This window comes from Caretta caretta, chromosome 13 (assembly GCF_965140235.1).
Source record: "Caretta caretta isolate rCarCar2 chromosome 13, rCarCar1.hap1, whole genome shotgun sequence".
Lineage (NCBI taxonomy): Eukaryota > Metazoa > Chordata > Testudines > Cheloniidae > Caretta > Caretta caretta.
In genome coordinates, this window is record NC_134218.1 from 14,351,378 (window position 1) to 14,486,187 (window position 134,810).

Genomic DNA, 134,810 nt, shown 5'->3' on the forward strand with positions numbered 1-134,810 from the left:
AACAGCCTTTGTAGTAATATACAGGGTGTCCCTTCCTCCCTCAAAATGTTTGTTTAGCATCTGTGTTGTAGGGCCTGGATCCAGCCACAAGTATGAGCAGAATCCACCAAGATTATATGTGTATACACACGGAGTGTAGGTGTCATAGGATTCTGTCCAAATAGCACTCTGTCCTGAGCTTGTGTGCCTGAGGCTCGGGGGAGAGAGTGGGAGGTATGCACACACAATCATTAACCTAGTTTGGGGTGAAATTTTCAAAAATGGAGAGTACCTTGCCTGAATGCATGTGTAAAGATTGTCTCTATTCATAGATGGGGAAACTGAGATGCTGAGTGTTGCCCAAGGTCTGGCAGAGTTGTGAAAAGAATCCAGGGTTCTTGACAGTCTCCCATTCCAATACCCTATTCACTAGATCTGAGGGCATGCCCACTGCCTGAGGGCATGTTGTGCATATTCTAGATCTAGGGGATATATCTGACTTTCCAAAGAAGTAGAGAGGGACCTGAGCTCCCAAATTCAGACACATATCAGGCGGTTTGAATTCTGAACCCCAAAAGTTCAGGGGTGTTCTGGATCAGTGGATTAAATACAGCCCATTATACAGATCAGGGGCAGCACTGAAATTCAAATCTGAATCTGAGTTCAGACACCAGCCTTCCCAAGTGTCAAGGTGTTCAAATCCAGAATTTTAGTTCAGGCCTGTCTCTACAACACTATTTTTGGTTCAGAAATTCTTACTAGGCCACCAGTGCACATAAGATTAATGATTCAGCACTGCCATCTACTGACTAGTTGCATGGTGACAATAATTCTGAACGCTCTCATAGTTCACACAAGGTATGACACACAACAATAATCTGCTTGCCAGAATCTCCTTTGCCTCCCCATCTCCCTTCTCTTGCAGTCATATTAAAGAAGAGCATTTCCATTAGGGGTGTTCAGTCCCCATTTTCACTTCTTAAGTGGTAAGGCTTAAAAGTCTTGTTTAACTGACTCATTTCTTTCAGGGTCTTATTCATTTGGAACTTACTTAAAATACTACAAAGGTGCAGCCTGGCAAGACCCAGATATAATTTTTGATTATAGGCCTTCCAAATAAAACCTGTAGAGTTAGCTAACCTTTGTCTACAGGCCCAACAATGGCTTTACTTCTTGAAAACTAATTTGTGTATTTTCACCATTTAATAACAAAAGTGCTCCTCAAATCTCTTTTTAAAATGCTGTTTATTATTTGTAATGAACTAGTACCTAACTAGACAGGACCCATTGTGCTATTCACTGTACAAACAGAACTAAAACACTGTCTTTGCTCCAAAGAGTTTACAATGTAAGTATAAAACAAAAGACAGGTGGATGTGACAGACAAGGGAGCACAAAGAAACAACGTGACCACAGACGTTCTGTCAATATAAAAAATGACACACCTAGGTGTGACAGGATACGTTAGTGTGGTTGGCAGAGAGAAAGATAACATTTGCATCGTTGCTGGCCCTAAATGGAGGCATTGCTAGTGTACAGAGTATTTAGTGAAATGGAGTTGGGTCCAGCTTAACTGAGCTACCTAATACCTTAATGAGGTAGGTGTTCCTGGGAGTTTGGTAGCTAATGTCTTCTTTTCTAGAAGCTAGAATCTTCCTAGCAGTAGAGAATGTATTTTGTCTTGCCTATTTGTTCAGGCAGTGGTTTTCAACCTTTTTTCATTTGTGGACCCCTAACATTTTTCGATGGAGGTGCAGACCCCTTTGGAAATCTTAGAAAGTCTGCAGACCACCCAGGAGTCTGTGGGTCACAGGTTGAAAACCACTGTGTTAGCGTAAACTTTGGGTGAAGTGATGGAAGCCCCATTACTGGGACATTTAAGTCTAGAATGGGTAAATCAGGTAGCATTACTACCAGAGGTCCCCATAGCAATGATGATCCACTGTGCTGGGTGCTGTAGACACACATGAAAAGAGGCATTTCCTGCCCCAAAGAGCTTATAACAGGACTCTGAGTGTATCAAACAATAGGAGGGAAGATGTGAATAGCGGTAATAAGATTAAACCACACCATGTTATAATACTTAGGTGTGATTCACTTCTCTACTGAGGTAGAGAAGTTAGATGGCATTTTCAAGGCCACACAGGAAGTCGGTGGCAGAGGTAGGCTAGAATTCAAACTCCTCATTTCCAACGTTGGTCCCAACCCAACACACATTTATGCATGGGAGTAGTCTCGTTGACTTCAATCGGAATACTCTCTAATGTTAAAACACAGGCATAAGTTTTGGACCTTTGGGGCCATTGTCCTCAGTTTTCCTCCAGACCATGCACCGAAATGTGTCTGGTATTTTAGAATGTCCATCACTAATCTTGTATTGAAGTTTGCTGGAGTACCACTATATCACTGAGGCCATCCCATAAACTAGGGGTAAAATCCTGGTTCCGTTGAAACCCTCGGATTTTACCCGAGCAGTGAATTTTTGGGGTGAGAAGTTTAATCTAATAATGGGGGTGCAAAATGTGCCTAATTACATTCAGAAAATGGTAACTGAGAAGACTTACCTTCCACTTAGCAAGTAGTTATAAAGATACAAAGAAACTTTTTTCCTTTTGAAAATGCTAGTAAACAGTATTATTATTTCTAAGCAGTTAAATCTTTGCCTATCCTCAATTTGCTGATACAAGCATTTAAGCTCAGATTGATATACATACTCATGAGTGGGTAAAGGGATGTGTTCTCCTAAGCATAAACTTGCTGATTCATTAGCTTTTTCTGAAATAAATGGTGTTTGCTGGCCCAGGTATTCAAGCCACTTCCTATTATTGAGAGTGTCTATTGCCAAGGAGCCTGGATTTGTGTGGATTGCATTACAAAATTTAAAACCCTGTTTCATGCTTGTAACCGTTAAGTGACTGTAATAATGCATCTCATTTTCAGCCCAATGCAGCCAATGTGTGTCTAGAAGGAAGCAGCTGTGACTATATTACAAAAGTATTTTGCTATAATTTGGGATCTGTCAGTGCTTCAGTTTCACCTAATTTAATTGCTGGGGTTTAAATTCACTCAGTACTAAAATATTTGGGGCCATCTACAGAACGCTCTCAATCCAAGCCATGATTGAGGTCAGCTGTATAATGTCCTTTTCTACCTCCAGGCTGTGTGTCTATAATGCACTCAGTTTGGGGGCATTCCTGAAGACAGAGTGCACCTAAGAAGGCTAATGTGAGCCCATAACTCCCATGTTCTCTGCTCTTTACCCAATCCACATTTGCTTCTATGTGCTATTCAAGGTGTTGATTACCAAGCTGGTTTGGGATCCAAGTTTCACTGACAGCACCTCTCCTTGGCTCTGGCTAAGCAGTCACAATCAGCTGGACTGCTTTTGCTGTATGTATCCAGAGTTGAACTCCTGGGGAAATATACAGCATTGGGATGCATGGGGCTGAGCTTCAGGGTCTGGGAGTTATACAGCAACAAGCAAAGCTCTGGGATAGGAGAGAATTTGCTCTTAAACTCTCAGTTAGATTTTTAAAGGTATTTAGCGTGCTTTTGAAAATCCCACTCGATGTTTATCTGCATCTTTAGGTGCCTACATAGCTTTAAAAATCTGGCCCTCATTTCCTCTGTAGTAGATAACAGTGCTCCTTTCTCCCACCTTTCTCTATTTATATTGTTCTTGGCAGTCAGTCTCTTACTGTATGCATGTACAGTGCCTTGCACAAGGGGGGGAGTACTGAACAATTTCTGAAGGTGCCACTGTCATACAAATGACTTTGTTGAAATGGGAAAACTCACTCTCCAGCATCCATGTCTTCAGTGGAGGGCGGTGTTGCAGGAGGCCCATGTTACAGTATGGGCAGCATGTTATTGGGGTAGATGGTGAGGGGAAAAAATGACTGGGGCCCAGATCCTCAAAGATAGTTTGGTGTTGCTCTGCTCAGTGTTGTCTGCCTCCTAGTGGAATCCTCAGCCCTAAGCTAGATCCCCAGGCTCCCCGTAGAGTGCATGGGGAAACTAGGTGCATAAGAAAGAGATCCTTAGATGGCAGCAACCTGAGTGGGAAACCACCTAAGCTAGCCAGGAGTGAAAAGCTGAGGAGAAGGGCTTAGGTGCCTAAGAAGCTGACTGACAGGCTAGATATAGGCACCCCCGTTTAACTGAGGCTCCTTTAGCTGCAGCTCCCCCCCGAAATAGTCACCTAAATCTAGGTTAGCTGTTCAGGTGCCCATTCCCGAAAGTATTGTGGCCATAGTGGCTCACACTAACCACCCGAATATGTGCCCTGTGGGTTGGGAGGGTTTGTACTTAGATGGCTACCTGAGCTGCCACCCATGTTGCCACGGCTACACTGCTACTTTGAGGGCGCGAGCTCAAGCAGACCTAGTGCATGTCTGTCTACCTGTGCTGGCAGGCACTGGCCTAGCTGCTACATATACATACCCTGTCTCCACGCTCAGTACTCTCTCACCCTTGCTATGTTTCTCTGTGCCCTGGGCTATCTTTTGTGCAGGTGCTGTGGCCTGCATCCAGCCCTCCCACAGTGGGGTCTGACAAGTATCCGGTAAACATGCCCACTGGATCACGCTCAGCTGGTAGGGGAGTTTTCCCCCATCTAGGTTGAGAATTTCACTAGAGAGCCTCCCACACTTTGGTGTGAGCTAGAGCTCTGAGTTGCTTGTTAGCTGAGGGAGGTGTCAAGGCTTAGGTGGCTGTGCACATACCTATAAGCAGAAATGTGGGCACTTAAGGGACTTGGGTGCCTATCAGGTTACATGGCACCTGAGTGCTAGTTCTGAAAATGTTAGTGGTGCCTAAATGGTGGACATAAGGGCCCAGAGAGACAGCTAGGCACCTAAATACCTTTGGAGATTTAGGCTTGAATCTCTGAGGCATATCACTAGCCCATGGGTGGGGCTTGATCAAAATTTCTCTTTACTTCAGCTCTGACTCATGGGTGTACCCAGTTGGTTTTGTGGGAGTGGACAGGTAGATTTGCTGTCTGTGGAGTCAATAAAGAAAAGGCTTTTCAGGTGAGAAGTTACCACCCTTAATGCTATCTATCCTGCTAGGAAATGTGATTGGAGGCTCTTCCTGGGCTAGTTTAGGTATAAGGATCCAGGATATAATAGTAGAGGGTGGTAGGTGGGCTCTAAGGAGCCTCTTGGGTTGTGAAGCTTTCTTACCTTCAGGGTTGCTGTTTCAACACAATCACCACAAGAAACAGGCCCAAGCATATGAAATCCAACAAGGTAATGCTGTTTCACTCAGGCTTCAATATCATACATGAAAAGATTCAGCTTCAAAGCACAACACTTGATTCATCACCTCAGTGCAAACAGTCATTTCACTGAATTTCATTTAAAAGCTAAATTTGTAGGCCAGGAGACTGTTTTTGTTTCTGCTAGTTTTGCGAAGTTTAGGTCACAAATGAAAATCAGCTTGGTAGCTTTTTTCATCTCTGCCCCTACTGGAAATTGGCTCACATTGCGAAATTACCAGTACACCATTTAGCACAGCTCTGCATACTTAGGGCACAGCAGAAATGCTGCACTGGTAGGTTAGAGCTAAACTGTAGGTGTCAGAGCTGTATGTGTGAAGTCTGTGGCAATACTGTCTCTACTGGCAGGTAGAGGTAACAGTAGCCAGTGCTATTACCTCAGAGCCTTAAATACTAAACTCATTCATAAAATGTATATTAAGAAGCAATTGTATCCCCTACAAAAATGACATTTATGTCAAATATTGGTGAATTTCTAGTGAGCTATAGCCATCAGGCATGCCCTTTTGCTCATTAATTGCAATATAATCTTGGATTAATGTGATGTGAGTATATTATGGTTCCTTTTTATGTCACTTTTGTACATTGGCATTTTTTTCCCCCTTTTAACTGATTTTTTTTAAATTAGAAAATGTCAGAGGGGGAAAAAGGCTAAATACAAATATATCTATGATGCATTTAAAACTGCAAAAGCATAGAGTAAGCCCAGTTAGCTCCATATATCCTGGATTTTATACAGTACTTGTGTCATGTCCCTTGAGATGTGAAAGCAACCATTTCTGGAATTGGGAAGACTTTAGCAGAAAACTTTCTCGTCCCAGCTGTAACTCCTCCCAACTCAGTATTTAGGATTATATCTAAATGTTGGGCCAAATTCTCAGCTGGAACAATTCCGCATAGTTCATTGACTTCAAAGGGGTGTAGAAATAGACAAAACAAAATCCTAACAATGGTAGCAAAATTACCTTTGTGCTTATAAAGCACTTTGTATCCATTAACTGAAAAAATATTCAAGTAATTAGTAATAAAGCTTTCATCTGGCCAGTGCACTACAGCTATCGTTGTCTTTTTTGAGTATACTGTCTTGTATTTTTCATTATCTTTAACTTACTACACCAATATTTGAAGGGAAAAATGGTTCCAGCAGCCTTGGCCTTCAGTGACTTAGTTCTCCACGCTAGTAGAAGAGAGACCCATACATTCAATAACTATAGTATCATTTGACTGTATTCGCTCACTCTGCAAAGTATTCTGTGATATTTTGTGCACACTGCTTTCCTGGAGATTTTCAAAGACTTTTGTAAGCATGAACCATTCATCACTAGATCTCTCAGAGGCAGGTAAGTATTATCCCTTTGTGTAATTTTACAGAAGGGGAAACAGATTAACTTGCTGAAAGCCATGCAAGGAGTTGGTAGAAAAGCCCAGGTTAGAAGTCAGGACCTTGATGCCGGTAGTCTTGTGGTGCCTGTATGCACAGAACTCTCTTAGGTGTGATGTGCTTGTAGGGAGAAGACGCAAGTTGAGGATTTGAGAAAGTAATGCTGCTCCAGTGACACCATACTCCTATATTCGTGTGCATCCCATACTGTACTTGCACACCCTAAACTTCACAGACCTGGTCTTTTCTCAGTGTTTCTTTAGCTTGCGTGCCTATGATCCATGCACAGCAACACAGTCATGATCTTTATAATTACCCTCTTGTTAATATTGCTGCTGAATTGCTCAGTAGGAACTATTTGCCAAAAAGCTAGTTTCTCAGCAAAGTGCAGATTGATATACTGCAGCCTAGACATGAGTAAGCCATTTTTTCGGAAATTGGGTCTTTCATGTGTCATTCTGAGGGGGATGGTGGAAGATATCAAAGAGAAGGCTGTAGTCATGAAGCTTCAAAAGCACTAACAGCTGGTGAAAATAATTATTTGGGCTTTGGAGAAGCTGTATTAATGAAGTGAAATATTTAACATAGTACTGTTATCATCAGTGCATATTTGGTGGGAACATAAAATGCTCATACAGGAGAATGATTGTGGTTACAAATGCCTGTTCCACCCACTAAGCAACTGTACATACAATAACTCCTTGTTTTGGTTCTGACACAGTAACCTTTCATCTGTTCAGGAAGCTCCCACATGAAGAAATAGCCGGTTTATATTTTGTAACGCTCTTTTAAAGACAGAAAAAACCTTTTTCTGCTGAAGAGGAAGAGGAAAACAACCTTTCCCACAAAATTTCCCATTTTACAGCATAGACTATGAATTATGATTGAAATTGTAACATCACACTCCAAACCATCTGTTAAAGAACATTAGCAAATGCTTTTTATTTTCAGCCATGTTTCAACTGAAATATCTAGGCCAAATTCTGCTCTTACCCAAAAGTAAACTTGAAAAGACTTCCTTGAGGTAAGTGAAGTTACTTAGATCAGTGACATCTAAACAGAGTGTGGCTCTCAGTTCCCACAGAGAAATAGTGGTGGTATGGCAATAATTACTGATGATTCAGCTTTCCTACAGCTTCCTGTGCTGAAGCAATTATTCTCTGTTTTTCATAGCCTCTTTAAATGGCAGTGTCTAAATAAAATACATCGTTAACAATTATGATGGTTTCAGAGTAGCAGCTGTGTTAGTCTGTATCCGCAAAAAGAAAAGGAGGACTTGTGGCACCTTAGAGACTAACCAGTTTATTTGAGCATAAGCTTTCGTGAGCTACAGCTCACTTCATCGGATGCATGCAGTGGAAAATACAGTGGGGAGATTGAGATACACAGAGAACATGAAACAATGGGTGTTACCATACACACTGTAACAACAGTGATCAGGTAATGTGAGCTATTACCAGCAGGAGAGCCGGGGAGGGGGCGGGGGGGGGAACCTTTTGTAGTGATAATCAAGGTGGGCCATTTCCAGCAGTTGACAAGAATGTGTGAGGAACGGTGGGGGGTGGGGATAAACATGGGGAAATAGTTTTACTTTGTTTCAGAGTAACAGCCATGTTAGTCTGTATTCGCAAAAAGAAAAGGAGTACTCATGGCACCTTAGAGACTAACCAATTTATTTGAGCATAAGCTTTTCATGAGCTTTTTGTGATGCATCCAATGAAGTGAGCTGTGGCTCACGAAAGCTTATGCTCAAATAAATTGGTTAGTCTCTAAGGTGCCACAACTTTTACTTTGTGTAATGACACATCCACTCCCAGTCTTTATTCAAGCCTAAGTTAATTGTATTCAGTTTGCAAATTAATTCCAATTCAGCAGTCTCGTTGGAGTCTGTTTTTGAAGTTTTTTTGTTGAAGAATTGCCACTTTTAGGTCTGTAATTGAGTGACCAAAGACAGTGAAGTGTTCTCTGACTGGTTTTTGAATGTTATAATTCTTGATGTCTGATTTGGGTCCATTTATTCTTTTACATAGAGACTGTCCAGTTTGGCCAATGTACATGGCAGAGGGGCATTGCTGGCACATGATGGCATATATCACATTGGTAGATGTGCAGATGAACAAGCCTCTATGATGGTGTCCCCTGAATAGATATGTGGACACAGTTGGCAACGGGCTTTGTTGCAAGAATAGTTTCCTGGGTTAGTGTTTTTGTTGTGTGGTGTGTGGTTGCTGGAGAGTATTTGCTTCAGGTTGGGGGGCTGTCTGTAAGCAAGGACTCCCAAGATCTGTGAGAGTGATGGGTCGTCCTTCAGGATAGGTTGTAGATCCTTGATGATGCGTTGGAGAGGTTTTAGTTGGGGGCTGAAGGTGATGGCTAGTGGCGTTCTGTTATTTTCTTTGTTGGGCCTGTCCTGTAGTTGGTGACTTCTGGGTACTCTTCTGGCTCTGTCATTCTGTTTCTTCACTTCAGCAGGTGGGTATTGTGTCTATTAAAAAAATCAACTGAAAGCTGAAATTCCTCCGGTTGTCACCAGGAATCACTAAGCATAAAAGCTATAGCAACTTTATCCATTGCATTTCATTTGGGTATCTAGAAAACTATCCCAGGGTGGGTTAAGTACTAAGTAAGGGACTTATGTTCAACTGACAAAATTGTCTGACCCTGGGAGTTCCCAGTCTCACTCTCCTAGAAACAATGTTACAGCTGGGAAAAAAGACAGGCCATTATTTTTTACAGTATAATTTGTAGGGCTTTATCAAGCCTAGATGTAAATGTTAGCAAGGATAGAGCCTTTGCCACCTTTATTGCAAGATCAGGCAACAGCCCTCAAGGTGAATGTGTTTTGTTTTTTTTCCTGATATTCAGTATAAAATTTCCTAGCTTTCTTAATCCTATGGGGCCAAATTCTAATGCCTTTAGTAGGGAAAAGTCTCACAGAGACATTCAAATACCTTGGTGTTAAATGTGATGTAGAAAGATTACATAGAAGTCAGTGGGGACGTTGTTGAGTGAGTTCCACTAGCTTTAGCCCATTATCACTAGTGACACCTCCTTATTCACCCTTTGCTTTCCTTTAGCCCTATACTCCTTTCAAATACTTGTAGATGGTGACACTGGAATTACCTAATATGTAACTAAAGCTGCTCAGGAATTTTTTGATTTTTTTTAATTGAAAGACCAAAACTTTTCTTGGGAATATATGTTTGAATAAACTTTCAGGGGGAAAGTTTCTCACGTCCAGGAGAGAATTCGTAGTCTAAGAGAGGTAGTCATGTTAGTCTGTATCAGCAAAAACAACGAGGAGTCCTTGTGGCACCTTGGAGACTAAGAAATTTATTCTAGGTCATTGTAGAACTGTATCATGTTTTGTTAGGGTATGTCTACACTATGGAATAAGGTCGAATTTATAGAAGTCAGTTTTTTAGAAATCGGTTTTATATATTCGAGTGTGTGTGTCCCCACAGAAAATGCTCTAAGTGCATTAAATGCATTAAGTCGGCGGAGTGCTTCCACAGTACCGAGGCTAGAGTCGACTTCCGGAGCGTTGCACTGTGGGTAGCTATCCCACAGTTCCCGCAGTCTCTGCTGCCCATTGGAATTCTGGGTTGAGATCCCAATGCCTGATGGGGCTAAAACATTGTCGCGGGTGGTTCTGGGTACATATCGTCAGGCCCCCCCTTCCCTCCCTCCCTCCGTGAAAGCAAGGGCAGACAATCGTTTTGTGCCTTTTTTCCTGAGTTACCTGTGCAGACGCCATACCATGGCAAGCATGGAGCCCGCTCAGGTAACCGTCACCGTATGTCTCCTGGGTTCTGGCAGACGCGGTACAGCATTGCTACACAGTAGCAGCAACCCATTGCCTTCTGGCAGCAGATGGTGCAATACGACTGGTAGCCATCCTCGTCGTGTCCGAGGTGCTCCTGGCCACGTCGGCTGGGAGCGCCTGGGCAGACATGGGTGCAGGGACTAAATTTGGAGTGACTTGACCAGGTCATTCTCTTTAGTCCTGCAGTCAGTCCTATTGAACCGTCTTATGGTGAGCAGGCAGGCGATACGGATTGCTAGCAGTCGTACTGTACCATCTTCTGCCAGGCAGGCAAGAGATGAGGATGGCTAGCAGTCGTACTGTACCATCTTCTGCCGAGCAGCCATGAGATGTGGATGGCATGCAGTCCTTCTGCACCGTCTGCTGCCAGCCAAAGATGTAAAAGATAGATGGAGTGGATCAAAACAAGAAATAGACCAGATTTGTTTTGTACTCATTTGCTTCCCCCCGTCCCCTGTCTAGGGGACTCATTCCTCTAGGTCACAATGCAGTCACTCACAGAGAAGGTGCAGCGAGGTAAATCTAGCCATGTATCAATCAGAAGCCAGGCTAACCTCCTTGTTCCAATAAGAACAATAACTTAGGTGCACCATTTCTTATTGGAACCCTCCGTGAAGTCCTGCCTGAAATACTCCTTGATGTACAGGCATCCCCTTTGTTGATTTTAGCTCCCTGAAGCCAACCCTGTAAGCCGTGTCCTCAGTCGCCCCTCCCTGCATCAGAGCAACGGCAAACAATCGTGCATCTGAGTTGAGAGTGCTGTCCAGAGCGGTCACAATGGAGCACTCTGGGATAGCTCCCGGAGGCCAATACCATTGAATTGTGTCCACAGTACTCCAAATTCGAGCCGGCAAGGCCGATTTAAGCGCTAATCCACTTGTCAGGGGTGGAGTAAGGAAATCGATTTTAAGAGCCCTTTAAGTCAAAATAAAGGGCTTCATCGTGTGGACGGGTGCAGGTTTACATTGATTTAATGCTGCTAAATTCTACCTAAAGTCCTAGTGTAGACCAGGGCTTAGTCTCTAAGGTGCCACAAGGACTCCTAGTTGTTTTAGTCTAAGAGAGTGACCCATCCCTAGAATAGGCAATAGCCCAGTGACTAGGACATTCAACTTAAACCTGGCTCTCCCACATCCGAGGTATGTGCTCTAATCACTGGATTAGAGAGACATTCTCTGTATAAATAATTCAATATTTATTAGTCCAGAGCGACTTGCTCCATATCCCTGTGGCTAGGGCACTGACTTGGGATGGGGATCCAGATTCAAGTTGAGTGCTCTAACCACAGGGCTGTTAATTATTCTGGGGTTGTCTCTTTCATATCTTCTTGTGGAAAAATTCCAAAGGGGTTTGGTTTCATTCCAATCGGAAAGAGAACAAATTTTGTAACCTCAACTTTTTGTGAAACAGAATTATTGTTTTCTTGCCACACTATTTGTTGTAACCATATCAGATTCATTCCAGTTAAGTTACTTTTGAGGAGTTCTGTGAATTTTAACTGGTTTTCTTGAGATGCACCTAAAGGTGTCAGAAATGCCTACAGATTACCCTATTCTGGCATCTTGGGTGATAATGCACTTGGACTCAGTGAACCTGGAATTTTTCATTGTGGAAATCCTTTTATTTGTAATGTCCATTAGTAATTGTGAATTAAACAAGCATCAGTAGGAGCTGACTCAGACTTCACAGCTGAACTTATGAGTCATGCCACAATAAACTTAAAGACCTATCAAGGGACCAATGAATGTTGATTCTTCTCTCACTTCATGGTCAGTGACTGCTTAGAAAAGATGGAAGGCTGTCGGCACCACAGGATCTTCTCCTTTGGAGTCTCTGTGCAGGTTGGAAAACAAAAGGGTTAACTCAATCTTAGCCCTACTGACAGAAGGGGAGGAGGTGAGACACTCATGACCCCAGCCTATCCCTCTGCCAATTGGATTGAAGGGGGAAGGACAATTTATAGCCTGTGTTGCACTTTGGTTGAAATAAGCAATTATTCAATAGATTAAATTGAATCACAGCTCCACCTTGTTTTTCTCCACCATTCTCCCCTGGATTCCTTACTTAGCTCCCTCTAGTGTTGATATGTATGTATTGTTACCTACTTTACTCCTGTTCCATTCAATCAGCTTTAAATATAATAGCCTGTTAACAATCCCGACCCCCATACCAAATCAATGGGCCAGCCCTGTTACAGGATCACAGATAATGCAGGGAACAAAATGGGTGCACAAATGGACTAACTTTTCAAACCTCTCTTCAGTTGTAAACATTTGATTTGTGCTGGCATAAATTTTGGACATGAATAAAAGAAAATGACTAGCTAGTTGATTAATGGTCCAGTGCCCCTGTATAATTTAACAGGAAGGTTTATGAAGCTGTCAGATGCACAAGTTTGAGCTGCTCTGGGAAGCACCTCCTAGACAAGATTTCAATAGTGACAGTCTCATTAAAAATTCCTGATAGAAAATGCAGTATTTTTGATTGCTGGGAGATAATTGAAGCCATTGTGCCACCAGGGCAGCATAGAGTTTCCTTTCCTTGAGGAGGAATTCTTTCTGGCACCCGACTCTCTCTCCCCCAGAACCTCTATTGAGCATAAATAACTGCATAATTAGGAGCATTCTGCAGGAACCACTATCAAAACCAGGATACTAGACTAGATGGGCCATTGGTCTGTACTGGATGTCAGCTCCTATCTCTTTCAGTCTATGAATATTTAGAATATCTTTGAATTGGATATAAAAGGGACAATAAAAGCGGTACTGAAATATTTCTCAGAAGCAGCTATGATCTGGCAGTGGGTAATTGTACATTAAGAGATGTCTGTGAAAAATAAAATCCTCTTAACAGAAATAAAACTAGGTTTTGCTCTCAGCTATGCCAGTGGGAATTCCACTAACTTCATTAAGGTTGCCTGGAATTTACAAGAAGTGAATCTGGGCCCTCACCAAGGCAGATTCATCCCTGGTGTAACTTCATTTACTTCAGTGTATATAGGACTATAACGGGTTATTTTTTGCTGTCACAAATACTTCTTACCAAATCAGGTAAGAGAAAATGAGTTATAAAGGGAGTGTGGGGCTTTGACTTCAGACATCTGTTGAGTCCCATGGGAGTTCAGGGCCCTCAGCACCTTGTAGGATCAGCCTGTTTGTGAACATGCTGGGAACTGAGAAAGATCCAAACTCCGTCTTTGACTTCCAAGGTAGGAGGAATTGGGATTGTTTGATAAGGGAAGCAGATTTAACCGCTGTCTCATGCCACTGATGTCTGCAGAGAAGCAGAATGCAAACAAGCATTTAGATTAAAATGTTAAATGAGTTCCACCCAGATCAAACCAAATCCAGTGACACAGTGAGGAAAAATGCCCGGGTAAGTAATGGTGAAAAGAAAATCCTTTGGTAAATAAAAGAAAGCAAACAGCCTATAGTGTAAATACCATGGGTTAGAGGCTGAATAGAAGAATGTCCTGCTCATTGACAGAGAGACAGGGACTGGTTTTGTTTCAGTGTTCTCTACATGATGATGCAGATGGCAGTCATCATTATGTTTTGGATAACGTATAGTGAATTCTGAAAACGACAGTGGTGTGGAAATCCAGGGTCCTTGCTCTGCTTCACCTCAGTGCTGACTCAGACAATCTATCAACTGAGACTTGCCTGAGTCAAAGTAGAGTAAGAAGTAGATTTAAAAACTAAGCAAATGATTACAAGGTCTGATCCTAGATTTGAAATCAGGGGATAAATGTTACTGCTGCCCAGAAATTTTCTGACAACGTTTTTCCATCACACTGCCAATTTGTCAAAAGCAAAATACTTTGTGGAAATGTCAGTTTTGATGTGTGTTTCTCCCCGTTTTAGAAAAAAAACATGAAGTGTTTTAATGTCAAAACATTCAGTTTCAACATTTTTGGAACAGAAGTGTTGTTTTTCATTTCAAAACAGCTTTTTCTTTAAAAATTTTATATTATAAAAATGATCCAAGTGGAGCAAGGCATTTTAATTTTATTGGAAGAAAATATTTGTTTTTTTTCCAGAATTGTTTTATGGGAAATTTCAAAATGTTTGTCTTCATTCTGTTTCAGAACAGGGAAAACAACTCCAACTTGTGGAATTTCCCACAGAATGGAAAATCCACTTCCTTCCCAACTTAATAAATGTTAAGTTATACCTAGTGGCTCTTTGATAACATAGGGCAAGTACAGAGAGCCATACACCACATGCTAAATGAAAATTTTCAATTGCTTCCTACTGGTTCAAGCTTCCCAACTAGGTTTCATAAGTAGCCAGGTTCCTGGGGCGAGTGGTCATCCCACAGTAACCAAAGAAGACCAAGTCAAGCAAACAGAGACTGCCAGGTTCTAATGGATGTAACTAGAATTTGGCAGTTGGTTTATATTGGAACTCTGTGTTCAATTTGCCATTCACTACTGCATAAGCAGTTTCCAAATTGCTGATCAGTGAAAACCTCACTTTTGACAGTTGGTTGTGGCCACTACAATCAAATTTTGCTCTCTGTGGGGTAAGCCCAGGATGTATGGTGTTACTTGGGCAAATAGCTTAATAGGTTATAAAAAGCTAATAATAATTGTTGTTGTTGTTTTAACAAAAACAGCACCTGAAGTGACATTAGCTGGGGTGACAATCTGCATGCTTCATGGTATGGGTTGATCAGGATGGTTTCCTATCCACACCCATAGATCTGGGCCAATGGTATATTAATTACACAGTTATGCAGGATTTTTACTTGTGTGGTTTTCTGGTGGATGAAGCCTCTGGCACTGAAACTCTTGGGGACAGGATACCATAGCAGTTAAACCAGGGGTCTCTTCCTGTTTCAAGAATAATAATAAAAGGGAAATGAGCAAGATGGGATGTGGAAAGAAATGGATGGAATGCATTAGCTTTCTAATTTAGCTGAGTTCTGAGATCAGGTATTGCACAGAAATGCAGGGCTAGAAGCAAGCCGATTAATAGAGTTGAACACTTGAAATTGATAGGTTATCTGTGCCACCCTGACAGGGCTGCAGAGGAAGTGTGCCACATGACACTCCAGTAATAACTTAAGATAATTTTCACATTGTATGTCACACCGCTACGGCTTGAAGAAGCATGTAAGTGAAGTGACATGGTCTAATACTCTGCGTATGGGGCCAAGAAATGGAAACTTCTGAGTCTTAATCCCAGCTCTGAAACTGTCTTGCTCTGTGTCCTTGTGTGAATCTTTTCACTCCTGGGTGTTCCATTTTCCCCATCTGTAAAACAGGAAATTCTTATTTTGTATTGTAGGAGCACCATAGAGCCCCTCAGTCATGCTTCCGTACCCCATTATGCTCAGCCCTGTGCAAACACAGAACAAAAAGACAGTCCCTGTCCCAAAGTCTATATGTGAAATAGTAATACCTATTAAGAGCATCATAAGGATTAAATAGTTAATATTTCACAATGCTCTAAATTGCTAAATATGATTGCACTTTCCAGAAGGAAATTTAAGATCCATCTCATCAACACTGAACAGAAAAGCAGGGAATAATTTTCACTTGGCGTATTTTGCCAATGTGAGGGAGAATTGTGCTTTTTTTAAACAGTGTTCAGCAAACAGTTGTTATTCCCAGGAGGAGAGAGAATTTATTGCTGCTTGGATAGCCCAGTGTAAGAACTCAGCAGGGGGGGAAATGAAGCAAATGGATGTAACTGAACAGGTTTGAGTGTCCCTAACATCCAGGAACAGAAAATAGTTTGACAGGGCTGGTGGAGTAGAGCACTCCACCCCTCTGTATATTTGCACCTAGTGTTAGTGAGCATTCTGATAGCAGATTATTAAAGGCACAACAAGCCACCGCTGGCAGCTGTTTGCTAAGGGACTGCAGCACTTCCACCTGAACAGCTCCAGGTTGTCTCAGTGGTCGTGGAACTCTTTGGCAAGAACCTGTACAAGGTAACTGACACTGTTATGATTTCTCCTGTATCTTGGGCTGTGCTGTTGTTTCCATTGCGTACCATTACTGCCCCACGATTCAACCTAGATCTATCTGTTCTCATGTTAACTTCTGCCAAGTATGCAGCTGCAAAGCTGTGTGTTGGTTTGTTTATTCTTCAGTGTGGCTGGTGCACGTTGTTTTTTGCTGTGCATCAGCATTTTCTACCTGATGCTTAGTGCAAAAAGACAGAAAGACAAAAAAGGAAACAGACGTTCCAAGAGAGATTCTTACCAAATTGCATAGGACTATTAAAGCTTTCTTGGGACTGGTTGAATTGTCATTTCCTGGTAAGATTTCCCATGAGACCCTGAGGTGTGACTATAAATGCCAGTCTTAGCTAGAAGAACAGGAGTACTTGTGGCACCTTAGAGACTAACAAATTTATTTGAGCATAAGATTTCGTGAGCTACAGCTCACTTCATCGGATGCATTCAGTGGGAAAAAAAAACATTAGCTAGTTTACCCTTCCCTTTTGATTAATGCATGTCTTGAAATCCACTCCTGTCTTGCAAAGATTGAATGTGAAACCATAAGGACTTTAATTTTGCACTTTCTGAATGGGTGGCCACAGCTTTGTTGCAGTTTGAATTGTTCTAGGGTGGTTCTTGTTTGCTCAGAGTGAGCAATTTCACTCCTCCCTTGTGTCCCTTCCGTGTAAGGTGTATAAACTCTCCTTCAAGAGTTCACGAGTCCTGTGTCCCCTTCCCTCTCAGCTTCAGAGCCCCAAACCCATCCCAGCTATCTTCTACAAAGGGTATCTGAGAGCTGGATGACTTCTATAAAGGTAGGAAGGGGATTTTCTGAAGGCCCTGCCCCTGCCCTATTTCTTCCTTGGTTGCATATGGCTCAGATCAAAAGTTTCTTTATTCAGCTGGATATTTATTTAGTGACAGGTCCTTGTACTCCTTTGTTCTGCATTTATTTTATTTTTCTCACTGCAGCAGCATACGAGCAGATTCAATATGATGTACTTATGGGTTTAGGATGCAGTCCTACTCCCCCTGAAATCAGTAGCAAAACTCGCTGTTCCTTAGGCACAGAACATAGTGAAAAAAGAGAACTAAGCCTGATTGATTGTAAAGGGATTTTAAGCAAAGCATATGGGCTGTGTCAGTGCTGAATTAACTGAATGCCTGACCTCCCTGTGTACTTTCCTGTATTACTGAATGTTATATGACACAGCTTGCTGTAATAATCTTAGATTGGTCAATAAATGGCATTTAAAGGGTCAGTTTCAGACTGGTTTCACCGGGCAAGAAATCACTTTTTATTTATTACTTTCTCAGTCTTTACTCTGTAAAACCAGGTATACACACAGCAGAACCAAACCTATAATTTTTGGATGGTGGGGGAAGGGGGGATGACATTCACCCTTACATAGAGAGCCAAAAAAGGACTGAATTTCTCCCTTGTGGAAAATGCTATGGTTCAAAAAAACCAACATATTTCTTTTGGGGTTTCTTTTCCCTATTCCCAGTAGAAGAGGTGAAAAACAGTTCATGAGTTGTGTCTGACTTAATAGCATGCTTTCCTTTTAAATCCAGTTAGACTACATTCCTATCCCCCAGGTTTGATTGATCCTCCTGCAAGGTTACAGTTGCAACTTGATATAAAAATCTGTATCCTCTTAAAAGAAACCTCCAGGCTGATGGCAAAATTACTTTTATACTCCATCCACACCATGGCAAGGACTTTATTCTCCAACTTAATTCCCACAATGGTGTGTGTCTCTACAAAAATATCAATACTCACCCCCACAGCAAGCTAGGTCTGGGAGAGATTTGCTAGCAAATCTCATGTGGAATCATACTTTGCCTACATGCCTGTATCTGAAAGGTGTGAGCTCTTTGAGGCATGGACCATTTTTTGTTCTGTATTTGTACAGCGCCTAGCACAGTGTGGTTCTGGTCCATGACTGGGGGGTTTAGGTGCTGCCACAGTAGAAATAACAAAGTGACACACCTGTAAAATGGGAAATCTGATTGAATACATGAGGAGAACCCAACGGGGAGCTCTGAGAGAAAAAGTGTCCATAGTTAGAGAACGGCTCTCAGATAGCGACTGACAAGATCAGATTCTGCTTAAAAGAGAACTTACAGATGATCATGGAATTTAAAGTACATCTAAGGGTTCAGGCATTCAGTTAATTCAGCACCAAAGCATAAATGGCCCACCTGTTGATCACTTTAGATAAGCTATTACCAGCAGGACAGTGGGGTGGGAGGAGGTATTGTTTCATATTCTCTGTGTGTATATAAAGTCTGCTGCAGTTTCCACGATATACATCTGATGAAGTGAGCTGTAGCTCACGAAAGCTCATGCTCAAATAAATTGGTTAGTCTCTAAGGTGCCACAAGTATTCCTTTTCACTCTGCTTAACGTCTCTGAATGGTACTGAGCACTTTCAGTTCACTTAAATAAATGTGAATTGCAGCTGCTCAGCACCTTTGAAAGTCATGCATTTAGATGTCCTTTTTATGTCAGTGTCTAAATGGATTGTGGAGCCTAACTTTAGGCAACCCAAATTCAAAAACGCTGGTCTAAGTAAGTTTGCTGGTGCTGAAAGGAGCTGGCATGACAGCCTTGGAGAGTAAAGTCCGGAGAACAAATATAGGAGAGAATGCAGCTGTGCACACATCCTCGATCCAGCAACCCATCCAATCACCACACTGCTGGCCTGGAGAAAGAGGGGGTTCCACCTTAATGTCTTTATATGGGATTGTACTGTGATTTTAGGTAATGTACTGCAAAGGCAGACTGGCCCAACTGCCTATTACATGGTGCTCAGCTGACAGGCTCAGCCTGTCAGACTAGAGGGAACTAGGAATTCATAATGCTCCTCATTGCCATTGTGAGGTTTTCCCTCATAGGCACATTTAAAGTAGTGTGTGCATTTTCATGCCTAACTTGTGCATTTACTGAAATTGCATGTGAAAATAACTGATTTGCATACACAAATGGTCGCTTGGACCTCTAACCAGCCAAGTTGGCAGGCAGTCACAGTTTGCACCAATTACTATTGCGCACATTATGCACTCACATTGTTAATGGAGCTGGGCTTCCGCTCTTTTGCCAACCAGCCTTAAAAATGAGAGGGTCTGCCTTAAACTGAGTTCTGCTTTCTGTCATCTGAGCTGGAATAGCCTACTGGGAAGATGTTATCCATTCTGACTAGATGTGTGCAAAAAGATCCTGCCGAACGAGCACTTTCCTTGGGAAATAACTTAGGAGAATAGAAATGGTCCCTAAATGGGGCCCTGATTCTAGTAGCCCTGCACTTGGAAAAATTCAGCTTTGATTTGAATTGCAGAGCTGACTTAACTATTTCAATAATAGACCTAACCAACCTCCTGCAGGCAACCTACTGTGCTAGGGAAATATTTGGATATTTGAAAAAATACAGCCGCTCTTTGTGAAACCTTGAGTTTTACAGCATGCATCTTGGGGCTGTAGCATCTTCTGCGGCCGGCAGCCTCGTTGTATCCTGCTGTTTGGCAATCTAGAGCAAAGTCAGTGGGCAGTATGTATGCTTGCACAGGCTTCGAAGCTGGAGAAGTAGGTTTGCTATGATGAGCAAAAGTCCCCAGCACAATGGGAGCTGCTGGATGATGAGTGCTTCTGAAAAAAAAAAAAAAAATCTTGGCCATTTAATTTAGGTGCCAAATAGGAGCTAAGCTTTCTTGAAAATCTGGCTCCAAATGCAGGTGCTGAAAATCTGTCATACCAATCTTTGCTACAGTGATATCTAAACATAATGGCAGGATTACAGGAGAGAGGCAACCACAAGTCTGTACCAGACTGTTGTGGCAAATGTAAGTGATGCTGGTTTAGCATAGTTATCTGCATATGTGTTGTGAATATAATCATTTCTACTGATGCTTAGCTTTGTCTAGAGGTGGCAGTGACCTTTCGCTTGAATATTGCTTTTTCTTGAATATCAGCAACATGTATGTTTTGTTGGGGTATTTTTAAAGCAATATTAGAGAATCAGAGTCATGACTTGACTCCAGGCCATGTCATTTTGTACCCAGATAGTAATTGCAAGAGACTTGATACTTATTTTTTCTCAGTAACCAAATTTCCACTTAGATTGTAGAGCAGCCATTGGTAATGCATAATAATGACCAATTGCTGTGACCTGAGATAAGTCTGAATGGATAATATCACAAACACTCACATGATGGAATTTTCTCTGGCTTTTTGTGAAATTTCAACATCATCCAAGCCAATGAAGTAATGAGTTAACCCCAGCCTTTTATCAAAAGCAGCTTTCAAATGAGCTTTTACCTCTTTTGGGTTTCCACGAGATAGGCAGCTCTGAGGATTTCTTGAATTTCAGTGTGAATGTTATTTTGATTGCCTGCTACTCTGTATGGTGCCTGTCACAACGGGGCCTCATTTTGGGCTTGCCCTGAGGCACTACAGTAATATACATGATTAATAACAATAGATGTTTTATTTCATCTGGAATTATATTTTTTTCAGTCACATTTATAAATTTAATTCTATGTAGGAATGTAAAGTTCTGAGCCCAGATTCTGATCTCAGTAATGTACCACTGAGATGCAATTGAAATCATTAGAGTTGTACTGATATCAAACTGCTGCAAGTGAGATTACAGTCAGACCCCAGACTCTTGTGAAAATAACCAGATACTGGGTTCTTTTTCTTTCAAACGCACGGATGTTACATCTAAGGCATACACGGGAAGTGAAACACATAGTTTGCAAGTATTGCTTACACTGTGTAAATTGTATAGTCTGCTTGTTGAGCAGGTAAGCCTGGTAACATTTTGCATGGAAAATAGAAGTAAATTCTTCAGATTCAACTAGACCCTGAATTTCCCCACTGAGATTAAGCAGTGGGATTTGAACCCTTTTTTTCCCTCTAGATAGCATGCTACTTTGTTGCTAGGCAACAGAACTACCCAACAAGGACAAGGGGCCATTATACATCCATGGGGAAATGTTGGCTGTTTTCCACAATAAGCCAAAAGTTCTGATGTATAGATGAAATATCATCTGAAAAGATAAACCTCTTGTAAAACTTCTCTGCAGTCTGAAGTCAGGGCTCCCTGCTACAATCTGTACTCACACAGGTACTCTTATTGAAGTCAATATATCAGCTGTGTTTATGTACTGAAATCAATGGGATTATTTCAATGTTCACTTCAGTCCAGTGTCAGGCCTTTAACAAATCACAGGGACCAAGGATGTGAGAGAGGCTCAGCCATAATCTCACCAAATTTGGGAGTTTGCATACAAAAGAAACCAGTTCTGAACTGTCCCTGGGGAAAAAACCCTACTTGATGAGGTTTAGCAAAACTACCCCTGGTTTAGGCCCCTCTAAGCAGAATTTAGGACCTAACTGTAATCAGTTATTTGAACCTCCAACCGTAGTGGCTTCAGCTACAGGGAGACCTTTTTCTGAACAAGTTTTGCAGAACCAAAGTCTGACCAATAAAGTTTAACAACCCCTGGATTTCCTCCTTCTTGAATATTTAATAATGGTCTAATTCAAATACCTAGAAAAAACTCTCCTTTGAGGTATATCTGTGCAACATGACTAGGGTCATGTGGGGGTAAGTGAGAGCTAAATTTGGTACTTCCTGCCTAACTAAAATAATAAACTGGATCCCACATTTTCAAAGAGGGAAACATGGAACTGCCTGGCCTGTTTGACAATTTGGGCCTAAGATAGCTTTGTTTATTTCTCTGCGGCACTCAGATACCATCATTTAATAGACCTAATGGGATGAAGTGGAATGAACTACTAAGTTGGCCAATGACTGTAGAACTGAACAGTCCCAAAATACTTGAGAATTTCCTGTTTTAAGGTCTGGTCCAGGCTCTTTTCTTTTTGTTTATTTAGCTTGAACAGCATATAGGCCCTGACCCCAAGCCCATGAAAGGCAATAGGAACCTGGGCTTTGTATTGGGCCCATTGTGCTAAGCAAGCTGCAGTTCCTTGCCATGAAGAGCTTACAGTCTAAAGACCTGGAGAGTTCAGATGATATAAGGCAGTCAAAGAGAGACCTTGCTGATTAACTCAAATATATTGCCTATGCCTAAACCAGTCACCTAAGGCCTGAACTAAAGCCCAGTGAAGTCATTGACTTCTATAGGTGTTGGATCAGGTCCTTAATGAATTAAACTTATTACCTAACTAAAATACCCCACCTGGACATGACCCCCACATTTGGAGCTGCAAGTGGGTCTACATTGCTTTTGTGCCAGGGGAATTATCTCCCTGACACCATCTGTGACCTTTATACCCTCTGTATGCCATTGGCAAGGCATGTGAGGCTGTCAGGGAGGAATGGGGGAATAACATCTCCTGTAGGATTTGCCATACTGCACACACCATTCCTCTGACAAGAGCCAGATTTTCAAAATGCCTAGATGCATGCTTTTTCCCCCTTTTAATTGCCCTGTGTGTGAAAGCTGTTGGGATAATTTCTCCCGACCCCTGCTTGTTTCAGTACGTGCGTGGTGTTTTTGCCTTTAGTCTTAATAGTGAGCAATTCCCTGCATGCCCTATGCCTTCTTTCCAGCTAGCAGACACAGGCTCTGTGCTCTTGTTTCACATATCTTAACAGTTCACAAAGTCTTAACAAACAATCCATGTTTCGGCTGCAACTAAACTTTGTGAAGAAGCCAGAAATGTTTGTGAATCTGCCCCTTTTTTGGTGAGCAGTTGTCAGTAAAGGAGACTGTATCCAAGTAATGAGGCCTGTAGCATCAAAGAGACAGTGATGTAATAAAGAAGCAACTTTCTGCAAAGCAGATGGGACTTTCCGGGAATTCTAAGGTGCCTGTGAAAACCTGTGGTCAGTTGCCTTCTCTTAATTTGATAGATTGCTTCATAGGCATGCATCAACTTTGTATCAATAAACTGTTTTTTTTTTCATAGCACAGCAAATATGGGAAATAATTTGACTGTTCAAGAAGAACCTGAAGACCAAGAAAATGTGTGCACAACAGAGAATTATCAGGTAACGGAGAAATATTCATTCTAATGTTCCTTGGCTACTGTTACATTAATAAGAATGGACAAGAATCTGGGTGCCTAACTCCCTTTTCTGCTTTTGAAAATCCCACCCTTATTGTATACAACCTTCCTATATTAAGGCCTGGATTCTGGATTCCCTATTCCCATGTGTATAGTGTGGGAGGAAAGGATGCATGGACACCATAATCTTGAGGTGCAATCTTGTCCTCATTGGTGTCAATGGGGAAACCCCTATTGACTTCACTAGGGCCAGAATTTCACTCCTGTCCCCTTTGATGGGATCAACAAAGCAATAAATTCCATTGATTTAGGTGCCTAAATGCCTTAATATCTGGGCCTCAGGGATGAAAACCCAGATTTCTAAAGATATTTAAGCATTGCTCCACTCAGTTTCTAAGGTTCTAAGTCAATTTGAAAATGGGACTTAAGCTTCGAAGTCACTTAAACACTTTAAAAATCTTTACCAGGTATCTTCTGCTACACTGGTGTGTGCAAATTCATGCAAATGTTTATTCTAAGGCATGCAGCTGAACGATATATTATTTGATGTTTCAGGTTGTGTCTGAACCACCAGCCAGTGCTAAAAATGGACCTGTCACAATTCAGGTTGTACAGACTGTTTCTTCTGTAAACGATAAAGGTATGTACTGGAAAGGGAAGACTGTCACATCCACTCTGCTTTTGCTAGCAGCTAGGAAGATACAAGGTTAAAGCTGAAGCAATAAGAAGCAATGTTTAGTGTCAGATGAAGAGATTAGCTCATGTGTCTGCTCAGACTTGTGAATAGGGGCTTGTGGTTTTCAAAGCTCAGGCCTTTCAAGAAGATAAGATACCAAACAGAGCAGCTAATACAAATACTCTCATTAAGCTGTTTAATCAGATTAGGTGTTTACTGCTGCAAATTGCACCTGAACTATAAAGAGTTATACTTTAGACTGAAAGTAGACTGAATATTTAGGACCGGATAAATCATTAGCCCAGGCTGGCAAAAAGGGGTTAAGTACAGGTGAAAACCTGGCACAGGGACGCTTTATGCCTCTCCCTGAGCCCAAGATGCGGGGGTGTTCTGGGGTGGACTGAGGATGGACTAAAAGAAAAGGAGGACTTGTGGCACCTTAGAGACTAACCAATTTATTTGAGCATAAGCTTTCGTGAGCTACAGCTCACTTCATCAGATGCATCCTGTGGAGCTCAAATAAATTGGTTAGTCTCTAAGGTGCCACAAGTACTCCTTTTCTTTTTGCGAATACAGACTAACACGGCTGCTACTCTGAAACCTGAGGATAGACTGGAGTTGTTGTAGGTGGGCCAAACAAGGAAGGGAATGATTTAAGGGTGGGAAGCAGTGTGGCTGGGACATCTTACTTCCCAAGTATTTTGTGCCCCTGCATAGCCCCAGAAGAGCCATTGCAGCAAGGGGCACAAGTGAGGGCAGCCCTGAAGGCTCCACCAACCCTTGCAAGTCCTGGAAGAGAGGTCCAAACTGCCTTTTCTCTGTCCCAGTGCTTGCACCCATGCCAGTGAAGGGCTGAATCCGCCTCTTAGAGATGCTCTGAGATTGTGGGTACATGGTGGGAAGGTGTGTCACCAAGTGGAACGGAGGAGAACGTATACCGTGTTGATGGGAGCAAAAGCTCCCTGCGAGCAACAGTCAGCAGCAGCACCAGTGATACCCAGTGTAGAGTTACCAAGTGATTTCATTGTGCTCTTGTGCCAAGTGGAGAATGCACTGGTCACTGACTTAGACACTGATCATTAGAAAGGGGAGGCAGGAGAATAGATGGTAGATAGTGTCGGGAGGTTTACTGTTCATTGCTGGAGTGTCTCCTAGGGACTCATCTGGGGACTAGCTCTCGACAAGTCTGATGCCCTCTCCTTCAGTTGCTTGCCATGTTGTGTCTCTCTCTCTCTCTCTCTCTTTCCAGACTAGATTGCTCCCACTTCATGGCTTGGCCCTCCTACCAGGTCACTACAGTTCTCCCCTTCCAAGGTCTCAATGTCCCACTGGACAACCGGCAGTCTTCTGCTCTACTGCCTAGTCCAGACCACTTCCCCAGTGGCTAATAGGGGAACTGGTCCTATTCTTTACTCCAGGTTCCAGCACAGTGACCCTATGTCTAGCAACCACAGTGTATGCAATCTCAAACCCTATTGCTCTTTCTCTGGGCTCCATCCTATCTTTCTTTAGCCCCTCACCCCAGGCTATTACTGGAGCTTTCTCTACTCCCTGTGGCTAGTCCACCCCCTATCAGGTTCTTGCTAGAGAGTCTGCATTTGCAGGCAGGATGCCAGGGCTTACATCCCCTAGGATTCCTCCTCTTTCCTTTCCAACTCCCCTTCTCTCCGGAGTTCCTCCCATACAACCTCCTCCTACTACATACTTCCTCTCTTTGTACTTAGCCCAGCTCAGCTTCATCAGCAATTAGGCCTCATCAGTCCTGACTTTCCTCCAGGTGCAGCCTGTCATGGGGTTAATTGGCCCTTTTTTCCTACTCAGGCCTTGTGTGGGGTAGACACCCCACCCCAGCTGGGTTGGAAGAATGGGGATTGCATGGGTTAGAAACATGTTAGGGTATTTTAAGTGCTCCTATCCCACCATTTCTAACAGAATCAGACCTACAGGAAATAAAATGTTTACCTAATCTGTGTCCCTGTGCCGCTCTGCCAAAAGTATTCTTCAATGGAGGTTGAGGGTGCTCAGGGCTGCTCAACAATTGGATCATCATACATTTACAGTCGTCGTAACACAGATATAATACATGTTTAGATGTATTATATCTGTGTTACGACGACTGTAAATGTATGATGAGCCAATTCTTTTTTATAAATAAAAAGTATGCCAATAAAATGCCCTGAATTTAAAAGTTTATTTTGAAATTGCCAGATGAACTCCAGTGGTAGGGTCAACATAGGTGTGGCAGAATCATACAAAACCTTGAAAGTTAGGATGCACCTGATACTGACAGAGGATGGAGGCCAGTGAAATGAGCTGAAAAAATATTGCAGCCCTGTGACAATATTGACTTGTTTGCTAATGAGTTACACAGGTTGATTATTTTGATCTTCAGTAAGTGTGTATGTGAGATCAGGGCAAAGAAATCAGATTGGGGGGTGGGGAGAGGGGCATTTTATGCCAGATCTTCAGCTAGTATAAATTAACCTAGCTCCAGTGATCTGGACCTTAATCTGCTCAGCGTGACTATATTCTGGTCTTCCGACATCCACACAAATTGTTAAGAGTTTCAGGATTTAAGCCATATTTCTAGATTGCTAACAAGATTGGGATGTAAAGGAGGGCAAGGTGCATGGTATTGCACAGCTACCAAATAAATGAGGTTACTAGTATATATAAATAATTTATGTCCCAAAATAAAGTGGTGTTAAATGAGAGGAAGGTTTAGAAACCAAATGAATATTTCTTAGGGATTTCAGTAATAAACGTGTAAACATTCACTTTTATCCTCTCCTCTCAACTTTTGGCTAAAATCAAGTCCAATCTTACACGTTGGATGAGTTTTTGGTCTGGAACGCAGAAGTCAGGGCTCCAGAAGCTAATACAAGTTATACTTAACTGGAGAAAAATCAGTACACTGATTGCAAAAAAATCACTTTGCTGACTCTAAAATACAGGGGGTGGGAATGTGCAAACTCAGGCTTGGAGGTGAGCTTCTGGAGCCCTGACTTTTGTGTTGCAGACAGAAAACATATCCAATATGCATTTTTATTAATCTATGTCTCTGGCTTGATCTATAACAATTTTAGTAAGTGTCATGGTAAGAATGTTACATATGTTCATAAACCAGGAGTGGACAAACTTTTTGGTTCGAGAGCCACATCGGAGTTGCGAAACTTTATGGAGGGCCAGGTAGGAAAGGCTGTGCCTCCCCAAACAGCCTGGACCCAACCCCCTATCCGCCCCCTCCCGCTTCCTGCCCCCTGACTGCCCCCCTCAGAACCCCCGACCCATCCAACACTGCCCTCCCCCCCGCTCCTTGTCCCCTGACCACCCCAGACCACCCCCTCCCGGGACCCCTGCCCCTAACCACCCCCTAGGACCCCACCCCCTATCCAATCCTCCTGCTCCCAGACCCCGACTGCCCTGACCCCTATCCTGACTGCCTCCCGGGACCCCACCCCCTATCCAACTCCCCCTGTTCCCTGTCCCCTGACTGCCCCGATCCCTATCCACACCCCCGCCCCTAACCGCCCCATGGGACCCCACCCTCTATCCAACCCCCCTGCTTCCTGTCCCTTGACTGCCCCCTGGGACCCCTGCCCCTTATCCAACCTCTCCCCGCCCCCTTACCACACTGCTTAGAGCAGCAGAAGCTCGCAGCCATGCCGCCGCCCTGCCAGCAGCAGCGGCGGGCCAGAGCACCGGCGGCGCGGTGCACTGAGGCTACGGAGGAGGAGGGACAGCAGGGGAGGGGCCAGGGGGCTAGCCTCCCTGGCTGGGAGCTCAGGGGCTGGGCAGGATGGTCCCGTGGGCCATAGTTTGCCCACCTCTGTACTAAACATTCATGACTCATTTTCTGATTCCTGATTATGTTCTTGGCTACTCTTGGGATATTGTTTTGACTAAGAAAAAACTATTAGAACCTCCTTTCTTTTACATTTGTATATAGTACAAGCAATAAGTTGAGACAAGATGTTTACAAGTCCTAACTCCCTTAACAGAGGAGCTGTTAGTGGGTAAAAGGCCAATAAATTAGTAAATTGATTGTTTTTGATGCGATCTACAGTACAGACACAGAATGTCTCGGGGAAAGTAGTAATAACATGACTGTCCCCCAGACCTGATTAAGACATGGATCCATTTTTTTTCATGTAGAGGTCACCTAACTATGATCCTGAATTGTGCCACTGACTGGCACTTTAACAGTGTTTTTTATTTACAGAGATCACCCATACACTTAGTTATTAAAGAAAGTAAATTCTCCAGGAGAACACAGTTTGTGTCTTTCCTCTGTAACAGGCTGCTCCTGAACACAACATAAAATGGCAGCTCCTTTCATTAGATGTCTAGAAATTTAAAGGTACAGTACACAGAATCATAATTTACATAGCTACGTATATGTGAGAGACCAGGTGTGGGGAGGCAATATATGTTGAGTTGGTCCAATAAAAGTATTACCTCACCCACCTTGTTTCTCTAATATCCTGGGACTAACACAGTTACAACAACAGAGCATAACTGCATATGTGACCATCAGGACTGTAGCGTGGTTTGGAAATATGGTTAACCAAGGATTCAGTCACATCTACACTGCAAGACCAAAGCCTGTTTTATCTGTGTTTAGGGACTATCATAATGTAATTCAGCCCCCTGACCTGTGTGACTGTAATAGTCTGCCCTGGACATTAGTTTACTATTTTGTGTATAACTACAGTACATAGGTGGAGCCTTGTCTTTTTGTACATAGAACATATGTCAATATCATGTATAAATTGTGGGTGTTAGCTCAATACTTGAATGATTAACGCTATTTGACTTGGTTCAGCTCACATATAGCTGCCTTTTTCTTCCTGTTTTCCAAATTATACTGTCGGGGGGGCGGGGGGAAACCCACTGGTCAGTGTATGCTATCCATATACCTTCATGACTGGTCCACAGAGACTCTTGTCCATGGGGCTCAACAGTAGAGCAAATGCAAAGAGCCATCTGCCTGAATGACCTTGTCTCCTACATGTTCCCTGAAGCCTGCAGATTAAGTCAGTGGAACTCCTACCTTACTCCACAGCGGTTCAAATCCCCAGTGCAAGAATCCTGGAAACATGGCTGGATTCCCCTCCCTTATGTGAGTTATTGCCATAGAGGGAAGAATGGAGTTTTGATTAGTTACTGCTACATACATGGACTGTTTTTCTTTTGCTAAGAAAGCTAGATCCCCTCTGATATAAATATGTATCGATTTCATTTATGGATCTCTCTCTTACATGCACACACCTACCATTGTTACCAACATACAGCTTTTCTCCAAATATGTCCATGTGGTGAGCTAGCAGGCAGTTAATTAAGGTATCAGCCAAAGGCCTGGTGAAATTTATGAAGCAGGGAATTGTACTTACAATCAGAGGTTATTTTTTCCAGAGCAAGGGAAGAATGCTGCATGATTCTGAATTTCATGATTTCCCCTATTTTTTTTCTTTTTGATTCTTGGTGAGTTAATATATGAACGGACATAATGTGACTCCAAACTTTGTGACTTTTTTAAATAACATAATATAAACCTTTTGCTATGAGTCTTATTGAGGTTTTATGTCAGTTTTACATCCCTCCTCTCACCAAAATTTCATTAAACTTGCAATTTCAACAAAATGGGTATATTAGTACCAAAAACATGCTTTTTCTTAGATTTTCAATTTAGGAATATGGTTACATGCATGCTCAATCCCATCTATACTGCAAGATCAAGACTTATTTAACTGAAGACAAACATCATGTAACCCAGCCCCCTGACCTGTCTATATTGTTTAGTTTTAATTTTCAGATTAATCACTCAAAGAAAAGGACCCATTTTCACTTAGAAACAAGCCTGATTTTACTTGAGAAACTGCCCCATTTTCGCTCCACAGAATCAATTACCTGAGGAAATACATAAATCTTTATGTGCAAGCAGTTTTGCATTTCATCGGGTGTCTCTGATACATCTTTAGACAGAAAAAACAAATGAGAAACGAAATTGTGACTGTATACACCTAATTGTCTCTGAAGACTCAAATCCTGCAATGAATCCCATGTAGATGGACCCCTGAACTGACACAGAGTCCCACTGATGTCAGGAATCTATCTAGAGACCATTGCAAGGCAGTAACCTAAATGTCTGATGCATTAGAAAAATTGGAAGTATGGTGTGATTCAAGGCTGGGGTTTTTCAGAGCTGCCTTGATGATCCGGATATCCAGTTCCCATTAATTCTAACCGGAACTGCACATCCAGAATCCTTAGGCAGCTTTGCAAATATCAGCTGAAAAGAACCCAGTGATGCGTGGGTGGTGGTGATGTGCATTTTCTCAGAGAAGCCATTTAGGGTCAGTTTCACTCAAGGGAATGAGAGCTTTCCATCAGTTTCAACAGGTGAAGGATCAGACCTTTTGACTCCTAAAGAATCCCAATAAAGATGAGAAAGGCCACAGTTTTCAAGACTGCTCAGCACCAACACGAGGGGACAGATTTTCAAAAAAGCTCAGCACGTTGGTGGTGTGTGCTGGATGCTGCGTTCTTTTGAAAATCTATCTGTAAATATCACAATGGCACCCTATGAGTGCTGAGCACTGTCATAAGCTAGCCCTTATTTAGATGCCTAAATGAGAACTGACCTTGTTTGAAAATTTGGTCCCAGTTCCGGGTGCAGAACGCTTGAAAATTTGGCCCTGGACTGTTTTGAACATTTGGCCGCAAGTGCTCAGGCATGGTTGTTCCATGCTGCCAACCACATCTTTTAAATGTCTCTTTGCTTTCCTTTTGGAAACTATTTAATTTCTCTTCCCACCTGTTATTTTTGAAGCCTTGTTAAAGCATCCTGCTACGTGCTGAGAAAACACTGGTTGGTAGCCTTATTGTTTCAATTCACATTTCTACAGATACAGCGGAGTGAATGTTACTAGTGTTTCTCCTGCCTGGGACATTTTCCATTTCTCGCTGCTTACACATATCAGCTACTAAATATTGTTTCCAGTCTTATCTAGAACTTTATTATTAAGTGAAAACTACCAGTATGCTACAGCCAGTAGAAATATCTAGCCTTTGAACATTTTTCTGGAACAGTAAAAGAATGTTCAGCTGCATTATGGTGCAAAGCCTCAATTCCATACTGTTTAGTTGTAATAAATCTTAAATAGCCTATTAACCCCGCTGCATACCACCAGAAGTTTTCAATTGTGCCCCTGCCAACAGTTATGCATCATCTCTATCAGATCCAAATCTTTATCTTGTTAATTTCTTACTGTGCTTTCCAACAACGCCCTTACCATGTGAGAGTTATTTGTATTTAATGGTATATTTGGTAAATAGGTGGATTTCACACACCCATCTGCTAAGATAACAAAAGTAATCCAGAGAGTTAAATTACTCCTCTGATACAACTAAAGGGAATAACATTGTTTGGAAGGCTCCATTGCCATCTGCTACTCATCAGTGTGGGTGGATCGGTGGCTGCCTCCCTAGGTGCATTGCTCTGGAGCTGGAGGCAAAGGTAAAGTTACAGTACAGTTCTGTTGGATTGTAAAGCTTTTCTGCATGAACATATTGATCCAGTTTAACAGGGGACTGTTGAGGGGGAAAAAAAAGGAAAGTAACACAATGGCGCTCAATAAGCAACCTCCCAACAAACATTTCAGGAAAAATTTCAGGTCAGTGGCCTACATCCAGGCTTCAGCCCAAAGTTACACAGCTGTTTTCCAAGTCTAGGAGCCTAGAGAGCAAAGCAACCCTAAACAATTAAGTGATTTGACTCCTGGGTGGGGTGATCAAAAGGCTGAGCAGCTTTAAAGACACTCTCCCTTGTGCAGACTGAGTGAACTGCTTAGTGATTTAAAGGAACAGATTATGCAACCCAGACCCAAGCAGTCTCAGGGGTTGGGGGGGGGGGGGGGGGCAGGGGCGGTCTATGGGAGGCTTAGACTTACCAGGATCCCCCTGTGGAAGATGGTTGGTTCAGTGTTTTAAAATTTTTGAAATGCTTTTGTTCTAAATACTTTGTTTTAAGAAGGCTGCCTAGTGACTGTCATTGCTACTGGAGAGAACAGAACTGCATGTGCTGAACCTAATTCAGATCTGCTGAGGTAACCACAGTTGATATGCAGACCAGTGCCACCCAAGGACTGGTCTGAGATTAGGAGAAACATACAATTCTTCCCTCCCTTCTGTAGGGTAACCAGATGTCCCAATTTTATAGGGACAGTCCTGATTTCCTTATATAGGCACCTATTACCCCTCACCCTGCCCCGATTTTTCTCACTTGCTTTCTGGTCACCCTACCCTTCCCCGACCCAGAAGTAACAGCTCAAGGCCCGACACCTGAGGGGATACATTCAAAGAGACCAGGAGAGGGTCAGAAGTGCAATTAATTTGGTAACTATAACAAATGGCATTCTTCTCTGCTTGTCCAGTAAAACGCTGCTGCTGAGTTGTCAGATAGTTACAATATTGCAACCCAAAAATGGTTACATATCAAGAGTGCTGCTTGCAGATAATCTGTAAAGAGCACTGCGTTTTGAGAGGGATGGAGCAAAGTCATCCAGCCACCACCAGTTTGAAACTTTGCCCTATAACATAGATTTCTGAATGAGAATTTCATTCTATGAAGAATATTAGCTTGAAAAGGGAGAAAACAAATTTACTATGCTCGTAAGTGAGGCTCTAATACCTTTGAAAATAGATGATCTTTTAGTCAGATCAAAACTTCTCTTAGCAAACCATTGGGGTGTGCCATGTAAATACATACAAAGTGGGTGAGGTAATATACATACAGCAGGGGGGAACTCTTAAATGTACAGCAATTTTAACAATACAATAACAATGACATTTTAAATATCTGGGAAAAGAAAGTCACATACTAATTAGATATACTGAAAATTAAATGAAAAGGTGAAAATTTAAAATAGAAAAAATCCTTCTTGTATGACTACATATTTAGAATCCTTTAAAATGTGTATTACTCACCAGAAGCACTGCGGTGGCTCATTCAAGGCTATTACAGTCCATCGTGCTAGACAACACTGATGGACTTTTAAAAGGGTTTTAGGCTGACATGCAAATTTTAGTTTAAGAACATAAAGATGTTTTTGAATTGTAAGAAAGTTGCAATATCTGAAACAATGAATCAGAGTGGTAACTGTGTTAGTCAACTAGGAGTTCGGTGGCACCTTTAAGACTAACAGATTTATTTGGGCTTAAGCCTTCGTGCGTAAAAAACCCACTTCTTCAGATGCATGGAGTCATCTGTCATTGCAATATTTCATTTTGATAACATTTAGTCATCTCATTTAGACTTTGATATTAAAACATTATTTTAAAAATATGATGTTATATTTAATATTTTAATATAATATACAAGTTAACAAAACTAATCAAAATGATAAAGTAAAAATGAAACATTTTGACATTATTGAAACTAAACAAGAAAGTTGAAATTCAACTGTTAGATGTTTCATTGTGAATATTTTGTTGAAATCAACAGATTCCCCCAAACAATCTTGATTTCAACAAAACTGCAATTTGTGATGGAAACTATTCTGTCAAAAATTTAACCAGCGCTAGTCATGTACTTGCTTTAGTTGGCAATTCATTTAATTGTTATTAATTATCAAAATTAACTACTACAAATTCATAGTCACTTGTCAAATAAAACTCATTTGTGATCATCTGTTAGTCTAGCCCTGGATGATCCAAATGACCAGGGGCTATTAAAGAGTAGAAGACTCAGTTCGGAATGTCTTTGTATTTATGGATTGAAACTAGACTTTTAATGTTGATTGGATGGTTATTCTCAACCTTCCATTCAAGACATGAAAAACTCTAAGCTCACGCAGTGCAGCTGCTCTTCTTTTTGGTGATAATTAGAGACATAAGTACTTTCTTGGCTTCACAAGCTATGTTTTAAAAAATGAGAATTTAACAAGATTCTCTCTCTAAAAAACACAGCATCTTTTATGATATAAGCATCTTTATTTCCAGTGGACTTTTCTTGTCCTTGTTATTAACTGGAAAAAAAATGTCCATTTACCTTTTTGTTCTTTTTTTCTGGGTTGTCTTCCACATCCCTATCTGAATTCCTGAAATTCCTTCTCAAGTTTTCTTTCTCTAAATTACTAAGTGAAGGCCAGATACTGCAGTCCCTTCTCCGGCAAAACTCCTGAGGAAGTTCAGGAACTACACTAGACACCTTTAAAAATCTCAGCCAGTGCCGATCTGCATCTTTAGGCACCTAAGTAGATTCATAGATTCATAGATATTTAGGTCAGAAGGGACCACTATGATTATCCAGTCTGACCTCCTGCACAACACAGGCCACAGAATTTCACCCACCACTCCTGCAAAAAACATCTCACCTATGTCTGTGCTATTGAAGTCCTCAAATCGTGGTTTAAAGACTTCAAGGAGCAGAGCATCCTCCAGCAAGTGACCTGTGTCCCATGCTACAGAGGAAGGCGAAAAACCTCCAGGGCCTCTTCCAATCTGCCTTGGAGGAAAATTCCTTCCCGACCCCAAATATGGCGATCAGCTAAACCCTGAGTATATGGGCAAGATTCATCAGCCAGATACTACAGAAAATTCTTTCCTGGGTAACTCAGATCCCTTTAACCTTTAACAATCTGGCCCTGTGTGCTTAGAGAGAGATATCAATAGTTAGTAGACCTTAAATTGATAGGGGAGTAGCTATTTAATAATTGTATGCAAACTTCTCTTTGCATGCACAGATGCTCAAACAAATGCACACTGAATATTGCAGAAGCAATTAGATAATATTGTTTTATTAAAGGATAACAAAATTGTTGCCAGAATAAGTTATTTTCTTACATAAGCAGTAACAGGGAAGGCATAAAATGTGAGATTACCTTTCAAAGTACAGAGCTGGAAAAGGAAAAAATCTGTTTATTGACAAACACAAGTTAATGAAACCCACACACACACACATGAGGAAGGAGGAGGAAAATACCAGATTGAAAGTGGTAAAAGTAGAGAAACTAAATGAACCGGCCCTTTTGGCATCTGGTAAGAACCTCACCTTGGTGATGAATCTCATTGTCACAGCCCTCAGTTTTCATCAGTTGTTTCCTTCCCTGCTGGCAAGCCTTTCAACAAATCCCATTTACATTCACGCTGGCATATCAGCTGACTCCTAAAGCTCTGTCTTTCTCTTGTCACTCCAGTTATAGAAGGTTCCCACCTGCTGGTTGGTAGGCAATAGTAGAATGGAGACAGCAGTGTCTGGAGTCTAAACTAATTACTCAAAGAGTTAACTTTATGACAAGAGTGTAAATTTGATTTACTTGTTGTGTATGGACCTAGGAACCCTCTTCTTGTCAACTCTTTGAAATGGGCCACCCACATTACTACTACAAAAGTGATTTTTCCTCCCTTGGTATTCTACTGATAATTAAATTGTCTCGTTAGACTGACCCCCCACCTGGTAAGGCAACTCCCATCTTTTCATGTACTACATATAAATGTATATGCTACTGTATTTTCCACTCAATGTGCATCTGATGAAGTGGGTTTTAGCCCACGAAAGCTTATGCCCAAATACATTTGTTAGTCTCTAAGGGGCCACAAGGACTCCTCGTTGTTCTCTCTTTATTCTTTGTCTGTACATCACCTAGCACAATGGGGTATCGATTCATGACTGAGCTCCTAAGCACTACCACAATATAAATAATAATATATTCATCTTAGCTACGCTGTGCATGCTGCTGTAAGTCGGATTTCTCTTGTGCTCTATCAAGAAAAATCTCAGCAGAGTCATACTGTTGATCGTCAAGGACTATGATGTCCTTATGCGCAATGGGAAAGGATCAAAATGAAATATTCTAGGCAGCATTGCTGTGATGTTCAAATTGTCATCTGCTGAACTAAGCCATTGTCTCAGCCATGTTACTGAACGTGAACTGCTTCTTTATGCCGCTGCTTCTTAGGTGATACCCGCTAGTACTGTTGCCTTTCAAGCATTTAATTTGAAGTGTACGAAAACTTAAAGGCAAAATGCTAAACAAGGTGAAATTTGAGGAATTTTTTTCACAGTTCATTGCCAACTAGACAACAGTCTGTTTTACTGAAAAACTGATCATTTTGCATGGGGTTTTGGCTAAAAAAAAATGGGTGCTTTCCCCAAGAATGAGCCCATTTCAATGCAAAAATTGGCCCATTTTAAGTAAAAAATTTTAAAATATGAAGTTTAAAAAAAATTCAAATGTTGAAAGTCCAATTTCAATGTTTCTCTGTTAAAATGGGCATTTTAGCAAGTTTTACAGAAAAGCATGGATGTGTTTACATAGCGCCTAGCACAATGGGATCCTGTTCTGAGTGGGATCTTTGGGTGCTGCCACGATATAAATATTAGATGACAAAATAAAGTAAACTGTAGAGGGTACCCAACTGGCATAGAAAGGCTAAGTGACTTTCCCAAGGGATCACATGGGAAGTCTGTGGCAGAATAGGGCTGAAGTTGGGTCTTCCAAGTTCTACGCTAGTGCCCTAATCACTGGGCCATTCTTCCTCTCCCATCTCACTGTACCTCAGTTTCCCATCTGTAAAATGGAGTTGGGAATACTTTCTGCTCCTCCCCTTGTTAGTCTTTTTCTAGTTAGGGTAGAAGTCTGAGAAAAGAAATAATGGGCTTGATCCTAGGCTGGTGCTGAGCACCACAACTCTCACTGACTTCAGTGAGAACAGAGAACATCAGAAACTCAGAGAATCGGGCCTCAAAGCTAAGCAGAAGCTCACATTTTGTACCACAGAACACCACATTTACTTAACACATTGCAGTATATATTGTCTTCACACAGGCATTGCATTTTAGAATGAGTTTATTAAAGCTCTAGACCACCATGATTAATAGGATAACTTCCCCGCTTTGTTGGATAATTGCTGTTTTATGTTTCTATTTGCAGTGGATGCAAGGACAAGTGTTGAACAGAATAATGTGGCCGTTTCTTCCGAGAAGACAATAGAGATAAGCTCCACTTCTGATGCAAATGGAAAAAATCCTGGGACTGAAGCCAAGAAACCCATGCCAGCTGCAAAATTTCGTTTTCTCTTTGCTTTTTCACGGCCTGTACCAGGACGTACTGAAGAGCAAGCTACAGACTCATCAGTTGGATCATCTAAGCTTGATGTCAGTTCAGAGATGCCTGAAGTGAACAAAGCATCAAGTGAGATAGCAGATAGTCCTGCAACAGCTGTGCTGGAGGAAGGGTCTGATAAAAACCTAAGCCAGGCCCCTTCTACAGCAGAACTTACTGACACTGAACTAATAGCATTAGCATCACCTGAGATAGAGGACGAAGCCTTATCAAAGACAAAACAAGTAACTTTCTTTGACAGACTCTTCAACCTGGAAAAGGGGAAGGAGAAAGAAAAGAGTAAGACACAAGTTGAAACCCAAGAGGAAAGCCAGACTACGGAAATTCCTGACGCAGGTATCGCAGAGGAAGAGGCTGCTGGATTACAGAGCACACCAAACAATGTCCCACAGGGGAAGGCAAGTGTTTGAATGGGAATATCAATTTCTTCCTTAATGAAATCTCTTAGGAATATTAATGGTGCAGGACAGCATCATGTTCTGATGGTTGTATGAATCAGGCAGCAAATATCTTTGTTTTGTAGTGTGACTCCCCCACTTATCAGGGGTATCTAACAATCTCTGGAAGATGAAAAAAAGCTGTGGCATCTGTTTCATGACAAAATTGGTGATGTCTGACGTACAGCTTAAGTTCATTTATATTTTTACCAAAGACTTGGGCAAGATAGCTATATTCATGCTTCGTTAGTCTAGATGATGAACACCAGCTGGCTGCAAGTGTAAAAAATGTACTTGGAGCACAAGTGACTTTCATGCTTTAGGAGCTCAGTGTCTGATATTGAATGGTTTTAGGAAATTCTTTAGCCATATTTCACATGAAGCTTATAAAATACTAACTTACTCATTTTATGCACTAGCTACCTCTGAATATCATACATATTAGGTCACAACCTTAAGTGAAGACTAGAATACCATAGTAACTCTTCGCACTTTGTATGTGTAGTGCTCTTCATCCAAAGAATGATAATTCTTTAGAATGGATAGGAATGAATTTTAGAGACAGGGAAAATGAAGCATTAATAAGTTAAGTGACTTGCCCAAGGTCATATGCTAGTCAGTAGCAGAGCTGGAAATAGACCTTGACTCTCTTGTGTGCTTTATAGAAAAGATCTCAGCATTTGAGATAAGCAATTGTTTTGTATCTATAGCAATTGTTCTGATGCTACTTTTGAGTTGCTTTATACTTGTCTCAAATGTGATGGCTCTTTTTACTCTTCCTGTGAATAGCGGGTAGTAGCAAGAAGTAAATGTGCAGTGGTTTATTATTAATTTTATTTTATTTTTTATTTATGAAGGGCTGTTAGCACTCTGAAGTAGAACTAGTGGAATGTAGGAGGAAATGTAATCAGAGTTCTTTCTGTTTTTAAATGATTATTAATAGGTTCTTAAACTTAATGGGGCAAATCAACATAGCTTCACTGACTTCAACACAGTAACGCTACTTTACAACAGCTGAGCATCCAGCCCAAATTTTTTCTAAGGGATGAGTTCAGGCTTCATCTGTAAATTTTTATACCATCAAAATTACTAGAGATTAATTTTGCATATCATGGCACTTCAAGGATGGCTATGTTGCTCAAAGGGCCAGCCCCTCACCAGGTGTAAAGTGGTGTAACTCTATTGTTTGCTTCAATGTGCTAATTTGCATCAGCTGAGGATCTAGCTCAAATATTTTTATGGTCTCTGGGGAAAAAAGACATTATAAAAACTGGACAGCTGTTTACCAGAATCTATGGAGGAAAAGGCAATTTTAAGAGCAATTATTATTTTGATGGCTCTAGTATAAGTCTTCTAATTACATTAATGGTGGAATATCACTAACTGCTGCCTTGAGCACTGTTGACAATGTCTCTGAACGAGATCTGTTTGCCTTCTGAATATATTATTGCAGTAATGTTTCTAAAATAAGTCTCTCTTTTTCTACTCTGAAATTCATCCCCCCCCCCCCCCCCCGAGGTTTGGTATCTCAGTTCTGGAGGATCTCAGCCCCAGAATAAATCTATTTATCAATTTTTTTTTTAAGGCTTGCCAGTTTCTTTTAAGATAAGAGTTTGAAAGAATAGAAGTTTACTGATAACAAATGTGTTTTTGTGCCTGTCCTTCAAAAATGGTGCATAATCACTGGGTATTTCAGACAGCTAATTTCTAACATATGGGATATAGTGCCTATGCACACTTGTGTATTTGTGTTTTGACTTGGACTCATGGAATCTAAAATCATCCACTGTTTAAAGCAGAGCTGAATAAATAATCCACAATGAATAATGTATTCAGTACATATTACCTTTTCTTTCAGTTTGCAAATTATCCAGGGAAAGACTGATATTCTGCCAGTATTAAAAAATATTTACAAATTTCTTCAGGATTAAGTCTTGACCTATAGCTGATTAGAATTGTTACCTTTACAGTTAAATATAAAATTCACAATTCATGCTTTGTTTGTTAATTTCTTTAGACTTGACCTATGCCATTTTACTTTACTAGGAATGGTTTGCTCACAGGTAAACCCCTGAGAGGAGACACAACTTATACCAGAAATAAAGAATGTTTTTAGAGCTATGTCTTATGCCTGTTCCCCAAACAAAATAAGCTATATCAGCAAACCGACATTGCTATAACTGCATCTACAGTAGGGATTTTTGCTGGTATAAAAATGTTATAGAGAATCACACCTGTCGCTGACTGGCAAACACTTCTAGATGGCCTATGATTCTCTTTTTTTATGTTAAGCAAGCACAAAGCAAACATTTCAAATTGCATATTTGATTATAAAATGGGCAGTGTACAGTTCATGCTGTTGGTTGGTGCAAGCAGTGAAACATGAAGCATACATTGTACACTGCAATACATAATCAAAAGTAGCTTTTCACTAGGAATTTGAGTTAAACATTTGCTTGTTGTGAACAAATTCTCACTCTGTAAACCTCAAGCATGCGAGCGTTTGTTAAAAGTGAACATCAATGCATCATAAACATGATCAAATCAAAGTAAACTTTTCCAACTCAGACAATTACACGTTAGAAATGTTTCTGCTATTCCACAGCTCTAGCTTGGATACTTGGACATCTGCTACTGTTACTCATGTTGAATACTACCTTCAACCCCAATCCTGTAAAGACCTATACATATGAAATCAATGGGACTACTTGGAGTAGTAAAGTTAAGCACATGCATAAGTATTTGCAGGATTGGGGCCTTAGTTTGCATATAAGGCCTTTGGAATTCAGTGGAACTACTTGTGGACTAACTCCCTGATTCTGTAAATACTCTTAACTTTCAGCATGCAAATGGTCCCAGTGAAGTCACAAATGTACATAGGTGCTTGTAGGGTAAGGGCCTCAATTGGTACTCAATGTGAGAGTGAAACTTCAGCCTTAGCCTTGACTTTTGTGGCATTTCTTTGTATATCTGAGGGACAGAACACAAAAAGGCAGGGGGTGTGGGAGCCTGAGACCTTTCATGATGAGCCAGGAATGAACATTGTATAGCCAGATTAAACGAGGTGATAAAAATGCTGTCAAATTTATAATTATTCTTGAGTTGCTGAGCTTTGCTTTAATTCCATCTGATTAAACTAAGGCCTGGCCTCTGTCTTCAAATACACGCATACTATGTTTCCTGTAAAACTAGTTACTTTGCATGTATGATGGCAGAAGGATTAAGATTTAAAATTATACCCAAAATCCCCCAAACAGTTGCTAATTTAACTTGATTGTGTCTGCACAATGTTACACAATTAAAAAGAAACTCAAATTATTGCTGTTGGCACATTATCGGTTTTGGTGGATTGTGATTTGTAGCCTTTATAAGAGCCTGTTCAAGTCAAAACATCACTGAGGTTGAGAACCAACAAATAACCAGGTTTCAGAGTAACAGCCGTGTTAGTCTGTATTGGCAAAAAGAAAAGGAGTACTTGTGGCACCTTAGAGACTAACCAATTTATTTGAGCATAAGCTTTCGTGAGCTACAGCTCACTTCATCGGATGCATACTGTGGAAAGTGTAGAAGATCTTTTATACACACAAAGCATGAAAAAATACCTCCCCCCACCCCACTCTCCTGCTGGCAATAGCTTATCTAAAGTGATCACTCTCCTTACAATGTGAATGATAATCAAGTTGGACCATTTCCAGCCAAAATCCAGGTTTTCTCACCCCCCCCCCCACACACACACACACAAACCCACTCTCCTGCTGGTAATAGCTTATCTAAAGTGACCACTCTCCTTACAATGTGTATGATAATCAAGGTGGGCCATTTCCAGCACAAATCCAGGGTTTAACAAGAACGTCTGAGGAGGGGAGGGGTTAGGAAAAAACAAGGGGAAATAGGTTACCTTGCATAATTACTTAGCCACTCCCAGTCTCTATTCAAGCCTAAGTGAATTGTATCCAATTTGCAAATGAATTCCAATTTAACAGTTTCTCGCTGGAGTCTGGATTTGAAGTTTTTTTGTTGAATAATTGCCACTTTCATGTCTGTAATCGCGTGACCAGAGAGATTGAAGTGTTCTCCGACTGGTTTATGAATGTTATAATTCTTGACATCTGATTTGTGTCCATTTATTCTTTTACGTAGAGACTGTCCAGTTTGACCAATGTACATGGCAGAGGGGCATTGCTGGCACATGATGGCATATATCACATTGGTGGATGTGCAGGTGAACGAGCCTCTGATAGTGTGGCTGATGTTATTAGGCCCTGTGATGGTGTCCCCTGAATAGATATGTGGGCACAGTTGGCAACGGGCTTTGTTGCAAGGATAGGTTCCTGGGTTAGTGGTTCTGTTGTGTGGTATGTGGTTGCTGGTGAGTATTTGCTTCAGGTTGGGGGGCTGTCTGTAGGCAAGGACTGGCCTGTCTCCCAAGATTTGTGAGAGTGTTGGGTCATCCTTCAGGATAGGTTGTAGATCCTTAATAATGCATTGGAGGGGTTTTAGTTGGGGGCTGAAGGGGACGGCTAGTGGCGTTCTGTTATTTTCTTTGTTAGGCCTGTCCTGTAGTAGGTGACTTCTGGGAACTCTTCTGGCTCTATCAATCTGTTTCTTCAGTTCCGCAGGTGGGTATTGTAGTTGTAAGAATGCTTGATAGAGATCTTGTAGGTGTTTGTCTCTGTCTGAGGGGTTGGAGCAAATGCGGTTGTATCGCAGAGCTTGGCTGTAGACGATGGATCGTATGGTGTGGTCAGGGTGAAAGCTGGAGGCATGTAGGTAGGAATAGCGGCCAGTAGGTTTCCAGTATAGGGTGGTGTTTATGTGACCATCGTTTATTAGCACTGTACCCTCCTCAGACGTTCTTGTTAAACCCTGGATTTGTGCTGGAAATGGCCCACCTTGATTATCATTCACATTGTAAGGAGAGTGATCACTTTAGATAAGCTATTGCCAGCAGGAGAGTGGGGTGGGGGGAGGTATTTTTTCATGCTTTGTGTGTATAAAAGATCTTCTGCACTTTCCACAGTATGCATCCGATGAAGTGAGCTGTAACTCACAAAAGCTTATGCTCAAATAAATTGGTTGGTCTCTAAGGTGCCACAAGTACTGCTTTTCTTTTAACAAATAACCAGTTACACTGCTGGTAAGTGAAGGATAGACTCCACAGTTTTAATTTAGGAGTTGCACAAGCATTCAGTGTTTGACAAACCAGTCTTTATTTTCGTGGTCTACAAAACTACATTCACATCACAGCATAATCAAAACAAGGACAGGATTCATGAATTGATGAAGAATTTACTATTTAAGCCAAAGAAAAGATAAATTATTTGCCTGAAATGTTTCACTGAGCCAGGATTCATACAAACAAAAGTGTTGGCAGGATTACATTCTTTTGATACGTTTTTCTAATGACTGAACTAAGATTCTAGTATAAACCCTTAATTACTCAAAAGCTTGGCTCCTTATAGAAATGCATTTACCCAGGAACATTTAGCTCCTAATGCTGACTTTCCTCCTATGTTATTTCCAGAGGTTTTTTTATTAGCATTTGTCATTGTGGAATGTGCTGATGCAGAGCATTTTGTGGATATTTAAATACAGCTCTAGATTGTGAGGTTCCATATTTATTACCTCCTCCTGACTTACACTGTAAGGGACTGATGCTGCATTCCTTACTTCAGAAAATTCCTGTTGAAAGTAGTGCTGGGCCACAATTAAAGCCCCATATCACGACACAGGTTTGGGTCTGATTTTGCAGCTTGACTGTTGATGGAGGCTAACAGATTAGGGAAGCTCCTTGTACAAAACGGGTGATTATAGGGCAAAAAGGTAACTGTGTGTGAAACTGCCCACTGTCCAGAGGAAAAGGTGTATGTATCTCGTGAGTGCAATTTGCTTGTTTGCTCCTCTGTGCACCCATTTTGCTGATGCAGTTTGCTTGCTGTGCAACATGTGGGGGGGTCTATTGAGGGGAAAGAAAGGGTCACTGAGGATTTAGTTGTGCTTTGTGGCATGTTGGGCTTTGAGTTGGCTCTGGTAGCATGTTGCCTCAGGCTCTTTAAATCCTCCACCTCTCTGCACACTGTGTAGCCTGGCTCTCGTAGGAGAGTATTTCAGGTCAGCAATGAGATGCGTTGGAACGGCTGTATGAACATAAAGAACCTACTCCTACTTGACCAATGATGGCCGCAAGACAGTCCTGTGTTTGTTTTGTGTGTGTGTGTCTTTCATTTCTATCTGAGAGTATGTGTGTGAGAAATAGAGAGAGAGAAACTCAGGTTAACGTCACTAAACAATTCTCACTGAAGTTCTTTTGCTGATGTCACCAGTTTCAAGCACTCTGTTGAGGCTAGTTTTGCTTAGCAATGTATATTCTGCGTCCTGTTTTTTTGGTCTGTTGCCTCACACTTAACTGTCCCTTTCCCATCTGAAGTAGAGCTAGCTTTTATCACGTGTCCAGTACCACTATACATGGCATCCTTGGAAGAATGGCCACTGAAACTGGCACAGACTGCATGTGTTTTACAGGGAACATACTGTTCTTGGAAAGGCTTTGGCCTGTAATTGCCAGCTGTACAAACAATTGTGTCAGGTCCTTGCAAGAAATTTCTAAATAGCCTGTTAAACCATTCTGAGCCATTGTGATGCATATCTTTCTGTGGTAGACTTGCAAAATGGTGGCTTGGAGATTTAAGCAGGTAAAATCCTGTTATTGCTAATGAAACCAGTGTACTTAACTCCTTGCCTACAGGTCTAAGAATGTACCCCACTCTATTTCACAACACCAAAGAAACCCTCTAGTAAAGTTTTTTAATTGCATTCATGATTTCACATGCTCAGAATTCCTCTTCCCTCCTCCCCCAGCCCACCACTTGCCCATACAAATATATGCTCCTTTGTAAATCATATGTAAATAGTTCTTTTAAAATTCTGTGATACAGAAGAAGAAAATCTCAGAAACATGACCCAAAGCAATATTTCTTTGAAAAAGTGGAAATTGATAAAAATGCCTAATGGCAGGTTGATAGAAACCTCCTGTTCGCCTTTCTAATGCCAGCGAGTCCTTTCTCTCAAAGTATTTCAAAGCTACCACCTATTGAAGATACAATGCAACTTTTTTTTTCAATTTTGTCCCTCAAAGAAATTGGGAACGTCATCTCCTAACGGCTATTACTACTACTAGTCTCACCGGTTTCTCTGCCCCTGGTAAATCCATACTGCAGTTTCAAGAAAATATACTGTATGATTGTAAGTTGTTATTAGTATTGAAATAACACTTAGAGGTCACTACCAAGATCAGGGCCCCCTTGTGCCGGGCCCTGTAATTATTGAGCATTATATGTGTGCGTGCATGCATGTCTGTCTGTCTCTGTGTACAGACAGACAGCCCCTGCTCTGAAGAGCTCCGTCTAAATAGACAAGGCAGACAAAGGGTTGGAGAAATGTAGTATTAATGTCATCCCCACTTTACAGATGAGGAATTATGCTCAGAGAGATTAAAGCCGAGATTAACAAAGGTATTTAGGTACCGAAAGATGCAGATAGGTGACTAACTCCTAATGACTTCCAATGGGAGTTAGGTGCCTAATCTCCACAGGTGCTTTTGTATCTACAGCTAGGCACCTACCTGCATTTTTAGGTGCCTAAATACCTTTGTAAATCTGGCCCTGTGTGATTTGCCAGGATTATACAGGAAGCCTATAGCAGAGCTGAGAAACCAACCCTGATCTCCCAAGTCTAGAGCCTACCTTACTACTCGGAGATTTCTGGTGATTGGATTTGCATGAGTGTCCCTTTCTCATCTTGTCCCTCAGTGCTCTGCAAGGCATATAGACAGCCCCTGTATCAGCACTTGAGCTGTGCTGGAATGTTCCGGATGGCGTTCTGGTATTTCTGATGGGGTGCAATGAAGAGGGGAGCACAATGGAGGGGGTCAGGAGGCACAAAAGAGAGAGATAGGGGAGCCATGCCCTCCTCCCACAGCTAGCTCTGAGCAGCAACCCAGAAGCCACAGCTTCTCCTCACGGGCATGCCCAAGCCAGCAATGTGGGGCGGCTCTGCAGTAGGGGTCAGTTGCCTGCATCCTCACCCAATGGGGAGCCCCTGCTGGCGTTCTGGCACTGTGGGCTAGGAGGAGAGGCCAAGGCATGGCCAAGAAGGGAGGTAGAAGCTGCTGGGTCTACACTCGGAGCCGGCCAAGGGGGAGGCTTGGGCACTCCTTCATTGTGCCCTGTCCCTGCTTTCCCTATGGCCAGTGCTGTGGGCACCCTCTTCTTCCCCCCAGAGAGCCCTGTACCACTGCACAGGCTGAAGGGTCCTGGCAGGAGTATAGAGCCCCCCCCACCCCCTTTTTGCTGCCAGTGAGTAAGTCGACTCACAGTGATGTCATCATGGCTTTTTTTTTTTTTTTAGAACTCAAGCACAGCTCTGTATAGCAGTCTTCATGCTAAACATCCTCCCCCCTGAGAAAATAACAGCGGCCTGCTCCATGAGCAGTGGAGGTACAAGGGTACAAGGAACCTTCCTTCCATACCCTCCTTATGCCCCAACTTGTGTAGTACATCTAGAGACCAGGCTGAATTCAGTCCCTGTGCTCTCTGAGTGCAAAAACTCCTTCCTCCCTATTCACTGGGGAGGTGCTCGCTACCCAGGGGAGTGGCAGGGAGATGGTGGGGCTGGGCCCCCAACGCTCCCTGTACCAGCCCATCAAACAGGATTGGAGCATAGGAGAGAGCAGTTCCACCTATGGCTAGGGAGCTCCTGTGCTCGCCCTGGGACAGGCAGCTTGATCTAACTATAAGTAAACGAATCAATATAAACTCAGATGCATTTGGCTGCACTGTACTGCACTCATCACTATAGTTACCTAGACAATAAAGTAACTTCTCAAAATGCCAATATTTACCTCCTGGAGAGGAGATAAACTTTGTTGAGGGAGTGAAAAGGGCAGTATGTCCCTAGTGCATTTAAAAATGCACTTCCATTTTAGTTTATTTAGCTCATTAGTGAATACGTCACTAAAGGGTACAGAAATATTTCTCTTTCTGCTGTTTTTTTCCTTTTTTTGTTGTAATATCTGCACCCCTGGTGGGTGTGGAATAGAAGGTAAAAAACTAGTAACTGATAAGATCTTAGGCCCCAAGTCAATAATGCATTGAAACAGTACTGAATCAGAACATCTCTGCACTGAATACAGGAATGGACTACACTTACAGTACAATACTGCATACATCATTCTAGCATGAAATCTGTTTTCTTGCCACGGTTTAGTAGATTATAATTAGAGCTGGTCGAAAAATTTTGAATGTTCAAAATTTGTAAAAAGTTTTTGATTTTTTTTCCAATTATTTTTACAAAAAATCTTATGGATGATCAAAAAATTGTAAGTTTGACATTTCCAAGAAAAAAATTGAATTTTTTTTTAAAAAAGTTTCTAATTTTTTGTTATTATGTTTAATAATGAAGCTTTGTTTCTGAGATGTAAGCAAAAATTAAAGAAAACCCCACAAACCCATTTAACAGAAAACAACCCACAAGCTTTTAAAGGCTCCAGATTCCATATTGGTTATCTGATCTATGAACAGACTTTGCATGTGTCGTTATTCCTTCAAGCATGACAGACTGGAGTCATTTAAAGTAATTGGGGTGTGCTGTTTGCCATGAAAAAGGAGGAGCAAGAAGAAATTGCAGGGTTCATAACAGGTCTCTGAGCTGTATGTTGGACCCCGACCTGGCTGCTGGTCTTTCTAGTGTACTGCATTGGTATTTTCAAGGCAAAACTTATTATTATTATTTTTTTAAGAACTGCAAAATCTCTTTCTTCGCATCTCAAACTAGTGTGTTTGATGGCACTACAAGAAAGCAAACTGACAATGGGAACAACTGCCTGGTGGCATCCTTACAGCAAAGGACTGCAAACAGTAAATTAGAGCTTAAGAAAAAAGGACTATAGCCCGCCTGAAGGTGAAGAGTGGTGCATTAACAGAGTCACTAGTAGGCAAGACAGCTATTCAGTTTGGTGAGGAGGCTACTCATCCTGGGAGGGTATAGTGCAGCCTGGGCTGCACGCTTGCTCCCAGCAGAAATACCCATTTCCAAATGAATGGCTACTGAGCATCTCGTTTCTATAATGTGGATAACAGCTCAGCACCATGGTCTCCCCATTATGCCAATCCCCCATGCAGAAAAGCAGTGTGTGCATCTCAGCAAAGACTCGATCCTATATCCATTGAAGTTGATGGTAATGCTGCCATTGACTTTAATTGTGCAGGATCAAACGTCCTATGTAAATCTCATTTCTGCTCTCTATCAGCATCAAGCAAGACCTTAGAACAACAAGAAGCCGAAGGTACGAGAATAATTTCATGTCCAGGACCACCAGAGCTGATTGGAAAATGGAATTGCTATCCCATAGGAAATTTTGACATTTCAAAATTCGTTTTCCCCGAGAAAAGTGGGTGCATGGAGAATACTTAAATATTAATTGCAACATTCACTTTTTGAAATTCTGCCTGAATGGTGAAAGAGGGACACTTGTTTTGTACCTTCTGCCTCATAAAATGTAAGTTATGTGGTTCAGTTCATACATACTGATCAGTGAATAGTCTTGAGACTAAAACTTAGTGGCTTAGTAAATGGATGGATGGTGCTGTGTAGCTGAGTGCAGTTTTCATTAATTCCTGCTATTTTACCATAACTAACACATCTCATTGAAACCATTTTTTTCCCAATTTGCCCCAGTCTTTGATGTATTAATATCTCCAGTAGGGCAAAGCTATTGAAAACATTAAAGTAGAGACTGGTATCACTAGATCCAAGTACCAGCCATTAAGACAGGGACAACTTAGGACCCACATTTTCCAAACTGTGCATGTGCCAAAATGCATAGAAGTAAATGCCTACTTTGCAAATGCCACTGTGCAAATGAATGGTTAATGCAACGTGGTAATTTACACATTGGGGGTGAGTGAGGATCCTAGCGTCTACATATAAAGACTAAAATGGGCGACATATTAAAGAAAAAGGACAAAACAAGCTATATAGTTAAGTGGTTTTAAAAAAATAAATAAGTTCAAGGGATGATTAACTTAATTACCTGAGGGTTCAAAGGCCAGATATTTATCTAGTGTAAACAAGCATGGCTGCATTGAATTCCACTATATAATTATTATCTATTTAGAAAGAAGGAACATTTCTCAGTCCTTAATCAGAGACATTTGATACAAGAAAATTACAGAAAACTATCTGGATTAAAATTATAGGGGGCCCAATTTTCAGTGGAACCTCAACCGAACCTCATCTTGTATGAACACTTCTTTTGCATAGCCCATCCAGCAGTCCCATCCGTGCACCTGCATACCTAGCTGGTAGGACTTTTGCTATCTCATAGTGATCTTCTGTTAGAGATACAAGGCAGGTGAGGTAATATCTTTTATTGAACCAACTTCTGTTGGTGAGAGAGACAAGCTGTTGAACTTACACAGAGCTCTTTTTCGGGCTCTTCATAGATCTTCTGCGTCCTGCTGCTCTTCATGTAGGCTTTTGAAATGAAGACAATTGGGCCATCTTCTCGTCTCCCCTTCTGCAGCATGGAAAGGTGCAGAATTGCCCTAAACACATGGAGTAGGTGTGGGGAGGCCCCAGGAAAGTGAGAGAGAATTATGCACCCACTGTGAAGTTGCTTCTTATCTATCTGGAAGAAGCTCAGCTCCCTCAAGATAGGTGGATATAGGCAGACCAAAAGGGGAGAAGTTGAGGAAACAGCCCGTCTCTGTGATGCGTTCCCCTCTCAGGATAGAGTGCAGTTTGAATCATCAGTTGTTATTGTTCTGGGCAGAGAAATACAAGCTGAGCACTCCCCCAATCCAGGCATTTTCAGCTGACCGGTTATAGCCAGATTCTGGTCCCTCTATGCCATCACAGCAATATGGAAAGGCCAGAACAGGGGAAAGAACCTGGCTTATTGTTTGTTGGGTCACAAACTCTAACTCTGAAAAACTTTACTCATGTGATCTGTCCTACTTACTGCAACAGGACTGCTCACATAAGTAGGATTTGCAGGCGCAAGCCCCAAAAATAGATTAATGGAGAAAGGGAACCTGAGTGTTAATAAAGGGGGGGAAAGAAGAATATGCCCAATCATTGTTCAAAGAGTCATTTATACGTAAAACACTGTAAACTGAAATTGAATTCACTCATGTTCATGTGTATAAATCCATACAGTGGTGGTTAACTGATCTATTAGCCTCTTTAGCGTTACAAAGTTATCTACTAGGAGCAGAGATCCCTAACTGGTCTGCTTGCACTTTGCTAATCGCACTGTTATTTGTTAGTTACAATGAGATCCACTGCATTTGAATAGTCTGCTACCTGAGCCCTTAAAGCCCAGAGCCCGATTCTACAAGGTGTTCAGTGCCCCAACATCCACAGACTTCAGTGAAGATGGGGAGGGTCAGTACCTCTCAAGAGGCACTTAGGAATTTGCAAGATCAAGACCTAAAGATGTGTGAGGGCTCACACTTTTATGTTATTTCTTTTATGTATTCATGTAAAAGATATTTGGGAAGGGGGAGGTGAATTTTTTGCACAGCTCTTTAGGTAGTTTCTGAGTCATCAGGGTGTCAAGATTGTAAATAATGAAGACAGTCTAAGGGCCACATTTTCTAAGAGTTCCAGGTTTTGAGAAAAGCTCAACAGGGTGGATATTGTACGCTCTTGAAAATCAGGCTGTAAATGTACTAACGGCAGCTACTAAGCACTTCTGAAAATCTGGCCCTTATTTACTGCCTATATGGGAAGTGAGCTTCCTGAAAATAGATTCCCAATTCTGAGTGTGAGCATAGGACGAACTGTCCTGATTGTACTGTTTGGAAAATCTGGCCCCGCTGACAGACAGCTGTGTGTGGCTTAAAAAGCTAAAGTTATTGTTGATATTTGGTGGTGGTTTGAGAGGTTTTTTTAATATTGTTTGCGTTTTCTAAATAAAAATTATTTCTGGAAATTGCAGAATATTGAGGAGCAGAAGCTTTCTTTGTATGTTGTAATCAGACACTGCGGCTTCAAAGGCCAAAATCTCAGCCATTTGTTCCTGTTCACAAGTGCTAAGCCATGTTGGTAGAAAAGGGGGGTTGTTTTGCTGCATGCAACTTTATTTGCTATGTGTGTTATACTCTGTAGCTCAGAACAGTGTTCCTCTTGCCAGCTGCAAATGCTTACTACATTAGAAGAGAGGGACAAAAAGATTTGTATAAATGCTCGATTGTTCTGAATATGTAGGCTGGATAAGTATGGCTGGAATTGGGGTTATGACTCTGAGAGCAACAGGATGCAAATCACAAGTGTTACTTTTACATTCCACTGGAAATTAAACAAGCTGGGTCTGAAGAAACTGTGCTTCGTTTTTAGGACATAGATGACTGCAACCAAAAAGCCGTGCAGCAAGGCTCAGCAGGTGTCAATACTGACGAGGCAGCAGTAAAACAAGAGAACCCCAAGGCATCTGCCACAACAGACTCCAATAATTCTGTCATGAGTTTCTTTAAAACTCTGGTAAGTCTTTGCCTACAGTTTTGCTGTATAGGGAACACCTAAAAACAAAGAGTGTGTATTAAATTCCAATCTATATGCATCTATGAATGTCGAATATGCTCATCATCTCAGGTACCAAAGATTAATGTTGTAAAACTAAACTGATGCCTTAGAGAATGCTTAGATTGATAGGTAGAGAGAGAGACTGTGCAATAGTTACTTAATGGTATTGATTAGGAAAACTTCCTCTATTCTTATAGACTATTTTAGAACCCAAGTCATTCAGTTCTGTTAAAAATATTTTCTGTGAGTTAAAACTTGCTTTGAAAATGTCTAAATGTACAAACAAAACAATCATCAGTTATGGTATTGATTAGGAAAACTTCCTCTATTCTTATAGACTATTTTAGAACCCAAGTCATTCAGTTCTGTTAAAAATATTTTCTGTGAGTTAAAACTTGCTTTGAAAATGTCTAAATGTACAAACAAAACAATCATCAGTTACTGGCAGCACAAATGTAAGTCAAGGAAGAGACAGGAAAACCATTAAGTACAAAGAAGAACAATAGTTGTTAATGAGAGAGGAAGCAGGGTAATGAAAATACTAAATTAGCCATGCAAAAGGACAGCAAATGCCATAGGTTATAATCCAGGAGGATCAGAATTCATGATTGGGTTCACCTTTAGGGAATAATAGAACCTGTAGGTTTGTCTAATATATATTTTATCTTGATTTTTAACTTTCCGGACACTGTCTCAAAATTACATTCAGGAAATGAATTAATCTCATATTAATATGCAATAAGTCTTTCCCATTTGGAAAGCAAAATAGAGTTTGATATTGTAGGTTGCATGTGTATTCTTTCCCTTATGTCATAGATAAGCCTGCTAGGTTCTAACTAACTGATGAAATTCCAGATCCTTCCTATTGAAAGAAACTGAATTTGGACATATTTCATCAACTATTACAGTATTTTGTTTTCTCAAATATTTAAGGTTTCACCAAGCAAATCAGAAGCCAAAAGTGACTCTGAGGACAAGGTAGGCAGTTTGCTTGATGTTTTTCTCTGTGTCATTACCATTACAGTGTGCTCAGATTGGCTTCAATGCTATCCTTTCTTCTCCTGTGCCTTCCCTTCATCTGTACATGAGGTTACTGTTTGTTGTAATAAAACAAACAGTAACCTTTCAGAAATAAAATACAAAAGAAGAAAGATGACCATAGACTAGTCTATTTTTTCCATTCAGTTTCAAATAATGTGCTGAATGTACTACTTAATTCACTTCCTATATTAGAAGTTTGAAGCTGAAATAGTAATATTGTTATATTGGAAGTTATTTAGATTCTCAAACTAGATCAGTTTGGGGTTTCTGGATGAAATTCTGGGCCCACTGAATTTAATTGCAAAATTCCCATTAACTACTATAGGGTCAGGATTTCTTCATGATTTTGCTTATACAGCTATGCAAAGCTGCCAGTTTTCACTTCCTATTATTTAAATGTGAATATAGATCTTTTTCTTGAGGCCTTGCATACAGGGCGACATTCTCACCTCTTTGTACATAGGGTCACAGAAGTCTTTCAGCACATGCAGAACTGTAGCTATTCTGTGCAGGGTGTGGAACAGGTCCATAGGAAGATGACAACACATTCTGCTCTTGTTGGAGCTGAGGTCCAAACCAGATGCCATTGATGGGAACGTGCCCACCAGGGGTCTGATCTAACTCCCATTTTAACCAGTGGGAAGACTTTCAGTGATTTCAGTGGGACCAGACCTGACACCTTCATTGTGTGTCTCTAGCGGTCACACTAGGAGCATGCTGTAGTTGGAGGGGCTGTACTATTCCTGCTAAGTAGCTGAAACCTGCACCCTGATCCTGGTTTGTGAGGTAAATTCAGTCCCCCTCCACCTCTGTATAATTCTCTCATTTATTCAGGCTTTAGAGGACACGGGGAGGTGAGAGTCAGTTTCTCCATGATGATTTTAAAATGGAGTAGAAAGAATGTCCAGATTCTTCTAACGTAATGCAGGTTGCAGTCTCTCCTACAGTGACATTGCCTCCCCACCCCTAGCAGCTCGTGAAAATCAGCATAACCTTCATAGGCACAGACTTCATTGGAACTACACTCCTTTATACTAGCTGAAGATATGGCCCATTGTGCCAATTTCTACATGCTGTTACATCTAGAGTCTTGCTGCTGAAGGTAGAAGAGTTATTCTGGATTTACACTGGTGTAACAGAGCAAAAATTGGCCCATCAAATGTGTGAGCTCCAGGAATCATCATTATTGTAGCTCTGTGAAGCATTATGATGGTAGGAGTCTTATTATTGTGCATATCTGAAACCTGGCATTGTCCAAAGTGTATACATCTAATTTGTGAAGGTTGCATATGTTCTGGAAACTGTTTTTAAAAGCACAAATCATTCTAAGAGAAACAAGTATGCCTTTAAGGACTGCTCTTGATCCCATTTTGAAGTCAGTGTCAAAAATCATAATGGCATCATCAGCAGCAGAATTGGACCATCAGAAAATATAATGTAGCTTAATAACGCAATGTTACAGTAGCCTACAGGAATTCCCGGTGAACCTGGTAATCAGTTTATATGACTATAACTAAATAACCTCCTACATTATTTTTATTAATTAGATTTTATCAAGTGCATTCAGAGAAATAGCTTAAAGAGAATAAAACGGTTTAAAAAGTAGCATCAGAATTCTGTATATTCGGTAATAAAAAATAACTGTTAATGTATTTCTTCTTTTATACCAATTTCCTACTATTCTTTATGACCCTTTCATTCTGAATTCTTAACAACCAGCCAAATGTTGACAGTTTGGACATGTAATAGGTCATGCACACAATTACCTAACCACGCAACTCTGTCAACTGCCCCTAGCTATCAGGGATGAAATTTTCAAAGGAGCCAACAGGAGTAAGGCACCCAAATCCAATTGAATGTCAATGAGATTTGGACACCCAGCTGTCTCAGGAGCCTCTGAAAATCCCAGCCTACATAGACAGTTGCAGGCCTGACTTTGTGAAAACCAGCCTGGTATTTCTGCAACATATAACTGTGGATGTAGGCACACTGTAGTTTGGAAACAAATACTCTGTTTGGGTTTGGTTTGCTAACACACCTGTAAAAGTAAACATGTCCTGGTGCCTCCAGCAGGATATGCCAATCAGCCTTTGTGCACAATACACAGAGATTGCTGGGAGTGCTTTCTGCGAAGAACACACTTTTATTTCCAATAATCTTTTTTCCAGAATTAACACCACGACTAAGTATTTAGATTGGCAAGACAAATAAATCTTCACTCCTGGTGAGAAATCACATTTTCACTCAATTCAACAAAAATAAAAAAAAAAGAAAGTAACATTTTGTGTGTTTGTTTTGTTTAGCACTAAATTTTATTCCCCGCCCCTCCCTTCCCATTTCAACATCAGTTTGGTAGGAAAAGAGTGAGGAACAAATAATGAATTTCTGATCGAGAGGAATTCATAAACAATGCTTTTCCTCAAAACAGGAATTTTGCCACTTTCACCATATTAAAGCCCTGTCAGCAAACAGGAGTACTAAAATTTGACCCTAATTCCAGTTAGGACTTGGTCCTCCCCTTAGTGAAATCAATAGGAGTTTTACCATCAACTTCAGTGGGAGCAGAAGCAGGCTTTTCTTCATGAATACAACAGGGAACAGTTTTTATAGTGCAACCACTTTGTCCACAGAATAAGTTCTCTCTGAGTATGTGTCTTCATTGCAGAGTTAGCCCATACTCTTACCTACGTAATGCGCACTCATGTCCTCACCCAACTTTGGTTGTGCTTCCAACCCAAACTAGCTGGCACAGCTGCTGCTATGGGTTAGAGTCCAGGTTCCACTTCATCTCAAACTGGTAACCCACCCACTTTGCAGTGAGGACACATTTGAATACCGATAGTCCTCCAGGGTCTTCCACAGTTGCCCCCAGGACAGACAGATTCTCCCAGAATTCACTGGGAAGGAATCATAGAGCATCTTTTCTTACTGCAGCACAAGAACTATGGGATATGCCCCCAAAAGTCTTAGTGACACACAGCTGTGTGCAGCACAGTGGTGACGCAGTAAGTTGGCTCATAGAATCATAGAAGATTAGAGTTGGAAGAGACCTCAGGAGGTCATCTAGTCCAACCCCCTGCTCAAAGCAGGGCCAACCCCAACTAAATCATCCCAGCCAGGGCTTTGTCAAGCCGGGCCTTAAAAACCTCTAAGGATGGAGATTCCACCACCGCCCTAGGTAACCCATTCCAGTGCTTCACCACCCTCCTAGTGAAATAGTTTTTTTCTAATATCCAACCTAGACCTCCCACACTGCAACTTGAGGCCATTGCTCCTTGTTCTGTCATCTGCCACCACTGAGAACAGCCTAGCTCCATCCTCTTTGGAACTCCCTTTCAGACAGTTGAAGGCTGCTATCAAATCCCCCCTCACTCTTCTCTGCTGCAGACTAAATAAGCCCAGTTCCCTCAGCGTCTCCTCATAAGTCATGTGCCACAGCCCCCTAATCATTTTTGTTGCTCTCTGCTAGACTCTCTCCAATTTGTCCACATCCCTTCTGTAGTGGGGGGGCCCAAAACTGGACGCAGTACTCCAGATGTGGTCTCACCAGTGCCGAATAGAGGGGAATAATCACTTCCCTCAGTCTGCTGGCAATGTTCCTACTAATGCAGCCCAATATGCCGTTAGCCTTCTTGGCAACAAGGGCACACTGTTGACTCATATCCAGCTTCTCGTCCACTGTTCCCCAGGTCCTTTTCTGCAGAACTGCCGCTTAGCCAGTCAGTCCCCAGCCTATAGCAGTGCATGGGATTCTTCCGTCCTAAGTGCAGGACTCTGCACTTGTCCTTGTTGAACCTCATCAGATTTCCCAATCCTCCAATTTGTCTAGGTCACTCTGGACCGTATCCCTACCCTCCAGCATATCTACCTCTCCCCCCAGATAAGTGTCATCCGCGAACTTGCTGAGGCTGCAATCCATCCCATCATCCAGATCATTAATGAAGATGTTGAACAAAACTGATCCCAGGACCAACCCCTGGGACACTCCCAGCCAGCTGACTGCCAACTAGACATTGAGCCATTGATCACTACCTGTTAAGCCTGACGATCTAGCCAGCTTTCTATCCACCTCCATTCATCCAATCCATACTTTTTTAACTTGCTGGCAAGAATACTGTGGGAAATTGTATCAAAAGCTTTGCTAAAGTCAAGGTATATCACGTCCATCCCTTTGTCCATATCCACAGAGTCAGTTATCTCATCATAGAAGGCAATCAGGTTGGTCAGGCATGACTTGCCCTTGGTGAATCCATATTGACTGTTCCTGCTCACCTTCCTATCCCCCAAGTGCTTCAAAATGGATTCCTTGAGGACCTGCTCCATGATTTTTCCGGGGACTGAGGTGAGGCTGTAGTTCCCCAGATTCTTCTTCTTCTCTTTTTTAAAGATGGGCACTATATTTGCCTTTTTCCAATCATCTGGGACATCCCACAATCACCCTGAGTTTTCAAAGATAATGGCCAATGGCTCTGCAGTCACAGATAAGCCTTTTCAATGTGGCTGATGACCTGGGTTAGCTCTACAGTGAAAACACACCCTTAGATCTGTCCAAAGAATGTTAGGAAGATCCTCACCTTCATGCCTACAAAGAACAAACTACTTTAGGGTTGAATTTGGCGTCTTAAAGCACACCAACATGTTGTTAACCAACATACCTATGGACTTAATCTATTTTTGAGAGAGAGAGAGATGCTCTCCAAACATGGGTGCAACCTTATTGATGTCATTGGAGTTTCACCCATGTTAATAGAAGCAGAATTTGGCCAATACGATAAATCTGTATTTCTTCTCTTCTGTTGAATCACACTGTCATAGGATTAGCTGGGTTTTTTTTTATAAGTTGTTATTGGACAAAGTTATCCACTTGACTGGAACAAATCTGCCCTCAACTGAACCATTTATTCAACCCTTCACAGTACTCCTGACTTTGTCCCACTATGTTCAACCCTTCAGCAGAGCCATGGGTATATCAAGAGCACTGCAGAACAGAAGAGGGTAAAGAAGAATTGGCCATTGCTAATCTTAATAGCTAACTGAATTATCACATAATAAAAAATCCAAGAGATAGTATGCGACAGAGTTAGGGGCAACTACGTGTCAAGGGAAGATCTAGGTGTCAGGATGACATGTAATGCTATGTCAGCTTCAGAGCTTCCTGCAAAATACTTCATATTATCCTGCACGATTGAGTGAACAATAGTGTCTTTAATTTAATTGATGGCACTGTAGACCAAACAATATTTATTGCTTTGGGACTTGGATCACTCAGTGTTCTTGTGGTTTCTATAAGTCAGTCAACTCTCAATGTTTTTATTGAACACCATTTTACTTTCATACGTTTATAAAAAGGGCTGAAGTTTTCTAAGAGGTGGATAAAGGAGAAATCTTAACTGGTGTTACCTGTGAACTCTATAGAGTATTGGCATTAATATTATTACAGTAATGGGGTTAGTCTGGTTCAGAAATAGAATTGGCTATTCTATTCCTGAACCAGACTATACTTCTAGATCTGGTATCAGAGAGTAGGATACTCCTGATTCATGCTCAGATTGGAAGATCATTCTCAGAAGCAGTGTCCTTTTAAGGGAATATACAATGGAGTGACTTTGAAACATTTACTTCCTGATTTAAGAATGTTAGTACCTGCCCACTTCCTAATATTTTTCTGATTTTTTCAACATGACTGGTAGACATTGCATAAGCATTTTACACATTTCCATATATCTCAGAATGTTTTGAACATGCATTTTAGATTAATGTATTAATGGAAGATTAATACATTTTTATTATTTATACATATTATTCAGAAACCTTTTTTATATAATCAGCAGTACAGCATTAGAAAAACCCTAAATAATAAAGATAAACCCAGACCCTGCAAAGATTTACTCACCCACTTAATTTTAAGCACATGAATAATCCATCTGAACTCAAAGGAACTATTCATGTGCTCAAAATTAAGTACATGCTTTAATCTTTGTAGAATTGCCGCCTTAGCATAATGATGAATTTGGGGCCAAATTCTGATCTCATTTATACCAGTTTAATCTGGAATGAAGTTAATTTTGGATTTAATTGGTGTAAATTAATTCAGACTTTGGCCCACTGGACTCAGATTAAACATTCACATACAAATTCTTCTCTCATTTGTAACTCTGGTCAAATCATCTGAATTCCACTGAAGTAACAGAAAGAGGAGGTTTGCCAAGTGATGACTGTCAAATTTTTGCTACTGTTCATCTAAAACAAAGTCCATGGGAACTGAGAGATAACTATTAAACAAAAAATATAACATTATTTTGGCATGTTATTGTCCAGGTGGATGAAATGAAATGTTTGACTTTAATACACCACCTGTAAGTGTTGTATTATGTATTAATTAATACTTAATTATGTATAATTAATAATGCATTAAAGGAAATGGAGTATGTAATAGACTATGAATGCTGTTGCACAAAAGGAATCCAAAGTGGAGAAGGGCCATGGTGGGCATCCTGCTCAGAAGACACCAGCAGAATCCCAAGCTAAAGGAGCCAAGAAAAAGAAGTCAGAGAGTCCCAAGTTAGGACACAAAACATTTAGCAAATTCTTTAGGCATAAGGTCTGTATATGATTCTAGCAAAAGTGGAACCCTGAGAAGTAACAGATGGCTCTTGTCGCAGGGTGAAGTATTAAAATGATGGGATTTCATATGGTGCAACTGAAATCGGAATCTGGTCAACCCTTAAATAATTTGAAAAATAATTACATGAGCATATACCTAAAACCTGTGGGGAAAAAGTGTTTTGCAACATGGAAATACTTCCCTCATATACCATCTGTGAATTCAGGATTCTGAAAGAATTCCTCTAATCTGCTAAAACCTACATTATTTTATTATTGTAATAAGTCATTAACGCTAACCAAACATACAATGGCCATAACCCGAATACATAGAAGATTTGCACTGACAAACAGTGAATTATGAAACAAAAAAAGGTCTCCTTCAATGGGATGCTAGCTCTAAGGGCCCAATCCAACTTCTAAAGAAGACAATGAAAAGATTCCCATTGACTTAATTGGACTATTCACATGCTTAAAGTCAGGCATGTGCTTAAATACCTTGCTGAACTGGAGCCTATAACCCCAAACATGTATTCAGTAGAGGTGGTTGAAAAATGAGATATTTTTCCATTGAAATGCTTGAATTTTCATTGTAAAACTGAAACATTTTTGGCTGAAAACTGAATTTTGTTCTTGGTTGAAAATCTTTTTTGTTTTTCCTCGTGAAAACTTGAGGAAAGCAGACACTGTCCATGAAAATTTTGATGTAGCTGAAAATCCAGTTTTCCATAGGAAAAAGAAGTGTTGACCGAGAATTTTGAACCCAGTCCTAGTATTCAGTGGGTTAGATCTTAATCAAAGCTTTTGTCGTAACAAGGACGATCAAGATTTATGTTGTGATGCACTGTGGCTGGGAGACAAAGAACAGTAGCATTATATCCCAAAGAATGTAGAGTCAGAGACCCTTTAGCTGAGGGAGGAAAATAATATTAATTGCATGCAAAAATTCCACTCAGACACCCACTTGCAATGTTTTGGGAGTAGGGGGCTTTTATAATAAGTAGCTATGTTAGGGTTAGCGGTGGGGAGGCACCTCTTTAAAACTGACAAGAACATTTTATTCTCCACTGTTCACTAAAAGTTCCATGTTCCTTCATTTTTTTTCTAGTCCAGAAATGTTCCGTCTCATTAAATCTCATGGAAGGTACGACAGTCTTTCCGCTGTAGTTAAAACTATTGGGCACTGTCTAGATGAGGAAAATAGGTCATGTTTTGAAAACGTGACAGCTAACATGTTTTGACTAACACATTTTTAAATAGTGTAGAATATTTAATGCATTTAAAATAAGTTAGCTGGTCACAGCCTACCCCCTTAGACCCTGCACTAGTGTCAAACATTACTAGCTAATATGTTTTTAAAAGCTATTTAAGAATGCATACTTTTTATGTTGACTCATTCCTCCTTCTGTGGGGATTTTTTAATTGTGTTTTTCAGAGTGTGTGGGTGTTTTGTGTTTAAATATGTAAGAAATTACCACACTATAAAACAAGTGTAAGTAATATTGGAACTACAAATTGTGACACTCTCCAATGAAAAAGGTAGAAAGTTCAAAGTTGTGGCTAAAACACTACCCCGTTAGTTGTGGCAGAGGTTTCAAATCAGGGCACTACCTTTTGTGCCAACACAGGAAGGTCAGTCCTTTGTCTTGGTTTGCTTCAAAATCTGACATTAGTAACTTAACAGTGGAGTTCCTCATGTCTTAATTTCTGGTCCTGTGACATGACAAACTGTAATTTAAACATGAGACATCTTAGGCAATTAGATAAAGAACTAATGTATTTAAAATTATAGTTAATTGTTTTAATAAAATTTAACTGTGAACACTTCATTTTGAGAACCCTTGGTTACTTGGAGTTTTTTCTATTTAATAGCCTTGTTAGCTTCAGTAATAATCCTGAAGTATTCATCCTAATTGAAGGAGGATAGCAATGATTAAAAAATCCATTGTTTTTCAGTGCTGTCACTTATATAAAATACTAACTTCTAGTCAAAATAAGCATACTAAAAACCAAGTTTCAAATGTTACTGCTCAGAAGCAACATGGACCCTAATAACTGGAAACATATTAAGCCTGGTACCCTGGGATTTTGTTAGCTTTGATGGGATTCTCCCAGCTGAATCCCTGTGCATCTCGCTATTCAGATCCTGAGTGTATGTCGCTTTATGCTCAGATCTAGTTTTTAAATATAACTTTATTGATTTATGAAATTCCATCTGGGGAGGAGAGAAATTATTAATTAACTTTCAGGCACTATAGCTGAAGTCAGTTTCTGGCTTTCACCCTGGAGTTCTGTAAATTACTCTGGATCATTGGAGTTAACCACAAAAAGGGGAAATTCATGTCTCCAGCAGAACACTCACACCTGTTCTTTCAAGAAATCTCCAACTGCATGGCAAGGTGCCTAGAATTAGAGAAGCAGGAAGAACATTTGCCCTATATTCTAATTTATTGCTTCTCTTCCTTTTACAGAATTCAGCTACTCCTTTCCTAATCTAAGCTGCCCTATTATTTGGAGTGAGCAGCTCAAGAGTCATGATAACTGGTTCAGTGAAGTTTGGATCTGGTTGCATAAACTGTGTGCTGCAAGGCTACCAGTGTTGCAATAAATCCAAAGATCACACTTTTCATGTGAACAAACTCCCAAATCGAAAAGCAAATCCCAACTAAGACCACTGAGTTTTACCTGATTTTTTACATATAAATATAAATTCGCCCTGAGTTAACAGGTCTTGGGTAGGGACCTCTGCAGGGAGGCGGGGTGGGGGCAATGGAATCAACCTCCAACCACTGGTGCCGCCCCTCTGTAGCTACAACACCGGTTTATAGACTGGAAATTCCTAGCTCCCTTGATCCACATAAGTGTGGACCTCATGGTTTCTTCCCTAGGCTGCCCCAGTGGTCTGCTCTGTTGATGATAATCAGAGATGATATATTCTAGGCACACTCCATGGCCTTTAGAGTGCAGAGATGCCCCACGGCTTCTCTCTTTGCCGTCTCCCTCTCCTCCTGAACAGCCTTACTGCAAAACGCAGCTGCTTTAAAGGGTGTGTGCAGACCTTCTGAGCTTGGGTAAATGTTACTCCCAAAAGGTCTCAAGAGTACAGAACCTTTATCTTCAGTATTGAAGTAGGGCATACAGTGCTTTGCAAAACTCTGCAATAAGACCTGATGCTCGAACAATCATAACAACAACAAAAATGTACTTGCACGGTTATTTGTAATGGGCATAGCTCAAATATTAACCAGGCCTCAAAACAGAAATTAAAAACAAACATTACATGGCCCTATATAGCCCAAAATCCATCCTAGACAATTCTCTACGTCAGCCGCACCTAATATAATCAGATCCACCTACATTTAAAGGCCTGATTAAGCAATTATTGCAGCACTATCTGCAATATCTTACTTGCGTTTTGCTACAAAATATAGGCCGCAGTATAGCATTTATCACTCAACATTTCTTATCACAGAAATTAGGCCCAGATTTTCAAAGACACCATTTTGCAAACAGTCCCCATCTACAAACATAAGCCAAGGTTTGTACACATGTATTGAGGGTTGTATGTGCATATGCGCGCACACAGGCACACACACACAAATGTGTGCCTTTGAAAAGCTATGTCTAGTTGTTGTTGTTTTTAATTTGTTATGGCTTATACTAGGAAATGAGTTGGAGATTTTTTTTTTCTTGAAAGTACAAGTCTGTGAAAATAAATGCATGAGAACTGGCCACGAAGCACCTGACATGAAACTCCGGTGTTTCTAAAGATATAAATAAATTGTTGGGAAAAGGACACAAAATGCACCAAATAAAGGTGACTGGTGTACTAGTGGATGAGTTTGAGTTTGGTGATTTCCATAAAGTAAGCATGAAAGCCCAAGACCTTTTAGAAGCCAGCTCTACTCCAGTAAGGTAGAGCTGATGTAGTGTGTATCATAAAAGGGCAATTCCTCTAGGTCAAGCAAAAGGTTTATTGCTGGACCTGCTCAAACTACAGCTGCCTTGTTTCTTAAAAAAGGGTTGGTAGAAGCAGGGCAGTCCAATTCAATTTACATGGCAGCAGGAGTCTGGACTTTGACACACACAAGTATTCACTGAAAAGAAAATGATTAGCGATACAACCAATTCCTACACTGTGTAACTGAGAAGAATGGTATTGTTCAAAACAAACTTACCGTTGTGCTTTGTTTCCCTTTAGTCCACAAAAGAAGCCCAGGAGCCAACTAATGCCCAAGTGAGTAGGATTACTTATAAGTCATCCAAATGACTTGTATATAGTCATTTTTTTAACTAATGTCACTGCCACATCCAGTCTGACACAATGTATGAATGTAACAGTTAACAGTCTTTGCAATGGATGGATTTCTACTTAGTTTACATCTTCCTTGCCATGAGTTCACTGCATTACTTACCTCTGAAGTGTATGGCAATGCAATTTGTATGAGTGATGCTGTACAAGTTGTGCTCTACTGTGTCATATTTCTTGGGTGAGCGTGGTTTATTGCGTCATCGCTCTTGTCATGAGTGATGCTTGAGTGTGTTTTGAGTCCGTTTTCCTTTACAAAGTTTTAATGATGCTGTAACAATTTTTGTGTATGTCTCTAGGGTGCTGAACAGCTGCCGGTCACCTCTGTCAATGTAAAATCTGAAAAAAATGCCCCTCCCTCTCAGGAATCGCAGACTGCAAAAGCCCCTGAACCCGCAGCTCAGAAGCAGGCAGCAGCAGCAACTACTGAAGCCCCCAAAGATATGGCTAAGGAGAGATCTGCACCTACTTCCACAACATTGAGCAAACTCTTCTGGAAAAAGGTATGTCTAGATTTCGGAATGGTTTCCTCTGCTCCCCATCTCCGCAGTTTGGGGAGATAATGTAACTGGATTCCTGATGAAGGAACCAAAGCCAAAAAGTTAAGCAGTCACATTTTTAGACAACATAGGTAAGTGTGAATGTCTATGCAGTTACCACCACTGTGCATGTGCTTTGTGCAGTTGCCTGTGCAAATGGCTATTGATGGTTATTTGCACATGTATTTCCTTTACTAGTGTGTAATTATGACCCTTCTGGAAAAGGCCTATATGACTTAATAAAGAGTAATAACTTCCTATAGAATTTTTGAGCTAACCCTATGAATAGGTGATATAAATCTCTATTAAATTATATAGGTTGGTTTAAAAATCCTTTAGAGATTATATTATTCTTTAATAAATTCTATAGGTTTTTAGAGTAATTTCCATAGTAGTCTGTGATGGGTTCAGTCACAGAGACCTCCCCTTGGTTAGTGTCACCTGACAAGCTGGAATTGCCTCTGAGCCCATTTTCCCTGCCAGCTTGGAACTCCAGAACACCTGCTTTTTTGAGCCAGACATGCTAGTTTGCTGCAAACACAGACCCAGGTCTGGTTTACGCCCCCAAAGCTGCAGACTTTAACCAAAAACTGCTTAGCAAGTTGCCTATCTCCAGCACCCAGACACCCAGTTTCAAACCTCAAATAAATCAGTTTTACTCTGTATAAAGTTTATGTATAAATAAATTGTTCACCCTCTATAACACTGATATAGAGCTGATATGCACAGCTGTTTGTTCCCCCAGGTATTAATCACTTACTTTGGTTTCAGAGTAACAGCCGTGTTAGTCTGTACTTGCAAAAAGAAAAGGAGTACTTGTGGCACCTTAGAGACTAACCAATTTATTTGAGCATAAGCTTTCTTTGGGTTATTTTGGGTTAATTAATAAACAAAAGTGATTTCATTAAGTATAAAAAGTAGGATTTAAGTGGTTTCAAGTAATAACAGGCAGAATAAAATAAGTTACCAAGAAAAATAAAACAAAACATGCAAGTCTAAGCCTAATACACTAAGAAACTGAATACAGGTAAATCTCACCCTTAGAGATGTTCCAATAAGCTTCTTTCACAACTAGACTCCTTCCTAGTCTGGGCCCAATCCTTTCCATGGTACAATCCTTGTTAGTTCCAGCAGGCATCTTAGGTGAAAAACAGAAGATTCCACATGACAGGGCCCCTTTGTTCTGTTCCACTCCCTAATATATCTTTGGCACAAGGCGGGAATCCTTTGTCTCTCTCTGGATTCCCATCCCTCCTTCTAAATGGAAAAGCACCAGGTTAAAGATGGATTGCAGTTCAGGTGACACGATCACATGTCACTGTAAAACTTCATTACCCACTAGCTGACACCCATGTATACAGGAAGGCTTACAAGTAAACAGAGCCATCTACAATCAATTGTTCTAGTCAATGGGAGCCATCAAGATTCTTAACCACCACTAATGGCCCACACTTTGCATAATTACAGTAGGACCTCAGAGTTATGTTACATATTCCTAGTTTCAGATACAAGAATGATACATTCATACAAATAGGATGACTACACTCAGTAGATTATAAGCTTGGTAAAGATACCTCACAAGAGACCTTTTGCACAAAGCATATTCCAGTTACATCATATTTACACGCAATGTCACAGAGTCTGTTTCTTTTTTTGGAGTCCCCTGATTTATTTGTTTTACTCATGCTGACGCTCTGAAACTCTGTCCCTCCCTTGGTCTGTTTCTTCTAATGGGTTTCAAACAAGAATGAACTTACTTATAAGTTTGTGGGTTCAGACAGACAACCTAAGGGTTGGCAGCCCTTAGGTAAAGCAATATATTTGATAGAAACTAGCAAGAATTATGAAAATGAAGCTGCAGTTTCTATGGTTCTTTGTGGTACATACAAAAAGGTGGGGCCCTATCTAGTTTTATTTACCAGAGGAACTACACTGAATCATTGTATCATGAATAACTGCCCCCCCCCCGGGCTACGGTTCAAATTTAGATGCCAAAAATGAAATGCTTCCAAATAAGTAGATACTGATTAAATGAAGCCCATGAGCTTCTTTGTCTATGATTTCTCTGCTGGGCAGAAGAATTGGAGACATAGTTTCTGTATGCCACTAACATTGAACATTTGTGGTGCTTACTACTTCACAGATGAAGCAAGCATGATTTGCTTGTTTCACTTCACATCCAAGACAGTTTAAAGCAGTTGTCTGGGTTTATTATTCTCCTATGGCATTGGATGAATCAGGTATTTGTAATAAAAGGAAGCCTGTAAAGTGGGGAAAGAGATATCTGAGAGGTTTCATATTGTTACAGAAACCATATCCACTTTCTGAATATGTCTGGCTCAATGGAGATGCAGAGCAAGATGCATACTGAGCCTCAAGATGGGATAAGAAGAGAAACAGCTGAATCAAAGAGACAAATCCATTAAGTTGTAAATTCACTGACGTCAGTGGGAGTTGTACCAGAAATTCACTTTAAGCCAAGTTGTCAATTTTTTAATAAATAAGTAACCTAGTCTACTGTGTAAGAGGAAAGAAGGGAAATGTAGATCTGTTCCTGAACATTAACTCTCATTGAAGATTTATGGGCCAAAATTCCATTAGGACTAATAAGTGAGATTCTGCCTTCTACAGATGGCCAGCACAAAGCCTCTGCACTAGGGGAGTCTCACTAAAGTCTTCTCCTGAGGGATTCAATTGGACTCAAGTAGTGCAGAGGCCTTCTGCACTGTGGTGAGTTCCATCCAGTATAAATATCAGCTGCCCTCACACACCACAACCCCATCCAAATATGACAGGCCCAGGCAACTCCCTCCATTTGTTTCTTCTCTTTTTTTTTAACCTCTGTCAATCTGAAGGGAGACTGAAGGGGTATGAGGACATGTCAAGGTCCTTCCTGGCATGTGGGACCTCCTTGAGCCTGCAAAAAGGGCTTGACCATCCTACCTAATGTTTCTTGTGGCCCTCAAAATTTGGAACAAAAATAAACACTATTACTGCAAGACAAGAGTTCCACACGTGCTCTGGCACCAGCCCCACTCCAGCCTTGGGTTTATTGTGTTCCTCACCATCCAAATGGTGTTGGTTGATCAGAGTGGAAATTTGCCCCAGTGGTGGACAGGGACTATAGAGAGCTCTGCATATCTCTGTGCAGACCTAAAATAGGCTGCAGCAGATATGGGTGACCCTTAGAAATTTCTGAGTATAGTTGGGCCTTCACCAAATGCATGACTCTAAAGACCCCTGAACTTTTGAGGTCTTTGAAACCTGGACCCAAATTTTGCTGCATGGGCCCATCTTTGCCTAATTTTGAACTATCCAGACTTCCTGATTCTGCAAACTTTGGCTGGAAGTCTTATGAGAACAAGATTTGTTGTGAGATTTCTGGTCTTGCCTGCTTCCAGCTGGGATAGAAATATCATGAGCTAACTGAAACCAAATAAAGGGACAATGAAAAATAAGAGAAATTGGAGAAATTGCCCAAGTTTTACAAAGCTCAGGAAAAAAATTGTTTTGAATTTTGTCTGAAAGCCCTGTCTTGCTTTTTATTTAATCCAAAGCAGTGTTTGTCTAGCTTTAGAAGTTGCTTGATTTTTCTCAGACAAGTTGAAAAATATTTGCATTTTTCGCTAAACAGGTGTTATTTTCAAATGTTTTGTTTTCTCGGTAGGAAACAAGACATATTGTAATTGCTTCATAATAAAATCCCTGGCTTGGCTTTAATGATTGAAATAATGCATTGCACCAGTCTACAACTCCCTGTCGGGTGTTCATGTTCATTCATGTTCCCTCGCTCTCTCTCACTGTAATGTAGCTGATTTAAAAATACATGAAAATGTATCTTTTGTCTCCATTAATGAACTAGTTGTTGTCAAAGGAAGGTTGATTGTCATGGAAGAATTATTTTATCTTATCTCATATGTGGCAGGCATGGTCAAAATTAGGCTAATTAAAAATATGAACCAGGTTCTCAGCTGGTGTGAATTAACTCTTCATTGATTCCAGTGAAATGATGCTAAATTACACCACCTGAGCTTCTGATGCTATATTCTGTTAATTTAAAATAATCTTTGGACCCAGTTCTTCTCCCACATACACTGTTTTACAGTCATTGAAGTGTATCTTGTTTATGTGGGTATAAACCAGTGGGAAATTAGGCCCTTTGTCTTTTGAAAATCTCACTCTTCTCTCTGTTTGAGAAATGGGTACTGTAGGTCAAATCTGAACCTTACATTGGTGCAAACTCCATAATAACTCCATTGATTTGACCAGGGAGAACTGAATTCAATGGAGTTACTAGAGATATAAATGGGTGTCGCTGAGAACAGAATATTTATATTTATATTTTATATTTAGATGTTTTTAAAAAAATAAAATTACCTGTTTGGTTTGAATGATTATCCCTTACCAGCAAAAGATTTGTGTCACTTCCTTAGGTTTTCTTGATAGAGGAATATATTATATTTCCTTTAACCAGGAATCTTGGTGACCTAATCAGCTGAGGCCAAAGGAGTGCATAAAGGCACAAAATGATTTCCCCCCTCATAGGTTAGCCTGAAACTCAAGTTGTTTTGGAGATATTGCTTGTTGTTTTTTATTTTTACTTTATCAACTCCTTTTGCATACTTAACGTATTGCTCTCTTTCCTTAGTTGTTAGAGAGCAGAAGCTAGTAGCAGTTCAAAATAAGTGTGTGTAATTCACACCAATGTGTAGTGCTTCTTTTGAACTAACAAACAGAAACAATCAACAAACAGATCCAGTTACTTCTCCCTTTCCAGCAGGACTCCCTGGAATCTAAAATGCTTGTCTCTAAAAGGAGCTTTCACTTCAAAATATAACTAATGAAGTGACTGTCAACAGACTGCAGTGCTAATGCTTTAATTAGAGCTCGGTAAACAGTGCAAAATAATATCTGTGAATGCTTGTTTAACTCTCCAAATTAAGGTTTCAGAGTAACAGCCGTGTTAGTCTGTATTCGCAAAAAGAAAAGGAGTACTTGTAGCACCTTAGAGACTAACCAATTTATTTGAGCGTGAGCTTTCGTGAGCTACAGCTCACTTCATCAGATGTATACCGTGGAAACTGCAGCAGACTTTATATATACACAGAGAATATGAAACAATACCTCCTCCCATCCCACTGTCCTGCTGGTAATAGCTTATCTATGTATTCGCAAAAAGAAAAGCAGTACGGACAGTGGGATGGGAGGAGGTATTGTTTCATATTCTCTGTGTATATATAAAGTCTGCTGCAGTTTCCACGGTATACATCTGATGAAGTGAGCTGTAGCTCACGAAAGCTCATGCTCAAATAAATTGGTTAGTCTCTAAGGTGCTACAAGTACTCCTTTTCTTTCTCCAAATTAATTCACTTCTGCTGCGTTTGGCCCTATTTTGTGATCACTTTCCAGGAATATTCTCACAAATGGCTGAAATGTTTGCCAACGTAGCCTTTCTATATTTTAAGCAAATGGTGAATATTAATGGAAAAGCAAATTTTGCATTTGTAATTACAAGTATTTGCACTGGAAACCTGATTCCAGGACTGGAACGTATCTAGGCATAGAAATATACCACATGGCCATTTTGAATATAGAATGATTACAAACAAGCTGCAGGCTAAGAAGAATTCAGGGAAATTAGTCAGTAAATTATCTCAAATAATGGATACATTCTGGAGGGGAAAATCACAATTTGAAGTAGTTACAGTTTTGAGGTCATAGATGTATCAGCAAAAGACCTGCCTCTGTTACTGAGATGGGAGGCTTCATCTATTGACAGTATAGCCAGCAAGCTGTCCAGCAGGTATGATAAGCATGTACTAAACAGCAACCTTCAGCACTGAGTCATTAGCATGGAATTTGCAGAGCAAACAGTACCTGAAGGGTGTGTGCCATAAAGAAGGAAAATGAATATTTGGGTGGAGAAGGTGGTTATAATGTATTGCCCAGGCCTTATCGAGTCCCTGAAGCGCTTTGTCAACCTCCACTACAGAATGTACTACTGGCAAAGTTGCATGGGAGTCGAGGGTCAGGATATCACTGAACTCTGGTCTTTTTATCCTGCCTCAAGGGGCCAAAGCAACATAAAGGGGCTTTAAAAGGAAAGATCCCTTGTATAGTAACTAGGAAAAACAGGCACAGCTGATTTCTGAGGAGCCCCTTGAAAGTCCTAATGTAGCAGGCATGCTCGGGTGGGGCTAGGGTTGGGACGTGTATCAAAAGCTGGGCCATAGCATATAGCACTATAGAGGTTCTGGACAGCGCCACTTCCCACAAGCCGGCAGGGACAGACTGCAATAACTTAAACAGAACCTTTCTAAGTTACACAGGGGCCACGCAAAATCAGAAGGGCACAAAAGTGGCTTAAAGCCATTCTACTTCTCCCACTGGGCTATTGAGTTCTGCCATGTGCCTCTTAAGCAGTAGAGATCAAAATCACACTCAGCTGCATTTTTTTTTTAAATTAAAAAATTGCAAAAGAGGAACTCATTAATTAATACTTATGCATTAAAAGAAAATACAGCTTGGTTTGTTAGCTAGGAAATGCATGGCCCAAGAAAAATAGAAAAGTCGAGTCCTATGCAGGGTGGAGATTAGACTCAGATAGAGAGCACCAAGCTCAAGCTACCATGTGAGAATAATACAGAAGGCAAAGTATAGGATTTACGTTAAACGTAAGAAAGGATGCTCAGGAAATGAAACAAAGCCTTATAGCCAGCTCATTACATCAGGCCCAAAAATAAATTACATTTTCAGTTTCACTGCATTTTGTATAGTGCTAACATAAAAGAAAACACTGAACTGAAAACTCCAGGGTACTGGTACAACACCAATTACTGAATCGTAGGAAGGCCTGAAAGTCTTGTAAGTCAGAGGAAGGATTCAGAGCTTAGACAATAACTTATGCACAAACCACCATTACCACTTTAAGTTTTTATAGGAAAAGAAACAGGTAACAGTATCTTACAGGAAGCAGAACAGTACTTTCCAACTAACAAAGAAGCAAAAAAGCTGTAAAATACGGTTATAAGAGGCTGAGAAAATTATTATTTTAAATAATAAAAATAGAATGGTATCTCTGTAATAGTGAGGCTAGTGGGTGGATTTCATTTTATTCCTTCAAACAAGGTATTTACCTTGAAATACTATTCTAAGGATTGGGCTTGCTCTCTGCAAAGTCTGTTTTCTCTCTTTTTAAGGAATTTAAGCTCAGTCACATTGGTGTAAATCAGGAGTAACTCTTGAATTTTGTGAAATTAATTCCAATTTACCCCAGTGTAACTGACAGCAGAATTTCGACTTATAAATCCAGAAAGCTCAGTCAATGTAATTTATGGCTATAGGAATATCACCGTGTATTCAAGACAAATAAAGTTGATAAAATTGTTCTCCCTATAATTTATTATTATACAAATTGTAGAGTCCGCCTTTTAAAACTAATCACAGAACATAGTGTCATTTTTAATTTTTATTATTGCTTTGTTGAGTACAGAGGAAGACAGGCCCAATCCCTAGAGGAGAATGTAATTTAATGTAAAATCATTCAAAGTTTATTGACCATCCATAACCAATTCTGTCCTTTCATTGTCTTTTGTTTTGGACAGTACATCCCTGGTGCCAATGGGCGTTGAGGCACACCCCAAGCCTGTACCAGGGCAGAACATTTATGTATCTTGACATTGACAGGTTTCCTGTCTGCCTATGCCAAATGCTGAATTATACTGTTAAAAGGTATTGTGGGATGTATACTTTAGCATAAGTAAAGTAAGTAGAATACAATGTAGCATGACTTCCCAATACTCTCATTTAATAACTACTATATACTATATTAATAAGTGTATAATATATACTATATTAATAGCATTGGCAGTTCTCACAAAAGAAAAATCAAATCATTTATAACTCCTGATTTCTGGGGATGTTCTTACTGTGTTTTGTGGGATTGCTGCTTTGCAGCTCCAAACTGAACAATAATCCCAACAGGTTCATCCATTACTAAAAGAAATCTACTTTGACCTTTCTCGGCACTCTATTATAAAAGTTAATGTGGGATGAAATACCACCCTGTGAATGGACTCTAAATCCTACTTACAATCCAAGTCAACATTTCAGAGCCTTTTTCTACAACCTGCCGAGAAACTATAAAAAGAAACCATTTGGGATATCCAAAGTCAGGGATCATAGACCAATGTCCTTTCTGTCTTAATCTTAGGTACCTACATGGCCCCCATTATTATTGTGTCTGAATGACTCTCAATACCCCAGGGAAGTAGGGAAGTACTAATATTCCCATATTACAGATGGGAAACAGAGACATGAGGCTTGTCTACATGGTGTGTTAGTCTGCACTACTGGAGTTGTAAATTCCATTGTACACCAGTGTGTGGTGCACTAACTGTCTGCGTGAACCCTGCTGGTTCACACTTAAAGTTCCCTGGTGAGCTTTGATGTAGTCCCAGTACAGCAACATGCACTGGGGAGCTTTAAGTGTGAGCCAGCAGGGTTCACACAGATAGTTAGTGCACCACACACTAGTGTGCTCTAGAATTTACAGCCTGGCTGGTGTGGACTAATGCAGTGGTTCTCAACCAGGGGTCTGGGGCCCACTGGGGAGCCCCCAAGCAGGTTTCATGGGGATCTGCCAAGCAGGGACGGTATTAGACTTTCTGTCCTGGGCCACAGCAAGCCAAAGTCTGACCACATGGGGTTGAAGCCTGGGGTTCCAAGCCCCGCCACCCAGGGCTGAAGCCAAAGCCTGAGTGACTTAGCTTCACAAGGCCCCTTGTGGCGTGGGGCCCCAGGCAAATGCATGCTTGCTACCCCCTAATGCTGGCCCTGCCTTTTACATGCAGAAAAACATTGTGGCACAGGTGGGTCATGGAGTTTTTATAGCATATTGGGGGGGACCTCAGAAAGAACCCCTGGACTAATGCATCATTTCAACAAGCCCTAAGACTCAAATCCTCAAAAGATATGTAGGTGCCTAACTCCCATTGCAGTCCAACTTCCTATTGTTCCCTGTTCCTTTTTCAATAGAAAACTTAGGTAAAATGGTGAGAGGTTTGTGTAAATTACTGTCTGAGCAATGAATCCCTCCTGCGCCTAAGTGACTTGCCCAAGGTCATACAGGAGGTCTGTGGCAGAGTAGGGAAGGATCTGAGTTACCCAGGAAAGAATTTTCTGTAGTATCTGGCTGGTGAATCTTGCCCATATGCTCACAGTTTAGCTGATCACCATATTTGGGGTCGGGAAGGAATTTTCCTCCAGGGCAGATTGGAAGAGGCCCTGGAGGTTTTTTGCCTTCCTCTGTAGCATGGGGCATGGGTCACTTGCTGGAGGATTCTCTGCTTCTTGAAGTCTTTAAACCACGATTTGAGGACTTCAATAGCTCAGACATAGGTGAGAGGTTTTTCGCAGGAGTGGGTGGGTGAAATTCTGTGGCCTGCGTTGTGCAGGTGGTCAGATTAGATGATCATAATGGTCCCTTATGACCTTAGTATCTATGAATCTCCAGAATCCCAGGCAAGTAACCAGTGGCTCATACTTCCTCTTGAAGTTTAATGGTATGAAGAATATAACTGTTTAAATATTGAATATGTTATTGGGTATTAACCCCTTATGAATTAACAGGGTTTCGAGAAGAGAAGTCTTCTATAAAAGATTTCGGTTTTCTATGTCCAGTGCCCTCCCCCAACCCATGCATGGAGTCCCTACTACAGAGCCCAATTGTTCATACTTTGCAATGAAAGTAAGAATTTGACCCTTTATTGCTTTGTGTGTAAGTTTAAAAGCTTTTGCATTCCATTGAAACATCCTGCACGGAAAAACTAAATACAGCCAAGCATCGGTATGTCAACCAAGATGTGAAATAAAACTGTAAGTTAACAGAATCACAGCAGCAGTTTGGAAACTATCTTTGTACTTATAGGAGTGACATTTCCTTTATGATGTCATGGCAGCAATGGAGTGGATTTTGCAGTTTGTACAGCAGCTCCAGTGTTCTCTTTCAGCTTTTATTTACAAAGCACAGTCAGAAGGAGTTTCATTTTCTGGAGTGAAGTATTTTAAAATAAGATCTGAAAGTTAAATCATCATTATAGCATGTAAAGCATAATATGAAAGGGCTGAAGGAAAATAAGTAACTCTCAAATGCATTTTTGTAAGTATAACACACAAAATAGATCTTGACAGGATGAGGGTAGTCATTTTCCTGTCTCATTCATCATGCTGAAACAACAGGCCAGGCCTGTAATTCAGAAGCTATAGCGGCATATCTACAGTATACAATGCTATAGGAAATAGAGAGAGAGAGTGTAGTTTGGTCTACACTTGAAAGTTATATCAGCATAGCTATGTCAGTCAGGATGTGAAAAAAAAAAATACCCCTGACCGATGAGGCTGTGCAGCCATAACCCACAGCATAGACACAATTATGTTGATGGAAGAGAGCTTCTGTCAATGTAGCTATCATCATTCAGGGAGGTGATGTTCCTACACCAACAGAAAAACCTCTTCTGCATCTACAATACAGAGCTATGCTGGCATAGCTATTCCGGTATGGATCTCGGTAGCATACACAAACCCTGTGACTCAGGCTGAGGGGTTTTAGAAAATAGGTATAATATGACAAAAGCACATGCAATTGTGCATCCAATATGTACACACACATCTAGTAACAGCACTCAAAATGGCTATAGGGATTTCATCTATCAGTCACTGGTTAGAAGCATGGGGTGAAATCCTGACCCGGTTAAAGGCAATGAGAACACTCTCATTGATTTCAGGAGGGTAAGAATTTCACCTGTGATGATCAATTAACACAGAAGCTCTGACAATTGCAGTACTGGGTTGTGCAAATTAGGCACACAAATGTACAACCTATAAAGTGCACACAAAGTTCTGACTGAGAATAGTGGATCAACATGTATGTAATGCAAAGTGTGAATGCGGTAGTAACGGGTAATTATATAATAACATCTACATTTGAAAAATAATTCACAGATCTGACCTGAGTTCCAAAGCCAGCACATATCTAGCATTTAAAAACAATTAGATTTGATGTATATTTGTAAGTATAAAGAAACCCTGATGTGATAACTGTATACAAAGTTCCACCTCCAGGTCAAGTTAATGGAAATACTTTAAAAACTTTGAAAATTATAAAAGGGGGTTCTAGGGTATGTGCACACACATATGCAATTGTACAGGATTCCTTCCTCGTAATAATTATAACCAAATTATTATAAAAATATCATTCCTAATAGCAGGCTAAGAACTCCAGACAAGGCACCTTATAATTTCTTCAGGAACACTGTGGGATGCCTAATTAAAATGTGTATTAGCAACATTGCTCAGGTAAAATGAGAGATTTCATATGCAGTTGTCATCACTGAAAATTAGATGTGCATTTTGTACATGCCTATTTTAAAAAAATCTGGCTCTGTAATTGCGTTTATAAAATAGGTTTGATATTATTTTTAAATTGGAAGTTTTATTTAATTTTCCTAAATTTTTCTGACTCTAAATTACCTACTCTTAAATTGTACAGTCCAGTGACCAATGAATAAAAGTACCTCACTACTGTAAGTATAATGTTGTAAAGCATGGAATATTCAACAAATTAATCCCTCTGAATGGCTGATTATCTCTTAATATTTTCTAACAGACAGCAGCACTTCTTTCTTCCTTCCTTCCCTCCAGTATTTGGCATTTCCTCCCAGGATGGAATTGTTATCGCTAGAGAAACTAAACCCCCTGCACAGAAAGCGCTTGAGAGAAAACTCATTCGGGCTGCAGCTGTAACAGCAGTAGCTGTAATAGGATTCCAAATGCTAATCTTTGAAAGATGAGCTCCTTGAAGCTAAGTCATTGCCTTACTGAGCCATTCTTCCAGCTCATGCAATGATCCGTTTCCTTCTAGCAAAGAAATGGTGAATTGATTGTGTGTATTCATAATGCAGATCAAATAGAAATACAGATTAAAATTATTACTATCAATTAACTGTTTAATTAACTTTCATACATTTAAATTCTGTTCACAGAGTAATTTTTAAACACATTTTAGATGTACACAGGAATTTCTAGAAGAGGAACATTGCAATTAAATGTAATGCTGGAAAAAGTTACGATTGTGAACATCTAATCTTGATTCCTATCAAAATACCGTTCATCCCATTGAAAAAGGAAAAAAATGCCCAGGAAAAAAAATAGATCAGACAAACCCGTGTTTAGCAATATATTACAATCTGTTTCAATGCATGCTAGGAAATCTGAGGCTAATTTCTCTGAACTAATATACGGTCCAATCCTGTCATACTTACATTGGAGGGTGCTGTTAGGGGTATTATTGCAATTAATGGGACTACTTGTGTGGGAAGGTGCTATGCAGTGTGAATCAGGATGGCAAAATTTTGCCTGTAGATACGTAGGGCACAGTTGTGACCATGGCTATGTACCTGAGCAGGGGAGTAAGGAGGTCAATACACACATTACCAATGGCAGCATGGGGTGGGGAGAGACAACTTGCACTGGGTCGCTACTCCCACTTCCATGCAGGTTGGCAGGGAATGGGTGGGCAAGAGCAGGATTAGAAGAGCCTTGGTTCTGCCCCTCAAGTGTGCTCTCTGGAGCAGTGGAGCTGGAGCGGCAGGGGAAGTTATCTGTAGGTACAGGGCTGGCTCAAATTACCTTTCTCCTGGAGCTTGGGGAGAACCAGTAACCAGACTGACTATGCCTGGTCCTGAGGCAGTGTGACTATGCCCTTGGGGCTTGTAGCAAAGCTGCAGTTGAACACTTAATGGGTCCAAATGATCAAAACAAAATAGTAAGAAAGGGCAGCGTTGGCAGTAGGGATGAACAATTATAGAGCTCCTGTGGGCCCTTCACATGCATGGTGCAGAGAGCCTACAGCCACTTGTCATTCACCAGCTGAAGGAACAGTCATGGGGAAGGGGGGGTTGTGCTGTAGAGCCTTTGAGATGGGGTGGGGGGGTGAAATAGATATCTTCCCCTGTAACCCTCCCGCACCAGTCTCCATGCATTTCACCCACAAAAGTTGCATTATATCCAGACAATCAGGATTATTTACTGCAGATTATTCATGCACTTCGCCAACCCCGTTTTCAAAAATCCAGATGATGTGCTTTATACCATGGGCACCCGCGTGTGCATGTTACCGTTCCCCTCTGTGCCCAGGACACGGAGGATAGCAGTTGTTACAGCCTATAGCAATAGAGCCGTGGTTCTTTAGTTCAAACTGTAGCAGCTCATGCTTTTTAGGTCCCCAATTCAATCCCCAGTGTGTAAACCAAGAGGAGGTCACCATATAGGCTCGTACATTAAAAGTAACTCTATACAATGTACATAAATATTGCATGAATGTCTATAAATCGATGTGACACATTTGCAGCAGTTGCTTTGTACAATATTTTAAATTATATTCACTTTGTTGGCAATGTAAACAACAGGTCATGTCTAAATGTCAATGTCTAGTGTAACTACTTTCGTTTTAGTTCAGTGTTTAAGGGGCTGAATGCAAAGTAAGATGCGTTTATGATGTTATGCATCATTCTGCAATTGGCTGTAAAATGCTGCAAAGGCTGGGTTCAGATCAAATTATTCAGGTTATTTCCATGAGAATAGCTTGGTCTCTAAAACAGAAAGGAAGATGCTTCTCTATATGGTGACTCTGAGTTCCGAATTAATTAACATTTCTTTAGTGCACAGGAGAAAGTCCTTTTGGGGGGGAGGTTCTACCTGGGCAGGAGCGTTATAACAGTTTGTATAGTGGGGATGCTGAGAGCCACTGATCAAACTGTAAACCCCGTATATGATGGAAACCACTTCAAGCCAGGGAGTGCAGGAGCACACCTAGTTCCAGCACCTATGTACCTGCGCAGTTATAAAAGAGAGAGCAGTCAGCCAAGGAAATGCACATTTAGCCTATACCCAGGTGGGATCTGAAGCATCCATACATCAATGAGGCACCTATGTTCCTCCTGGTTGTGTTCTCTGTATTGTGAAGTTTGCTTGAACACGATAAGCTCTCAGAGGTGTGGCCCTAAGTAGACTGTGGAATGAGGCATTCATAGACACAATTTTTCATTAATACTTTAGAGCTCATTTGGACCCCAGTCCTGCTAAATGCAGAGCACCTCTTGCAAATTGCTGAGCACATATTAACTTTCATGAATTCCAGTGGAAGTTGAGCACACGCAGGAGGTGTTCTAGACCCTATAGGATCCAGATCTTGGTAAGATAATGGATCTGATTCTCCATTACCTTGCAGCTCATGTAGTTCTTTACACCTGTGCAAAGTGGGGGGAGGGGGATGGGAGAGCACTACTGATATGACTGAGTTGAGAATTCTGAGTCTGATGTCTTTCATCCACCCCAGATTTCCTTTGCACTGGTGAGAGTGACTAATCCCGGTGAAAGCCAGTGAAGAATTAGACCCACTATTGTTTTCACAAGTTATTTAATCTTATTCCCATTTCTGTTTACAAACCCCTGGGCCTGATCCTCCTCTCACTCATGCCCATTTTAGAGAAGTATAACTGACTTTAATGAAATTACTCCCGATTTATACCACTGTAAGTGTTCACATTCTATGTTGATTACATTTTTGTTTTAAATTTTGAGTAAAGGTGAATATTGTACTTGGGAACTAAAGCCCCAATTCAAGAAAGCACTTTTTTTCAGGAAAGTTCTCAAACACGTGTCTAACAAAGCTTGCGCTTAAATCGCACTGATTTAAGCATTTTCTTAAATAGGGATGGACTTAAGCACATGCTTCAGTGCTTTCCTGACTGGGGGCCCTAAAGGATGTAATGCAATTCATAGAATAATTGTACCTGATGTTCATTCTTTCTGTATAGAATTCCTGCATTTCTAACTCAAGACATCATTGTTACATTATAACAGCACTACAAAAAAGTACTGATTTAAAAAGTATGACAGATGAATGATTTTCTGCCTTCTTAATATTTGTCAAAAATAACCCTAGACTGCACCAGAAGACACAGAGGTTGTAATCAATGAGAAAGCGGAGGCATCCTTAGAAGCAGTGGCTCCTGACAAAGATGAGACTAAAAGCCCAGAAACTGCAGAAGTAAAACCTAGAAGAGAAGAAAATAAAAACCCCAAAACAAACCTGAGGAAGTTTTTTAAACTGGTAAGCAGAATCTTTGAACAAGAGGATCTGAGGGAGCCTTGTTCAAAACTTGTGGGTGGTAACTTTTTAAGCAATTCTCATAATGAGTTTACAATTCTGCTTGCATACAGCAATGAAAGCTACATATGTAAATAATGGAGACAATCTTTATAACTGACCAGAGGCATGTAAATGCTCTTGTAATAGTATGAAAACATTTGTGTGGCTACTTTGCATGTGTAATTACTATTACTACACATAAAATATTGTTATTTATATTTCTGTAGAGCCCAAAATGTGCTAGGTGCTGTAAAAGTGTCACCCACTGTTTATTTTGTTACATAGCTCCCTCTAGTGGCTGCTCCACAAGCGTTTATGGGTCTGCTAGAGCTAACGGCTCCTATGTAGCAGAGATAGAGCCTGATCCAAAGCCCAATGAAATCAATGGGAGTCTTTTAATTAATTTTGGTGGGCTTTGAATCAGGCAGCTGGTTCTTTAGGTCAGAGACAGAGGGTTATGCTTAGCATGCTGAAGGTCTCAGGTTCAAACCCCATTGTCAGCCCAAGTGGGGCTAGCTACCTAGATACAGCCCCTTACTTCACCAATCTTACAATCTAAAAAGACAAAATCAAAATATAACCCTCAACTGCTGACAAAGTGGGGTGGAAATGGAAACAACATACAAGGAACTGATCAAGGTAATAAGTGGCATGTATCTTGTTATTTCCATGGACACGAACCACTATCATGGTAAACGCACATGCAAATGACAGTGTAGTAATCTAACCGGCAATTGTACACTCATTCACTGCAGTTGAGGTCACTTCTTCAAATGATCCTAAAGAAGCAGAAAAGAAAACAGTCCTGGTATAGAACTAACCTGCTGCTCTGATTAAAACACTATCAGGTCTGGGACTTTTAAAAGCATTTTATCTGCTTTGGCTAGGTGGTTCAGATGCTGCTTTATTGGTTAGGTAGTTACCTGATATGGAGTCATAGCTGTATAGAATTTAGCTTTTATCTGACACCATATAATGGCCCAGCATGTCATGGCATGTTTTCAAATATGTGTATGCACAATTGTGGAAACTGTATGCAGAAATTAGGTGGATGCAGAGTTTTTGAAATCGGAGCCTGTCAAGGTTCCTTCCCCACTCTGAACTCTAGGGTACAGATGTGGGGACCTGCATGAAAGACCCCCCTAAGCTTATTCTTACCAGCTTAGGTTAAAAGCTGCCACCACCAAAGTGTTACACAAAGATCAGGGGAAGTGCCCACTTGGAAACGTCTCCCCCCAAAAATATCCCCCCAAGCACCACACCCTCTTTCCTGGGGAAGGCTTGATAAACATCCTCACCAATTTGCATAGGTGAACACAGATCCAAACCCTTGGATCTTAAGAACAATGAAAAAGCAATCAGGTTCTTAAAAGAAGAATTTTAATTAAAGAAAAAGTAAAAGAATCACCTCTGTAAAATCAGGATGGTAAATACCTTACCGGGTAATCAGATTCAAAACATAGAGAATCCCTCTAGGCAAAACCTTAAGTTACAAAAAGACACAAAAACAGGAATATACATTCCATTCAGCACAACTTATTTTATCAGCCATTTAAACAAAACAGAATTTAATGCATATCTAACTAGATTGCTTACTGACTCTTTACAGGAGTTCTGACCTGCATTCCTGCTCTGGTCCTGGCGAAAAAAACACACAGACAGAGAGGACCCTTTGTCGTCCGTTCCCCCCCAAAACCCCCCGTCGTCCCCCCCAGCTTTGAAAGTATCTTGTCTCCTCATTGGTCATTTTGGTCAGGTGCCAGCGAGGTTATCTTAGCTTCTTAATCCTTTACAGGTGAAAGGGTTTTTCCTCTGGCCAGGAGGCATTTAAAGGTGTTTACCCTTCCTTTTATATTTATGACAGAGCCATTATCTGGATCACCCTACATTCTTTTAACAAGTTAGGTATGCATTTGGCTGGACCACTGCACTCTAATTTGAAAATACCATTGCCACAAGTAAATTCTCATATTTTTTCAGCACACATGTGGATTCTCGGGTCTGCTCCAGTTGCTGAAAGCAGGTAGAAAGCTGATTTAACCAATTCCCTGAAGATTTATAAGGGATATCCAGGGGGCATACTGCTGACAGAGCAACTCTGCACAATGTCCTGGTCCTAGACCTCTGTGCAGTGGGTATTCCTAGAAGAAAGAGGATGGTTTGTGCATCCTTATACTTCTGAGATCCCCAGCTTCCAGAATGGTAGATCTGAAGATTGGGGAGAATTATTTATTGTAGCAGCTACAAGTACCAGTACAGGATCAGAGCTCAATCGTGCTAGGAGCTGTGCAGACATGCAATTAAAAAAAAAAACAGTCCTAGCCCCAAAGAACTCACCATTTTGGCTGTGACATGATGAAACACGTGGCTGAGACAAACAAATGGAGAGGCGTGGAGATGAAGGACTGTAAAGAGAACAAGTTGTCATACTGTTGTCCCTCAGGTCTGAGTGGTTAATCGATGCTTGGGGCTTTGTGGGTTGTTTCCATTAGGAGGAGAAATTGATGATGGAGTCAGGTATTTCTTGAGTGCAGTCTTGTTTATGTACAAAGAATGTACACGAAGTCCAGTTTCCCTGAACACAGCAGGCTTGCACTTCCAAGCCTCTTTCCAGTGAGCACTCTGCCCCAAAGTGCTCTTGTGCTTTCTCTCTCTGCTTCTTCTGAAGGAAGGCCATCCTAAAAGTACTTTTCTGGCTGTCTCCTGGCTTTTGTGCTAGCTTTCTGCTTCTTTTCTGACACATAGACACATTCAATACTGCAATCCAATCAAACTCCCTGTTTCCACTATCATTCACTGAACAAAGAGGGATTTAATTGCTTCCCCATGTAGACTGAATGGAAGGCATGCAGCACACCATGCAGATTAGTAATACAATTAGGATCTAGTTTCCGATATTCCGATATGTTGGGAGTCAGGCACCCAACAACCATTTAATTTCAAAGGGAACTGGGCACTTAACTCACTGGGGCTTTTTTTTTTTTTTTTTAATCCCAGTTCCAGCCCCAAATCTTTGTTTGCATATGGACATTTGGTAATTGCACATAAAAATTTCAGAGTAACAGCCGTGTTAGTCTGTATTTGCAAAAAGAAAAGGAGTACTTGTGGCACCTTAGAGACTACCCAATTTATTTGAGCATAAGCTTTCGTGAGCTACAGCTCACTTCATCCGATGCAATAAGGCAGGTCTTCTGCAGTTTCCACAGTATGCATCCGATGAAGTGAGCTGTAGCTCACAAAAGCTTATGCTCAAATAAATTGGTTAGTCTCTAAGGTGCCACAAGTACTCTTTTTCTTTTTACATAAAAATTTGTCACCCAATTGATCATGTAAGCTTGTAAACAAATGCATGCCTAACTTGTTACAAAAGCAGGCCATATGAATCAGCAGCTATGTACATCAGGCTTCAATTCTGAGATGACCATGACACCCCCACCCCCACCCCCACCCTGAAAAATTTAAAAAGTAGCACTGGTTAAATATAAAGCTCTTTTCCATGCCTATAACAAACAAGACTCTGTTAAAAAGCACTAAATGTAACACTGCTCTAATCAGAGCAAGGAGTTGGTCTTGGCTCAGCTTCTCTGTTTTCTGCTTCTTTAAAAGAGGAAGACGCTGATATATTATCCTCATTGTTAAGGAATAAAAACAAGGAACTAAGACTATGACAAATATCCCCTCCATGCTGAAAACAGATTTGTACTAATTGCATAACTGAACCTACGGCATTTTGAACTGTTTATTGTTGATTTAGCCCATTTTGGTTTATCCAATCATTCCCAAACAGACCCTGATTTCCTTTGTTGTTCTTGAAGTATGTGCCAAATAATTTCACTGAATGATTTTCACTTTATTGGATACTATCCATCTGGTTGCCTAGAATACTAGACATTGAGTAGGAATATTATTTGATGTGTGATTGGTCACCTAAGTTGCATGGTGTTATTTCTGCTCCCTAACTGGATGAAAGTTTTTAAAAGCAGAAGGGTAACAAATGATGAACAACAACCTTTCCTAACATTTTTCGAAAAATAACCACATGCTGAAATGTGCAGGAAGTGTTTAGGATTCCCCAGCTGTTGTCTAGAGCTGGGTAATTATAGCTTCATATCTCCCCACCTCATCCTGTTCCCCTGACATGATCGTCCACTCCTGGGGGTCACCTGGAGGGAGAAGTCCCTGTGCTCCAGTTGGGCTTGGTACTGTGCAGAGATGTGTGTGGTGGGGAATCTCTTTGCACAGAACAGCTGGGTACTGTGGGGACCTAGTAGCTGTAATTTCCACTCAAAGGCTATTTGATGTCATCTGTACGTCTCTCTAGGAGGGACACTATGGGGTGTTGGACTGAACAATCCAGGCCCACTGTGTTTGGATTGTACCTTTCAACTTTTCACCGCAGCCTATATGCCTCCTACATGTGGGTGACGAGTTTAATCTTTAACACCAACGACCTAAAGCTAAAGCAATGACTTACGGGTTTAGATCTGTTTCATAAAACTCTCGCCTACAAAACAGGAGAAAACCCAACCAGTGCCAAAATGTGCTTTCTGATACTACACCTAAAGAGTCATAACATGGGACACTGTGGCAAGGAGGCTATTGGAGTTGTGAAAAATGACTAAAAGAAATACCCTCGGCTGTACAAGATGTACCACACACTTGATACAGGCCACCAACTCATCTGACACTTCCTTAGATGTTCCCTTGTCAAGGGTGGAACAGGCAATAAATCCTTAAAAGATAGTATCTTAACAAATATTTATTCAAGCCCTCTGATACTTAAATGATTATTACAAGGGGAGTTTGTATCTGGAATGGACTGTTGCAGGGCCTCGTGTTTGCATGGCCACAAGCTTCTTGGTTAGGTAATGATTTATCTCTAGCTTAGTTGTTGTTGTTATATTCCTTTAGGTAATGGACATATCATTACAGCTATTGACATTGTTGAAGTAGGAACTGTCTTAATTTTAAATTGATTATCTGGGTTTCTACTTTTTCCGCTTTGCTTGTGGAAGGGGATCCAAAAGGCTCTCACTTTCCCAATTGCTACAAATATAAGAGATTTTGTCTATGCTGTGTTTCATTTGACACCTTCAGGTTAACCTGATGAGTCAGAAAAGTAATGGGATCCTTCACCTCTATTTCCTGAGGTAGGTGAACAAGGGAGAATTCAATAAAAATGAAAAGCAGCAATATTAAGAATTATTCAAAAGGAAATCTCTCTCTCTCTCTCGATATATATATATATTATATAAATGAATGAATAATTTACCAGTAGAACTCTCTGCTACAAGATATCATCAGGGCCAAGCATTCAGCATGATTCAAAACCAGAGCATATTTTATATGGATAATGAGAACATCCACAATTATATTACACACAAAAACCAAAAAGAGATATCAATCTTGAAGCTTTAGAGAAGGATGGTCTTTTATTTAAGGCTCTAGACTAGGATTCAGGATATCTAGGTTCATTTCTGGCTCTGCCACAGATTTCCTCTGTGACTTTAGAGAAGTCACAATGTCTCTGTGCCATGATTCCCTATCTGTGAAATAGGGAGATATTATCCACAACTGGTGGGTGCTGAAAGGATTGTTTGTAAGGCGTTCAGATATTATGGTGACAGGGGCTCTATATGAGCCTAGATGGATACAAGCCAACCAAGCACTAGTCTATGATGGGTTATTCCATAATTGGAATCTTTACAGAGATTCTAACACTTTCCTCTGTCGGTAAAGTATGTTCCAGATGGAGAAGCAGTTTACCAGTTCCTCTTCCTCCATTAAAAGGGAGCAGTTGTGGAGAATTATTACTTTTAATAGAAAAATCAAAGATCCTGGTTTCAGCCAAGTGCCAGCTAATCCCCTGCACTCAGAGAAGGATTCTTAGCAATGGAGGGGGCAGTCAGTATTGTCACCATAGACTTCCAGGATTATATGAAACCTGTTGGGAGAAGCTACTGCAAGGAATTAGGACGTGCCATGCCTTCATGGGCAAGACCCCTTTCCAGTTTCTGCAATCCACTTTTGGGCAGTGTGGGCCTCCCCATCAGAGTGAAGGTAGCAGTCACTTCCCATAACAATAACCTCCCCGGTGGACTTTTCATAAATGGGGGTCCTGAGCCTGGAGCAATTTGGCAGCTTGAGGACAAAAACCAGTGGCCATCCAAAGATTATTCAAAATGAACCAGTTATATGCCAGAATGGTAGAATTTGTCCTTTTTTCATTGGAGGCAAAACTCTGGTTTGGAGATGTTATGAGCCTACAGCAGTTTTAGTGTTGCTTCTACCATTTTGGTTGAGCAGAAGAGCTCTCTCCTAAGCGGAACACAAAAGACAAGTTAGAGCCTCAGGTTGTTTGATGAAGATTTATATAGTTTATCTTTGATTACCAGTGAAGGAAGGAGATCCCTATTTTTTCATAACTCATAGATTAGATTTCCACAGAGGAAATGGAACAAGTTATTATTGCCTGTGTGCCTATTGAGAAATGCCATGGACCACATGTTTTGTCATCTATGGTCCACAGGATATTCGGCAGTGGAAATATTCTTACAGCTCCTCCGTTGAGCAAGGAGGGGAGAGGTTTGTCCAATATAGTGATGGCAGAGGTTGATCAAGGCTAACCAAGGCCTGAGTGGTGCTACTCTGCTCAAACTGTGCCAAGAGCATAACCCTCACTTACAAGTCCATAGTAGTTGGGCTTTTCTACTAAAATTATGAGCATCAGTCAAGTACTTTCTTGACATTTAGAATTGTAAGGGCTAGTAATATGTGTTTGTTTTTTTAATGAAATACTGTCGCTTGGAGTAATTCATAATGTCATATGTAATAAAAAATCTGAAAACACTGGCAACTTAAAAACTGGACAGTAGAAGACTGCAGTGATGATTGCACCTAATGATATTCTGAACAAAAAGCGCTCTCAGCCATGTTTGTTGCTTCACACTGACTCAACAGACATTCTAGCCTTCAGAGTGATGTTTGCGGTTGTGTGTGCTGATTGTGTTGTATTGTGCTGGGAGGTGTGTGGATTTGTGTGGGTGGTGGATGAGAGGTGTGTGCTGCCATGAGGGACTATATGTGTTTGGGGTTATTGTGTTGGTTGGGATGGTGTGTGACCCAGAGGGGTTGTGCTGGCAGATTTATGTTGGTTTGTGTGAGTGGCAATCGGGACCCCAGCTGTAGAGTGTCCCTCATACAATCAATGAAATTGTTGCATGCAAATTAGCTATAGAGAAAGGATGGTGTTTGGTTGAGTTACCTCTGATATCATAATGGCCTTGGACTCTTAGCATGGCGTAGCTCTACACCATACCTGTATACCACACAGGTGTAATTCATGAAATATAAATGTCTGAGACCTAAACATTGGATAGTAACAGACCATGATACCTGGTTATGATTCAATCTGGTGATATTCTGAACAAAAAGAGCTTCTCAGCCATGCTTGTAGCTGCTTCCATCATTCCACACTGACTCATACATTTTAAGCTTCAGAGTGACTCACAGAGAGATAATCCTAAAACCTTGTTATGTAGAATAAATATTACAACACCTCCTGGAATCATGAGGGAAGGGCTGGCTGAATGCACCACCAAGTACTGACTCACTCCAACCCCTTATAACAATATTAAACATAAAGGAATGTCAGTATTATTTTGCTTGAACTATAGGCCACATCTGTGATCAAGCATAGATGCAAAGTCCTCTCCTGCCACTCAGGCTTAATTGATCAAAACAAGTATGTATCATATGCCATGAATATCTGAAGATATTATGAGGAAACTTTCGAACAGTATAAAATTTCTCTCCTTTCTCTGACCACAGTGAGTGGAGCTATAAACCTGAGGTCAGTGGAAAAGCTGGGATTGAGTTCTTGTCTATGTGGGGGAAACTGACTGGATTAGCCAGGATGGGCAGGGATGGTGTCCCTAGCCTCTGTTTGCTAGAAGCTGGGAATCGGTGACAGGGATGGCTCACTTGATGATTACCTGTTCTGTTCATTCTCTCTGGGGCACCTGGCATTGACCAGTGTTGGAAGACAGGATCCTGGGCTAGGTGGACCTTTGGTCTGACTCAGTATGGCTGTTCTTCTGTTCTTACCTATTCCAGAAAAACTATTCTGCTATAGCTAGTCTGGTATAATTTAGATATTCTGGAATAACTCCCCCATGTGGACACTATTCGGAAATAAAAAAGTGATTTTATTCCAGAATCATTAATCTGCTTCAGAAGCAGAGTAATTATTCCGGAATAAAGTCACATTTTGTTTCAGAATGGAGTGCTCATGTGGGGAGTTATTCCGGAATAACTATGCTCGTCAATTTCCCAGTATAGACAAGTCCTTAGTAACAACTTCCTCTTAAATATAGATATAGGTATTTTACACTGTCCCAATTCTAACTGACAGTCATTACTCACAAAAATGTAGCCTGTATTTAGCAAGGTTATTCCCTGTTCCCACCCTGTGTGCTATCTTGTCATGTTGACCCACCCTTCTTGTCATGGAAACACTTCAGGGGCCCATCAATAGCAGCCCTAAATTGGTTAAAGTGAGACACAAGAACAGAGCAGTTCTTTAGGGTGAAGTCTTCAGGTAAAACTTCCATTGAAACAAATGGGAATTTTCCCTGGGTAAGGATTGTAGGATTTAGCCCAGTGATGGGCAACCTGCGGCCAGCCCGCAGCCCATCAGGGTAATCTGCTGGCGGGCCACTGAGACAGTTTGTTTACATTGACCATCTGCAACAGTGGCTGCAGTTCGCCATTTCCGGCCAATGGGAGCTGTGGGAAGTGGCAGCCAGCATGTCCCTGCAGCCCACACAGCTTCCCACAGCTCCCATTGGCCAGGATTGGCAAACTGCAGCCACTGGAAGCTGTGGCAGCTGTACCTGTGGATGGCCAGTGTAAACCAAAGGTGTCGCGGCCTGCCAGCACATTACCCTGACGGGCTGCGTGTCGCCCACGGGCCACTGGTTGCCCACCACTGTTTTAGCCCATGGTTAATTATGCTCCACTGATGATAATTCGTAGTTTGAATGATGAGAGATTACTGAAGGTTTGTTAAAGTTATTCTTCTTTCCTTCCTATAAAAGGCAGTAGAGTGGCTCCTATTTTGGTAAACTTACTTGTTAAAATTAATCTTAAACATATATGAAGAAGAGTCACTGAAAAAGAAACGCAAACTCGATCTTATCGCTATACAGTCATCATACACCATGGACTAGAGTACTAACCTGTAATGTAACAAAGATCACACAGTGCTTCCTCTCCCAAATTTCTTCAACCTTTCTCACAGATAGCAACCATCATTAATATAACTAGGTAATTGATCAACCAAGCCAAGACATGTTCCTAAGAGAATAATGTTTTCCCCACATTTGGTTACCCATAATAAACCCCTTTAAAATCTTTAGCTTTTGAACAAACTCCTATTTAGTATTGATTTTCAACAGCTAGAGAGAAAAGAAAAGAATCATACACCAAAAAGAGATCTTTGCTACGAGATTGCACTCAGGATTGAGCTGATAATATTGTTGTTGTAAGTGATAAATCTACAAGCTGCAGAAAACCACAAATCCGCTTGGTCTATCTTTAGAGCAAAAGTCACATCCTTTCATTGTTTTCACTGCACTTATGCAATGAAAAATGACATTCAAGCTCGGGAACTTTGAAATACTGGGGTTCACTTTATGCTTTAATACTCCATGGCTAAGCAATGCGCAACAGAATAACATGTTATATTATTGGAAACAGAACCCAGTCAGACACTTTGACTACTTTTACACTGTTCTAGTAATTTTTTTAATTATTAATTCCAATCTAAAAGCTAACCCAAATTTTAATGAGTCCTTTTGTCATATCCACCCATAAAACTAATTATATATCATATAAAAATATGGGTATATCAGATCATTCTTTTAAAATGTAATTCAGAGTCAAGGTTTACTTTGAACACGTTGCCTGTGCTACAGCCTCAGAGTCTACTTTGATTATTCTGGCCAAGAAGAGCTGAGGCCAAGCTGTTGCCTATATGCACACACTCCTTGGAGATTTAAGGCATAAAATAGAATACATTGGGGTGGGAAATGTAGAGCAATGGTGAAAATGTGCAAATCTCAACAGTTTTTAATTGTCAACCGCAGCTTTAAGCATATATGTAGAAATAAAGTACAAGTACAACCGCTCAAGAGGATAATCCTATAGAGGCGAGTTGTCAAAGCTGTAAGCTAGAATCACGTCCCTAGTTAACTTTGATGGCAGGGATGATAGCACCATTCATCCCACTTATCATACATCACAATCATCTATGTACTGAGACACTGTTCATATTGTACAGCCTTCAACAGGAAAATTCCCTTCCAAAAGACTACAGTGCTGCATTGAAATACAAATGCAAAAATTTACCTTGGAGATACAGCCATGGAAGGGGACCCATTTCAATAGTGTTTGCAGATAGTTTGAGATGTGATAGTTTTGTTTTGCGTTTACACTGTTAGGAATGATGTGCTTAAATTAAGCCTTTAGACTTTTGACTTAATATTGAATCTATGCTTAAAGCTTGGAAGACCTATATTCCTTTGTTATTTTAGTCAGTAAAAAGTGATGGAGGGGCTACCAGTTCAGAAGAGATAAATGGGCCAGACCCCAGTCACCAAGTAAGTGTTTGGATTTATTCATCTCTTGGTGATGGGTTTCACTGTAGCTTATTTCCCACTTATGTATCTGATTGGCTTTTTAGTACAAAAATCGCTGATTGTAAAAAGATGGTATCATGTCCATGGAATCTTTTTTCCATTCATTGTTGCTTAATAAGGATGGATGAAGGTTAAAAAAAAATTCTAAATGTTTTTCATTTTCATAATAAAATAATTAGTAAAATGAACCAATTTTTATAATCTATTTTCCTTTACAGCCTTTATGCTATTTGTTTACTTTTGCACTTCAATCACCTTGGATGGTGAAATTAACCAGATATCTTTTGAGTCGGTTATATTCTTGTGCTTCACATGCACTATTGGAGACATAATTATTTGCCGACAGACACTATGGAAGAAGAGTTAAATTTAAAGTAAAAACCTTCACTGAAATTTAACGAAAATCAGGAAAATATTTCTTTGTTTTGTTTTTCTTTAAACAAAACCTAAAGCATGAGCCAAAACTACCTGATCATGTCCCTTTATATTCCTTATTGTGCCAAGATTTCTTTATAAAATCACTGACTTTTCTAGTGGAAATTCAAAAGCTGTGAACTTTACTGTAAGCCAGATCCTCAGCTGGGGTAAATCAGCAGACCTCCCTTTATGTCACTCGAGCTAAATCAACTGACACTAGCTAAGAATCTGGCCATGTATGGAATGCTATGATTTTCTGTAACTGTAGCAAAATTAAAGCGGTGATGGAAATTGACCTATCAGACCTTCTTTCTTCATTCTCATTTTTATCATCAGGAAAGTGTTTTTCTGTTGTGTAACATCTGCTGATAGTTTAAGCTAATCTTAGCTGATTATTCTCTTGTAGAGATCACAGAAGATACAAGGTCTGATTCTGAAACCTTTACTCTTATAAGCTAACAAGTCTTTACTTACAGTGAGGCTTCTCAGATGACTAAAGTTTACCGTCCTGGGCTCATATTGTGTACTTTTTTCTCTTTTTCTTTTTCTTTTTCTTTTTTTAATTGTCAGTTGCTACCAATTACCTACCATATTTCTAGAAAAAACATGTATGTATTGGGCCTAATTCTCTTCTCACTTGCACTAAGGAGAATCAATCCATTCTTCACTTTATTTTAATTTTTTTGCCTGTTTTTAACTGGTTATGCTATTGTATCAAACAACTGCCTTAATTTATCTTTTGTAGCTTTTCTTGGAATGCTCTGATTCCATTTCTCTCTTCATTACTGACATGTTGTATGTGAAATAACTGCACTAGGGGACTGATCCAGGGCTCTGTGAAGTCAGCAGGAATCTTTCCACTGACTTCAAAATCTTTGGATCAAGCCTAAGTTGAACATGACAGGAAAAATACTATCCTGTTAATCTTTTTTATTACTTTTTTCCGTGGGAGTAAATTAACTCCAAAAGAGGTAATGCAGTTTGTCAGATGCTGATCAACCTTTAAAATGAGAAACATTAACATGGTTCATTATTCATAGGTTTCAGTTTGTATTTCCTGGTGTCACTCTCATCAATATTAAATGTGTCAATTTCCTGCCTTTCAAGATTAATATGAAACACCTCAAAGAGATTCTGATTTTTTTCTGCTTTGTTTGAAAAAAATATTACCGATATTGTTTAAAGTGTTTTTTCTGAGTAACATCAAAGGCCAAAATCTGCTTGCTACACTCATCAAAATAGTCCCATTGAAGCCAGTTTGGATTTGGCCTGAAAAACTACAATAACTATCAGGAACTCACACAATTGAATAAACATGATAGGGCAGACTCTGCCCTAACTTTACAACCTGTATGATCTCATTGATTTCATAGGGTGTTAATCAGGGCTAGACTCTGTCCTCACATCTTGGAACTTAGGCCTAGTCTGCACTTAAAACTTAGGTCAACATAGCCGTGGTCCTCAGGTGCGTGAAAAAATCCACACCATTGACTGCTCTAGCAATGCTGACCTGATGTAGATGCAGAATCCTGATGTAGATGCAGCTGGGTCGATGGAAAAATGCTTCTGTTAACCTATCTACCATCACTCAGGGAGGTGGAATTCCTACAATGATGGAAGCAATTATACCACCATACACCTGTAGGGTGGACATGGCCTGTTGTAGTGCAAGAACCTTTGTACTTTGATTGTTTCTAGTTGTTCATGCAGGTCTGTGAATCCACTAAATAGTCACATTTCAAAAAGCAATCTATGGCAAATAAGAGGGACAAGTATCTTGTCAGACAAAGCAGGAGGTGAGCAAATGAGTGCTTCTTGTTTGACATTGAAATTAATTAGAATAAGGATAGACAGAATTAAATTTGGTTTTATGTAGCACTTTTCGTTGTATTCCTTGCACCCTCAGAAACCCCCTTTGTAAGTTTTGGGTGCCCACGGAACACAGAAAAAACAGCTCTTTTACCCCATATGCAATTATTTACAAGATAAAGCATAGTGTCTGTGTCGATAAATCTGAGTTTGCCTTAAGAATGTTCCTTTTCCTTTGAAACTCTGACTCAAAGCTGGCCTCACTATGGTATATAGTGCCGTTGCTCAAACTGCATTATAAACCCGATTATAGAGCCAAATTTGATGGGACGTCTTATGTGCCACACCAGAATGAGGGAATTCCAGAGAAATGATATAGATTTGATTTTATGGAAAGGTGGAGAAATAAATGTACAAGGAAGCAATACATAGACCTACTACCTACCCAAAAGAAAAGGAACAGGGGCTCAAAGTTGAAAATAACGACAATATTATAACTGAAGCCGTGTCTCTAAGTACAGCACTGCAGCCGTGTAGCTGCAGCGCATCTGGTGAAGAGCTCTCCCGTCAGCATCATAAAACCACCTCCGCCAGCAGCAGAAGCTGTGGTGTGACGTAGCACTGTGCACAAGACTGCTTATGTCTTTATAACTTATGTTGCTTGGGGGGTGGTTTTTTCACACCCCTGAGTGACATAAGTTATGCTGACATAGGCTGTAGTGTAGACATAGCCTTAGTCAAGGAATTAAGTTGTTCAATCTTCAACAGAAGTGGAACTGGCATGGATATAGAAACAAAGGTTCTCTGACCTGCAAGATTTTTGTGTGAGTAGTACATTTATAGCAAGGATGTAGAAAAACTGGAATAGATCCAGAGGTGAGTGACAAAGATGATCAAAGGGATGGAACTAGAGTGACCAGATGTTTATAGGGACAGTCCTGATATTTGGGGCTTTTTCTTATATAGGCTCCTATTACCCCCCACCCCCCATCCCAATTTTTCACACTTGCTGTCTGGTCACCCTAGATGGAACACAAGCCATATGAGCAAAGGCTGACGGAACTGGGTATGTTTAGTTTGGAAAAGAGGAGATTAAGGGACAACATGATAGCCGTCTTTAAATACTTGGAAGCCTGCCTTAAAAAAATGGAGAAAAGTCCTCTCTTGCCATAGAGGGCAGGACAAGAGGCAATGGGTTCAAACTACACCATGGCAGATTTAGGCGATGTCTGCACTACAGGCCGTGCAGCGGCACAGTTGTACCACTGCAGCTGTGTTGCTGTAAGGTCTCCCATGTAGTTGCTCTATGCTGGTAGGAGAGAGCTCTCCTGTCGGCTTAATTAAAGCACCCCCAATGAGCAACTGTAGCTACGTCAGTGGGAGAGCGTCTCCCACCAACATAGCACTGTCCATACAGGCACTTTTGTCAGTGAAACTTATTTTGGTTGGGAGAAGGGAGGGGCTCTTTTTTTCCACATCCCTGACCGACAGAAGTTTTATTGACAAAAGTGATAGTGTAGACATAGCCTTAGATTAAATCTCAGAAAAAACTTCCTAACCATAAGAATGGTAGAACAATGAAACGGACTGCCTAGGAGAGTTGTGGAAGCTCCTTCACTGGAGGTTTTCAAAAGAAAGCTTGATAGCCATCTATCTTGGATAGTTTAGGCACAACAAATCCTGCAATCTTGGCCAGGAGTTAGACTAGATGACTCTTGTGGTCCCTTTGAACCCTATGGATTCTATGATGAAAAGGAAAGAGGGACTTATGTGAAATAGACCAGTTGTAGTATTGCCAACCCCAGAAATTCAAAAATCATAAATCAGGCCCCCAAAATTAAGTGATGAGCTTAAAAATCATGAGGTTTTTTTTTTTAATAGTAGATTTTGGGTTCTTTTTATTTGTCTTCTGGTTCTTGAGCCTTTAGAGTTTATACTTTGAAGTTTCTCTGTAACCATGATAGCTAAAGACTTACTTTGTTTTTAATGAAAGCTGATATTCTCCTGTAATCACATGATTCCAGGAGATGGAGCTCCAAGAAAAACAACCACTACTATGAGACTCACAATAAAATCAGAAGAGTTGGCAACACTGCAATTTGTTAAACCGTGGGGGCATCTCCAGGCTGCAAGGGCCAAATTTGCAGATGGCCTAAATATGTCTAATTTGTAGGCTCCACTACCATGATTCTTTTTAACTCAATAAGTGAGTCAGGATAGTTTTGACAAGTCTTATATAATGCAAAAAGAAATTCCCATTTGCAAGCAAATGTTTTAGCACAAATGTACAGCCACAGAAACTGACAGAATCATCATGTTATTTTATTTGTTCTTCAGATCTGAATCTTGATTTGTGACCTTTGACCCTATCCAGTTGTTTTCTCAGTTTGAGTTCTTACCTTCGCTGTATTTGTCCGCTCTGTAATGTTGTTTGTGTTTTGAGGAATTCACAGTGTCTCCTTTGGCAATTCCACGCAGCACTGGACTTCCATGGCCAAATCATGGCTTGTTAATCACCTGGTGGAGTACTGTAATTTTATAGATGGGATATTTTTACCTCTGCTTTATGTGCCCTGCTACCTGTCTTTATCGCTCCTTCCCTTGCACTTTCAAGCTTGTATGGGGACTTTGCAGCTTGGGATGCAGAGACGGTTACATCTTTGCAGCTGTGAGAGCATGCATGTAATTCTATATATCTATAAATATACAGTCTGTTCTTTTTTTAATCACGTGCCGCTGCCAGCTAAAGAAGCTTCACCGTAGAAATATATAAAAATAAAGGCTATGCAGAAAGGGCCTGATCCTCAGTCTTTACTCACATAAGTGATCTCAGTCTCATTGGGGCTACTGTCCTAAGTAAAGGCTGCTGAATCAGGCCCCAGCTCTGTACATTGGAGGTGGCCTTTGATTTTTACTATATTTATGAACCTCCTGCCAAAATGTTTATATTTGCCACTAAAAATAACCATTGTCTGAAACTGCTTTAGACATCAGGCTCCACAGAGAGGCCAATCGCCCCAACGGAAAGTGAACTTGTGGGCCAGAAGAGCAAGGAGAGTTCAAAAGACAAAACGTCTACAACAGAGCTGAGCAAACAGGAAACCCAAGATCAGCAAGACTCCAGACAACAGCAAACCACAGCCACCGACTCAATCCAGAATGGAGGAGACACTGCGAAGGACTCCCCCCTCAAGAAAATAGAGAAGAGACAGTCATTTGGAGGATTTTTTAAGGGCTTAGTAGGTTAAATTAATTTTTGCTTTTAAATCGTGATTCGGCTGATTTAAATGACGACCCTGCAAGCTGCCTCTTGTGAGCAGACCCCTGCACTGGTACACGCTATTAACTTCAATGGAGCGGCCCTGGAGTCCACTTACATGGAGCAGCTTGCAGGATCAGGGCCTTACGGCAGCACATTTTCAGCCAGAGGCAGGGAAAAGTGGGAACAAAGCTGCCAATCAACATTAGAGCAGATGGAAAATGTCTTGGGAACACATGCTTGGTTCTAGTGAGCCCTTGGCAAGCAAGTTTGTTGTAGTTGTGTTGGTCCCAGGATATGAGAGAGACAAGATGGCTGAGGTAATATCTTTTATTAAGTCCCCCAAAGCACGACAATGTGGGTAAAACCAGACAGACAATCACTAAGCTCTCAAATGAACTGACACAGAAAAAAATAATAAGACACAAGTACCCTATCACCTGCAGGTGAATGCTTTTTACAAAACCACCACTCTCCATATCCGACCTCTCAGTCCTCATCCTCAAAGAAAAGCTGCACCACACCTTCAAAAGATGAGCATGGGAGCTAAAATTCATAACTTTGCTAGACATTAAAAATCATGAATGGAGACACTGATTTTATGTCTCATTACAACAATCAGTAATCCACTAATCCTCCTTTGTCCTATGACTGCAGAGGTGGTCATTGCCTACTTCATTGTGAATAGGCTCTTGCAACGTGTTAACTCCTTATGCTTAACAATCTGTCCCAAATTCTATTTAGCTAGGAGACTCAGATTACATTTCCCAGACCTGAAAAAGAGCTCTGTGTATCTCAAAAACGTGTCTCTTTCAGCAGTAGAAGTTGGTCCAATAAAATATATTACCTCACCGACATTGTCTCTCTCATGGTGAGCAATGCAAAAGCTAGTTCACAGATAGCCACTTGCCTCTGTTAAGAAGCCCTCTCTCTAAACCAGTGGTTCTCAAAGCCGGTCCACCACTTGTTCAGGGAAAGCCCCTGGCGGGCCGCACTGGTTTGTTTACCTGCCACATCCACAGGTTCAGCCGATCGCGGCTCCCACTGGCCGCGGTTCGCCGCTCCAGGCCAATGGGGGCTGTGGGAAGGATGGGGGGAACAGTGCCAGGAACAGAGAAGTTAAGGATTTTCTAGTAGTTATTCATAAAATCAATTGGCAGGAAGCAACTTGTTCCACTCTCCCTACCACAACAGACAGACTGAGTACAAAGTGTTATGTGATCACTCCTGACTTCAGACCCTCATCCAAGGCTAGCCACATCTTTTTACATCCCAAATGGACATCAGTGGACATCTTCCAGTGCTGGGAAGAATACAAAATGAGGAGGTCACCTTAGTTGTAATGAATCTGGTTGTGATAGGTTATTTACAACTTTTTTTCCCCTGGCTCTGCTCAGAGGGTGGCTAGAAAATAAAATAAAACTTAGCCAACTACCACTGCCCAGAAGAGGAAAAAGCAAGTAGAACAGAATTTAAATTGACACTGATTTGAAAACTAGCCGTTTTAGAACATTACGTTAGAAAGTTAAGCTGTTGTTCAGAACAATATGACTCATTTTGTGGCAGATGTTTTTCCACATCATAAGGAGTGTTTGATTAACATTCATTTCACAGAATTGTGATCTATCCTACACTGTGCTATTTGCACTACAAAAAATTTGTATATTGTCCGGGGAAGGAGAAGGAAGGAAACTTAACTCTTTCTGCATGATCTCTTAATAATAATAATAATGAAGCCACTTACATATATGTTAAACAGGAAAAAAAATTGTATCATTTAGGGGCCTTGAGTGAAATCCTGGCCTTCCTAAAATCTGGGGGTACTTTGCCATTGAAATCAGGATTTCACCCCAGATGCTAAGTACTAATAATTTCCATTGACTTCCATTCATCTGCAGCCAGTGCTTAATTTGTGCTGGGGCTTGTAAGGGTTGAGCCCCAACACCTCTAGGCTTGGCAGTTCATAGCCCCAGTACCACTGTGCTTGCCACATCAGTTATGAAAGTAAAAAATTGCTTGAGCCCCAGCACCTTTCATTACAAATTAAGCACTGTCTGCAGCTCCCACTGAAGTCACGGGTAGATCCTGTTCCTCAGCATCCTCTGGAAGAAGCAGAACCTTGTTTATACCCGCTCTTTGTATTTTGTACAAACTGGTCACAGTTATTAGACATGTGCTCCTGAGTGCGTGTTTACTTTCCCACTCAATGTGTGTGCAAGTCCCCAATATGCACAAGTATATAAATGTGTGTGTATGTACCACATGACTCACAAGCATACAGTGTGCTCACGTGTCTGGAAAACTCGGCTCATATTATGTATATTTGTAACCAGTCCCACTTTGGCGCATATTATGAATATTTGTAACCAATCCCAAAATCCAACTTGGGGGGAGGGATAGCTCAGTGGTTTGAGAATTGGCCTGCTAAACCCAGGGTTGTGAGTTCAATCCTTGAGGAGGCCATTTAGGGATCTGGGGCAAAAATTGGGGATTGGTCCTGCTTTGAGCAGGGGGTTGGACTAGATGACCTCCTGAGGTCCCTTCCAACCCTGATATTCTATGATTGGCCAACAGGAGGGTTTCAACCTGGGACCTCCTGGTATAAAACCATGAGCTTCTATTGCTTGAGCTAAAGGATTTAGCTAGCAGCTGTAGTAGATTTGTTAACCTCTTATGGGAACTGGGTAGAGGTAGTCCTCACATGGGTTACAAATTGACCAGGCAAATATTTACTACCTCTATTGTTTCTAGAAATAATGGAGAATTGCTTTCTTGGTTTGAATTCTGCAGAAATCAAATACTGTGGGCCAAATACCAATGTCCTTTCTCAGTCAAAATTCTCACTGAAGTCAATGAGTGAGAAAGGGCTTCTGTATTTGTAGACAATAGTTCTTTATTTTGTATTCTGTCATTCAAACAAGCTGCATCCAGAAACTTTTCATACAGTTAGGCCATGTCTACACTAGTGCATATGTCAGCAAAACTTTTGTCGCTCATGAATGTAAAAAAACCCACCTCCCTGAGCGACGTAAACTTTGCTGGCATAAGCACTCATATGCAGAGTATTATGTCGGTGGGAGCTCGTTGAGATGGTTTTATTATGTCGACAGGAGAGCTCTCTCCAATCGTCATAACGTGGCTATCTGAGCACTCCAACAGCGGCATAGCTGTATCGGTACTGCTGTGCCGCTGTAAGCTTGTGTACGTAGACCTGGCCTTAAATAGAAACAGCATTAGAATAATTGCAAAGAGATTAGGAGGCAAACAAGAGAATATGTTTTTGTACGAGAGTCAGTGAGGCAGAAGGATGTCTCAGAGCCAGAGCAGAGAAGGCTCTTGCACCAAGAGAGGTGAGATTGCGTGCAGAGACAGAGAGGTGGATACTGCTACAAGCAAGTAAAGTGAAGAGAGAATAGAAAGAGATTCTCTGAGATATTTTTCTTTGCTAATTTGCATTTCTCATGCCTGATATTAATTTGGCCATGCAGTGCATCATTTTTTCTTGCATTAACAGAGCCCTAAAATACTCAGGTATCTTTCCTCTTTCGTGAACAGAATAACTCTTTTTTTATTTATGTATACAGTGTAAAGGTTTTAGATTTATAGCTTATCTGGCCAGTTGGCTAGCTCTTCAACTGGGAAAGACAACCCACTACCAGATCTTGCTGCACAGTGGAGATGGATGTTTTCACCTCTCCAATCAGGAAGAATATTCAGCATTTAAAACAGAAGTGTTCCCCAGATTGAAATATTTGACAGCATACTACCACTCCTTCATACATTTATGACTCAACTTTTTACCCATGTCTAAGGAAGTCAATCCGCAATCCTTCCAAAAACCAACACTTTCCAATAAAACAATAATAGTTCAAACCAAAATAAGTTGCAAAGTGCACACCACAAGTTGTAATAGTTAAACTCTTAGAGTATTAGACTATTCATAAACCAATCATAGTATCCTCCATTTAAAGTATAAGTCCAGAAATCTGGTAAGAGCTTCTCTGATAGAGTGCTGAGCTCTGGACTGATAAAATGGGGATAGAAGATATTTTAGCAGAAGGGGAGGTTCTCTAGACCTTACTTGTCTCCATACTCCATTGTGCATTTTCATGGGCAAAGTCCACTGGATTGTCCCCTGAATTCTGGCCAGCTGTTTTAAAAAACAGCTGATTCTTTTGCAAAAGGACATAGTGTAAAGGAAACGGAATGTAGAGGAATGCACTCGATTAGAAAGTCGAGATCAGGCATCTGTTCCTAGCTACTAGTGGAACAGATTATGCTATTAGGCAAAATTACAGCACCAATAGCATAGGTCTGTCAGAGAACAAGGGTCATTGACTATCTGAATTTCATTGAAAGAAGCTACACAATTCTGTGTCTGTTACAAAAGCAGAAGAGGAATTCACAACATAATAAAATGCAAAGGAATTTAGGGTAGAGCGGGAATCAGGAAAATATACACTGACTAAAGCTAGGGATTAATGGCTTGATTTTCAGAAGTAGGACAACTCAAAATGAAATAAATGGAAACTGTGGGTATTCCACACATGAAAACACTCTTGGGAACTATCTGAATTGGGATCTTCAGTACAGTGTGCACAGAGGCAATGCTTTTGTTGAGCACACTCTGAATCAGAACTGCCGTTCTATCGCTACATTCCTGATCCCACTCTTAGAACAGATACAATCCAAATTAAATGTGCTCCAGGTTAGCCCTCAAAGGGGTTGTACAGGAATAACTGAGAGCAGAGTTTGGACCAATGGGAACCATGCCCGCCCATGTATCTGAGGGCAGATCTGGAACTTGCTTGTTAAAACAGAGGTATCAACTCTTTCAAGAGCCTTGAAAATTCTAGGTAATAAGAATCACAGGCCAGCATCCTTTCCAGCTTCCAGTTTTATTTAACAAGCCACTTTGAAAATGGGCTCAGCGATCAGGATGCACTATAGGTGAACATAAATAAATGATGTTATTTGGCAAATGTGCTAAGTCAGTCAAAATGAGTTCACTTCCAGCCTGCAGTATTTACAGGAAATAGAGCAAATAATAGTATCTTATTTCTCAAGTTAACGTACTCATGCATTGCACAGACACAGTTACAGTTGACAGACTTCAAGTTTATCTAACATTGGGAAATCTTTTAATTGATGTTCAGACTCTCTTTACTGGCTAAATTTGGAATGACTAGCTTGTTTTGTGTTGTTGATTTATAATTATGGTCAACTACCAATGTCGATGCATTTAGAAAGCCAGCTTGTGCTGTCTGCAGGGCATAACCAGTTAGAAACAATCTAGTTCTAGACAGTGGTTCAAATTCAACTTTGGGGTAAGTGGGTGCAACTCACTTACAATCACTGGAGTCGCACCAGTCTGCATCTGGGTCAACACAGATTGTACAGGATAAAACAGTGCCCTCTTTGGCCAACTGTGGTGGTGGTGGTTTTTAAGGGTGGAGAGGTGTTATGCTGCAATTTTTTAGAACAAGAAAAATAAAATGGCCAGCAGGCAGCAGGTCATTAACATGGCCACGTGGATTAATGTCAAAGTATCTGCTGTTGCTTCGCGAACAAGGGGGAGGATTCCCTAACCATGCTTGTGAGACTAGTTTAGCTAATCCTCCTTTCTCCCACTTCTCTGTGAAACTGTATGTCCCAGAGTGCAATGCTCCATGCATTATTGGTGTCACCCTATGTGCATGTCCTCTCCAGGCAATAGAGCCACTGCTGAAGTCATGAATGATAGCTGTCCAGATTTCCCAGTAATGCACTAAATAAACACAGGTTTCAGAGTAGCAGCCATGTTAGTCTGTATCCACAAAAAGAACAGGAGTACTTGTGGCACCTTAGAGACTAACAAATTTTTTAAAGCATAAGCTTTCGTGAGCTACAGCTAACTTCATCGGATCTGATGAAGTGAGCTGTAGCTCACGAAAGCTTATGCTCAAATAAATTTGTTAGTCTCTAAGGTGCCACAAGTACTCCTGTTCTTTTTTTAAATAAACACAGTTAGACAGAATGGTAGGTATGGCTGCGTAAACATAGCTAACACATGGTACTGGTCTACTGCAGGCAATCTTTTAATGGTTTTAGATCTGGTTCAGCTAAACTAAATTTTAAAACGGATTAGCTGTATAGTTTAGACATGGGTTTAGATTTAGACTGTTTAAGAAGCCTGTCCTTCAGAATTATTCAACTGATTTTTGCATATTTCTGTTTATTGTGCTGATTTCAAGACCACTACAAATGGGGCAGGGCACCCCATATCTCCTAAAACTGGGTTTACAGTATGGCTTTAACTACTTGGAAAATTTCACCCAACGTAAGACAGAGCCATGTCTGTGTTGTGAATAGAGCTGATGCAACTCAACCATGTTTGTTATAATCAGGACAGAGGAGTGTCATGAACTGTTGCCAAAAGAGTTGGGTTTGTAGTATAGACAGGGCATTACAAATGCAATATCATTATGACATTTTCAAATACCTAAATACGTAAAGGCATTTAATGTTCCTTTATACTGGGAGCAGAACTCCTAAACCCATTTGAAGGGCTCTAGTATGTGTGCAGTAACCAGTTTGGACAATGATATTTTATTGAGAACTATTCTAGAACCACAATAATATAGCATGGTTGGTTAGTGCAGTTCTGTCAAAACAATAACCAGAGAGAATGAGCAACAGCCATGTTCAGGTATAGTTGTGGCTTGCACCATTTTAATCCCATTGTGGGGAGTGTGCAGATGTGGCTCCAGCTCTCGGTAGTGTTAAAAACTGATTAAAGGAGAAGAATTGAGGAGAGAAGAGAGGTAACATCAATGGAAATGTCTGTTTGCAAAGGACCAAAACATAATTGCAGATGTAATTGTTCTTCAACATGGTTCAACTATTTTTACATGTTTCTGTATATTCTTCCTCAGGGGCCGAAACGGACATCTGATGCTGAAGTTCAAACAGATCCAGTGTCTATTCTACCTGCTGGAAAATCCAAGTAATGAAGATGCTTGGGTGCTGAAGAATCAGCCACTCTTTATGAGCTCCCTTGCAGTAAAGATGTCTCATTATTTTCCTTTTTATGGCTGTCATCAAAAGAGGGCCACACTGAAGACTAAAGCAAACGTTTGTGTACATTTGAGGTGTATCATTTACAGAATTTGTTCATTAGATGTTAGTAAGTAACTGTAAAGGTCATTAAGAAACAATGTGTAATATAATTAAAGGGAGGTCATGGGAATGATTTTTAAGTCTATAGGGGTGAGAGGAAGTATAGGTGAGGTCAGAAAGTGACAGTGAAAAAGATGAATAGCAGAGTAAATGAATATGATGAAAGGATTGCAGTTTTTGTGGCAAAGCAGTGGACAAAGAATTCTCAGCTACAGAGCTTTAAAGCAGTCATAAAAAAAATCATATTTTGATAAAATTTATATTTAAAGGTCAATACCAACCAACCAACCGAACCTTATGTGGTTTGTCATTATGTTGTAATTAGCAAGGTCTGCGGTATAATAGAATCAGTGGTTTTAAGATTATGCTTCAGATTGGTCTGTACATTATTAATGTAAATTAAAAGGCTAAAATGCAAAGGCTCAAAGTGATTTAAAGCACAGTTTCTTCCTTGACTTGGTGAGGTAGAATAACAAATACAAATACTTAAACTATTCATACAGCACAAGAGGGCGCTAGCATCTCCACTATACTACTAATTCAGAGGATATATCTACAATCTTATGTTGTTAATGTTTTTCAGATTTAGGAAAAGAAAAAAAAAACTTAGTTGTTTTGTCAGTTACTCATCTCCATTCATATCTGTAATTAATCCTAATAAAAAGCAACCCTAAGACTGATCAGGATTCTACCTGCTTTACAAAACTCTTGTAATAATCAGGGTTAATAAATTTTACAAATGATTTCAGATTTCTTTGGTTTATTAAACACTTATACTAACTCAAACAGGGAACGGTGGGACTGACATTTTAATGCATAGAAGCATCTGAATTATAGATTATTAAATCATACATAAATCAATATACAACCAAATGCATTTCCTTTTAAAAAAATAAATCATTCACATCTTTAATCCTTAACTGAAGATCCTTATACAGGGACTCAGGTTGTCCTTGTTCTTTGATCATTGATATGTAAGCAAGGATAAATTACACATCCATACCATGCTTGGCTGTGGAATAAGTATCTGTCATACTTCCTCAATGCAAGAATAAATTAGAACTGAAAATCAGATTTCAAACTTCAGTCCTTTCCAAATATCATCACTGTAGCAGATGGATTCTATAGCATCTGCAGAACTACATTCCTGATGAGTATTATGAAGGAAGAGGTGAAAAGATCTGTCCTTCTCATTAGGACCCTTTGTAGCTAGGAAATAATGCTGCAGTGGGCCTCTCAAACCCATAGTCTTGCAACTGATGACCAAAACTAGTGCCAGTGTCAGAAAGCTACATTGGTCTTTTAATAATTACAGCACTTTCTGTTCTTCTCCCAACCATAATGGGCCTTAAATCTGATGTCATAACTAGTGATATAAATCAAGAGTAATTGTACAAAACCATTATATGCATCTTGGGCCTGATCCAGAGCTCACTGGTTTTACACCTATGTTATTCCATTGACTGCAACGAGTTAATTCTCATTACACTGGTGTAAATGACAGGAGAATCAGTCCTATTATATCCAGCTTTATCAGATTGAAGTTAAGGTCCCATTTTCTCACTGTTCCACTTAGGAAAGTTTAATGTGGCACAAAACCAGTTATACTGGTTATATAGTTATACCGATAGTTATACTGATGTAAGGCATCTTGATACCAGTATAGCTGCATCCACAGTAGAGCTTGTACCAGAATAACTCTGTCAGTTACAAAAAAACAAAACAAAAAGGTCACTCCCCTAAGCTGACTTGTTATAATGCTAAAAAGTCTGTGTGAAGGCCAGAACTTCCTTAGAAGAGAAATTTATCTCTACAATGGAATCAGGAAAGTGACTGCCACACAGAGCAGTATGAATAATGGATTTTTTTGGTTCACTCGCTTTTTTAGGGTGGGGGAAATTGTTTCAGGTCTTTTGGGGGGGGAACGGAGGGGAACAAACCAAAAATGTAAAAAAAAATTGAACTTTTTTGTTTTAACAAAATCTAAACATTTTATTTCCATCTCAACCTTTTTAAAGTCAAATTCAAGGAAATTTTGAAACAAGTCACATTGAAGCAATTTTTCAGGTCAAAAAAGTCAAGAGCGATTGCGGATGACTTCATGCCACTGAGTGGCTAATACTGATGAAATAGTGGTTAGCGTTGGCAGGGCCCAGTTACACAGGAACTACCCCTTTCATTTGATTCCTCTCTGATAACAGGAAGATTACAAGCTTTGAAGAAGCAGAGTCAGCCTTCTCATAAAGCAGCACAACATGCAGCCCTAAGAGGAAAAAAGGTCGTAGGGGACGAATTCAGTTGAGATTCCTCAATCCCAGTGCCATGTTACTAAATTTAGATATTTTTTTAGATTGTAGGTGTTCACATAAAGTAAAGATTGAGAGCTTATTCGGGAGGAAGGGCTTTGTTAAAGCCACAGCCAAAGACAAAGGGAAAGGTTGCTAATGTTTCTTGGTTCCCAGACCAAAATACTGCACTGAGCTCCAGTTGTCAAGAAATCACATGAAGAACTTTACAGAGTGGCTCTATCTTTATCCCTAAGCTTTTAAATAGCCAACCACATTACATCAGAAATATTGCAAAATATCCAGTGATCTTAAATTAGAATTTTTAAAGAAATCAAATTTTAAAACCAAAAATGCTGTCTCAGGAATAAGTAAACGTCCTAGGAAATGAGTTTAAATAAATAGCTGCCATTCGCATAAGAAATGCCTCCCTCCAACTGACAGTGATTTATGGACTGCCCTCCATAAAAGAGCTCATTCAACAGTTAAGTTGTTTTGCGCTCCATGGCCATGTGTTCTGCTCGTTACAGGATTAGTTTTCTTTCAGCCAGGCTATGCACTGGAAATGCAGAAAAACAATTAGATTCTTGTGAAGTTTCATGCTGCAGGTTTTTCAACCTGCAAACAAATTCTCTCTTTGGAAACTGGCCGGGTGCCCAACTTTGTTAAACTAGAAGAGGCCAATAGTTGACATTTTCAAGACTGGAACTGTCCTGAGCAGACTCAGTAGCAGATATACACACACAAATTGAGGAAAACAATGTAATTTCCAGTGTCAAACAGTCTGATGCGGATTTTATGCAGAAATAGAAGCTGAATTTTAAAAACAGCCAAAATATGGAATTTGATTTTAGTGTTTTATTTCTGTACTAAGTATTGCCTAGAGACCGGTACAAAAACAGAGCCCCATTCTTTCCCCCGTCTCTCTGGCTGCATCTGACGGTTGTCTTTTGCCTTATACTTCGACTATAAATCTTTGGAGCAGAAAGCATCTTTTTTCTCTCTGTTTGTACAGCACCTAGCACAATGGGGTCCTGTTCCATGACTGGAGCTCCTAGGTGTTACAGGAATACAAATCAACAATTGTGCTAAGCACTGTACAGACACAGAAGAACTCCTTGACAAAGGGCTTAGGCCCAGATCCACAAATGGCTCTTAACTTCCATTAAAATCAATACTTCTGTAGATCTGGGCCATACAATCTAAACAGGCAAAGGGTGGGGGAAAGGATTATCCCCCTTTTCTGGATGGGAAACTGAGGCACAACAAAATTCAGACTGAGGCCTTTTGAAAATCTTGCCCTAAGTGACTTGCTTAGGGTCACTCAGGGAATCTGCAGCTGGGAACTGAACTCGGTTTACATGGGTCCTAGTTCAGTGCTGTTCCTGCAAGATCCTTCTCTGATTGATTTATTAATGCTACTGGAATTACATTTTTTTCCTCTGGCTTTCCCTACATGTGGGTCAAGAAGAGGAAGACTTATCTGTGACTAGAGATCAAGATAAAGTTCAGTAGATGCTTACATTTTTTTAAAAATGCATGTTGTCCAGGATGCTACCAAAGTGAAATCAAAAAGAAATCAAAACTATTCCGTAGATTGAATAAAGTAGATTAATTATGGAACCATTGTGGCATCAATATTATTCCTATAACATTCTTATCTTATCGGTTGTTAATTAAAGCTTTTTTTCCCCCTAACTGAACTGTATCCAGAAGTAGAATTGCTCCTGGTGTTTGCAGCTGCAAAGTGAGCCCATCCAGGTGGTGGCTCTGCTGAAGATTTACACCTCACTGTAGATTTAACATTTTCATATTAGGCCGTGTCTTCACTAGCAACATTAAAGCATTGCCACAGCAGCACTTTAACAGGGCTGTGTAGCACTGGGACAGAGCTCTCCCAGGGCTATAAAAAAACCCACCTCCGCGAGGGGAATAGCTACCAATGCTGGGAGCACGGCTCCCAGGGCTGGTGCACAGTCTACCCTGGCACTTTACAGTGCTGCTGAAACTTGCAGAGCTCGGGGGGTGTTTTATCACACCCCTGAGCGAGAAAGTTGCAGCGCTGTAAAGTGCCAGTGTAGACAAGCCCACATAGGGCCTGGTTCTGGTCTCATTTAGGCTATGTCTACACTACAGATCTTACAGCTGTAAGATCTACCGTGTAGCCACTCTGCCGGCAGGAGAGAGCTCTCCCGTCAGCATAATTAAACCACCCACAACGAGCAGTGGTAGCTATAACACTGTCCACATGGCGCTTCTGTCAATGAAACTTATGTCGGTCAGCCCTTATGTCTACACTACCGTGGTAAGTCGACCTAAGCTACGCAACTCCAGCTACGTGACTAACGTAGCTGGAGTCGACATTAGAGTGACCAGACAGCAAGTGTGAAAAATTGGGATGGGGTGGGGGTAATAGAAGCCTATACAAGAAAAAGACCCAAAAAGTGGGACTGTCCCTATAAAATCAGGAAATCAGGTCACCCTAGTTGACGTACCTTAGGTCTAGTTACCACGGGGTCTACACCGCGGAGGGTCGATGGGAGAAACTCTCCCATTGACTTACCTTACCCTTCTCGTCAGGGTAGGGTACAGGGGTCAACTGGAGAACGATCTGCAGTCGATTTGGCGGGTCTTCACTAGACCTGCTAAATCGACTGCCGGTGGATCGATCTCAGAGCGTTGATCCCGGCTATAGTGTAGACATAGCCTGACAAAAGTTTTACCAACAAAAGTGCTAGTGTAGACATAGCCTTACATTGCACTTAATCAAAAGCATCCTTATGTGAGTCAGATCCGAATCCTATCAGATCAGAATCTTACCCATTGTGTGCAATGGCTTCTTTGCTTTGAGAGATTAGGAGCCAGATTCAGATCTGAGATCCCAGTCTAGTTCTGCAAGTGGGTAACAAAGCACCAGCCAGCATGTGCAGATGAATTTCAAATTGCAATGTGGGTAAGAGCACCAGTTTTTATGGCTAAGCTGCTGTCTGTTGTGCCTATAGGAGTTCACAAGATTCCTTTCAGCTGACTTACGCACCAAAATTCATTGTTTAATACAACAAAAACAGTCCTTCCTTTGTGAAGTGATAAGCAGAAAGTGCTACTAGCATCTGCAGAAGGATTTGGCCCCATTTGGGGGGTTACATGTGGAACTGCTCTGACTTCCGTATGTGCCCTTGAGAATATCAGTGAAGAGCCTGGAATGGCTGCAGACTCCACCTCTTCTGGACAAACACCCTAGGTCTTTACTGGCAGTTTGAGCAGTTTAGCAGTTCTGACAGCACAAAAACAGGAAATTCTGCACCAGCCCTGACTAAGGCTGATGATGTGTGTAAATCCCTCAGCATAAAGCATGCATTATTTGTTTAAAAAAAAAATTAAAAAAGCCACACCAATGAGAAGCCTTGGAGAATAAGTCCTTTATCAAGACTCCTCAGTTTTACATAATCATTTCCTATTAAATTTGTTGCCTAGTAAACCATTAAAAAGAATCCAAGCTACTTGAAAGGAAACATTAACCATTTATGTTTAAACCAGTAAAGAACAGAGTCCAAACTTCTTCCTTCTCTCACCTCACTGTGCACAAGTAATGCAGCACTGGAGGTATTTGAGATTACCCACTCTTATCTATGGAATTTTTTTTTTTTTTTAACATGCAGAATTTCCTGAAAGGAGAGAAAAGCACTTTCTGATTATTGCAGTCTGTTTACTGTATGTGTCTTTAGTAGAGCAGGGCAGGAAGCAGAACTCTGACATAAACAACCCCCAAACCTTTGACAAGTTCAGATCTAGATTTGAACATTGTAGATCCACCCCAGTTAAAGCACCTAGAGAATTTTTAAATGAATTTTAACCCTAATAAATTCTTGAATACAAATGAGGGTGGGCGGATGAATTTACAAAATTCTCACAAAATTTAATTTAATTTTTTCCTCACAGAAAGTTTATTTTTGTCAATTTTTTCCAACCAGCTATAGGGCCAGATCCTCAGTTGGTGTAAGTTAACATCACTGACTTCAACAGAAGCACATCAGTTTATACCAGCTGGTGATCTGGCCCCTTCTAGTTATAGGTCTCAGTCTTCAGGAACCAAACTGGGGATGAAGAACAAACAGAAAATCATAATTAAAGTGATATTAACTGTGGATGATCCCTGTGTGTAATGGAATGATGCTTTCTATATCCATGATATAGTATTTCCAATCTAAACAACTGACAGATATAAAAAAGAGCAATTATGCCTTGAGATTGCCAGAAGGAAAGCTCTGCTGGCTACTTAACATGATGGATTCTGCTTACAATGCAAAGTTACTGCATGAATTGGCCCTTCTTTGGATCTGTGTTATGGGGTGCACAGAGCCCGTGCTGTCACAGACATGAAAGGATTAACAGCTCCTCAGCTGGGGCTGATTGGTAGCCCTGCAAAAGCTGGGGAGATAGACTGCAGGGCAGAAGGGACAGATGGCTACCGAAGAGGCTGAGGAACCCACTGAGAGCAGGGGTCTTCATCACTGGACAAGTGGGAAGCTGCCCAGTGTGACACCTGCTGGAGGACTGAGGTGTACAAGCATTATCAGACACCGGGAGGAAGGTCTGGTGAGGATAAAGAAGGTGTTGGGAGGAGGCCATGGGGAAGTAGCCCAGGGAGTTGTAACTGTCGCACAGCTCTTCCAGGAGGCATTCTAGACAGTTGCATTCCACAGGGCCCTGGGCTGGAACCCGGGGTAGAGGGCAGGCCTGGGCTCCCCCCAAATTGTCAACCTGGACTGTGTGTTCAGAAAAACGGCCAAGCTGAGGGCTGCCGTGAAGCTCCAAGGCGAGCAAATCCGCCAATAAGTGCAAGACCCACCAGATAGTTGGACCTCCAGAAGAAGAGGATCACAGAATGTGAGTATGGGAAACAGCCTACAAGAGACACATAGTAGGAAGCAATAATGGATGGAGGAAACTGATTCCAACTGCTTCACACAGGATCTCTGGCCTGGAACCCTAGGTTCCTGTACCAGCCCTAGTCTCTCCCCTCTCAGGGCAGTAAAGCCTGATGAACAAAGGGATCTGAACCCCAAAATTCCAGACACTATTGACCCTCCACTACTGGTCTCCTGACCCACAAGACTCTTTACTGCCCTGAGGCGGTGGGGGGGAGGAGGGAGACTATTAAACATCTGGCTGGAGTCATAGTGAGGTACTACTAGGCGTGGTTCTAAATGGAGATTGAGCAAACAAAGGGGAAACTGAGGCAGGCTTGTCCTAACACCCTGCTGAACCAAGTGGGGATACACCATTGGCTGAAGAAACCCCAACAGACAGTCCCTAGGACACACCAATAGTATACAGAGGCTTCCTTTTGGAAATGCATACTGAACAGAAAGAATTAAAATAAGGATACCTGTGCTGACTAGAAATCATAGTTGCCCATAGGCTTATGCTGCAACCTTGTTTGGACTAGACAGTCTTTTAACTATCAGGCAATATCTCTGGGGCCAAATCCTATGATCCTGACTCCTACAAATAGTTGATTAGATCAATGGACACATCAATAATGCTGTGTCCATTTGACCTTACAGAAGTTTACACAGTGAGTAAGAATTTAAGATAGCAGTGAGTAAAATCTGTGGTGTCTTCTCTGAATGTTGACACACTGGACCCAATTCTGCTTTATTACACCACTGTAAGTCTAGAGAAACCCCATAGACTTCACCTGTGTTACTTCAGATTTACACCACAGTAAAGGGATCAGCATCTGTCCTGCTGTGTTCGGACATGGAATTCATAGGAACCCCACTCTCTCTCTCTCTCTGCAGTTTTGGCTAGTTAACTTTGTTTGGGCTAATAAGGAAGAAGAGAGGAATTGCTAATAGGAAAATTTGCATGTAAAATGAAACCTGTCTCAGAAACAAATTTTTCTGTTTGCGTTGTTGAGAAAAATGTGTGGTTACCACATCACCTGCCTCCACCTGCTGTAGTTACATAACTCTGTGTGGAAGATAGCTAGAAACACACATGTCTGCACACTGAAGGTGAAATCCTCCCACTTCACCTAGGCTCTGAAAGGCCCAGTTCAAACCAGACCTGCCCTGGTTCTACTGCACCCCATGTGGTGGGGTGGCCATGTAGGTGGGACATTGCAGGAGTTCTCTCCAAAAGCATGAGGAGTGGTACTGAGAGCAATCTGGAGGAGTGGTGGGGATTTTGCCAGCAGCTCAGTGGTTTGCATGACTGCTGGCCTCAGCATACACCTGGATATGTTTATGGGGGTGGGAGGTAGTGCGTGGCATGCAGCAGACTATAATCATTACTATGGTGCAGCAGCCATATTAGCAGCTGCAGCCCATTGGTGCAAGTGTCCTGCAACCTATCTCTATCCCTACATTGCTCCCCTTCCCAAAGCCCTTTCACTCAGGCTTTCTGCAGGAGACTATCACTTCCCTGTGAGCACATAGAGTTCTGTATATTCTACCATATTGCTTCTGAATATTGGATTAGAAGCAGAGAGGCACCTGCTTCCACCACCCAGCAAGTGATACCAAATCAGCTATGAATATATGAGGCGCTCAGATGCTATGCTGAGATGCAAATATCTAAGTAAATGAATAGATATCTTAGATTAAATACAACTTGTCAAACAAAATGATTTCCTCAGGATACACCAGCTAACAGGATACACCAGCTAACCTAGCTATACTTAAGCTACATTTAACTACACACGTACAAACAACAGAACAAAGACCTTGTCTACACTAGGTAGTTGCATCGGTTTAACTAACCTAGGTTTTAAATTGATCTAGGCCAGTGTTTCCCAAACTTGGGACGCCGCTTGTTGAGGGAAAGCCCCTGGCGGGCCAGGTCGGTTTGTTTACCTTCCGAGTCCGCAGATTTGGCCGATCACGGCTCCCACTGGCCATAGTTTGCTGTGCCTGGCCAATGGGGGGCTGCGGGAAGCGGTGGCCAGTATGTCCCTCGGCCCGCGCCACTTTCCACATCCCCCATTGGCCGGGCACAGCAAACCGCAGCCAGTGGGAGCCGCGATGGGCCGAACCTGCGGACGTAGCAGGTAAACAAACAAACATGGCGGCCGAGTCCGCCATCGGCTTTCCCTGCACAAGCGGTGTCCCAAGTTTGGGAAACACTGATCTAGGCAAACCAGTGCAAATCCCTAGGGTAGACACCTAAGATAAATCTATCTGAGCAAGATTTAAAGTGACTTAATTGAGTAATTTAGGCCTTCGAAGAAATGTACTCACTCTTTTTATGTATTTATTTATTGACCTAAATATGCTAGAGATTGAATAGACACAGAAAATACAAGGTCCCTGACTTAAAAGAGTTTTCAATTTAAATTGGCATTGTGTAGGCATAGAAGGAACATAAGACATTGAATATCAAAGGTATGCAAGGTTCTTTGCAGACATCCTAGCATATAATCTAAGGCTGAGGGATAGGATGCAACAAAACCAGATAACCAAGTGCTCATATGTTAGCACTTTACAGAAATAACAGAACCCAGGGACTATTTTGAAAGTCCCTTCTTTCTTTTATATTTAATTGTACCTGAAATCTCCAAGTCTTGCTTTAAAATCATCAGAATCTCCTGCTGTGAAATATCAGTACAATGGCAGCTTTCACTGAGATGGTTCACCATTATGAAGATAGAACTATGCCTGTTTCTCTACAGACTGATTTGAAATTGAGCTCAATATCCATAGCTCAAAGTTGGGTGCCTAAAATTAGGCCTTATCTAAACTAGAAAGATATAGCACTTTAACTGTATCGTCAGCTAATGTGGATGCAGTTACATCAGTATTGAGGTGCTTCATATTAGTAAACTATTCTTGTAGGGGAATAGGAAATAACTATAGCAGTATAAGGCACTTTCATGCTGTAATAATGACATACACACAGAAGCTTTTAAACTAAAAACCACATCCCTCACTGAAACAGTTACCAGTAAAACTTTCAATTATACACCGGGCCTCAGCCTCTCCTAAATCTGTATTTAGGCACTAAAAAAAGGGGGGCCTGATTTTTCGGAAGAGCTGAGCACCTGCAGGTCCCTTTAGAGCCAAAAGAAGTGGCAGGTTCTCATTGCCTCTGAAAAGCAGGCCACTTTTATTTAGGTGCCCCAATATGGATTTAGGAGCCTAATTTTAGGCTCTTATGTTGGAATAACTTTTATCTCGGTCAATATTTATTTAAAGGTAAACAACAATGCCAAAATGTAATTTGACTCAGAAATACACGAGAGCATAAAACACATATCGCTCCTCCCTGTAAATTCCTGTGTTTGATGCTCAAAAAACATTCCAGAACCACTCTGTGGCATCACACTGACGGCATTAACACACAGGGTTGCACTGGACATATTGACATCTTTGAAGTTAGAGCGATTAATTCTGGAGTGTCTTTGTCAGCAAGTGGCAGAGAATTTCCAAAGGAGTAACTTTTTTTTTTTTTTAAAAGAGGAAGTTGAGCTTTCGATGGTGAATGTTTTCTTCAATCTTTTTTTTTTTTTAAAGTGGTGCCTTTTAGCACAGATTTCCAGCCTTGTCTCATTGTTTATATTAGCACTGCAGTTCGCCTTTAATGAACACATTAATTGCTGCACACTTCCTTTTAAATGTATAAAGAAAAGGAGTACTTGTGGCACCTTAGAGACTTACAAATTTATTTGAGCATAAGCTTTCGTGAGCTACAGCTCACTTCATCAGATACATACATTTCTAATGTGAATGGCTTTAAAGGGAGTGACAAAAGGGGCCAGAGAAAGAGATGCTGGGCCTATCTGTTTGAAGCATGTCATTTGGAGTGGTGTGGAAGGGGTTAAGGAAAGTCTCAATGGATTCAAAAGTCTTCATTCTTTTATCGACACTGACGTGACAATCATTATGGCTGACTCAAAGTGATGTGATATAAAATGGACACTGAAGCATTTAAAGCATATGCTTTTGTCAAGGTGCCATATGGTAAGAGAGTTTATTTTACTTTAGCCTGAATTAAGTGTTCATCCTCATGTCTCCTGCAATGGGTGGTGTGTTATCTTAGAGAGACTATGGATCTGTTTCAGCTACCAATGGAAGAAGTGTATATTTTACTCCATTTCCATCAAATTTCTGCTTTGTTTTTCTATCTTTAGAAAAAAAAAATCTTAACCATTGTAGGCAGGACAAGCAATGGCATTTACCATTCCTAGTCAATTACATAGGGTAGTGCTTTTAACTGCTTGGAAATGAACATCACTACAATTACAACTGACCACTGACAGAACTACCTGTAAATGTCTTTATTCTAGGATAGAAATAGTTCTAAAGGTTTTGCATACAATATTCCTTAAGCTTTTTTGTTCATCAATGTCTCTTTATGTGCACACATCTACCAAGATTTTCCGAGCTGACTCTCATTTTGGGTGCCTCAATTTTGGGGTGCCTAATTTGAGGAACCTTAAAAGGGAGCCAGTTTTCAGAAAATCTTGAGCATCCACCCTTTGAAAATCAGGCACCTTTAAAGTTCCTTAAAGTGAGCATCCAAGAACTGGGATATCCAAAAGCAATAGTCACTTGCAACTATTTTACCCACTGTGGACCCAATCCCAGCTCAGCACTCATTTTGCCAGATTAGCAGAATGCAGGATTGGGCCCTATAGGTTTTGGAAAAATACACTATGGACCCAATATGTATCTTAATTACACTGCAGTAATTACAGTGAAGTTTTAATCTAGTATAGCTCTGATGGAGTTATTCCAGATGTATACAGGTGTAAATAAGTCTAGCCGTATATTATCAGAGCTGGTGTATTGATCCTAATGCTTCCTTCCACCCCAAAAATTGTAGTTGTTTTGCTCCTCCCATTACACTCATCATGCTCACTTGTTTGGGGGAAGAAATAAGCACATAATATTAATGAGTGGGATTTTTCACGAGTGCCTTAGGAAGTTAAGCATCCAACTCTCATTAAAAGTCAGTGGGAATTGGGCACGTAAACAATTCTTAAACAATTCTGAAAGTCTCACTGTACAGCCTTAAATTAATTCTTGTAACCAATGGCATTAATTCATTATTAACATACACACCAGGCCACTACAGATCTTCTAAATTAGTTCTTCAGGTATTACTGTGTAGCCAGCAAGAAAATTCTCTACTGAGCTACAATGAAAGATCAGATTTGGCAAGGTAGGGTAATATCTGCTTCCAAAAATGATTTCCCCATTTAGATAATATGATGATATTCCATTCAGTGCAAATAACTGAAGCAAGTGATAGAAGTAGTTCAGTCTCTTTTCACTGAAGCCAAAACACTGGGGTTTGGGAGTTGGTTGGTTGGCTGGTTGGTTTATAAAAAACCACTCTGGAACCCACTGGAAGAGGGGAACTTGTGGTCCAGTCAGATCGTAGCATGTTTATATTCATGGGGTGAGATTTCATAATGCACTTCTTAGTGCAAAAACCCCAGCCAAGCTAGAGGGGGCAGGTAACGCAGCTTTAAGATATCCTTGTGCCCTCCTAACCCTGGGCTGCTCAGGAGGTCCCTGGCATAATTTAGGCAGTCCTGGGATTCTATCTAAATTACAACAGCTTTCCAGGTCTGCCCTATGGGCTGCAGCCATGGCCCTGATAAACGTTACACCCCGGCTTGTGATGGGGTCCTCCACAGTACCTGCACCAGGAAATCCTTCCTCTCTCCGGTGTTAGGTTTTTAAGGACTTCTTGTGTTACTCCACTGGCCTTTAGCTGTCACAAAGGGGCCAGAGCAGATATGAGGACCTTGTCCATAATTTGCACCCTAATCCTATGATCTCTCAACTCCATTTACTTTAGTGAAACACTGTTCCATGTCAAATCAAGTCTTTGGTGCTGTTTGGAATGACCTGCCAGGAACATATGAAATGATTTCTATACATGTTTCATCTGTGTATGTATAAGCAGACTCTCTCGGCGTATATCGTAATCCAGCCCTATTTCCAAAGGACAGTTCCGATAACAACGGACTCCCAGGAACAATATTTCAGGTTCATCCAAGTTATTATTCAGATGAAGTGGGTGTTCTGGTTACATGCATCCAGCTAGCCACAGATGAGTCAAAATAGCTTTTTTCCAATCTTAATTTTTCCCCTATTGCATTTTATAGAAATTCAGCTTTTCAATATTAAAACTAATCTTGAGATGTTTATGGTTTAATATCCGCCGTGTGAGAGGCTTATGCATGAGCCAAATAATGAACATGATTTGAAGTCTAGGACTGTTGTGTTCTGTACAAATGATTTCAGCAGTAAGTGAGCTTTCATAACTCAGGCAAGGCTGGTAGTGTGGTTAAAGGGAGGTGCTGATGGAGAGAGATGGACTGCAAACAAACCACTGCATAGCCACATGGGCTGACTACTCCCAGCAGTAAATTATTAAAGATGGAGCTGATAAAAGCATCACTGATACTGAAAATAATGTTATTGTGTGTGTTTATATTAAGACCACAATCCTTTTTATGAATGGACAGTGGGAGATGCTAGATAGAAACATACATTTTATTCAGATAGAGCCAGTCTCTTTCGGGTATAAGTGAAGACACTTCAGTCAAAAATCAGATCAAAATTTTAAGCTCCTTAGGGCAAGAATGGTCTCTTAACTACATCTTTGTATAGGTGCCTGGCACAGTGGGGCCATGTTTCTTGATCCAGGCCTTAGAGTGCTCCTGCAATATAAATGACTAAATAAATATAATAAGTACAAGCCAAAATACAATTCAAGAATCTTTGACTCTGCACAAGGTTTTGATGCTATTCTTTCAAACACATGTTAAAGTTATTTAGAAAGTATGGATTGATTCGGATCTCAGTTAAATTGACATTAATGGCATTACAACTGCATAAAACAGGTATAAGTGAAATTGGAATCAGGCCTCACGTACAGCTCCTACAAAATCACAACATGGTAATTATCCAAACCCGGTGTCAGAAATGCAGTTCTGTGCCTGAGTCACTACAAGTGGTAAAGCAGAAAGATGAAATGAGGACTGCAGAGATGTACAGTCTGTCTGCTTATTTTCAAGTGAATAATTGCAATACCATCCAGCTTCATAAAGGTTGTACCAGATCATAGTATCCTCCCCCCTCCCCAAAGGCAAGACTACAACTTTCCTGAGTAACTTCCTCATACTGCAGGTGAACTCCATTCTTAGTTATTATTAGATGATGATTTGAAGTCGCAGCTCAGTTCTCCCACTTCACTGCTAACTTCCCAATATCTTTGTCTCCCTATAAATGCCTTAAGTCTTAGTCATGGTCTCGAAACTGAAGCAGAAGAAAAAACATCATCTATTATAGAACTTTAACAAGGTTTTTAAAAAATTATTATTTTCATCATTATATGTCTCGCTTTTTCTACTTTTTGCCCCGGTAGATTATTGGAGTTGTTCTGCAGTATTAGTTCAGTTTGTTTCTAACTTTTACTGAGGTTGTGAAGACCCTTCAGGGTATTACACTCTATAAATTCTGTGTGTTCTTATACCTTTATATCACGGAGTATTATATATGATCTCCCAAGTTTAGTAAACCATGTTAGGAATTTACAATCAGCACAGTGACACCACTTTAAGCAATAAAACCTCACAAAGGTATTTGCTGTTCTAACAGGGCTAGGGCAAACTGTACTATCCAGAGAGGCCTGTCTTTTTGAAACAAGATTTTCCATGAACTGCTTTTGTCAGTGCATGTGTGTATGCATACTCTCATCCACACAAACCCACAGTTTCTAGGGTCTCATGGATTAAGTTCTCTAAAGCAGGGCTACTCAAAGTGGTGGTCCGTGGACCGGCACCATCAGCTGCCGATCTGCGTGCACAGTGGAGAAAAAAATTGCCTGTCCCCCACATCAGATAGGTTGAGAAGCACTGCTCTAAAGCACACATATCATTGTTTCCAGGCCTATCTTCCTGTGGTACTGTTATGCACAACTGCTTTTCTTAGCTGTAAATACTGACATTAAATACTGAATAATCCCAATCCCAATTCTTTCTCTCTTCCAAAATGAAGTAATTAAAACAAAATCACAAAGCTCCTGTGTTAAATTCTTCTGATACAGGAAAAATAATGACTTAAAACAGGGTTTGGGTTTGTTTTTTTTTGCGAATACAGACTAAACACGGCTGCTACTCTGAAACCTATTAAAACAGGTTTCAATTCTATTTTTCCCTAGACAGAAGTTTCAACATCCTGGCTTGTTATTGGGTTCATACCAGCAATACAGTACTCAGCATGTACGTACATTACATTATTCATTGTTGGCAGGCTTTGTTGTTAGTCCTGCTATCTGAGCAGTTTTTGGGCCATGCCCATTTTATTAACACAGTTCTACTGTTGCTTAATTTCACTTCCCTCTTGTTCTTACTGCCTTTCCCCCACCCACGCTATCATTCCAAATGTCTTCCCCCAGTGGCCAGTAGAGGGCAGTTGGATTTAGTTTCTTAGGAGCTGAATAAAACTACTCAGACAGTTGCACTGCAGTCTTTTTCCTGGTGGTTCTTTCTTGTAGAAACAAGCTCAGAAAGTGGGTGAATAAATAAAAGATTTAAATCTAGATCAGCAGAAGAGAGAGAAGGTGGCTTCAGGTCCCTCAGCATCAGCTGTGTCTGTGATATCACTGCATGAGAAGACAATGGAAGACACCATTTTGGTAAACTCTATGCTTTCTAGTTTCTCTATACGAATCTTCTGCTCACAGAAAGAGGCGGATGAGGGGCTGCTGCACAAATCCATTCAGACCCTCACACATTTCCATGACGAGCAAGACTATCCCCTGTATTATTTCACACAGGTTCTGTACAAGAACACGTTCACAGCCACAACAAAATGGTGGCACACCCTAAGAACTGTGGATGATGTGGAGCAGTAGCATAGCTCCACTCCTATTTATCCTTCTCTTTGTCATTTGCTTTCCTTTGGTAGAAGGTACAGTTCAACCTCTCTCGTCTCTGGTAATCACTGCACCATGTACTTGTTGATACCTGTTCCCACTTCCCTCCAGTGAAGGGGGACAGTATTTATATTAGATAAATATGTATATATTCTCCTCAGAATGATCCCTATTCAGCAAAGCACTTGAGTACGTGCATATTCAGGTGAGCCCTTAAGCACATGCTTAATTCTGAACATGTGCTTAAATCCCATTGACTTAAAGTTAAGCAAGTGCTCTCCTGAATCGGAATGCTTTTCTGAATCAGGGCCTACAAATGTGGAGAGGAATGGACAGGTAAATGGTGACATTGACAACGAGGGGCAGGGGAAAGACACAACAGAGAGGACAAAAGAGTACTGCAGTTGTCCCTCCCATTCTCTAAACGTCACTTCCACAATCTGTACAGTTGTGAAATCGTTCAAAAATTACTACAATATTAATTTCAAAGTTTGTGTATGCATAAAAGGGACTTCAGCTAAAGTGAGCACAACAGAAATGACTGGAACTATATGAAACAAGGAAAATGTCTCCCCTCCCCCCCCCTTCAAAAAAGCCAGTTAAGCTTTTTCAACCCCCAGATTCCTCCTGTTGCATTACACACTCACATAGACTCCCACCCCCCCAAAAAAGTGGGTCTAAAGAACTAGTGATATTAAATTATGCTGCATGGGAACAGGTTTGTGTTTAACATTCCCCCCCCCCCCTTGTCTTGCTGACCCATTTGTGTATGTGTAACGTTTAAATAAACAAAATTGTAATAATAATAAATATGAAAAGGTTGCACTCAAAACAAGAGATGGGGTGAGAGATCGACTGCTGTTTGCAGTGAGCAGGAAACTCAGCTGCAGTGAGCTCACTTACTTACCTGTGTGCTTCACCACATTGCTTTGAAAAATTGCGACACACACTTATCATATCCTTCCTGGAAAACAACTCATATTCTTCTGTATAAGACCTGAGAAATATCTGTTACTGAAAAAACTTTTCTACCCACCAATGGCTTCTAAAGGAGAAAGCAATTCTATTAGCTATAACTAATTGACGCTATTAATACATGATGGGTGCAAAAGGAAGAGGGTCGGTGACTGTGAAGATTGTAAGCAGTTAAGCAAAGACCTACACAGTGTGATTTTTCAGAACTACATGTCCACGGTACACACAACTGCATGACCAGTTTGTGTTTGCAGTTATTTGTGATTGCATGTGTAAATCAGGTAAGTGTGTAGATGGCTAGTGAGATATAACTAGCTATTTGCATTGCATGGCTAACCCATTTCCAGGTGCAATTGTAGCAATTGCATGTGTAAATTAGGAATACAATTGTACATGTTTGCCTGCATGTCACAACAATCGACCTTAGCCAGTACTTCAATTACTAGTAAAAAGAAGGCCTTGTCTACACCAGGAAAGCTAACGACCCATAATTTACCATCCATGTAGCTCCCTGGGTTGTAGCAACAGGGAAAGCAATAATCTTGACAGAAAAGGAGGTGTTTTAACCCCTCTAACATGCATACTTTCGCAGAGCATACTCAGCCCCTGCTCGAGCAAGAAGTGCCAAATGTGCCCCATATGCCAATGTTTTCTGTATTATTCTGCAAATACATTTGGGTTTAAAAAACACAGCTGGGACAACCAGTGTAGAAAATGTTTTTATCAGTGCAATCCCTTTGTCAAAGAAATATTTATCTTCATACTTCAACTGTAAGCTGTTCGGGATGGGGACTGTCTTTTTATTCTGTGTTTGGACAGCACCTAGGCACATGGGGTACGAATCTGTGACAGACTCCTAGGCACTGTGGTAACGCAAATACTTAATTGAGAAGGAGGGGGGGGGCTTATTTATGTTTAATAAACCCAAACATTTCTCAGTCAACCCTTACTCATGAAAAGCAAATGCCCAAGCACTTCAGTGATTATACTTTTAAATAAAGATGGGTCTTAGAGCTATCTGTGAGAGTTTGGACCCCTATTTATGTCACCCTCCAAAATTCCAGATGTGCAGATTCAGTCTTCTGGTTAGGCCACTACAGAGAGAAACAGAGTCCTGGATCCAGTTCCAAAGCTGGGTGAGCAGTGTGGGATTGGGAACCATACTTTAGCTTCAGAGACAGATGTTGCAGAAGCCCATGTTCCATTATGCAGAGGCAGTTACCGCATTTGCTCCAACCCCTCAGACAGAGACAAACACCTACAAGATCTCTGTCAAGCTTTCTTACAACTACAATACCCACCTGCAGAAGTAAAGAAACAGATTGATAGAGCCAGAAGAGTTCCCAGAAGTTACCTACTACAGGACAGGCCTAACAAAGAAAATAACAGAACGCCACTAGCCATCACCTTCAGCCCCCAACTAAAACCCCTCCAACGCATTATTAAGGATCTACAACCTATCCTAAAGGATGACCCAACACTCTCACAAGTCTTGGGAGACAGGCCAGTCCTTGCCTACAGACAGCCCCGCAACCTGAAGCAAATACTCACCAACAACCACATACCACACAACAGAACCACTAACCCAGGAACTTATCCTTGCAACAAAGCCCGTTGCCAATTGTGCCCACATATCTATTCAGGGGACACCATCACAGGGCCTAATAACATCAGCCACACTATCAGAGGCTCGTTCACCTGCACATCCACCAATGTGATATATGCCATCATGTGCCAGCAATGCCCCTCTGCCATGTACATTGGTCAAACTGGACAGTCTCTACGTAAAAGAATAAATGGACACAAATCAGATGTCAAGAATTATAACATTCATAAACCAGTCGGAGAACACTTCAATCTCTCTGGTCACGCAATCACAGACATGAAGGTCGCTATCTTAAAACAAAAAAACTTCAAATCCAGACTCCAGCGAGAAACTGCTGAATTGGAATTCATTTGCAAATTGGATACTATTAATTTAGGCTTAAATAGAGACTGGGAGTGGCTAAGTCATTATGCAAGGTAGCCTGTTTCCTCTTGTTTTTTCCTACCCCCCCCCCCCCCAGATATTCTGGTTTAACTTGGATTTAAACTTGGAGAGTGGTCAGTTTAGATGAGCTATTACCAGCAGGAGAGTGAGTTTGTGTGTGTATGGGGGTGGGGGGGAAGTGAGAAAACCTGGATCTATGCAGGAAATAGCCCGACTTGATTATGTAAAGAGTTGTCACTTTGGATGGGCTAGCACCAGCAGGAGAGTGAATTTGTGTGGGGGGGTGGAGGGTGAGAAAACCTGGATTTGTGCTGGAAATGGCCCACCTGTTGATCACTTTAGATAAGCTATTACCAGCAGGACAGTGGGGTGGGAGGAGGTATTGTTTCATATTCTCTGTGTGTATATAAAGTCTGCTGCAGTTTCCACGGTACACATCTGATGAAGTGAGCTGTGGCTCACGAAAGCTCATGCTCAAATAAATTGGTTAGTCTCTAAGGTGCCACAAGTACTCCTTTTCTTTTTGCGAATACAGACTAACACGGCTGTTCCTCTGAAACCTAAATAAATAAAGGATCTCTTCTGAGTGTTTTGGGCTCAGAATGATTTCTGAACGCCACAGGTGGGATCCACTGTTCAAGTTCAAAGTTTTGTTGGTTTGGTGAGTATTTCAGGATGCTGGCACTGACCTGGTAGGAGACAGTATGCTGGGGTTTCTAGGGTGATACTGATAGATGTATCAATACAGGCCTGTTGTCCAGAGCAATGAGAGCACTCCCTTGATCTTTACTCACATGGCTGGTAGGGGTGGGTGCAGTAATCAGGGTGTGAACAGGTAATTATGTGAAATAGAAAAAGAAGGCAAACCTGATGCTGGGCCTTTGTGGTTATAATTTCATTTTTAAGCTTTGGGAAGTTTGGTTGGACTCCAAAGCTGTATCCAGAGCTACCTGCCTAACGGAATCACATCTCATAATCGATAATAAAGTGTAAACAGCTCGGGCAATCCTGTCACATTTCCACTCGAGAGCACTTCTGCCAGTGCAGTTCGTGTACATAGGTCATGGTCGCCGCAAGGAGGAGGTGGCAAAGAATGGGGAGCGTTGAACCAAGTCTAAGGGCACAGCTCTCTAACGTAGCTGCTCTAAGCTGATGGGAGAGAGTCTCCCATCGGCTTAACTACTCGAGCCCCTGCAAGCGGCAGTAGCTACGTCAGCAGGAGTGTCACTAAGATGGGCGATTTATTCATCCGCCTGAGGGACATAAATTATGTTGACATAAGCTGTACGGTGGACATAGCCTCTGCAAGCAGGAATTAAACACCTTTCTCCCCCCCTCCCCCCCCCCATCAGACAATCCAAAAAAGGAGAGCCCTCGCCTTGATCAATTAGAGAGTGTAGAGGACAGTCAGGGACTAACTCAAGCATCCACTTTCCAAGCAGACACTGACCCTCTGGATTGTGTTTGCACGCATGTTTGCTGACAAAGTGACGGGAGGTTTCAATGACTCACAGAGTATGTCTATACTTTAGTCACAGCCAGGGTTAGGCCACTTTTTATTCAGACAGGGCCAAATTCATCCCTGCCATAACAGAATGCACTATGCTAGGGATGAATTTGGCTGACCAGCTCTAGTCTATTTTATGTCACCCCAAAGATCCCATGTATCTACTGCTGCCAGTAAAATCAGAAGGCAAACCTGATGCCACTTTTTGCCCCTAAAATCAGTCAGAGGTACAGAAGGGAGTAGAAATGTTAAGTGCATTTTAAATAATCGCTCCTCTGACCATAGCCCTGCTTTAATGAATGAAAACTTGAAGCAGAGTGTAAATAATTATATTGTATTCAGATACACAATATATATGGACAAACTTGTCTGCTTGCCTAGTCCAACTCACTCAGACTGGGAACACACACACACCACTGCAGATCTGCCTCTGCCTAACAAAATGCACTGTGCTACTCTGCTTCTAATAAAGATTTCTCAGCTGTTAACAGAGTATCAAAGCCTAAAGACCGAATAAGTGTGTGACTTACTCTCAGGGCCTGAATGCTGGTTTTATTATTGCACACAATGGATGCAACATTCTGAGAAGAGTGCAAAATACCACTTCCCACATGTACCATGCTTCTGAACCTGTTGGTACAGATTTTTTTTTAAGCGATACCTGTGTTCTTAGAAAAAGACTGTCCTGACTCTGAGAACTCTGCACTCATTTTAGATTTGTCAACACAATTCTGCTAGAGGAAAACATGTTATTCTAGAGTACAACTAAGGATACAGCCTGCATAGTGCTGAACGATTCCTTGCAGGAAATACTCTCAACTCTAAATGAAGTAAATCCAATTTGAGAGTTGTTAGTACTTTGCAGCGTCAAGCCCTTTTAACAAGAAGCACCAAGTCCAACAGTCCTTTTTGCAAAGCTTGATAAATAGAAATGGAACCAAATTAAATCTGTTCTGGAAGCCGCTAAAGCTAGGGAAGTTTGGATCTGGATCCAGTTTCTGTGGGATTAGGCCCATCGCTACAGATAAAACAGCCAAAAGCCATGAACCATTTGTATGTAACAGCACATATGGTTACACAAAAGGGAAGTTGATGTTCTCACTTCTAGGAAATAAAGACTCGGAATCTAGCATGTAAGGTTTTATAATCTTTTGGAGGAAGGTGGGCAGCAGAGATAATGTAAGTGAAAATCAAATTTAGGCAAACTAGTTTGCATAAAATCAGAACTAACCTGAATCTGAACTAAGAGGTTTGAAAAGTTCAGAGATTTCCCCCACCCCCCTTCTCATTCAAATAATTATTCATTGTTGCTCCCTTCATCACATCTGGGGTGTGCCTGAGGCTGTCATTTGTATAAATGGAAAAATTTGGGATAGGTGGATCTGTTGGATAAATAAAAACTTGATAGAATAAAATAATTCTAAACCACTTTTAGATTTCACTGATTCACAGTAAATGATTTATCCAATTTAGCCTTTTCTTCTGTTCTTAAAGTCTGTTTTTGTTTCTTGTTTCGTTATTCAAAACTAATTCAGCAAATGTTTTATGCAAGCAAATTTTAGCCTGTGGTTTGTTCATGAACTAGCCAAAAAGAGAATTCATTGTCATTCATTTTTCTTGTCATGTGATTGGTCACATAATATTATTTCTGTTTCCTGATTGGATTACTCAAATGAGATATTGGGGGGAGGGGTCCATCTGCAAATTAGCTATTAGGCAAATAATGAAAATGGATTTTCAGAATGGCCACAAGAACACTTTTGGCAGTGAACGCTCTACCAAAATATTTATTTACACTAGGATTCATGTAACTTTTGCGTTCACTGAACCTAGTTGTGTATAAAAACAGGCTCAGTTGCAAACAAGCAAATAAAGGGGTCAATATCAAACTAGTTAAATATCGGTGTGTTCTCTGTACAAGTATAGTTAAAAACACTATTTTACTGTGTTGGCCAGCACTAATGTATGAATCTTTGCCCATTTTAGAACCTAAACCAAAACTTTAAATTCTGGAAACATTGGGGCACTTTTGGAGGTCTGGTGAGTTGTTAATCTTTCTTCATTTCTCTCTGTGACTCTGCTCCTAGGATTGCCTGCACAGCTTGGGTAACTACACGCCAAATGTCTATTAAGACATATCTGTGTGCATACATAAATTAGAGGTGCAATTATGTATGTAGGTGCCACATACAGTTGCATGCTTAAGCTATGAAAATCAGACCTTTCAGCTGAAATGAGAATATTGGTAGGAATCAACAAACATCTCAAGCTGTAGTGGCATAGAGGTGAAACAAGAAAACAAAAGCAAACATTTATCCTACGCCAAGCTATATGTCTCCTAATAAGAGACATTTTGGAGATATTTCAAAATTTTCAGATTTGGAACAAAGCCAAATTTTTAATCTCAAAATTCTTTGCAAAATAGAATTCCTATCCTCTACACTGCTTAAGTAGAAATATTTTCTAATTTTAAATTTCTAATGAAGCTCAATTCAAATAAATACCACAAAAGAACACCTATTGAAAAGCACAATGGATTAAATAGGTATTCCTAAAGCAACGTAAATTAACTTCATTGTGTACAAAAATTGCTTTTATACATGTGTGTACATATTTTTTAAAAGGGTCAAATTAATCCCTTATGTAACTTCATTGACTTCCATGGAGAAACTTAAAATCTGATTTTGACTTAATAAGACAATGAGAATGATCACTTTATATTCATATTACATATTTCCAAGTTGTTGTTCATTTTGGGAGGATATCCTTTGTACCCCTGTGAAATCACCAATTGGTATGTTCCAGATGTTGCTAAATTAGGCAAAAAAGTGGGACTTCCATTGTTGCAAAATCAGTTTTAGTTTTTATGAATTCACGTCTGAGTAATTATTTCTATTCAGTTCATCATTTAAACAGAGAAAAAGTCTGTAAAGTATAGTTTTTAAAACATCCCAAAGCACTAAAACAAACAGGGTAGGTAATGTAAAATGTATTGACCATGTTTAAAGCGTTCTGATGACTAAACCATTCTTAATTTTAACTAATAAGATCATTAGAAAAGTTGCACTAGGGTAACTAAATTGATTTTTAAATCAATCTGGTAAAGCTAGTGCAACCTCCTAATATAGATCAACTTAAACCTGTTAAAGCTTCACTTAAATCAGTTTAGCTTAATTCAGGTAAATTAAATTTACACTAAATTTTCTAACAGACAAGTCCCTAGAACTAACTATTAAAATGTGAGTTTATAAAAATCAGAAATTAGAGAAAACATCAATTAGATCATCAGCTATTGCTTATTTCCCTACTATTCTAGGATTGTTCCATATATTGTATCTGGGCTTGTCTACAAGGGTACATTGACCAGACAGCTATTGCGGAATAGCTCCCCAGATGGACACTCTTATTTTACAAAAAGAAAAGGAGTACTTGTGGCACCTTAGAGACTAACCAATTTATTTGAATTTATATAATTTATACAATTATTTATATAATTTATACAATTTATACAATTTATTTATATAAAGTCTGCTGCAGTTTCCACGGTATACATCTGATGAAGTGAGCTGTAGCTCACGAAAGCTCATGCTCAAATAAATTGGTTAGTCTCTAAGGTGCCACAAGTACTCCTTTTCTTTTTGCGAATACAGACTAACACGGCTGTTCCTCTGAACTCTTATTTTAAAATGAGTGCCTTTTTTTCTGCTTTAGCTTAACCTCCTCTATTCTAGGGTTTTAAACCGTCACCCTTCACCATAGTATTTGAGTACCTTCCATGTAAAATCAGTAGCAATAGTGAAGTCCCAAGTGGGCTTCACTGAGCGAGTCTCTGGTACTTTCTTTTTTTGGGATCGAAACTCTGCTTGGGGTAGGGTTTTTGATTGGCGGGATTTCTCTGGTTGATGGGGTTGTGAACATTGTGAGTGTCATTCTTATAGTACAGTGGTTCTCAACTGCGGTCCACCACTTGTTCAGGGAAAGCCCCTGGAGCGCCGGGTCAGTTTGTTTACCTGCCAGATCTGCAGGTTCGGTCAATCGCGGCTCCCACCGGCTGTGGTTCGCCGCTCCAGGCCAATGGGGGCTGCGGGAAAGACGGCCAGCACATCCCTCAGCCCGCGTCACTTCCTGCAGCCTCCATTGGCCTGGAGCGGCGAACCGCGGCTAGTGGGAGCAGCGATCGGCCGAACCTGCGGACGCGGCAGGTAAACAAACCGGCCCGGCCTGCCAGGGACTTTCCCTGAACAAGCAATGGACCACAGCTGAGAACCACTGTTATAGTAGAAAGGCTTTCTTGATGAGGAAGAAAATTTTACAGCATTTCCTAAAGACGGGAAAGTTCTGAATGTGTCTGATCTGCTCTGGAAAATTGTTTTGTAGCTGGATCCCTGAAATCGAGAACGCTTTGTCCCCAGCTCTCACATACTTCATCCTGGGTTTAGCAATCTACATTCCCCAGAGCAGCACAGCTGTCAGTGGTTCATAGCTTGAAATTCAGCCTTTGATGTAGCTGGGTCTTGCTCCTTATAGTATATTCTCCAGTTCCTCATCTAGTCTGGTTTTAAAATGACTCAAGCCGCCCCCCCCGTCTCTCACCCCTGTTAACAAAATATTCCAGTCTAGAAGATCTTATTGCTATTCAGCCTCATTTTTCCTTTGGTCAATTTCAGTCTCAGCCTATACTATTCATCCTACTCCTTACAACCTTCAAATATTTGTAGACAATTATCATTTCCTCCCTTAGTCACCACTTTACCATGTTATACATGTTAGTTCTTTTACCCTTTTCTTACAAATAAATCCCTCCAGAAATCTAGTTACTTTTGTTGCTGCTCTCCAAGTTCTCTTGAAATTGTCAAGAAACCCCCATAAGGATAAGGGAGAGTGAACTGCTGCTGAAGCATTCTTTGGGAGGGTCCCTTTCTTTTGGAAAGCTCCTTGAGCCTGATCCAAAAAAACCCAAACCCAAGTAGCCTTCCAGAGGCCTGCTGCAGAGTCCATTTATTTCATTGGAACAGGGCTTTGGTAGTTGGGAGTGGGATTTTATTTGAGGGCAGAAAGTGGGTGGGCTAGGAATTTTAATTAATATGGGCATCTACCAAATGCTGACTACTATTAGAGGTGATTAGGAGGTGGGAATGAAGGAGAAATGCTGCTGCATTCATTCAGGCCATGAATGAACAAAGATACTTGTGCTTATCTTTATAAGACACAGGGCTCAATCCTGCCAAGAGGCAAGCATGCTGGTTTGAATCCAACAAAGCACTTGTTTTCACTTTAAGCATGTGAAGTCTTGTTGACTTCAACTGAGCTACACAAGTTTACCCCAGCTGTGGATAACAGTCAGAATGAAGTACAGAAAAGAATATTCTGTTGGTAACATCCTCACTGTTTGTACACTGTGAGAGAGATAACGTTTGAGTTAGTTTCACACAAGGTTTCATAAGTTTGTGTGTGTTCCTCCGACTTAGTATGGTAAAGGCAAAACAAGTCAGGCTCTGTGTATGCATGCGGGTTTATGAGGATTTGTCCAACCTTCAGTTATGAAATCATGAACTCAGTCAAAAACAAAACAAAAACTTTCTAGCTACAGTAAAGAAGACTCACCTGGAGTGACAGGTTTGTAAAACCTATTAAAGTTTGGCAAGAAATGTACAGTATGAGCTTTTGTTTCTCTTCTCACCCCTCTACCTAACTCCTTTGGGTTTTAGTGTGAAAGTTTTTCCATAGCCCTAATCATAACCTCTGAAAGGCTTCACATTTCTTTAGTTATCACTGTCCGCCCTCACTAAACAGAATATCCTACTGCTCATCAGATATGTATCTTCCATTTGGCAACTTATAGTGCCAGAATATACATTAAGAAGTCAAAAACTGATACTTTCCCAGCTCACTATGATATGCAATATGGGCAAAGGATACAGAATAATGACCAGCCCAATGGCCTGTTGGGGTCTTCCAAATATATGTCCAGTGCTTCCCAGACTGATAGACAAAAAAAGCTTGGTTCGGGGTATTGGGAAAAGACAGTGCTTTCTATTGCTGTTATGTAACCTCCTCTATCTGACCCAAGACAGTGAAAATCCTAAGCCTTTTCAGGGCTCAAATATATAAACTCATAACACATGCCCAGAGATCTCCCACTGGGATTCATACTAGTACATAAATTGTTTATAATAAAGGAGTTGCCCTGGAGTTAGAGCTAGAGAATTGGTGCAGTTTTGCATGGAGTTGAGCCCGTTTACACCAGGTTTGGATTTGGCCCTAAATTCTTAATCTGGAGAACTATTACAACACAGAGATTGTTTGGCTTCAGTCATGAATGAAGCTCAGTAACAACGTTTTTGAAAACCAAAACTGGAAAGGTTCCCTATTCCTTGTTCCTCATTATGGGCCAGAGCCTTGAGTTTGTGACAATGACCCTTAGAGCACAACTGCCTGCTGGCTAGCAGCATTTGAAACCAACCCGAGCTGCCTTATTTACATACAGAGCAATTGTTATAGTAGTTAGGTGCGTGAGAGAACACCAGCTGTTCTCTCTCTCTTGCTCACATATTCACTGTGCCAGTTACAAACAGACAGTTTGCAACTCCAAGTTGCAGGAGGCTGTGGAAAACAGTATTGCTCTTTTCTGTTTCCTTGACAGAAAGGTTGTGTGTTAAAACAGGAAACAAGAATGTGCAGCCCATTGCTCTGTGAACGTAGCTCCTAGTGGTCCTTTCTTTTCCTTTCAAAAGATGAATAAGATCAAAAATAAAGAAGTGTCAGCATGCCAGTGTTTCAGTTTCTAATCAGTTCACAAATGGCAGGAAATTAGCTAGCTTTCCCAAACATCTGTTCCACTTCTGGCTCAGAAGGTTGGAGGCAAATGCTATCTGTCAAATGTAAATAGTGAGCATCGGTAATAAATATACTTTTCAGTTTTCAAACAGATTCCCATAACTCTATTGCTTATTCATCATATTACACTACAGCAGAATGCATCGCATTCTCCTCCTGCCATAAGGAAAGATAGCCTCTGTTAATAGGATGATGAACTGCCTCAGACTGAGGCTCAGGAGACAATATCACAGGTCTGCATACTTGCTGAATACCTTGGAAGCTAGTACATAATAATACTTAGCATTCTGCAGGTAACATTTCCAAAAGCTCCTAACTGGCTTAGTTTCTAAGCCCCATTTTTGAAAGTGTCTTAGGCACTTAGAAATCTACTGGCTTGGTCTACACTACAGATTTAGGTCGACGTAAGGCAGCTTATGTCAATCTAGCTCTATAAGCGTCTACACTACAGCATTGCTCCTGCCAACAGAAGTCACCTACTACACCGACCTAACAACTCCACTTCCACGAGAGACATGGAGCTTTGATCGATATAGTTAGGGGAATAGAATGTCTGTGTAGACACTGCGTTACTTATATCACCTGTTGGCTGTTAGCCCTGCATGGGGCTCACAGCTGGAGCCCCACACCCCGGGGTCAACAGTCCAAGCTGTCAGCCCCACACAGGGTTCACAGCTTGGGTTGTCAGCCCCGGGGCAGCAGGGCTCCACCTTTCAGTGCCCCACAATGCCTACACAGTTAAGTCAGTGGAAGCGCGCCTGGTGAGGATGCACACCACTGACATTGGGGTGTAGCGTGGACATGAGCCACCGCAGTATTTACTGCCCTGGCTGTACATTGACCTAACTTAGGTCAACTTAATTTTGTAGCCTTAACAAGGCCTTAGTCTCATTGAAAGTCAATGGGATCAAGGGCCAGATTTTCAAAACTGTTTAGGTGGCTAGGAGGATTTACAAAAGCACCTAAGTATCATTGACTTTCAGTGGTCATTTGAGCCAACACATTTGAGCTTCGCATTTGAGCTTGCAACACCAATATTGCACATTTAATAAAAAGCAGCACTATTGTTGTGTGTAACTATTCTGTGTTTCTAAGAGGGGCATACAGCTGATCTAATGAAAGTGGAAGCAACATTGCCTGCTATTAAGTAATCATCTTGTGCTGCCAGTACTGCACGAGCGACTCCTAGCAATAATCTAACAAAAACGTAGATGGGCAACCCCCCCACAAACAAAAATTCACTGCTAATAAATATTAGAGCATTAAAGAAGCCAACATATGCATCATTAACAACGGCTTCATAATTCTTTGTCTCCTAATACAAGGCACTTCTCTAATCGTTTCATTTCAAATGCAGTACTTTGGTTCCAGATTGCAAACCCTTTATCCACTCAATAGGATTAGTCATTGTTCTGTTATCTTTACTCACCTAGAGTTGTACTTTACTTACTTGAGTAGTCCAGCAATAGGAGTACTTGTGGAGTAAAGCAATCGTGGGTGAAATGCACCCATGGGCCAGCACAGGGCACACAGGGCCAGAAGTGAGACAACATGGTGTACGTTTTTGCTATCTCTGCACAGAGATGAATGTCATTTAGTGGGAGGAAGGGTGGCAGATTCACTATCTTGAGTATCCTGTACAATTAAAACATATGACAGGACTAGGTTATGCAAGAATTGTTGATGTTGGGGTAGCTCTATTGAGCTCAATGTCAAAGTGATCAGGTAAATGCACAGTAGTGCAAGTTGAAGATTGCACAATCTAGCCCAGAATTGCAAAAGTTGAACTTGCACATATTTGGATTTGCCATTACTTATCAAGATGGAATTTCTCACTCTGAAGGCTGGTATATTACATCATGGGCTCTTTTCACCCACTCTGCCTTTGTTTTCTGAGTCAGAGAGGCCTAATATGCAAGGTAATGACACAGGAATCACATCAGAATTAGTAGCTTTTGTAGATGGGGAAAATCCGACCTATGAAAGTTTGAGTTTTGTTTTTGCTTTGTTCACAGCACAATATGAAGTAGCTGTGAGTTCTGCCACTAACAGTTCTACCACTGTCAGAAACTACTTCAATAAAATTGTAAGATCTTCAAGGCAGGGACCATAGGGCCATTTATAATTCCAACAGTACTTGGGTGCCTAAAGATACAGACAGATGCCTAGCAGGATTTTTCAGGTTTCAGAGTAGCAGCCGTGTTAGTCTGTATTTGCAAAAAGAAAAGGAGTACTTGTGGCACCTTAGAGACTCACCAATTTATTTGAGCATAAGCTTTCGTGAGCTACAGCTCACTTCCTCGGATGCATTCAGTGGAAAATACAGTGAGGAGATTTATATACACACAGAACATGAAAAAATGGGTTTTTATCATGCACACTGTAAGGAGAGTGATCACTTAAGATGAGCTATTACCAGCAGGAGAGTGGGGGGCGCGGAGGGGAAGAAAACCCTTTGCTAATGAATTTGTTAGTCTCTAAGGTGCCACAAGTACTCCATTTCTTTTTAACCTGCTTAGGCACCATTTAAAAATTCCACTAGGCATCAATCTGCATCTATAGGCATCTAACTACCTTTGTAAAAACATGGACTTGTGTCTGCTTAGATGTTTGTGTAGGGCTCTGCTCAATGGAATTCTAGGCCTGGTTAGGGCCTTTAAGTGCTACCACTATCAAAGTAAATTTTGAAAGAAACAAACTAACAGCTAGATTTTGATACCCTGAATCATTTTGAATAGTTGCTCCGTTGCAATCAATTGGTATCAATATGGAGGAAGATGCTACTTTCTGTGCAGAGTGGTAGCAATAAATATCCCTAAACGATCCAGATTATGATTCAATATTATCGAGCAAGATTCTGCCACCTTTATTCAGGCTGAGTTGTACCTTGCAGGATAAGTAGTCCCATTGAAATCAATGGCACAACGCAATTGAGTAAGAGTGGCCGAATCTGGCTCTTACGAAGCCCTATAAATGTCCGTTTGTGCTTTTATTAAACAATCTTACCAACCAAATTCATGAAGCACAATTAGAGAACTATGAATGTCATCTATTTATAGCCTTTGAAAAATTCTTATTAGAAGTTAAGTCATAGTTAAAAAAAAAATACACATTTGTCTGGCTCTGTGTGTATGTGGTTTTTAATGGGATTCTGGATATTTTGCCTGTGTGTGTTTTGTGTGTGTTTAATGGGGTATATACAGTGTATACCATTCTACTGTAGATCTGTTTCCCCATCTCTCACACATTTATTTTGCATAATATTAGCACTAACCTTTGAGTCACCCACATCCTGGTATGCATCACCACATTTTCCTTATGAAACAGCAGAGAATCTTTGCATACTCTCTGACACACACACACACACACACAGTGATAAATTGCCTTTTTTCTCCTCTGTTTCTTTGTGAAAAGAGGCCTGTGTGGGAAAATTCTGACACCAACTCCTATTTACTCTTAAGAGGTATTGTCTATACAACAGAAATTGATATGCCCTTCAAAAGCCATTTTTTGTCTTTATGGTATGCAATTTACAATGCCTACTTTAAAAAAAAGAAGAAGAAGAAGAAGAAGACGACGACTGAACATTGTCCCAGTTTTGTCTGTTTCTCACTCAGTGTAAATGATATAGAAATTATCCTCAGAACTCTGTGGCTTTGTCTACACCTGGAAAATGACCAGATGTAGACAATGTTATGCTACTTTTCCCCTTCTGCACCAGGATTGTAAATAGTTTGCAGAGTTGACAACTCTCATGATTGTATCATGAGTCTTTCCATATTTGATGCATTTCATAGTATTTATTTGGTGTATTACTTAAAGACTCAGCTGCTGGAGTCAAGAGATTACAAGAGAATTTCCGCTTCCGTTAGTGGAACATACCATGTGATACAACATCAACATACTGGGATTGAGAGGAAGGAAGGTCCAGTGGTAGGGCCTTAGTCGGGGACTTCAAAAACCTGGGTTCAATTGCCTGCTCCACCACAGACTTCCAGTGTGACCTTGGCCATATCACTTAGTGCCAGATTTTTAAAGGTATGTAAGTGCATAAAGATGCAGATTGGATTTTCAAAAGTATCTAGATGCCTAACTTCTATTGATTCAATAGGAGGTAGGCACCTAGGTAGTTTGGAAAAATCTTACTGGGTGTCTATTTGTCTTTATGCATACCTTTAAAAATCCGGTCCTTAGTCTATCAGTGGGACTTATGTGCCTAAATACCTTTGAGGATCTGGGCCTCAGTTTCCCAGATATAAAATGGGGGATAACAGCACTTACACAGAGGAGTTTATGTAAGGTAAGATACACAGAGGTGTTTATGGCACTCAAGCCTGGTCTTCACCTAAAACATAGGTCAACCTAGCTGCATCGCTCAGGGTTGTAGATGCAAGTAGTTCAGTGGAAGAATTCTTCCTTTAGCCTAGGTATTGCTGCTCGAGTAGGTTGATTACTTGTATTGACAGAAAAACCCTTTCCCTCAACATTGGAAACGTCTATATTACTGAGCTACAACTGCGTCTGTACCCAATGTATTGTAGATATACCCTCAGATGCTATGGCGGGGTGGGGAGGGGGGTGCATAAAAGTACCTAGATAGATAGATCAAATTTCCCTAATTTAGATAAACTCTCTGAGACTGAATTGGTTAATCTTGAAATTCCTACTCAGAAAAAGCTCTCATGAAATTTGTTATCAGGCACTGTATTCCAGACAAACATATATAATGACATATGTGAAAAAGCATGAAAGCAATTCCTTTTATCTTCATTTTCCAAGTATTCCTTACCTTTTCTAGTAAACAAAACCCAGTCCCCCCCCACACACACATACGTATACCTGGCCTATGTATAATAACTTTCAGCATGAAAAAGCTGTATCGTAGCCCATTGGTGTTTTGAAAAAAGGAAGCTACAACAAATTTTTATTTATTTTTTTTTTTTTACTAAAGTCTACGTGTCTGGCTCCAAAATGGATATTGTAACC

The 134,810-nt window shown here is 40.8% G+C and overlaps 1 protein-coding gene across 8 annotated transcripts; it reads left to right on the forward strand.

The window, feature by feature from the left end:
- The first annotated feature begins 7,579 nt into the window (after positions 1-7,579).
- Positions 7,580-103,074, forward strand: BCAS1 (brain enriched myelin associated protein 1). Of its 8 annotated transcripts, none has more exons than XM_075118754.1 (13): positions 7,580-7,665; positions 23,363-23,444; positions 24,017-24,101; positions 37,073-37,662; positions 51,100-51,243; positions 52,219-52,263; positions 58,787-58,927; positions 63,131-63,166; positions 63,538-63,741; positions 78,782-78,949; positions 89,584-89,649; positions 94,902-95,153; positions 102,088-103,074. In XM_075118754.1, exons 1-13 carry the CDS (start codon positions 7,595-7,597, stop codon positions 102,160-102,162), a joined length of 1,959 nt encoding a protein of 652 aa, XP_074974855.1. In that variant the 5' UTR covers positions 7,580-7,594; the 3' UTR covers positions 102,163-103,074. The 8 variants fall into 8 exon arrangements, with proteins under 8 accessions (XP_074974855.1, XP_074974860.1, XP_074974856.1 ...); XM_048820122.1 differs by lacking the exon at positions 7,580-7,665 and adding an exon at positions 8,029-8,081; XM_075118759.1 differs by lacking the exon at positions 94,902-95,153.
- Positions 103,075-134,810: the final 31,736 nt, after the last annotated feature.

Excerpts from the sequence above, each read along its gene's own strand:
- BCAS1 (XM_075118754.1), top strand. The coding sequence starts at position 7,595 with ATGTTTCAACTGAAATATCTAGGCCAAATTCTGCTCTTACCCAAAAGT. Across the intron at positions 7,666-23,362 it reads CTTGAAAAGACTTCCTTGAG|CACAGCAAATATGGGAAATA; the intron begins GTAAGTGAAGTT and ends TTTTTTTCATAG. Across the intron at positions 24,102-37,072 it reads TTCTTCTGTAAACGATAAAG|TGGATGCAAGGACAAGTGTT; the intron begins GTATGTACTGGA and ends TTCTATTTGCAG.